At 46.1% G+C, this 139,820-nt stretch overlaps 9 protein-coding genes across 22 annotated transcripts in view; 2 read left to right on the top strand and 7 right to left on the bottom strand.

Annotated features, from left to right (window-relative positions):
- Positions 1–737, bottom strand: part of LOC125712529 (protein FAM83D-like) — a 3,674-nt gene extending 2,937 nt beyond the window's left edge. The window contains exon 1 of the mRNA XM_048982682.1: positions 240–737. Coding sequence (XP_048838639.1) covers positions 240–737 — 498 coding nt within the window. The remainder of the gene's footprint in view (positions 1–239) is intronic.
- A 6,250-nt stretch (positions 738–6,987) lies between these two features.
- Positions 6,988–18,646, top strand: zhx3b (zinc fingers and homeoboxes 3b). 3 transcript variants are annotated; one of them, XM_048982668.1, is made up of 3 exons: positions 6,988–7,242; positions 14,015–17,439; positions 17,966–18,646. In XM_048982668.1, the coding sequence occupies exons 2-3, from the start codon at positions 14,196–14,198 to the stop codon at positions 17,992–17,994; spliced, it is 3,273 nt and encodes a 1,090-aa protein (XP_048838625.1). In that variant the 5' UTR covers positions 6,988–7,242; positions 14,015–14,195; the 3' UTR covers positions 17,995–18,646. The 3 variants fall into 3 exon arrangements, with proteins under 3 accessions (XP_048838625.1, XP_048838626.1, XP_048838623.1); XM_048982669.1 differs by lacking the exon at positions 6,988–7,242 and adding an exon at positions 7,253–7,510 and having other exon boundaries at positions 18,013–18,646; XM_048982666.1 differs by lacking the exon at positions 6,988–7,242 and adding an exon at positions 7,253–7,510.
- Positions 18,647–19,663: 1,017 nt separating this feature from the next.
- On the bottom strand, positions 19,664–45,836 carry plcg1 (phospholipase C, gamma 1). The gene is made up of 33 exons (XM_048982665.1): positions 45,552–45,836; positions 44,686–44,974; positions 39,543–39,695; positions 39,351–39,444; positions 38,073–38,120; positions 36,547–36,631; positions 35,815–35,898; positions 34,829–34,851; positions 34,669–34,741; positions 33,749–33,850; positions 31,393–31,511; positions 31,043–31,128; positions 30,645–30,765; positions 30,062–30,230; positions 29,412–29,534; positions 29,030–29,131; positions 28,481–28,668; positions 27,488–27,688; positions 27,238–27,357; positions 26,802–26,982; positions 26,639–26,716; positions 26,292–26,395; positions 25,759–25,852; positions 25,528–25,597; positions 25,071–25,234; positions 24,871–24,967; positions 24,527–24,751; positions 24,249–24,397; positions 23,981–24,095; positions 23,680–23,841; positions 21,951–22,039; positions 21,603–21,862; positions 19,664–21,272 (listed from the first exon to the last, which is right to left on the bottom strand). The coding sequence occupies exons 2-33, from the start codon at positions 44,906–44,908 to the stop codon at positions 21,230–21,232; spliced, it is 3,945 nt and encodes a 1,314-aa protein (XP_048838622.1). The 5' UTR covers positions 44,909–44,974; positions 45,552–45,836; the 3' UTR covers positions 19,664–21,229.
- A 2,588-nt stretch (positions 45,837–48,424) lies between these two features.
- Positions 48,425–71,530, bottom strand: LOC125712524 (DNA topoisomerase 1-like). The gene is made up of 21 exons (XM_048982670.1): positions 71,381–71,530; positions 70,992–71,016; positions 64,198–64,306; positions 63,189–63,303; positions 62,351–62,409; positions 62,095–62,187; positions 61,810–61,885; positions 61,582–61,676; positions 60,195–60,310; positions 59,716–59,837; positions 59,244–59,366; positions 57,541–57,728; positions 55,125–55,269; positions 54,611–54,754; positions 53,168–53,353; positions 52,887–52,955; positions 52,500–52,614; positions 52,148–52,275; positions 51,945–52,039; positions 51,298–51,447; positions 48,425–49,662 (listed from the first exon to the last, which is right to left on the bottom strand). The coding sequence occupies exons 1-21, from the start codon at positions 71,411–71,413 to the stop codon at positions 49,560–49,562; spliced, it is 2,289 nt and encodes a 762-aa protein (XP_048838627.1). The 5' UTR covers positions 71,414–71,530; the 3' UTR covers positions 48,425–49,559.
- Positions 71,531–74,660: 3,130 nt separating this feature from the next.
- On the bottom strand, positions 74,661–80,802 carry zgc:114123 (uncharacterized protein LOC569174 homolog). 3 transcript variants are annotated; one of them, XM_048982680.1, is made up of 16 exons: positions 80,258–80,802; positions 80,050–80,081; positions 79,720–79,899; positions 79,162–79,287; positions 78,763–78,813; positions 78,354–78,518; positions 78,185–78,265; positions 77,925–78,054; positions 77,510–77,628; positions 77,274–77,319; positions 77,006–77,124; positions 76,787–76,897; positions 76,007–76,074; positions 75,570–75,597; positions 75,307–75,428; positions 74,661–75,171 (listed from the first exon to the last, which is right to left on the bottom strand). In XM_048982680.1, exons 1-16 carry the CDS (start codon positions 80,544–80,546, stop codon positions 75,003–75,005), a joined length of 1,836 nt encoding a protein of 611 aa, XP_048838637.1. In that variant the 5' UTR covers positions 80,547–80,802; the 3' UTR covers positions 74,661–75,002. The 3 variants fall into 3 exon arrangements, 2 of the variants coding, with proteins under 2 accessions (XP_048838637.1, XP_048838638.1); XR_007383335.1 differs by having other exon boundaries at positions 75,141–75,171; positions 75,251–75,428; positions 80,258–80,800; XM_048982681.1 differs by lacking the exons at positions 74,661–75,171; positions 76,007–76,074 and having other exon boundaries at positions 75,306–75,428; positions 80,258–80,798.
- Positions 80,803–82,291: 1,489 nt separating this feature from the next.
- Positions 82,292–97,274, bottom strand: LOC125712521 (nuclear receptor coactivator 6-like). Of its 3 annotated transcripts, XM_048982662.1 has the most exons (12): positions 95,846–97,274; positions 94,440–94,736; positions 93,526–93,681; positions 92,600–92,722; positions 92,277–92,402; positions 91,380–92,135; positions 89,171–90,353; positions 88,972–89,081; positions 85,850–88,834; positions 83,988–84,021; positions 83,170–83,351; positions 82,292–82,921 (listed from the first exon to the last, which is right to left on the bottom strand). In XM_048982662.1, exons 2-12 carry the CDS (start codon positions 94,624–94,626, stop codon positions 82,869–82,871), a joined length of 5,895 nt encoding a protein of 1,964 aa, XP_048838619.1. In that variant the 5' UTR covers positions 94,627–94,736; positions 95,846–97,274; the 3' UTR covers positions 82,292–82,868. The 3 variants fall into 3 exon arrangements, with proteins under 3 accessions (XP_048838619.1, XP_048838620.1, XP_048838621.1); XM_048982664.1 differs by lacking the exons at positions 82,292–82,921; positions 83,170–83,351; positions 83,988–84,021 and having other exon boundaries at positions 88,796–88,834; positions 88,972–90,353; XM_048982663.1 differs by lacking the exons at positions 89,171–90,353; positions 91,380–92,135; positions 92,277–92,402; ... (2 more) ...; positions 94,440–94,736; positions 95,846–97,274 and having other exon boundaries at positions 88,972–89,165.
- A 144-nt stretch (positions 97,275–97,418) lies between these two features.
- Positions 97,419–107,236, bottom strand: LOC125712526 (glutathione hydrolase 7). Of its 5 annotated transcripts, none has more exons than XM_048982678.1 (16): positions 106,971–107,236; positions 105,976–106,277; positions 105,491–105,720; positions 104,007–104,158; positions 103,667–103,784; positions 103,033–103,097; positions 102,632–102,705; positions 102,057–102,250; positions 101,454–101,541; positions 101,241–101,368; positions 101,068–101,156; positions 100,552–100,704; positions 100,309–100,426; positions 99,699–99,836; positions 99,355–99,454; positions 97,419–98,817 (listed from the first exon to the last, which is right to left on the bottom strand). In XM_048982678.1, exons 2-16 carry the CDS (start codon positions 106,196–106,198, stop codon positions 98,648–98,650), a joined length of 2,040 nt encoding a protein of 679 aa, XP_048838635.1. In that variant the 5' UTR covers positions 106,199–106,277; positions 106,971–107,236; the 3' UTR covers positions 97,419–98,647. The 5 variants fall into 5 exon arrangements, with proteins under 5 accessions (XP_048838635.1, XP_048838630.1, XP_048838632.1 ...); XM_048982673.1 differs by having other exon boundaries at positions 103,033–103,100; positions 106,971–107,235; XM_048982675.1 differs by having other exon boundaries at positions 103,033–103,100; positions 107,070–107,235.
- Positions 107,237–108,846: 1,610 nt separating this feature from the next.
- Positions 108,847–121,021, bottom strand: LOC125712533 (tumor protein p53-inducible nuclear protein 2). Of its 4 annotated transcripts, none has more exons than XM_048982687.1 (4): positions 120,884–121,021; positions 114,164–114,436; positions 113,151–113,625; positions 108,847–112,313 (listed from the first exon to the last, which is right to left on the bottom strand). In XM_048982687.1, the coding sequence occupies exons 2-4, from the start codon at positions 114,285–114,287 to the stop codon at positions 112,049–112,051; spliced, it is 864 nt and encodes a 287-aa protein (XP_048838644.1). In that variant the 5' UTR covers positions 114,288–114,436; positions 120,884–121,021; the 3' UTR covers positions 108,847–112,048. The 4 variants fall into 4 exon arrangements, with proteins under 4 accessions (XP_048838644.1, XP_048838645.1, XP_048838643.1 ...); XM_048982688.1 differs by lacking the exon at positions 120,884–121,021 and adding an exon at positions 118,470–118,779 and having other exon boundaries at positions 108,847–112,310; XM_048982686.1 differs by lacking the exon at positions 120,884–121,021 and adding an exon at positions 118,470–118,776.
- Positions 121,022–129,378: 8,357 nt separating this feature from the next.
- LOC125712535 (protein snail homolog Sna-like) lies at positions 129,379–132,320 on the top strand. Its single transcript, XM_048982693.1, has 3 exons — positions 129,379–129,819; positions 130,200–130,715; positions 130,984–132,320. Exons 1-3 carry the CDS (start codon positions 129,744–129,746, stop codon positions 131,169–131,171), a joined length of 780 nt encoding a protein of 259 aa, XP_048838650.1. The 5' UTR covers positions 129,379–129,743; the 3' UTR covers positions 131,172–132,320.
- The last annotated feature ends 7,500 nt before the right edge of the window (positions 132,321–139,820 follow it).

Below are 139,820 nucleotides of genomic sequence, written 5' to 3'. Positions count from 1 at the left end.
AGGCCGCCAAGCAAAAGCCACTGAGAGAGACTCCCATGAGCGATCATGGTTTAAATGTATTGGGTCTGGACACCAACCCAACACCATCAGTTAGGGTATTAAGCGAAGAGTAGTGACACTACCTGAAATCGAAGGGCTTGCATTTCATTAATAAGGTACGTTTTGTCTATTGAAAGAAAAATTCACTGCTTAATAATTAAGCATGTTAAAAGTTGCACGGAGCCGTGCTACAGCTGTACCTCTTTTGCGCTTCTAATCATGCACCTAACAGCCTCCTTGCAGCTGTAAATGCATTCGCCGTAGCTGGGCTGAAAGTGCGCGACGGCTCGGGTAACTCCCCGGGAAGCGCTGGACCTGAAGGCGGGCCAGCCCAGCTCCAGCTCCGGAGGATCTACGTCCGAGACGTCGGGGAAGTAGGTGACCGAAGAGCAGTTCATTGAGCTGCTGACGGATTGCTCCAGGCAGGCGTCATCCCCGCTTAAAGACACGCGCTTAGGCACCACGGCGGACTGCCAGACTCGCCGTATCTCGTCATCGGAGAGGAAACTGGGGATTCCCTCTTTTTTCAAGAACGACAAATACGATTCCTTGCCTCCCGAAACCAGCTCCTCCAAAGCAAGCCGATGTCTCTCATTATACAAATCCTGAAGTTGCGCGTCCTTTCCGCTGCGCGTTTGCCTCAAAGCGGGCAGATCATCCAAGCACTGCGATAGCACCATCCCCGAAGTTCGCAGCATCCACCGGTTTAGTGTTTCCTCAAACGCGATACAATGTTTAAATTTTAAACTTAAACCCCACGGAAAGTACACCCACTGCTGACGGCATAGGTCGAGCCGGGGAAAAGTCTGTAATCAGACCTTGTTACGTTTCCGTTCCTCAACTGAATGACAACCTGGACGCTCACTGGCGCCGGTTAACATGCCGGGCTGATTTAAATGTATAATGGTGCAATAGCTGCACTCTCCAGCCTACATTGAATGTGACAGACGGAAAGTGGCCGCACCAGCTGCATGTGATGATCGGTGCTTGCGCAGTGGCTGTTAAGCTGTTATAGTTAATAAGGATACTTTTGAGATGCATTTGTACCGAGGTTAATACAAATAAGTGTGTATTTACCAAACATTTACGCCACTGAAAATGTGTACTTTTTTCCTTGAAGGAACAAAATATTGAAAACACATTTAATGCGTTTTCATTCGCATTTTGAAGTATTGAAATATGATTAATCGGTTTCTTGGTGAGATTGTTGTTTTCTAACTACTCAGTGTTATCGGCACAATTCCTGAAGTCACCTGGTTTTGAAATTCATTTTATTAAGCACCACCTTAAAACTTTAAAAAGCGCGAAGTAGGCGTCGCTGGACAGGGGCATTCGGGGCTAAACCGAACGAGAAAACCGGGGATAAACCCCGGATGTCGTAACCTAGCAACGCCCAACTTCATTGGGCAACACATCAGGAGTTGTATAACGAAATATTTTATATTAATGAGAAGTTTAAACAACTAAAAACAAATGACTTAAAACAAAATAAAATCTTTTCGTGCATAATTGCTGTAAAACATTATACAAAAGAGTAATAAGTGAATAGTAATTTAATTATTTGCCATGATCCCATTTCCTTATTCGTTTGTATAACCATTGGCCATGAATTCTTTCCAAGTCAGCTTATGTAACAGATAGAGTTGTTTAATTTAGGGTAAAAGTGCCAGACGAGGATGTTTGAATATCTGATAAGATGGCTTCCATCGGAGCTGTTCCCAAGCATGCCGCAATGGGGCAGACCCTGGACAAGAAGCAGGACATGCTGTGGATGATGGGGTATCCCTCCAGACAAGCAGACTGAAGATGAATGGGTCAATGAATGAAGTTCATTCTATTTATGTCAACTTATAAAGAAGGTCATCAGCAGCTCTTCTATTTTCTATAGAATCTTGGGCCATAGCTTCATAATTTGCATGAGTTTAGCCAGCTACGTGTTTATAGTTCCTATAGGATTCACAGCAAAGTGCAGAAGCCTCAGACCTCAGCTTTGTATAAACATTGAAAAGGGCATTTGCTGATAAACTTACCATCACAACATGTGGTATCATTTTTAAACTGAATGCCTTGATTGACAGGAGACACCAGGAAAATATGGGGCTGGCGTTCATGATGAGAAGAAAAGAATGACAAGTGCTGTGAATGTCACCAGGAAAAGTGGTGGGGAAATGATGATGAATAATGATAAAATTATACTTCTGTCATACATAAAAAACAGAAACTGAATTTTGGTCATCAGGTTCTCCTTTGACAGAAAGAACTTACTGGTGACAGGCAAACTGACATCAGAACAAACCAGCACTAGATCCACAAAATTTTACAATATTGCATACAAAGAAAATTCAGTACTGCTTAGTTCTCTCCTATTACACTGGTAGCATGAAGAAAATCAGTTGATTAAATGGGTTTTTTTTTTTTACTATTTTTGATGGAAATTGAGACATCAGGAATAAAACAAAATGCACCCCCCCCTCCTCACCTATGTGCTGAAAGAAGTACAAAAGAGCAGTATGATGGCATGGGATCTGACAGAACAGATGCAAATCTCACTTTTCTGTCTCTCCACGGACAATTTAGAGACACAGAAGAGTCGAACTCAGTGTTTCTCAACTTAGTCCATGGAGCAAAAATGTGGAGTGTCTGGCAGGGAGGAGAAATGTGGACCCTTCCCTGAGAACCGGGTTGAGAAACACTGGTTTAACTGCATGTCTTTGAACAGTGTAAGGAAACTGGAATGTCAAAAAGGAATCACACAAAACACTGGGAGAACATGCAAGCCCCACATGCACTAAGCACTGGTGGGCTTCAATCTCCCAAACCTGGAGATGTGCATCAATGTTACTGGGTGAGCCACACTGGTGCCCTCAAAAGCTGTAAATCAAGTGTTTTTACTTTCATGTCAACATCTTCTCGGGGGACCCTAGGCCGACATGGGTAGGGGGCCCCCTAAGTGGGCCATTGGATATATTTTTGGAGCTGAAAGAGAAACAAGGAAGAAGTATTAGCAAAGGAACATCAATAATATGCTAATCAGAGTTCAGGATGCCAGCGGTAAAACTTACCAATCAGAATGGGAGTGGGAATGCTGTCGGTAAAACATGCTGATGGGGGTATTGTGCCGGAGGATCTGTTGGCCAAATGTAAGAAGTGTATCCGTTCCCTCTTTCGCTGAGGTTAATCTTGAATTTTTGCACACGTTCGTTTAATTGCGTTCTGTCCACATCTGTTCTCATGTTGTCTAGCACCCTAGTGAGACAGTATCAGACAAGGGAGATGTAATGTTAGTCTTCTATCTTTGTGCTGTTTTCTTCTTGTTACTTTGTGCCAGTTCGCTTGGCAGTAAACAACCAGTAAAGAAAGCCGGGTAGCGCAAAGTCTCAGAGTGGAATAGTCCATTACCGCTGTTACAGGGTCAACTTTGTCTATCATGAGAACTGTCGCTAAAAATGCAAATAACGTACAAGTTGCTACTATTTAAAATGATCATATCATGTTATATCCTTATTTGCAACATCTGGAAATTCTGTCTTCATGGGCGTCCTAGTTTTCGTTGACTCTTTAGGGAATATTGCCTTAATTTTCTTTTAAATGCCAATCGCATGGAAACATATATTACATTTTGCTGGTTTCTTGGTTATTGATCATAGATTTTAAAAAAGGGGTGGTGCGGTGGTTAGCACTGTCACCGCACACCTCTGGGACCTGGGTTCAACTCTCCACCAGGGTTCCGTGTGTGGAGTTTGCATGTTCTCCCCGTGTTGTCGTGGGTTCCCCCCACAGTCCAAAAACATGAAAAGGATAACTGGAGTTACCAAACCGCTCGCAGGTGTTCTTGTGCGAGTGAATGGTGTGCGAGTGAATGGTGTGCGAGTGTGCCCTGCAATGGGTTCTTCCCTGCCTTGTGCCCGTAGCCTCCAGCATTGGTTCTGGACCACCCGGAACAGGACAAGCGGCTTCAGAAAATGGATGGATGGGTTTTACAATTTTTTTATTCCTTAATAATAAGAATTTTTGAATAATAACTTATTCCCCAAAATCGTCATGAAACGATTTCACCCTGACGTAGTCCTGGGTAAATTTAATCTGTATTCGTCAGTATAGCTAGAGAGAAAAACTCTCATTCACATTGTTTTTGGTGTAAATGAAAGAACAGAAACTCCAGATACTTGTGTACTGCTGTATTTCCAATCTCCAGCTCTATATACGGCTATTTGATTAGAGGCTTCAGCTCACCAAGTTTCCATTACAAGATCCGAGTACCGTGACTGCTTTTCGTACATGCCCTCGGCTGTAAACCGCGAAAGCGCCGGTGCTCTGACATCCATACGAATCGCCGGATTAACAAAATGAATTTCGCACAGCGGTGCAGGGATCCCATTTCGTCTAAATGTTTGCAATGCTGTTGCTGACTATATGGGTGTTTATCTGGGGTAACAATTATTGGGTTTACCCTAATTTCTTAGATTATTATATGATCTATTTTACCTTAACTGTATTATTACTACTACATAAACACCTTTTAATACCTTTCACGAGATTAGGCCAATCATCCTTTTTGTGTTTCTAAATTAAACGATTTTGCTAATCTGAACCAGAAAAACACTTGTCACCGACGTTCCAGAAACTACTGAAGTTACATCGCTTATCAAATTAGTTTTAATATTCAATGACACAGCTGTAAACCAGAATATTACATGCGGAGTTGTTCATCTGCAGCCATCTCTGGAGCCGAGAAGTTCATCTCCATAAACACTAACCGTCTCCTCCAAATGAACGCTTTACGCCATACTCATGCTGTCACAATTAAGTTCGGCAAAATCTTTTCTTTTAATAGTACTAAATTCCTGACTTCCTAAAGTGAATACCCCGCTTTGCTTATAAAACAGTTCTGCGACGCCGTTTGCATGCAAGATAAGTGCAGTGATTCAGCGAACTGGCGCTCAGACACACGCCCCCCTACTCTAAGAGCTCCCGCACTTTCCCTCAAAGGCCCGATTCATTCCTTCCAAAGCGCTACCTCTCCCACTTTCGACGCATGCGTCCTACACTGTTACGTCGTCCTCCCAGCCAATGACATTACGCGACGCTCGCTCGCTGAACCAATAGGAAGTGCTCAACTAGAACGACAATAAGGGTTTTTAATAACCCGCTTTCAATTCTGCATATGTACAATTTGCGTTCGTGCATGGTTGCGAAGGCCGTAACTCTACTTTAAATACGATTAACTATAGCTAAGAATGGAAGCATGATTCCTCGTCTATCAGTTTTGTTTGCATTTTCAACTTCACGGTCTAACTGTACTACCCGTAATGTTTAATATAGCGGTAGTAGACATAATCCTTTACAATAGAAAGGAACCACTGCAACTGGGTCTAGTGTAAAAGTGATTCTAGCTTTATTTAGTGCTATCTGAAGCCTTAATGTAAATTTGCTTTGAATCTTATGATAGTAATGGACAGTAAGTTCACTAAATCACTAGTAAGACATTGGCCAACACCAATGTTATCTATATCTACGTGAGCTGGGTATGCTGTACATGGAATTGATAAGAATTAATGTCTTGACTATAGTAACACTTTGTAATGGACACTGCTGTAACTATCCAATTGTATGAGTATCCTGAAGGTATTAAAACTGTCTTGTTAAACAGCCAAATAGTCATTGTTGCATTACTCATGTTTGACAGTTTTGACTGTAACAGGCATATTTATATATTAACGTACGTGAATGTGTTAATCAAGCAGCAGGAAAGCAGTCAAACGAGTAAACTGCCTCGCAAAAGAAAAGGCCACCCAGCAGCCCTAAGCCAGTGCTGGCAGAGAGTAGGTAGGATAGCTAAAGAACGCAATTTCTCCCACAGGATGAAAAAAGTGTCACGCTTCTTCTCGCTAAACAAAGCTCACTTAAGCCTATTTTACAATTTGACGCTGATTACATATATTACGTACTAATTAAAAGCCTTACAAGAATCTAGTCTAGTATCAGCTAGCATCTTCATTCAAACACTAATTTCTGCAACGCAAAATTCAAATATTACCACCAGTATTCATGATGTCATATAGGGCTAATGGTCCTATTCATTTGATCACATTGTTAAGCCATTTTGTGTATTTTCTTCATGCAATGTTTTTTTGCATATAATCTGAATCTGATAAAACATTTTCCGTAAAATCGTGGAACCTTTTCTGAATTTTGTGGGAATTCTCATACAGGACGTTGATACTGTAATTTGGAGTGACCGACGCCGCATAATAGCTGATTCGTGGGCAGTGTATACTACGACAATTAGAACAATTTAGAGACGCCGAGATTAAAATTCCGACCGTATGGCTTTCATACATCCATATATGCATATTAATCCCCCTATATTAATTTAAAAAGTGGGATTAATGGAACACTATTAATAATAAGGGAAACAGCTTGTCTTGTAATTTTTAGTCTTTTAGTGACCGGTTCTGACGATGCATTTTTTTGTATACTTTTGTATTATTTTGAGACTAGTACTGTAATTTTGTATTATTTTGTATTATAACAGAGGTGTCATTCTTTGTTTGCAATGTTTAATTTCCTGAATGCGCACCCTGTATGCAACAAGTTTTTGTAAAGACAAAATCAATATATAAGTATTTTTACTAGGCAGGCACTAGCAAGACATGTTCATTCAAGATTTTGGCTGTAAAGTTTTATACAGGTCATTTAATATGGTAGCAACCCTTTTATCATCTTATATTAAACGTACGTGGATTTCACTGGCTTGGAATAATATATTATTAAAATACCAGTGATATTAAACGCATTTCTCACTTTATTAACATAAATATCAAACCATATGTTTAATAACACAGCATATTTCAACACCAGAAAAATTGTGAATTATTATAATTTCGTGCTAATCTCAGCTCCATGTCCAAATAGTGTTATTTGGAAGTATTACACCAGACATAGTACATGGTGCTTATTAGCATATCAGAGCGGTGACTTCGGCGTAACTTTTGCACAACGCATCACATGCGAAAGCGTCAGTTTCGCGGCAGCTCATCGGTTAAACATCAAGTGCCTGATTTCTTTTGATTAAGTGTTTTTTCTGCCCCCCACAAACAAACTTTCCACCCGACCGAGCCGGTACAGCGAGCAGCAGCAGCTCACGCCGATCCAAGGGTTTTGCTGATGGGTGACGCTCCGGATCACGTGTTCCTACACTGGGTACGTACGTAGTATTTTCTTTTGCCTCCTCTTTCTGGCCAGATCGATTCGTAATAAACAAGACATAAGAGGCCATTACACCTTGTTGTAGTGACCATTGTCGGGTTTTTCTCTCGGTACCCGAAAGACTTCACGAGAGAGGGTCCACCCCCTCGTTGCAATTGGCACCAAGTATATCCCAAATATTATGTTATTTATTTATATAGCTGTACGACTAGCTATTTATTGTTTATCGTACCCATTTACCCTTTGCCGAATCAACTGCAAGGTAAGTTCAGTTTCGGTATTTCGTTTCTCCCGTGGCGCCGCTATTTAATTTCACCTCTGTAAAGTTACGTTAACGTTACCTTTTGCTTTGCGGTGCAGGGCAGTTTAGCTTGCTAGCTACGTGAAGTCGCCTGTTTAAAATGGCGACAGTGGACGAGGGAGGGGGGGCGCGTATTGAGTATATTTTATTTTCCGGGGGGTGTCTTCCCCGTCCCCCTTTTTTCGGGCACTGTCAGCGCGAGGCTGTAGCTCGCGCCAGCGTTAACTCCGCGAGCTAATGGAAACTTGAGCGGAAGGGCAGCACGCGCCAGTTTTGTTCGCTACGTTTTTTGAGTATTTTTTTTTCTTTTCATTTTTTTTTCGGCTGACCATGTACCCGCACACGTACACGACAGGCTGCACATCGGCTCCGTGTGCGCCACCCTGCACCCCAACACACAACCCTCATCGGTTTGCCTCCACGTCTCGTCCGATGCCGGTGCATCCGTGGATGAGGACAGGGATGAGAATGGGGAGGGCGGTGAACTGTTGATTTCTGCACAGAAGTTGGCGTTATGACGGGGGTGGACTTTTTTTATTTTCATAGCTCGAGACTGCAAGTCACGCTTGTCTAGAAGCCAGTCGAATAGCTTACCTGCATCCAGGGGCGTAGGATCGGGGGAGGGGGCTGAGGGTACATATGCCCTCCAGTATTTACTTTGGCTTTACTCATCCCTTCAACAAATAGACCTCTTAATTTCAATTGTTAAGTGTCCCCCCCAATATCAAACTCTACCTTAGGCTATTGCCGAACCCTATATCCATTGTCTAGGGATGAATCATATCATTTTTTGCCTTTTTCTCCACTTTGGATATGCAGATTTTCCGTATTGCTCCACAAGAGATGCCTGTTGCTTTGTAGGCATTTTCAGTGTTGCAGTTCTGTATTTCATTGATGCTTGATATAGCCTGGGTGTTCTGAGGCACTACTGGAAATAATATCATTTTTGACATGTATATAAATATGTGGGAATCCGGGTATGAGTAATACTGCCTTAGTGTCTGTTGGTTAGTGACCTTTGACTTCTCCACCACTCTCTATACCGAATGTCAACATTGGCATGCTATTAGTCCATACTTAAAAATCGAAACCCTACCATATCCTTTTAGGTCACTGCTAAGCAAACCCATTTAAAGCACCGTTTATCCATATACCTGTAATCTGTGAAGTCGTCTCTTGAAATATCTTTCTGATAGCCCAAAGGCTTATATAGCTTTTGCAAAGTAACAGATATCAAAATTATAATGAAGGAATAAATCAACTTTGCTGCCGAAAGGGTTTCCTGGCGTTATTTGTTCGATACTTCATGCACAGTACTACTGCTTTGGTTACTGCCTGGCCGAATAAATATGAAATAATCCAGGCTAGCTAGACAAAGGAAGGCCAGAGAGGTCACTTAAGGTTGTCTTGGTTTTCTTTACTGTTGAAAATAGATGAGTTTGTCTCTCTTATAAACTGACAATGAAAGTAGGAGTTGGGGGGGGGGGGGACTTCATGTTTCCAGGAGTGCTGTTTATACTGTGCTTTGAGTGTCATGGAACTTATTGGAAACTGTATTCTGCAGAACTCCGACTTAAAGTTATTGTAGATGTTTTGATTATTAGTCGGTTTTTCCATTAAATGTCACCCAGATCGAGTACCTTAGTTTGTATTCCAGTTGTTATTATAGAATTACTTCTGTTAAAATAATTTAATAATGTAATGTGTAAGGCAAATTTTTTTTTTTCCCCAGTTTGTATGCATACTGCTTTGTCTGGGACGTTTTAGGATAAGTGTTCAAGGTTCGTTACAATTTGTAACTCAAAAAAAGATTTGAAAAACTGGAATTTTTTGGGCTTAGACATAATGAAAAAGAGCCCCTCTGTCCTGGGCTGCCAGGATACTGTTTGGGGGCCGGTCGCGCAGCGCCTTGCTGGTCGAGAGCCTGTGATGTCGGCCATTTTAGGTTGAGCGGCATGGCGCGTGGCATCCAGTCGCTGTTTAGCCATTGGGGTCTGCCAGCGAAGCATTTTCCATGGAATCTTCACGTTGGCTAAATGCGATTCCTGCTCCTGGTGCAGACTGACACCAGCAAAATGAGATTTTACCCGAATTAAAGATTAAATAAATAGACTCGCTGTTACGCAAATAGACGTATCTTTGCGCGATAAGTATCTCTGCTTCTGTCGCTGTTTTGAAAGCGAGTGCCGAACGTAAGGTCAGTCAGAGTGCAGAAACGGCACGCTGTGCTCTTGTCGTTTCCGAGGCATGGCGAGTGGACTGTGGACCGTAAATCCGGGTTTTGAGTCGAAGGGAACGCCAGCCAAAGGCTGCGGGTGGCATGCGGAGACTCCCTGCTCCGCTATCAGCAGCACCTAAGAGACCGGAATACCACCCGAGGCACGGAAATAGGACAGGGGCCTGGACTGGAGTGTTGCCTCACAAAGTGGGAGGGGGGCAAGAACTCAGTGTGGTGGCAACAGTCTGCATGTGTGAGAAATAGACTGTAGGGTGGAGGGGTGGTGGCGGTGGTGATGGCGGGGGTGGGGGTTGCCATGGGGACAGTAACACATCAGTAACGCTGCCGACCTGTTTCCCTGTGGACTGGGCCGAACTTGGAGAGGAGAGACGGTGGGGGGATGGGGGGAGGGTCGCTAACACCGAACGAAGGTAAACCATTTTGGAAGGAAAGCCACGATCAGATCAGGCGAACACATGCATGCATAAGGCCTGCATAGGTTTTGCTGTCGGTACGCATGGAATTTTCTCCATGACTACAAAGGCGACGGTGAACCCTAAATATGGCAGTGAGTGGTATTGTCGTGAAATTATACGAAAATGGCATACGTCCCACTGTGCGCCTGAACCATATATAGCACCAGTGTTTGATTTCACCTGGCCGAAAATAGACAGCGTGCACGCGAATATCTTCCCAGTTTTATATTGGAGTTTGAAAACATCTGAATGAACACGGGCTCTGCGATGTTTGTGGCGGGCTCTGCCATTGTGTCCTAACGGTCGGATTCGGAGATGCCCTCGTCTGGGGCTGTTGACGCAGTTTACAAGCTTCTGCTTGGTTCAGGTTTCCAGACAGCCGTTCGGTTCAGAGAGGAAAATTCCAGAAGCTTTGGACTTTGCTGAGGAGGAGGAGGAGGAGGAGGAGGAGGAGGGGAGTGGAGCAGAGGGAGGGAGGGAGGGAGTGTGGTGGTGGTAGCGGTGGGTGGGGGTGGGGGGGAAGTGATGTGGTAGAAAATTCCTTGTCGAAGCTTTGGACCGCCTTCTCTACAGCTATTCACACCCCCTGCTCATGTTCGCTTCCACCCCTCCCCCCTGCAACTCAGCCCTCCCACTCGGCTCCCATAAACGTCCATATTGCTCGGGCCTGGACCCTCCCCTCGAGCCTTTGTCATATGACCCTTGCGCCTTGCCAGGGTTGTGCCCTCTGATGCGGAACCGAACAGCTTCGCTGGGGCAGTAAGGCCGACTCCAGGGGCAGTTCTTGCCTCTGTAGGACACCGTGTTCCCTTCCTGTTCCGCCGTCACTCTGTGGTTCCACCGTCTGTGCCCTCGCCCGTACTACACCTTATGTTTTCCATACCCCCCACCTTTAAGCCATTCTGAGCTGTACCGAGTCATACCACCATATTACCATTAGCAAATCAAATGTTACAGAGCACAATATCCTGTGAACATTTTGTCCCTGTTCCATACCTGGAAGCGCTGGGGCCACAGACCGCCCTCATTCAGACCCTTCTCACATGGCGATTTCCATACGTTAAACATTGCGTCGTGTTGTAGTCAAGGAAGGGGTTTTTTATTTGCCCAACATGTTCATGGGGTTTACGTTTCAGAGCAGCAGTTCCCAATAAAATAAAAAAGAATACTTAGAGAACCTCAGTCAGTGCCATTATTTCGGAATTTAAATGTTAAGCTAACTATGTACAGCTCTGTATTTGAAGTTAAAGTCTGTTGTTTATGGGCTAGCTAGCCGAATTTCAATGTAGCTGACATAAGATTTTTTTCACTTAGTAAATTGAATATGATCCTAACTAGGCACTGCTTTTATTGAGTATGTACAGTAAAAAAAAATAATTAAAAATGAAATTAATTAAAAATTAGAATAACAGAACAGCACTGGCCAGTGTAGCCTAGACCCATCGTGGGTCTTGCTTTATCGTACTTGTCGGAGAATAATGTTAGTGGTGGGCGGTGAGCTGAAGCTGTGTTCTGGTCAGGGATGCAGGAGGCCTACCTCAGCTTTATGTCGCTCAGGATAACGAAAGGCCTGCAGTGGTGCAGAAGGAGCAGGCCAGGCCCTGAATTGAAATACCGCTCATAATGTCCAGGAAGATGCCTACTTCTGTTTACGCTCACCCCAGTTCTGCCGAAGGGGGCGCTGTGCCTAGGCAGCCTGGACGTTTCAAATCAGTGACTCTTTTCTTTCGTCCTCGAGGGGGAATGTTTTCCCGCCTGCTGAACGAGAGCTTAAACCTTCCTGCTAATAACAGCCTGTCAGTCAGCCCATTAATAAAGCAACTTTGATCTCGGTTTGACAGGAAAAGACTTCATTGAGTGCCGTTACATTCTCCTAACACTGTTATGTATGGCGGCCTCCGACGAGGCTGCACACCTTGTTCATTTGCACAAAGGGGTCTCCCTTAACCCCTTCCTGCACGCCAGATCCAGCTCAGGTTTATTGCACCCCCCTTCCTGCCTGAGCTGCAGATGTCCCAGTAGCACTGAACTACTTTGATACCCCCCCCCCCCAAAAGTCACAGTTATATGTACCAGACATTGATCCATTCTGTGCACTTGTGAACTGGAATTTTCACTTTAAATATCTCAAGGTGTAGATGGACAATTTGACAAGCTGCATGTAGTTTTTATAAATATGTATGTGAACAAGCTGCATTTGAAAACTAGCGTTTTTCTGTTTGCCGTAGTGAAAGGTGTGTGTGTGTGTGTGTATATAAAAAAGAACTTATTATGATGATTTTTTTTTAATGGGGGAAAAGCTAAATTTGCCCATGAATTTGTCAGAAACATGAATACTGCTGAAACTGTTTAAACATCCTATATATTATTCCTTATATATTGAATGATTGTTATCGACTTTCGTGATGAATCTCGGAAGTGTCACTGTGCTTTATTTCCTTTTGATTTGGTTGTTTTGGTTGATGAAAATGCACGATGCGGATAATCAAAAGATCAGAGAAGATCAGATTTGGAGCGGAATGAGGCCTCCTCTTGCACAGGCACTGCAGAGCTTGTGGGTCTGGGTTTCCTCTGGCATCTCCGTCCTTCGTAGGGTTAATGGCGCATCGGCGTAAGTGTGCCGCGACCTTTCTGCAAGCAGAACAAATTAACGTGCTGGCGAACTGGGATTAGAGAGTAAGATGGAGGTGACCCAGATCTTTGGCAGGAAGGGCTGCTCATGGAGCGATAAACATCACTGTCGACCGGCCATGTTCGGTGAGCGGCGCCGGCTTCTTGCTAATGCCGTGCTAACATGCGGAAGCTCGTCGCCTCTGTCCCTAGTCTTTCTCTCCCGGTAGATTCTTTTTTTTTTTCTTTTACTGGAGGTTAACACCACAGCTGAGTTTTATTTGGATAATGGTTCAATTATGTTTTTTTTTAAAAAAAAAAAAAAAAAACGAAAGTCATCAGTGGGTGATAAGAATCCCATTGAATCCATGAAGTGTTTGCTGACTGAATAAATGTCATCTTTGGAGATTCAGTTGAAAAGGTCAATTAAGGTTATTCCAGTAGGATGCTGTTTTGTCCTCTGAACCACTGAGATTGAAAGTGCTTTCCGGTTGCAATAACTTGATAATGTTCTCTTCTCTATTAATTTTAAGAAGCGGAGCATTCATTTATATAGCTGAGAGTTACGTGTATGGCGGTGAAAAGGAGTCGGTAAACGTCATGCATCCATTCATCTTACAAACCAGTCATTCTGGTCAGAGTCAGCTGTGGAGAAGCTAAGCTTTGGACAGAGATTATCTGAAAAAGCCATATGACATTTTCAATAACAAATGTTCTAATACAGATATAGGAGGTTCCTAAAATGAAGAGACTTGCTTACTCGTTAATGTGCCAGGATTGCCAGCTTGTGGTCTAGGTTCGGGTGGTTGTTGTTCACTGTCGATGTGGTAAATAAGGTGGAGCAGAGCAGACGACTTAAGCAGGCGGTGGAAGGCAGTGGGCAGACCGAGCTGGAAAATGTGAGTGTTCTCTCACATTCTGCACTGTCAGTAAAATGTCATTGGCATGAAGTAAACCGCTAAATGACTGCGCCGGCGAGAGCTCAGCGCCTCAGCTAAATGCCTTAATCCCCCATTTCTGCATTGGTTTTTGTTAAATGTACAAGGGCACGATCCAGATTTATGGTCAAGGAAGATTTGCTTAATGTGTGTCCAGTAGTCCTTTCGTTTCATTTGCCAAAAAATTGCCACATGATGTTTTCATCTGCGATTTTCCTTGTAGGTTGGCTTCTCGGTGCTGAAAACAGGTCTGAATAGGGGAAGAAACCTTGGAGGTTACGGAAAGGTCATGCAGGAACACTACAGTCTCCTAATGGCTGGTCCTTGACTGGAAACACCAGCTCTACAATTAAAACCAACACCCCACCACTTCATACTCAAATACTCCTCTGTTTTTGAAAGCCATGGCTAGCAAGAGGAAATCCACTATCCCATGTATGATCCCGGTGAAGACCATGCACACACAGGATGACAGGGAACAGGAGGAGGGCCTGCCAGACTGTGCGTCTTCTCGTCCTGTTATCTTCCATGCTGGAGAGGACTCCTGTGGACAAGGCTCTCAGGAGCCCAGTGAAGCCGCCAGCTCTGACAAGGGCAATACACAACGAGAAGGAGGCACATACACTTGTCGACCATGCGGTTTTGAATCCCATGACCTAAACCTCTTTCTGGACCATGTTTATAACGTCCATGCTGACTTCCGGGCTGAGCCCAGCTTCTACTGTTTGGACTGTGGAGTCTCAGCGGCAAAGTTCGAGGGACTGGCCCTGCATAACGCCCATGCCCACCCCAGTACAGTCAACACCACGCTGCAGGTGAAGAAAAGAGACCGGCGGATAACTGTGGAGCAGAGTCTGGTGGTGAACGAGGGATCCAAAGAGTCTGAGATCTCCATCACCAAGACGCCTATCATGAAGATGTTAAAGGGCAAGTCTGAGCCCAAGAGGATCGTGGTGTCTCACGGCGTGGATGAGTTAGATACTATCAACAGTAAGGAAGCAGAGAAGATTGAGCTGCCAGCAGTAACACACGTCCCCACCATAGTTCACAATGGAGCCGCAACCAAGCCTGCTCTTCCAACAGCCTTGCAGGTTGTGAATGGCTCCGGAACTCTGCCTGTGCTCAAGACCGCCATCACCCAGGTGGTGTCAGTGGTGCAGAACCGGACTCTTCATCAGCAGTCAGCCACTATGACGGCCTCTTCATCCGCCTCGTCCTCCTCTTCCTCATCCACTACAAGCTCTAGGAACCTGCCCAAGGTGATGATTCCCCTGAGCAGCATCCCCACTTATGATGCCGCCATGGACAACAGCAGTTTCTTAAAGACGTCCTTCAGTAAATTCCCGTACCCAACCAAAGCTGAGCTCTGCTACCTGACCGTGGTCACCAAGTATCCCGAGGAGCAGATCAAGATCTGGTTCACCGCACAGCGACTGAAGCAGGGAATCAGCTGGTCACCCGAGGAAATCGAGGACGCCCGCCGGAAGATGTTCAACACTATTATCCAGACGGCTCCTCCCGTCCCTCAACAGCCACAGCCACGCCAAACCCACCACGGCCCTGCTCAGCATACCATCACTGTCCTGCCGGCTTCATTGGGCCACAACAGCATTCCCCACATCCTGCAGGGCAGCCTGGTTGGTCAGGGTGGCGTGATCGTCACACAGCCTTTGGTCGCCAATGGCCTCCAAGTCAGCAGTGCCCCCGTGGCCCTGGCAGTCACCCCCAAGCCTCAAATGGCTGCCAAGCCGTTGATGCAAGCCAGGCCCACAGCTGCACTGGTTGCAGACAAGGGGGTCAGCATGGTGGTGGGCACCGTTGAAAGCAGCAGCAGTGGCGGCAGCAGTGTCATCATCAGTACTAATAGCAGTATTAGCAGCAACAGCAGCAGCAGCAGTAGTAATAGTAGTAGTAATAGTATTAGTACTACGAGCAGCAGTACAACCAGCAGCAGCATGACTACCCCCAGTGGAAGCAGCAGCAGCAGCACCAGCAGCTCAACAACAAGCACTAGCAGTAGCACCAGCAGCACTACCTGCAGCACCAGCATCACCCCCAGCAGCACTATAAGTCACACCAGTGTTATTAACGTTAGCAGTGGCAGCAGCAGCAATAGCAACCATGGCAACAAAGGTGGTGAAGCCAACAGCAGCAGCAGCAGCAGTAACGGCACCACCAGCACTGGTAACGGCGGCGGCGATGCTAACAAAGGCTCCACCGATGACGTCGTTGGCGTCAGCGGCGACGAGAAAACGGCGGACGCGTTGCCGCCCGTCCTCAACATGACCCACAGCTCACGTACGCTCCCCAGTAGCTTTCTGGACCCCAGCTTCTACAAGAACAAGAAGTCGCAGGAGCAGCTGAGCGCCCTGAAGCAGAGCTTCGTTCGCTGCCAGTTCCCCAATCAAGAGGAGGTGGAGCGGCTCACCAAAATCACAGGCCTAACGGTGCGGGAGGTACGCAAGTGGTTCAGTGACCGGCGCTACCATTATCGCAACTTGAAGGGCGCACGCTCCAGCACAGGAGGCCTCTTCAGCGGGAATTCCCTCCTCGACTTTGCCGACAGTCCCGCCTCTGCAGAAATCTCCAAATCCAGCCAGTCCTCACAGAGCACAGTGCAGCAGCATCACCACCAGACATCTCCACCCGCTCCATCTCGCCGAGTCTCTCGGCAGCAGACGCCAGATTTCACTGCCATCCGTTACAAGGAACGGGACCCTCAACAGATACGGGCCCTCGAGGCCAGCTTCTTGCAGAACCCCACGCCCCCTGTTGAGGAAGTCGACAGGCTGCGTGCCGAGACCAAGATGACCCGGCGTGAGATCGACGGCTGGTTCTCTGAGCGTCGGAAGAAGGCAGCAGCTGAGAAGAAAAAGGAAGAGTTTGAGAAGGCAGAGAAAGAGGAAGAAGATGATAATCTCATGGAAGAGGACACTATAGTAAAAGATGGCAAAGATGGGCCTTCACAGGGAACATCAACACAGCAGCAAAACAAGGAGGACAAGCAGAAGGAAGACACTCCTGGGTCTGAACCCAAAGTGAACCCCATCAAGATAAATCTGAAAATGCTCAAGGTTACTGAATCCAACGGCAAACCTGAAGCTGAGGCCAGCCCACCCACACAGGCTGAAAGTCCAAAAGTGCCGCATCTATCTCCGTCTACCCGTGGTAAAAAAACCCCGGACCAGCTGCATTTGCTGAAACAAGTGTTTGCCCGAACCCAGTGGCCCAGCAGCCCTCAATATGAGGAGCTGATCGCCAGGACGGGGCTGCCAAGGCCAGAGGTGGTGCGCTGGTTCGGGGATAGCCGGTACGTGTACAAGAATGGACAGCTCAAGTGGCTTGAAAGCTACCAGCAAATGGCTGAAGAGGAGGACTACAAGAGGGGCGATACTGAGGTGCTGAAGGAGCACCTGAATACCCACGGAAAGTTGGAGGAGGAGCACGTCAAGGGGCTGGTAGAAGCCAGTCGGCTTGATGAAGACCTTGTCCGCCGGTGGTTTGCCACGCGCTCCGGCTTGCTCCCAGATGACAAGGCAGAAGAGATGACTGACGTGGAACAGGCGACTGAGCAGAACCAGGAACCACACGGCGAGGGCGTGACGAGTCCACAGATCACAGAAGCCCAGTCTACGAGTACCAAGGAAGGTGAGACTTGAGTGTGCTCAAAAATGTTCACGACATTTTTAAGTGGTAGAAGTGAGACTAAATTTATCATATACTGAGGTCCCATCTTCCTGAACACTCAGTCTTGCTAACACCAATCTGAGTACTTGATGCCACCATAAAAGCAGGAAAGACATCATGAAAGGGGACTGCGGAAACCAAATGTGGATGTATATCAGGCGGCTTCACTTTATATTCATTTCTGTTATACTGCTGTTATAAGTGAATCAGAGGGATTGTTGTGTCTTAAGACTTGTGTGTAGGAATCTGTGCTCTCACATGCACAAATATGCTGAAGGGTAAAGCGGGGAGGAGCCGTCGCAGGAAATCGACGTTTAGAGCGGATAGCATGTCCAGACAGGGAAGCTTTCCGTGACACATTTAGCTCGGTAAATATCTCAAAGTGGGTCAGAGCCATCACATGGCAAAGCAGCCCGGCCCAGTGCACCCTGTCCCAAAGACCAAAAGGACTGGAAGATTAAATGTATTCCTCTTGTTGTTTCCCAAGCTGTGCCCTGTAATGGAGACTTACCATGAAGTGTCTGTGTGCTCCAGGAACAGACTGACAGAGACGGACTGCGGCCGGTGAAGAAGAGAATTCCTGGGGTTTACAGATGGCCATTAAAAATTTTTTATTTTTTTTTCCATTTTGGGAGTGTTGTTGGCGAGAGCCTTTGTGACTGTGGTAGGATTGCTGGGAGGCCAGTCTCCCGCACAGACATCCCCTTTCTCAAAAAGCACACAGATAGGCCACTGGCTTGGCCTCAGCTGGGAAGGGTATGGGGGTTGGGGTCCCTCAAGGGTGCTTGGGGGGGAGAGATGGAGGGGTTAGGACTTCAGCCGACAAATGGAGGAAAGGTGCTAAGACGAGTAGATAGACCAGGTCAGTCCCAGCTCGAGGATCAAACTGGACCGTGGATCAAGAGACTTTTTCCGGAAGACTGTAGGGTACAGTAGGAACTGGAGCCGGCGTCGTCAAGTAACTTGGTGTCTAGAAGCAGCTTATTGCATTTCGTACATTTTAGCAGTCCGTAATTTAGCACAACAGTTTTCCATTATCCTGGATTTTTCAGAATCTCTTCAGTATGACGACTGTGTAAGATGTCAGTTTTACTGGATTTCAAGCGTACCTAGGCCTATTGTATCATTTTTACAGATTTATTTCCAGAATAAACAGTATAACTACTGAGACATGGTTGTTTTTTTTTGCTGAAAAATATTAACATGGAAATTCTATGTATCTTAGCCCTACAAATGAAAGGTTGACAGCCATGCAATTGAATAAGTATTTTATTTTGATTTAAAATCAAATTATTTCACCCCCCCCCCTCCCCCACAGCTTAGGCACATTACAGAGAGACTTTGTAAATGGACCGTCAGTAAGAAAAGACGAACAAAAACATTTAAATCGAGAACAGGATGTCACGGTTAAGTATACAAGGCACAATTAAGCAGACAAATGAGCGACAGGAGCCCCAGTCGTCCACGTGTGGCCGCCTTCCGTGATCGAGGCGGGAAATACGTGCGGCCCGACTGGACTCACGGAGGCCTGACGTCTGGAGACGAGGCGATGGCCACAGCTGGAGGGCAGGCCTCTACGTGTGGCCACTCGGCGTCAGGCGTGTCACCATACACAAAAGCACTGGAGTAATGGAGGCTCACTGGATTTGTACCACTGCTGTGAGGATCAGGGCTGCTTTTTTAAAAATCTTTTAGGCGAGTGGCAACGCAAGAAAGCAAGATTCAGAATTTTAGTCTTCAGTCCCCGGCTACCCAGTACTGAATCCTCATGCTGTATGGCTTTTGTTGGAATACTCCCGTTTAAAAAGTGGTCGAAGTTCCCATATAACACTGTGGGGAAAAGTGCAGAGAAATGCCTTCAAACCTACTGCGCACGTCAGGTCAGGTTCTCCTGCATTATATTCATGTATAATATCGCTGTGGAGCTGCTTTGCCGTCTTATTCCCCCCCCCCCCCATCAATCCACTTCTGTTAGAACTGAATGTTCCCTGGCACATGCTTCACCGCTGTGGACCAGCACATCGTTTGCTTCCTGCGATACCCTCCAAACAAACAGCCGTAAGTTTCCCTTTGATCCCGTTCACGCTCCACCGCAGCTAGAGTAAGCGTGCAGAGATTATCCTCCGAGCACAACAGAAGGAATCTCCTAATCCATATACTGTCAGACCAAAAACAAAACCAACAGTAACTGTACAAAGCAGGTTTAATGGCTCAAGACACCAGTACAGACTTTCGTTTGCTTTTTACATTCAGAACTGATGTTCCACCACTGTGATACAGAGACACCTGCTGGCCGAAGACGGCTACTGCTACTTTGGGGAATTCCGTTAAAGCACAACTTTAACAATGACCATTACTGTGAGAACAGAACAATAAAATACAATAAGCAAAACGCAGTGCAAATAATTCATAAGTAGGCCTCCAAAAATGAATATTGGGCCTTCCTTTATGGAACGGCCCTGCAGTTTATTTTTTTAAACTCTTGTTTAATACTTTACGGCCAGCACTTATCCAGTAAAAGGCACACCGAATCTCCAACCACATAATAGTAAGTGGCTAGTTGGATGCAGGGCCGTTGCGATTAAAAAGATTATGGAGGGTGATTATGTTTAAGAAGCGTCCAAGGCACCTGTAGCCGTACGTCGAGATGAAATGAAGTCCGCCCTCCAAGGACGGGCCACGAAAATGACCTCCACATAACTGTCGGCGTGAGAGGTTGCTTTTAAAAAAGTAAGAAAGGGCTTTGGCTCTCAGCTGAGTGAAACGAAGGGGCTGCTCATGCAGGGAGATAAGCCACGCGAGAAATTTCAGGTTAAGCGAACGGCAGGGGGCAAAAAAATTAAAGCACTTGTGGTCGCTGGGCTGGATCGCCACATTGTTTGAATCTGTAAAATGGTGACTGTAATGGGAAGGGGAACTTAATTACTGAAAAATAAAAGGAAGGAATGCTATTTAAAAAAGGAAAAAAAAGCTACACTGCTAGACAGTTGATTCCCAAATTCGTTTCAGGTAATTTTCCTCTAAAGCCCTAGAGCATGGTCCGCCTTCCAGACCTCCATCTCCATCCACAGGCCACAAACGCGTACATTTCCAAACGGGCCTCTTACGCCTTTCTTACCAGTGTTGGTCTTGCTTCTTTTTTTATGAATTACACGGAATCAGTGCTGTAAGAGAGCGAGCCTGCCCCGTCCTTCCTGAGATCACAGCTTCCGGCACAAACAGCTCCATCCTGGAGCTCCCCTTGAAGCTCCACTTCCTGTTTACATCCTCCAAGGTCCACCCGGGATGGGGGGGGGGGGGGCCTGCACTGGGACAGGCTGAACGCACTGCGTTCGGCGACGAGACACGCGCTGAATGGAAAGTTTTTTTTCGTAAGACAAAAAAAAAAAGGTAAAGTTTAAATAAAAGAAAAATAAAAATAGACATGGAAAAGGCAGCTCTCAGAGAGCAGGTTAGCTGTTCCCTGAGGGGAGTGGGGTGGGGGGGCTACCTGGAAAATGAGAAACATGATGCATACATACTCCCAGGTTCCCAGGTGTGAAATCCGCTACACCTGTGTTTAAGCGCAAGGTCCTCTGGAACACCATCTGGGAGGGGGGGGGTGTCTGGTGCCCACAAGTGTTGAAGCACAGTTTAAATGGGGGGGTGGGGGGCGGATCAGAGACTGGCAAGTGCCACAACATTTCTCTACAAGATCACCGCCATCGGCGACCAAAGTTCCAGTGGTCCACTGAAATCAGCTGCTTCTCAGCTACACCCTGTTCTCTCCACCCACTTTGGTCCTGCGGTTCAGTCTGAAAGGGGACAAAAAAAAAGCACAAAAATACCTGGTAATACATTTACCTCCAAAAAACATCTGGGATCCCCTTGGGATCAATAAGATATATCATTATATGCATGTAATCTGAGAACAGATGGCTGAAAACGCTACGGGACAGCAGAGGATCTGTCGATGGTGACATTACACAAGGCTGCCTATTCTAGAAACTTCTGAGTTCAGGTCGATGGAGGCTAAACCCATTAGCAGAACATTCCCGGCACTTAATAGTGAATTTGCCAGTGGATGATTATTAACGTGCGAAAATCGAAGGGGTCTGCGCACACACCCGGGGAGGCCGGCATACCGTCTGCTCTGAGCGTCAATGTGGTCCAGCAGTGGCTCCTGGGAGACCCGGAATTCATCCAGGGGGGTTTGGTAACGGGCCTCGAAGGAGCCCTCATGACCCCGGTAGGCCAGGGCCTGGCCAGGGGGGGCGGCGGCCAGCGGGGAGAGGGAGGCACTGGGGGACAGGGAGGTCACATCTGCCAGTCTGTCCCGGCCCATGTGGCCCGAGACTGCTGCTGTGGCCCCAAGGGGGACACCGGTCATCTCTGTGTTCTCCTGCTGCTCAGGAAACAGACAGAGGGAGAGACGTGGCTGGTAGGGATCCATCTTGCTTCACCCCCACAACAGGTCGAGTAGAGTTCCTTACCCTGCCTTTGATGATATCCATGTGCACCAGAAGGGAAGCCAGTTCCAGGTCCTCACTGTAGCTGTTCTTCAGTGGGACAGACCTGTACCCTGCAAGGACAAACCCAGAACGAACTGCTTAAACCACCCCCCCAACACATGGCAAGGTCCCTAAAGGCACACGCTAGATCCGTAAAGATTACGAGATTAAACTCAATTACTCGATTATTAAAAAGCACCAATTAAAACTCGATTACTTGGCAATATGGCGGAAAGAGGACACCGCATAAAGGATGCGGATCCCAATGATTAAAAAACAGCTTCAGTTGCGTGGAAGCACTTCACATTAAAACAATGAAAATACAGCCTGCCAGTATTGCAGAGCAGAACTGAAATATCACCACAGCATGACTGCAATGCAAATACATCTTAAAAGGGAAGAAATTCAGGTTTGATTGACTCAATAATGTGCGGCTAGCCATAGATACATGCCATTTAGCCTCTCAATAGCCTAGCCTGTGTCAGGACTTTGGCTTTATTTCTCTTAATTTGCTTTCCATGATTCCTGTATGTCAAAAACTGCTGAAAACTAAGGTTAGCCCTGTTGCTGAGCCACATCATTTTAACATAATATGGCACATACATTCACAAAAAAATATTCATTGGCTTGTAATGCGCGTGTTTGGTTTGAATGATACTGGGAGTAAGGTCACATCGGGACATTTGAAGATTTCACAATATTTAGAAGTTGAAAACTGCTGTATAGACAAAAGCCTTATCTACTAGCAGAGTGTCAAATAAGTTGGTGCTTTGATTGATGCCGGACACAAAGCAGAACCGACAATTAAATCACAATCATCTCTGCAGAATACAGAATGCATAGAGCAGAAGACATATCTGTGACCAGGTCTTGTTGGCTTTCATGCAAAAACAGCTTTTGTTCCCTAAAAACATATTAGAAGTTAAAAAGGAACCATCGTTAAAATTGCAAAGCTCAGGTTTGGTCGTCTATGGTTGATGCCCTGAACCCAGCAGACAATCACAATCCTTGCGATGTACAGTGTAGCCAAAATTATTTGTATACTGAAAAAAATGACTCATGACGAAATTACATCATTTGAAAACAATTCCAGAATGTTTTGAATAAACGTTTTTCTTGTTTCTTCATACAGCACACAAATAATTGTAACGTTTGACACTTTTTAAAGTTCAATAACATTCACATTTTTGACCATTTCCCCCCCCCACAGTGTAGAAATTTTTGGGTACACTGTAACATGGCGATGTTAACATCACACACTGTACAAGTCTGTCAGCTTGTTAACTGGAGAGCCTAAATCAGAGCTCTCTGGAGCTACCGTCCAGTAGGTTTTCTATCCTACCCAGCTTCTGATGAGTCACACCTGCTCTCAGGTAAATACCAGGGACAGCTGTGGCTCATCAGAAGCCAAGGGGGACAGAAAACCTACTGGATAGTAACTCCCCAGGACCACTACATATCTCTCTTGAAGACTGCTGGCCTAAAATCAACCATGTGTGTTACTGAGCGTGAGCCAATTACAATGCATATTATATTATAAAAGGTTACTCAATGAATCAGCAGATTAAAATCAGTAGATTACTCGATTATTCATACAATTGATACTGACAGTCGTAGTGCATACGGGTCAAAATATCCTTTAAAAAAAACCTGAGTAAATTGTGTTTTGGGTTAAAACTTAAAATGGGGATAAAAAAAACCCCTTTTTTACCCTTTTTAAGGCCGATGACTGGGAAGGTAGCCTGGGCGAGGAAATTTTGGTCGTTGAACATGTCGATCTCGTACACCACGAATCGCAGGAACGCAAACTCGGGGTTGCAGATGGTGAATCGGAATGGCTTCCGAGGCCACGTGGGGTTGAGGCCGTTATCCGCTGTAGCAGGTGGGAGGGATAGAGAGAAGTAGTAGGTGGGTTTACTTCCATGGGATTAACCATCTGACAGATTTCTGCAAATTCTGGAATTCTGGAAATTTCCATCCCTTTATCACGGGAGTTCCAGGCTTCTCCCCACCTTCAGAGTCAGTCTTCTGCTTGGCATTGTCGTACTCAGCCCCGCAGACTTCGATCTCGATCAATGGGCACACGATGCCTCGCCCATGCTTGGGCAGGTGCCGTGCCCCCAACACCTGGATGGAAGCGAGAGTAGGTGACAAACATCATAATCTGATCTGTGATCCATTACTTCCTTCAAGAAAGATCATGTCATGGACATGAACTTGCATTGTGTCTCCAAAGGGTGTGTAGCAGCAGTAAAAGGAAGCTGTGAGGCGGAGGCGTACCTCTATATTTAGGGTGATGGGCTCCACTCCTCGCAGAGAGTTCCGGTCAAACGGGTCAAAGTTGTCATCCCTCATGATGGACGGTTGTAGCACGTACCCACTCCGCCCATTTAGCATGAAGAGAGCCTGGTTCATCTGCATGGGTTTGTCTAAAGACAGACCAGCAAGTAGCCACTTTCAAGGTTTCATCATTGGATACAAGCTCCACATGCACCTCCTACATACAAGGTAACAGGAGTTTCAAGGTACAAGTCTCCGGCTTGTCCGGATCTGCCCACCTGCAGTCTGGAAGTTCAGCGCCACCAGCTGGCTGCCACACAGCCACATGGGTAAAGGGTCATAGTTGGAGGAGTCCAGGCGTTGGCCCTTGGGGTAGATGCGGGACAGCTGCAGTCGGTTGTACTGCAGGAACTTCTTGCCCTTGATCCTATTGACGTATTTCTCTGCTTTGGTCTCGGGGAAGGACGACATGTCCCGATAACAGGCTCGTTCCGTCCCGATCTCTGTCAGGGACAGAACGAGAGTCTTGAGGGTGTATTTCAGTCAGTGCTGGGTCTCCTAGACAACACTGGTCTTTGTCAAACACAAAGTTGACCCTATTGGGAAATAAAACTGGCCTTACTGTCTTCATCAAATGGCACTGGCCTACAGTAGATAACAAGCTCAGACAGTTCCAGGGCTATCCTCTTCCTCCTCTCCATTATTTTACCCTCTTCCAGCTGGCAAGAAAAAAAACATTAACCAAGGATCCTCAGATCATTTTAATAGATGGGGTGACATGAAATGACAACGACACAGTAATGGACAAAAACGGCTGCAGACCTTGGCCTCCGAAGTCATGGCAACCTCCCGGATCTTCGCGACCCACTCTTTGAGCTCTTCCTGACTGTTGGCGGCAATGTCCAAGAAGTTACTGGGCCGCTGACCAGAGCCCATGAGCAGGGAGAAGACGTGGGGCCTGCTGCCTTTACCTTCTTGTCTCACAACTGGTGGAGGACACAACGGCGCAGGGATCAGAAGAGGAAATTTTAGGGAAAACTCTGCCAGCCGCACTTAAGTCAACAGGGCTGAAGGGCATCGGAACCAGCCGTGGGCAATTTTTCTATTGCATCGGTAAAATATAACTTGCAAATAAATAGACTGCTCTCAAAAAAAAAAAAAAAAAAAGCAACTGTAGTGATCCAACATCCACACCTTAGAAACATTCTTCTGTAGATTTAATTTGATCAGTAGAGCCAATGGGAAACTGCCCGTGTCCAAAAGCAAGGGGACAACTCACCGATCTGACAGGACGACACGTCCACGCTGCCCCTCAGCAGATCCCCCAGAGGGCTGTTCTCTGTAGCCGCCTGTGTTTGAAAAGGCATGGCAAGGAGCCGGTCAGCAGCCAATCAAAAGAACACCCTTGGTCACATGGTGCTGCCCTGCAGGCCCTAAAGAGCTCCCACAGGAGAGATTTTGCTACAGTGGGAAATCGAGGAGCAGGCCAGCCAGCTGGGAGCACACCTACCAATCGGTCTGGCTCTACTGCAGCGGGGCTGATCTCCTCCACGTAATTCGCAGGGAACCAGAACTGCTTCTTCCCGCCGCAATCACCCTTCCACCTGGCAGGCAAAGAGTTCATCCGGTAAGTGGCCAAACCAAGAGTACACTCAAGTCCGACAAATGTAGTCCATGCTTCTCTGATGTCTTTTATACCTCATGAAGCTACTCAATCTAGTTCAGAAGTTCGAATCAGATATTCTTAGATATTATCCGTTTCAGCTCTTTTTTTAATCCAGCCCTCAACAGTCTACTGAGGCTGAGAGACCAACGTAACAAGGATAGGAAGAGATGACCTCTGGGTTAAAGGCAGTGGTGGGATAATCCAGACTTTGAAACCTAGAATGGGCACTCATTATCCCTCCTCCCCCTAAGCCACCAGCTAAAGCTACCCAGTGCCCTACACCAGCATGAAATCCCAAGATCGCATGGCTGCAATCAGCTACAGTCATCAACCCCGGGAGCAAAGTTTCCAGGAGCAAAGTTTCCAGGAGTACTCACCAGCCTCCCTCCTGTTTCTCCACATTCTGGATGATGGCGTTCTTGCTGAAGGATAGCTCGTCGTCCCGCTGGGCCTTGTATTCATACAGGGCCTTCACGGTGCACTGAGAGGAGACGGATGGCCGTTACAGGGGTCAGGTGGTGTCGCGTGCAGCTAACCTTAATTCGTATAGCAGTGTTTCCTATGACCGGCCATTTGCTGAAAATTGAGCTTAGCAAGTCAACTGTATGCTCGTAATGTGCCATGTCTCATTCATACGTAGCTTTAAACAAAAGCCTAGGAGGAGGCTCACACACATCCCTGAAGGAGACACTGACCCACTGTGGTCTCTACTGGGAAGATGTACCTTGAAAGTTGGCATTTGATTGGCTTCCACATAGAACCCGGGGTTGCGTCCCTCATAAAGGGATCCATAATCAGGCTCCTGGGGAGGGGGGGGGGGTACATATAAATGAATATGCATTTTCATATCCGTTTCAGCCCCCTCACAGAAGAAGTTCAAAGCTCACCGCGGTGCCAATCTTCTCCAGGGTCTCCTCATTGATGGGGTATCGCAGCTTCATCTTCCGGTAGAGGGGGTGTTTTTCGTAGTAGCTGATGAGATCCACCAGGCTGTCGAACTCCGAGGTGCCCAGCACCACCGTCTGGCCCTCCTGCTGCACCCGGCAGTGCTTAATCTTCCCCTCCGCCCTGGTGAAAGAGGGACGATGAGCCGACTGGCCAGGCCATGTGACCACCCATGGCCCAAGCCCTCAAAGCAAGATGGAAAGCTAGGCATGGTTTACAAAGCGTTCCCTCTCAGAATCGAAGGAAGAGTGAGGAGCACAGGATCCCCTTGCTTCTATTCTCGGCACCACAAGGTCAAGTGCTCACCCAGTCAACCTCAGGAAGACCTTCCAGTAAAATTAGCAGGATTGGGGAGGGCGGGGGGTCTGGAGGAATCACCTGAAGGAGATGGCGAAGGAGTTGGACTCCGTCCTCTTCCTCACGAGAAAGGCTCCGTCTCGAGGGACCCTCATCAGCATGTTTTCTGCTTGGCCCCTCGACAAGTTCGCGTGGTACCACCTGTCAAGGCCAGAGGGGGACATGGTGACATCTGCATGTGCTCAAAGTCAATAGCTAAGACATGAGGCAGCTAATGCACGCCAACACAAAGCAGAGGAGAGAGACCCGGTGGGGGGACGGGGGAACCCACTCCTTGCTCTCATGCGCGTTTGTCTGAGGCACGGGCTCGGTCAGCTTCATCTCAAACTCGTTGCAGCGCAGCGCCACCTGCTGGTAGTGTGTGATGAGGGCAAACAGGTTGTCGAAGACCAGGTTGTCTGTCAGGTAGAATTTGGGGCTGCCGGCCTCCTGGCGGGAGTGGATGCGGCAGTGCTGCACCCGCCCAGAGCGCCTATGAAGAGAGCAGACCTTCTGGGTCAAAACGCAACACAGCCATATGCACGACCTTAGAGAAACAGACCTGCTTCAGAAGCCGTAACACCATGCATAGAGCCATAGCTACTAGACTTGAGCGTAGCACAAAACACATTTAGTACACACAGTAAACAAACATGACATTATGGACTGTGAGGACAAATGACAATAATGAATATCAATTCAAAGAATGTCAGAGAAAGTACTGCACCAAACTCCATAGTAAATAAACAGTGAGTGTACAACCAACTGTGCAATACTATGAATGAATGAATGAATGAATGGAGCTTTCTGTGAATGTAAAATGTACCTAGATGGTTCCAGTCCCTTACTATACTCACCCCCTCTCCCTGCTATACGGTGACTCACTGTAAAGCAGGGTTGCCAAACTCCAGTCCTGGGGGGCCGGAGCCCTGTGTAGCTTAGTTCTTTCCCTGTTTCACTATAAATTATTCAGCTCAAGAGCTGTGTGGTGATTAGCACAAGGAGTTGAATCAGGGCTCTGGCCCTTCAGTTTGACAGCCCTGTTCTAGAGTCTAATGCACTAAAGTAAAATTATATGATTTGTATTGTACACAGAAACCTGATGTGCCTGGCTTGTGGCTTCGAAGGGTAGGGAGAGAACATAACTAAGAAAACTGTACATGTGGCGTAAACTGAGACCAACACAAGCCCAGTCTATGTGTGTCCCACCACGAGGCCCCGAATTTCTTTCCGGAAGAGCACTGCGGCTGGGGCTTGGAGAACCAATAAACCCGGAGGACTTTACCAGAAAGACAGGGTGTAATCTCCAACGAAGGTCTCACTCTCGCGCACCAGAAAGGAGCCATCCGGGGCGCCCGTCTCCAGGCAGTATTCGGACAGTAGCCTCTCTGCGATCTGCCGGCCGTCCCGCCCAGCACCCAGCTTCCCGTGGAACCACTTCTCGGTCACGTGCTGGTCCATGCCGTTGGACACCTGTGGTGGACGGCCGAGGGGACGACAGAGCCGTGACCCGAATCATTTTGAAACACCTAACTGCAGATGAATGCAGCACTGAACAGCAGTTAGAGGACTTGGGGTGGAAATAGTGAATGGCGCCCTCCTCTGGATTTGCAGTGTAAAAGCAAGAGGGCCCAGATGTCATGGTTACAAGAAGTAGATCAATGACATCACACACAAAATACAGCAAGTCAACCTGGCGTTTGGGGCGGGTGGGGGGCGGGAAGGGACTGAATATTCCAAGGGAGGGGAAAATATTTGAGTAACTACAGCAACCTCCACGCACAAAAACCGACACCTGTTGAGGGAAAACAGTGTTTCTCGACAGCTTCCTCACCTCTCTGTGCTCCTCCTCATCCTCATTGCCCTGAGTACTTGAGGTCTCCTCCGAGTAGTAGATTTTGCTGCTTGTAAGGACGAAGAAATGAGGGTACCACTCCTGTGGCGGCGGAGAAGGCACCATCAGCCACAAACACCCAGCTTTTACTATGCGACAAAACTTGCACGGTTCCAACCAGACAGATGCATTGGTCATGCGTTAAAATGAAGCACTAAAGCAAGATATAAGCAATCGACACACCACAACAAATTCATGTGTCTGTCATACACAGTGTCTAATTTAGCTGCGACTTTACACACCAGCCTTGTCACTAATATAAAATGAACGTTCAGCCCTAAAACCTTGGCTGCAGGTGACGCAAGTGGTGAAGCAGGCTTACGTGGTTAATGGGGTCCTCCAGGTACAGGATCCCATTCTTGATGGAGTTGCTGATGTCATTCTCCGAATACGGCGTAGAGGTCGACACTTCCTCATAGGCGCTGCCTTCTGCCAGCTTCTTGTGCTGTGCGAGGATGACAATGACGGAATGTCGGACCGGAAATGCCAAGAAAACACCTCAGCAGCCTTCCCTTTCACACCCCGAGGGCTATCCCACAAAACAAGATTTCCCAGTAAGCTGAATAACTTAAGCCAAATGTGAAAACTGTCAAATCGGAGGAGAGAAGTGACATTCCTATTGGACGATCCCTACATTTGGCTTAAGTTATCTGGCTACTTAAGAAATCCTGCTTTTTGAAACCTGTCCTGGTTTAGCAGATGCTTCGGTCAAAGGAGACGTGCAAGTCTCAACTAGGAATGAATGTAGCGAGGATGAACTTCCAATGTGCGTCCGGGTACAAGTGAACGTGGTGTTGAAGCAAAAGGTATACAACACCTGTCAAGAAAGAACCTCATAAGACAACTATTCAAAGCAAAAGCCAAAGCCGAACACCACTATGACTACCGTGTCACAGAGTAGCCCAGTAAAGTGTGGGCTACATCCATCAAAAGTACGATCTGCGGCTATGACTGTAGCGCTAAGAAACCTGCCTTTATTAGGATCTTCCTCTTGAGTTGGTTGGGCGACGGGAGGCCATCGGCAGAGATATCCACCGCCTTCGTCAGCAGCATATCCCCGAAGATCTTCTTGAAATTGGTGGCCATGATCCTCTGCTGAACGATACTGCAGTGGTCCTCAATGGAGAGGATGATTGGGTAGCTGATGACAAAAAAATAAATAAAAAAAGGCACAGAGAAGGTCTTACAAAACCGGTAATATTTGTCAAGAACCCTAATGTTAAACCTGCACTGGATTCCTATTATGCTTTTTTTTTAGAACCAGTTTACTGCAGTCAGTAAACCGGAGACCTGAATCGTACCCAACTTGCCCAAGGCAAGTAAACCAAATTTGTCTGTTACATTGATTTTATACAATTGAACTTCGGATTCTAACTACACCATCAATGCTAGTCTGGGTACTATAAATAGCAGTCAGCTCTTCTGACAGCAGCTAACGTAAGCAATGCTTAGTACGTCAGCACCTTCTGACAAACCCGGATGTGACGGGAGAGGCTGACAGAGACTATACAGAACACGGTACGTCCACAGGCACGTGCGCGTGACTCAGACTCACTCAGACGAGACAAAAGCATGCTCCTTGATGGTATTCAAGACATCGCAGAATTTGATCTTGGTGGTGAGCGTGTGCCCGTGGTAGATGACCGGCATTCCATCCGGCCCGTCCCAGCAGTCCACTGTCACGGAGACACAAAACCCAGGACAAGGACACGTCACCGAGTGCAATCAGAACTTTGTAAGCCAAGCTAAGCTAAGCTTGTAGACCAGTGTTGGCCAACGCGGTCCACAGGGACCCCCTTTGTTTATGCTCCCTCCCAGACAGCAAACGGTCAGGAAGCTAGATGACACTAAAGCATTTACAAAAAGAAATAAAAAGTACATCGTCTGTAGTGTATAGATTCTAGCACGGCTCTTTATCGGTGGGTGTTCATTTGTGGACGAGAGACCACATACGCTCGATGCATCGACAGCCCATCCTCAAACAGCGAGCGTAGGCCTCCAAAGATGATTCGCTGGAGAACTGGTCACCAGTCAGGTAGCTAGAGACCAAACGGAAAACCCGTCCGTAAAACAAGGCCTTGGGACACCAAGACAGAGGACCAGAACATTCTGCACAGTTTATTATATCATAAATCCCACAGAACAGATTAACAAAGCTCCTGTAACTCCAACTACCATCTTCTGAAGCGTCCTGAAGATCTGCAGTCTCGGTAAACCGGAGACCTGAATCGTACCAACTTGCCCAAGTTCCTGCCGGAAGTCATTGAGACCACCACCCCACCCCCAGGCCCCCCCTCCCTTACGTGTTGTGGGACGAGGAAATCCAGTAGTGGGACAGGGGGTTGTTCATGTTCTCAGGGACCACCTGGTCCAGCTTGGAGTCCCAGATGGTGTTCTCTTTGGAGAACAGGTAGGTGAGAAACTGCGAGCAGAGGAGGAATGTGTTACACCCCCTTCACAAGCTGTTCCAGCAACAGGAGAGCATCACTTCCATATGTGTGACTCTGTATGGTGGTCAAAGGTTTTAAGGGAACTGACTGTGTGGTTCTCAGTGGACCACACTCATGAAGAAGATGCTGAAGACTGAAACACCGACTGACTGATTGACAGAGACAGACAGACAGACAGGGGGACAGACAGACAGCTCAAACACTATTAATCCCAAAGGAAAATGCAGATTGACAGAAGCACAATACATTCAAACAACAAAAAAAAGTAATTTAAACAATCTGGTAGTTGCACCTTTAAATCACAGCCAAATGCAAAAGGTGGTTTCCTTTGCTCTGACATGCATCTTGTACGTGCATGTGTAGGGTTACATATTCCCAGCAAAGATCTGCATGTGCGAACACGAAAGACCCCTAGGTGCTACTGGGACTGTTTTGGGTAGACAAGGCCGGATCGTACTCAAAGTCGCATGTTGGCCGATCCGCAGCTTTCGGTCTCAGTCTGACTGTTACGAAACCAGGTCTGCCGAGGCCTGCAGAACAGCTGAGAAAGTGGAGTTTCTCGCTTCAAAGTTCACAGGGTGACAGGGGGCACAACTGTTCCGCCATGAAACAGAACAGGGCTATAATCGCGTCACAAGGGCACGCGGCAAGGATCACGGCCAACTGGCTTTTCATAAACTTTCCGGCTCCAGACACCGACATGGACCAAAAGGATCCTATTCTCATGGAATGTCCCCCCCCCACCCCCCCCCCACCTGAAGTTCACATGCCCAGAAGCACGTAACCACTGATGTTTATGTGTCAGGCTTGCCAACACGTGACTGCAAGTGAAACGAAACAGCGGTGAGTCCTGCTCTGGTGACATGACCCTCCCTCCACTTGGTGCGTTTAATGATCGTTGTGTATTTTTGTATTGACCGTCATGTGATAGTCCCTTGCAGACACACATTTTGCAGTCTTCGGTTTTAGACCCGGGCCGGTTATAATTTCCCATTCGGTACGGACTTTTAACGCGCCGCCATATTGTAGCGTAGCTGAAACGGCGCCTGTGATTGTGTGAATAATCCAATAAAATATTTCCCTTCGCGTTTCGTGCATCAAACCTGATTTCATATAATGATATATATGTGTGTATATGCATGTATATCAATGTGGGCCCTTACTTATATTTCAAAACTACTATCTGGTATGAGATATAGAAGTCATCTAATTATAACTGCAGGCGGTCTCATTTGTATATTTGCAAAAAACTGCGTCACATACTGTTTTACATACAAACAATGGATGGAGTGACCCTTCAAGATGGCGTCATGTTCGTTACCTATTGGCCCGTCGCTGGAAATTTGCCTGACGTTTACTAGACGTGAATGTCATTCTATGTAACCACCTCACCACCACAAATCACTTCCTCTCAACTACAGAGGACTTCCTGTATGAGAGCCCCCCCCCCCGTGTAGCTTTTTTTAGGTATGTGTAAAAAGCAGAGGCAGGGCCACTGGAACCAGCTGAATGTTAATTGGTCCCCACCCCCTGTCACTCACCGATTCAAAAACACGTCGTTGGCTAATTATAAGGTTGATCCCTCAGTATGAATTATGGACTCTTACACACACCACCTTTTAAAATCATAGAATCACCCCTGTTTAAAATTGCCGTTTACTTATTCAACACGTTTTTTTTTTTCGTTTACAGTGACATACAAGGGAGGCACAGAGCACATTGCAGCTACCTATGAGCTGACTAGGCATGACTGGCGCCAAGGAGCTAACCTTGAATGACCAATAACATCTGCGAGTCAGCATCAGACCAAGAGCTAAGGGAGAAGCTAACAGGAGAGCTATTCCAAGCAAAGAAAACTTCTCACTCAAGCAAGGGCAAAAACACAAGAAAACTCCCCCTGCTGGTAAAACCATCACTCGACAAATCAGGTAGTAAACAGAATGGATTTCAGCCTCTCCCTGCTTATTTATTGACCTCATGACCCCAGACAAAAAACATCAACTGGAACAGCTACACCCACTGCTGCTAAACCCAAAACCCTTTTGGAGACTTGATACTCCAGGTGAACCACCCATTAAATGTAAATAACATCCAAATAAGAAATACAGAAAAAAAAACTATTAAAAGAAAACCATTTAAACAAAAAAAAAAAAAAATTTGGAGGGGGGTGTTTTAGGGATTTATGGAAACACCTGCAGGGGGCGCTCACCTCATCCTGGTAGAAGAATGGCTGCTCGATCTCCCTCAGAGGTTCTCTCAGGTAGCTGAACATGAACTCTTGGACCTGGGTAATGTTTGTAGCCCACTGCTCCTGCATACGTGCAGACAACAAAAACCAAAATTCAGGACCGGCCAAAACAAGGAACCGACATCCACAAATTCAGTGACGATGGACCTAACCGTGATGCAAGACTATTCTGGATTTTTTCCCCCCTTGGAAACACACCAGAAACACACTCAGCCACACAGTGAAACTAGTTTCCAAGAATGCTTTGATAAAACTTGGGCCGCGTTTCCTAAAGGTATCAGACCTATATTCAATGCAGGTTTGGACCTGAACTCTACGGTAAGATGACTAAATTCTCAGAAGGCTGCCTGATTTATTTATTTTTTTTCCAAAACCACTGTCTTGTGGATTTACTGCAGTCAACGTTAGTCATTATTTCGTAAGGAAAAAAAAAAAACATTTCCTTTATTCATGATACAAAAAAAATTACAAAGCCACTGTCACCTGGCTCAGGAATAACAGCTGTAGAAGGTCATAGAGGGCCAGGCTAACCTATCAGCATCGCTACTGGCCATAACCTGTAAGGTCATAAAGGGCCAGGCTAACCTATCAGCATCGCTACTGGCCATAACCTGTAAGGTCATAAAGGGCCAGGCTAACCTATCAGCACCACTACTGGCCATAACCTGTAAGGTCATGAAGGGCCAGGCTAACCAATCAGCATCGCTACTGGCCATAACCTGTAAGGTCATAAAGGGCCAGGCTAACCAATCAGCATCACTACTGGCCATAACCTGTAAGGTCATAAAGGGCCAGGCTAACTTATCAGCATCGCTACTGGCCATAACCTGTAAGGTTGTAACGGCGATATCGGACAGGCACGTCCATCCTGCACCACTTACTTTCTGACATTCTAAAAGGAAGTGCTGGAAATCGCTGAGCGAGACCTTCAGCTGATCCGATCTCTCGACGAACCTGAAAGCAAAGCATACCAGTTGACTTCATGCGAGTTCAAAGCAGCCAGGTCGCATTGCAGCAGGGCAGGCGGTGGACGTGACATACCTCTGTAAGAAAGGAATTTCCATCTGTAATGGGGGGGGGAGAAATATATGTCAGACACCCTTAAACATTATGTTGTCAAAGCTAAAGATTTAATAACAACTGTTGTCCAAAACAGGGGCATCATGGCAGGGGTTTGGGAAATGATGATGATAAAATAACAGACGATAACAAGAAAACTGACTTTAAAACAGCAAGTCAGACCCCCCCTCCTCCACCTGAGAACCCTGTGGCAAAGCAATGCAGCCCTTGCACACCCAGTCCCATCTAAACATGAGCTGTGGGTTTCAATGGGAAGCTTTAGGTAGCTTCAGGCCCAGTACGAGCAGCCGTGCGTCGACTCTGTGGTTGTGGTGGTGGTGGTGCGGGGGGGGGGGGGGGGGGGTTTACACACGAAATGGTCTTCTGATCTGGATAAAGCCAGAATCTGGGGATGGTGTGTGGCTACGTGGGTTAGGAGTCTGCGACTGATTGGAAAGCTGCTGGTTCGAATCCCTTTGCCGGTGGAGCGATGCCACCATTGGGGCCCCTGAGGAACAGTTACCCCCAAGGGCCCCTGAGAATCGATGACCCTGATTCGGATAAAAGTGTCTGATAAAACAAAACGTCAGACCTGACTGCTCAGTGAAGCCCCCTGGAGGGGAAGCAGAGGAGACCCTTCATACACCCACAGTTTTTAATGCGCTTTTTAAATTAGTGTTTTGACTGATAATGATCAAGAAGTCTGGGCAAATGCAAAGTGGGGACAGCAGATTCTGAACGGAGACCCGTCAGGCACAGTTTCAGACACGCGACTCCCAGAAGCTCTGGTTCACTTGCCAGCTCATTATGTTCAAAGGCTCTGAATGAATCTCCTCCACAGAACTCCTTAATGATCAATTCTAAAATGGCATAATCATCTGGTGTGATTCACCCATTCACCCTCAGACCCAGGGCCACACCCCCTCCCCCCCAATTTCTCCCCCCACGAGTCCAGAGGGGAAACTCACAGATTTCTGGGCATCAAACATCAAGCTTCGGTACAGCTGGGCAAACTGGCTGTAAGTCACGTCTCCATTCCTCAACTCCACGTCCTGTCGAGAGAGAAGGAGCGGCACCCACCTCAGGCATTTGGATTTCGTAACACATTACCCGAGGCCATGTATTTTATAACCACAGTAATTCATAACCACATTCATAAATAATAATTCATTCATAAAGCATTATAAACACGCCAATAAATTTTTATAAAAAGGCATAACGCATTATAACTTGCTAAATTGCCCGTAGGTGTGCATGTTTGCGTGAATGGTGTGTGAGTGTGCCCTGCTATGGGCTGGCCCCCCCATCCTGGGTTGTTCCCTGCCTCGTGCCCATTGCTTCCGGGATAGGCTCCGGACCCCCCGCGACCCAGTAGGATAAGTGGGTTGGAAAATGGATGGATACAAAATGAACAACGGCAGACCATATCGCACGTGAAATGGGTACATAAGCCACCAATCATGGTAAAACAAGCGTGTGGCCCCCGACGTCCCCTCCGTAAGTTACAAATTCAGAGAACAAACTGTATTGCTCCTGAGATACATCTGCCTTACTGCCAGGCAGCCGCAAACCACTCAGCTAACAAGAGAAGCACTCTCTCTTTCAATACACAAAAGCAAATGAAATATTCTAATAATGTACTGAAGCACATGCGGATACAAAGGCACGACGGCATAAGCGTCTTATGGGTGGGACGTTACCGGAAACTTCTCTCGCAGGAACCTCATGTTGGGGACCCGGTAGTTAACCTGACTCAGCATGCTCTTCAGATCCTTGCAGGAAATCCTAAAAATAAGCATCAAAACAAAAACATGCATTATTATTGGATCTAGCACGGTGCTTCATGGGGCTGGATGGGACTGAAAGGTTCAGATTGAAGTTCTACTTAATTTAAAGTGCAGAGCTGACTGCAAACGTCGTCGAGAGCCAGCAAGAGTCGTTAGCTACACACGGGCTTTATGGCTCTTATTTCCATTCATTTAACTTTAAAGGAGTGACAAACGTTGCGATAGAAAACCGACGCAAACATTTCCTTAAGAATTTATATAAAAAAAAAAAAAAAAAGCTAATTTTACACAAATGTAGAAAATCTCTCACAAAACAAACCCCTATCGCCAAACACACACACACACACACACACACACACACACACACACACACACACACACACACACACACACACACACCAGCTGTGCTCCATTTCCTGCATCTAGACTCGCTCCCGGTGCTCATTAATACCTGCACTGGTCCCAAGGGCGCTAGAAACAGAAGGAAGCACCAAGAGTGACCCCCCTGGGGGAGGGGGCACAGAACAGGTGTAGGGATTCCATACACGCACCCCCCTCCTAGTCGCACACCATTTCCTCCAACTCTCCGTACACCCCCCCACACACGTGTGCCCCCCACCCCCAAACAGCCCTAGCTTCCTCTGACTGTCTTTTCCTGGCTCGCAACATGTGGGAAGGTAAATTTAGCCTGCTGCCACTTTCCACGATGCAGGGGGCCGACTACGCAGTAACACACATTGTCGACCTAAACAGACTATGGGTGGGGGCCGGGGGGGTTGGGGGGTGTCTAGGCTTGTGGAGTACTATCTTCAGGCATGTGTGGCAGACACCCAAACAGACCACACAGACTGGATGAGACCCCCCAAGCTGGGCCAAAAACTCATCTCTTCCAGTTCATTATAAACATGGAGTCAGATCGGATTGGTCAATAAGAACTGGGCATGGGGGCGGGGGGGGGTAGTAAAAGATGAAGGGGGTCAATGTGACATGGATGGGGGGGGGTGTAGGGGGGGTTTCTGAAACATCTGCAATCACTTTTCTGCCGAGTGTCGCTGAATCAAGCCTGCAGAATGTGGAGGGGCAGTGGGCAGACTGGCAAGGGCATGGGTTCGTCTTCCAACTGGGTTGGGGAGGCTGGGAATGCAAGTATGCTGGAGACCCACAGCCACCAAGCACTCGACCTATGGGATTTCTCTTCCATGTTTCCAAGGTGGCGCTGGTCCAGTGTGACGGGACGCGTCAGAACAGAAAGTACAGCCCGTCGTCCGATCGACGGTTATCATGCCATACTGCTTCCTGAGGTCTGAGATGGGGGGGGGGGCACCCAGTTCAAGGCTCCCGTGTGACTCTGCTCACATCCGCACCACAACCCTCCTCCACCCCACGCTGCCCAGAAACCGCGAGAGACACAATGATCCATCCGTCAGTTTCACACTTACTTATCCTCTCTGTTCCGATCGACTGCGTGAAACTGCTTCCTCAGCCACCTAAGAAGGCGAGAGATTCAAACACATCAGGAAAACACTACTACTAGAAATATTACCGCATGTGGCAATTAACGGGTTCCAAGCACTATGACCTGAATGCTTTTGCCACATCAAATGTTCCATTACAATGTCTTTGAATGAATGTGTATTATGGAATATGGAATAATACATAATATGGAATTATGTATCATAAGAACAGAGGAAGGAATTTTGCACCATTAGACCACATTTCATGATTCTCTGTGATATACAAGGGTAATTACAGCCCGTTAAAATTTGATTCATTGGTTGTTGTCAGCCAAGTTTGACGAGCCAATGAACTTTTGTTATATGATCTGCTGGGACACAAGGCCCACGAACTGGCATAGAAAACATCTTCCCATATCCAATGGTCTCTGGGTTAAGAGCTACTTTATGTTACAACGCCCCCTAAAGGGCGTTTATGAAATTTGGAGAGTAACCTAAGAAAATCATACTAACTGGACATGGCGAGTTTGCTGAGAATGGGATGTTCTGTCGAAGAGAAATAGTGCATTAAGTGCAAACAGGCCACGCCCAAGAAATTAATCTGTAGCGTCGGAACAACTACCTGATCCAAATCCTACGGCTAACTTTTTGCCAAGATGCTGCAGCTCAAATCGTGCGAATATAATGAACAGTCTAGGACAAGTTAGAAAAGGTTGAGTTTTCACATTATGCAAATTTCCAGAAAAGTAAGCAGAGCTTCATAGACCGAGCTGCAACAATGTCATTATCCAAGGAATGTCTGGAAAAGATAATTCTGTTTCTATGACTCCGTAAGACATAGACCAAAACGTTAAACACTGCGCTGCAGCGCCACCATCAGGCAATGAGTATGATTACGCTTGCCTGAGTAAATCGGTGAAATTCCGTACCGCTTTACAAATTTGTTCCCTATACCTTTCCAGTGAAGAAGGAGAAGGAGGATCCTAGCAAATACAACAGAGACCAGCCATGCTTGGACCCCTAAATATCTCAGAATACCAGATATCAGGGAGGCTTCAGAACATTTCTTGAACACAGGCGTTTGTACCCTAAATCCGTAAACACGTTTGTTTCTCATTCGCTCATTATTTTTTTCCCCTCTGTATTTCATTGTTATTCTCTTTATTACTTCCTATAATTTCATTTAATTGTATACTTCGTGCCACAACCTGCACTTGGCCTTTAAAAAGGATTCAGATTCTGATTTAGACGGATGCTGTTTACCGTTCAATCTGCAGCGGTGTGGGAGAATTCAGCGTGTCGGCCTCCAGCCACATCAGGCCTTTCACCCACATGGACATCTCCTCATCCGACGTCGCTGTGAGACAATAAAGGCCACGTCTTAAAGGGCCGGCAGCGGCGGGTTTACGGGACGTGGGACAGACCGTCCCAACAGGGGAGACGAGGGGGACCTACCGGCGAGGCTGAGAGCTTTAAGACGGAACTCTGTGCCATACAGGATGACGAAGCAGTGGGCCTGATCGGGCCGGGCCGCCGAGTCGTCCACATAGCGCTCGAAGTCTCGGGACTTATGGCCGGACCGAACCTCCTTGATCTCCCGAATGTCGACTGTGGAGAAGAGAGAGATCAACGTAGTTCAGTCGACAAAACAGCAGAGATCCCTGAACTTCTATTGCAGATTTACTTTTAGGCGTGACAGGAGTCACATGACTTCAGGACCACAGCCTCGGATGATGGCTACCTCGGCACCCAAACATACACCTACAGGGGGGGACTCCATTGGCCAGAGCTTAGGGAGAAATCTACCCTATCAATGACCCAATATGAGAGCCCCAGAAATCAAGAGGCGGGCGTCTTCTGAGAGGAAGCCCAGTGGAGAAGAGGGTTGTAGAGAGACTCAGTCTGTCTACACCCATCGTGCCTGGAGGGAGGGGGATGCTGGAGGCTCCAACAGGTCTCCCCCAGCAGGGGGAGGAGCCAAGCACGGCCACACAGCATCCTATTGAGTGTGGACGGCAAACCCAAGCCAGGAGGACCAGGCCAAGACACCACTGCGTGTTTGTCTGCTCGCATAAAGCTCCTCTGATGGGGACAAAGGAGCCCTGTCCAGGGGACAGGCGTGCCCCCCCCCACCAGTCCTGCACAGAGGTGCCATTTAAACAGGGGCTCCCACACATGCGACAAATGGCATGCCGGCGTGTCCCCTTATATTATATATATATATATATATTTTTTTTTTTTTTTTTTAAACCCACTCTCACCAGAGGACCCCCATGTCATTCAGCTGGGCAAGACACCCACCTCAACCAAAACACAAGCAATTTAAGTGCAAAAACAGGGATATGAGTCAAATGCAATGGGATTCCCCACTAGGGTGGATCCACATGATGTCCTGCCTTCCTGCACCGGGTGAAGCTAAGGAATCGTCACATTACGTGCCACGTTCACGCCCTTCCACCGCCACGAGAGCACCCGCGCAGCAGGCCGTGCCAGTGTCGCTCATGCACTTAACATGATGCATTTTTGCAGCTCTATACGCTGCAGCCCGAGACATTACTCCCGGCTCTTTCTGCAGTAACCACTTCCTGCATCATGTCACAGTCTGCACTGCAGCTCCAGGGGCATTTCCTCCACCCCCCACCCCCCCCAGCCCCCTGCCACCCACCTTCCGTCCCGTCCTTCAACCTCCCGCTCACTGCAACACACGCAAACCTTTGTGCACCTGGCATTCACCACCCCCTCCCATAATGGAAAGTGAGCGCAGGCCAATCCGTCCGGTCCCACCTGACCTGTACATGCATCCACGATCGCCCCCCCACCCAGGCCTCAACGCGGAGAAGGTCGCAAACGCTGCAGCATTTAATAAAGACAGCAGAAATATCACACTTTTATTCGATACCCAATCTACATTGGGAGTTTATGGGAAGTTCAACTCGAGACCATACTAAGGCAGAGGTGCGTGGCTGTAGGTTAGACCTCTGTGCTTGTGATTGGAGGGTCACCGGAGTCGTGGAATAGCCACATCTCCCTTTAACCACCTAAAATACTCCAGAGATGAACAGCTGACCCTGTGCTCAGAGCCCAAGTTTCACTCACCTCTGCGCGTGTCACTTTAAAAAGGAGAGCATGATGGGATATGTGAAGAACTAACACGATCCAAAGAACCTGTTCTCATACTAGTACAAAAGAGCACCGGCTTCATCCTCCATTTCCCGTGCAGGTCTGACCGAAAGACCTAAGAGGAGTGGTTAGCTGGGAAACCCCCACTTGGAGCTTGCGACCGAAACACGGTGCAGCTCCAATCCCTCACGGCGGGACAGAACCGGGCAGCCCCCGCCCCCCCCAGATGTCACATGGTGTGTGTCATCGCAGCGGCCCATACCACAACCCATGAAGACGCGTCCTTTTCAACCCCAACCCAACAATGGTACATTATTCAGAACCCACCCCAATTCACTGCAGGATGACTTGCTCACATCGCATGCATCTGGCCGCCAGAGCGATGCATGCAGGTGGGGGGGCCCTGCCCACCTCCTCTGACTCCTCGTCTCGGAACTCCAAAAAAAGCGACGAGTGACCATAGGATACCAGAATATACCTTCTGCTATTGTGTCATGTACCATTATTAATGATGACGCCAAGCCAAAGCCGTATATAAAAGCACCGTCATGGAGACAGACTAAAGATAGAGAGAACAGCCAAAAATTAACCACGACCACATTTTAAAAAAAAACCCCGATGTTACGTTAAAGTGACTGAGAAAAATCATCATTAAATTAAATAAAATAAAATTTAAAAAATGATGCCACTGTTCTGGTCTTTAAAAAAATCCCAAGAACAGCACCTTCCAGTGGACGAAAGCCGGCTGAACCCGGGGCCAAAATGCACACGTATGATTCGTTGTTTTCCCCAATTGCGTATACCTTTATAATAATGTTGTATAACGACTTACGAACATTTCAAGTTACTAACGGCCGTTCAGGACGCATCTCATTCGTAAGCAGAGGAGCGTCTGTATTACCCACAACCAAAGGGGAAGGATGTGCCCTTTGACCTGGCATTGACCTGATTTCAACAGTCATCTTAACCTTTTAAATAGTTCACAAATTACAATCATCAGGGGCTAAGCAGATAAAAGCAGTGATCAAACATCAGGAGATATAAATATATATATAATTTATTATACCCACACACACAGACACACCATCATCCAGGGGGTGGCGGGGGGGGGGGGAAATCGAGCGTCTCTCAGGGGGGTCCAGAGCACTTTTCAGACCCCATCCATTAACACACAAATGACAGATGGCTGTATTATCGCTAAGCTTTCTGAAAGTTGCCAGAGGTCACATTTATTAAGCAGAGACCTTTATCCAGTCCCTGAAGCAACTGCAGGTTAAGGGTCTTGCTCAAGGATTCAACTGGGAAAACAACTCTGCAGACCCTGGGATTTGAACAGACAACCATCCGGGCCTCCACAAATCACTCCACATACAAGTCCTTCAGATGGTAAATTAATGTGACCAAAATTAAATCACCGAGTTATTTCACAAATGTACCATCAGCAAAAAAAATATCATTTTTTTTTTTAAAAACAGCCATTAACCAGGTTTGCGTCTCATGTCCGACAGAAGGAAAAACCACGCAGTCTTCACGCGAAATGGTATTCTCAGCCTCAACAACCTCCATAACTTCACAGGTCAAACTGATTTGATGCTCGGCGGAGCGACCCTATAGTGTGAACGGCACGTAAGCGACTGCCGAAACAATCTTTCGGGGCTGTTCACAAACTGCAGGAGAGCCTCTTGCGAGATCAGCGACAAGCTGCTCCCTATTTTATTCTGTTAAGTTATTCTGTCTTAAATTACCCTCCCTGTGCCCCCCCCCCGAATGGCTAAAACGGAGCAGCTGCTGTCCCTACCCAGCCACTCGGTAACAGTCAAGCTGGACGGATATAATGTTTGTGTGAAACTGAATCGCAAACACACGTCTCTTTTTAATACGGTACTTCAGTGTGCCAATTACTTAAGTTTAATGACAGCTGAATACTTGATGTGTGACTTTATAATTACTCATATGATCTACACACATAGAGGCAGTATTATTGATTACCTGTCATTTTATCCAAAATACAACAGATGTTAGTGCTACACAATTTGTGGAAGAGAATCTGTGGGAAATGAATACAGAACAGATGCTTTAATAGACATCTGTGAGAATAACCTTATATCGCAGTACAAATTATGTGAAATAAATCCAACTGATGTTAACTGTCTGCATGACCAAAATCCTGGCTGTGAATTTCACTTACTTATAGTTGTCCGAGTCAAACATGAACCTCCAAACCAAAACTAGACTGAAATATGTTGTTTTTTGGATCGAGTTAGTAACAGAGAAAACAGCTGGACATGCTCATATAATTTAACGACTGAAACGGGTGCGGACTGTTGTACAGTAACACAAAAAAAATAAACGATGCGCATTGCTCTGCCAGTCAAAAAGACGAAAGAAAATCAGGAAGACAGAGAGCCTACATTTCCAGTAAAAGCAAGCCTCGCAGCTATTCCTAAACCCTGACGGGCAACATTCGCCAATACTAAATGCCCCATCTGGAGTATCAAGTGGCCGATATGAGCTCACATGTATGACAACCATCTGCAGAGGCCCGTTTGTTTTTTTTTTCTTTTTGTTTTCCTCCGCATCGTTAAAGATTTTTTCCCCCTTTCTCTGCTGCATCCGGAGCAGAGTGCAGCCGCTCGCCAGACATCCTGCGAAGGACGGGATGGGCTCTCACATCAACGCAGGGCACCCGAACGCCTTAAATAACAATAATATCACCCAAGCGCAATAAAATAAGTCTAGACTATAACATTTTCACGTTTTCATATACAAGGGGAAAAAAATCATTTATACTATATGCTCTCTACCGTACCTTTAAGAGTCTTACAGAAAGAAAACACCCATGTAGTACAGCCTGCGGGGCATACGGCCAACATACAGTTCTCTTACGTTTCGGTATTTTGATTACATACCTGAATTGGCAAGCTGGAATCACGATTATGCAATTCTTACACCGAGGTCAGCCTGTTGCTTAATTAAACAGTCTGCCACAAATTCTCAGCGCCCAGTCTGATCATTTCAGGCAACATTCCCCCCATCAGAAAAAAAATAAGTATTTTACAATCAGACACGAAAAGGCACGAAATGCAGCATCACTTCACCTCTAAAGACCGAGCAGATCCGATAGCATGGCTTCATCGGGCGATCGCATCACCTTATAAATAACCAGCATTTGCAGGCACCGTCAATAAACACGGTTAATGGCCGCGGATCGCTTCAGACGCATTAAACACCGTCCATTTGCTCACCTGCATGCACATATTTTGTATTGTATCTTTGAAATATATTTTAATTGCATCTTTCTCTTATGCCGATGACCGAAAATGTCGCGTTTAAATGTTTCTCATATTTATTACTGTGTCTTGTGCTATGATCAACGAGATGGTAATTTCACCTCCGCATATGAGCCAAGGATCATATAACTAAAGATGACAATGAAGAAACTTTCTTCCGATTGAGAAATGACAGGGGATATACTCACTCTCGCCCTCGATTTTATCCGTGCCTCGGGTCCAGATGATTTGCCGGGTCTCCAGCTTCACCGAAAATGTCCTCCTCTCCGGCCGCTGGGACTTTTTGGAGTAATATAGAGTCAGGACGGTGCCCAGCTCCAGGTCCCTGTAAAGGTTGTTAACCTCGGTGTCGTTCTCTATCCAGGCGCCGGGTCCGTTGGAGAAGAAGGCATTGGTCCCGGCCATGGTCATTTCCCCCGTTTGTTGTCCTTTTCCTTTTAGAACAATTTACAAGCTGGGTGGCTGAAACGGGGACACCTATTTATGAGAAAAGAAACGACACTGTCACGGCTTTGCCAAGAAGGGGGGGGGAAATCACGATTAAAGCAATAATAAAATAAAATAAGTTGGCCACAAGTTGCGATTAACGCTTCAGTAAATATCTAAAATATACCCGCTGCAAATCATGTACCTATATGTTTTCAAGAGAGAATAATAACATTATGAGCATATTGTCATGTAGCCGTTACTGTCGCCTAATATCGATAAAAAGACGTTTCCCACGAAGACAAAATGTTAGACTTTTAGGAAAGTGCAGCATTTTCATGTGCATGAAACGCAGCCGATCAAAGGCAACGTTTCCTTTTCCCATGCAGCTCGTTTGTTAGCTATAAGCCATATCCAAGTTGCTATCCCTCTCCCCGGTTTTGTGGCTTTTAATACAGCAAAATGTATAAATCAATCTGGACACTACAACACTGGAAAGAGTGACGCTCCGCCGGAGGTGCAGGGGCCGTAAGGAAGGGGGAGGCTCGCGGCTTTAAGGGGATTAGGGGCGATCGGTGCAGGTAGCGCCAGGCTTTCCAGTCCCCCTTTCCAGCACCCTTCGCCTTACCTTCTCAAATCGTAATCGGCGCAACAAAAGCAACACGATGCGTCGTCTCAGTGCAATCTCGGCCCCGCACATTGCTGCGCCGGCCCCGGCTATCCTCTCGTATCCCAACCCCTTTCCAAACCCGCCCGTTTATATCATTCTGTGCCTAAAATGACGGTTTTCTTCCTTTTGTTATTCCCGAGAAAGGCTTTGCGGTTTTTCCCTCGGCGTCCCGTAGCGAGCCTCCATAGAGTCTGCCATAGGCTAGGCGGTGCGCTTGAGACGCCGCATCTGCCCTTCCCCCACCCCGACCCCTTCTGTATAACAAAGCGCCGGGCGGATCGACCTCTTAAAGACACAGGCCCGACTTTCGGCCTGCCGTGCATTTCTTGCGCCAGGTAAAATAAATAAATAAACAAAAATCAGCAGCCATTCCTTAAAAAGCAAATGTGAGCACCACCGAATATCTAAATTACAAACATGTATCTTTAGGAGGAAATTAAAGGCAAACGTCAGTGTGTGTACTGCGTGCAAGTAAACATACAACTTGTTATAGTTTTTTTTCTGTTAGTAGAATAACTAATTAGTAGAATAAACTAATAGTACATGCCAGGCCTACTGGTACTTACTGCTTGACCATAGCAGTCAGCGTGGAGGTGAACACCTTTTCAGGTTTGGCATAACCCTCGTGGCTTTGATCTTGTACCTTTCAGAAAAGGTACTTGACCTGAATTGCTCCGGTATGCAACTGAACACACGGATGAAATACTGCATGTTGAAAAGGAAAAAAATCAATCTGTAATCCAAGCCAAGATACCAAATAAAATAAGTCTAAACGGGGTACCAGGAAGTGGTACCAGAAAGTCGAAGAATACGCATACTGTATGCGTATTCTTCGACTTTTATTTCGGAGTTTCATGCATGCGTCCGGCCTTTAAGGCTTCACTGAAAACTGATAACCTTCGTATCGATTTGTTCTGCGTTGTTTTTAGCTGCACCCCTCGTCACTTTTATACATGGCCAGTTTTGATTCTTTACATTCCCGTTTAAATTGACTGTTACCTAGACCAGTCAAATTTCATCTTCCACATGAGAAATTACAAATGAAACAATGCAGGAAATGTCCGGAAAAACAATGCCGCAAACTGTAAACAAATGGAGTAAATATAGACAATGTAATAATATGGAACATAAATATTTTATGTTAAATATAATAAACATTTAAATATTAAATGTTTTAAAGATCCTTATATGATACATCCCGTATGAATTTGCTACTATTTACGGGCAGGGGTGCAGTAAAAGAAGGGGGGGAAGTTTAGTTAGGAGGATTCTGACGGCTCCTGAGTGACAGGGCCCTTCAAATGTTGAAATATAATTGGTCTGGTCTGGGTTGGGGGTCCAATAGGCTATATGCCAAAAACTTCTAGCGTCACCCCTGGTCATGGGCCTGCGCTTATATTCTTCCATTATTCATTCATTCATTCATTCATTTTATATATATATATATATATAGAGAGAGAGTTGATTCCGTTTATAAAAATGAAGACTGGAGTACCATATGTACAGAGTTAATTTGGAACAAGTATAGAGTCATAAAATTCGTTTGATTCCCTAGAGTATATGCTATGTATATATAAATATTGAACAATTGAAATTTTGTGTTTTAAGCCAAATGTTCTTTTCATGCATTCCCAGGAGATATTAAGGTGTAATTTCTTATGGGACCACGTGGAGTCCTCTATTTTGCAATAGTAATTATTAATTGCGTAGGTCTATCAATGGTGAAAAGGAGAAACTGGTTGAATTTACCCATCACACATAACGGTTTTAACAGCTGTACAAAGAATATGACAATAATGAGGATCCTTGGTGCGGTATATATATATATATACCGCACCAATATATATATACCAGTATATTGGTATATATATAGCTGTTTGGTTACCCTATATGTCATCCAAATATCAAATAACGATACACGTATTAAGGATGAGCAAATTCGATGGGATGTATTTACTCGGCCATATTGATGACATCGTGTAATTTAGACCTATATGTGAATTACTTCGTAAAAACAACTGAAGCCTCACAATGTTTCATTACGAAATTAACATTTAGAAAACCAACCAGTATCACGAGTATTTCCCAATTCCCTGCACAGTCAAACGGCAGTTACAGGGACCTCTACCGGTGGTAAAAGGGATAACCAAAAACTATGATGCATGACATTAAATATTAAATCGTTTTTTAAATGTGTTATTTAGAGCTGCTTATGATGTTGCCGTCCTTCAGAACAAGGTGACTTGCAGCCTAAGATGTAGACCTGCATATTGCTTACAAGATTCTCACCGTTTTAAAGCAGTGGTTTCAACATCATAAATCGTGGAGGGAATTAAGGCATCGATTCCTCCCTTCAAAAACAAGTTCGGTAATTCCGAAAAGGGAATTGATTTCACCTACACATTTCCCGGTTTCCATTCCCAACAATGCCTGGTGCAGTCCTGCCTAATTGTGGGGTTTTACAATGACATGTATACAATGTAAGATCAGCCCACAACCGATTAGTCAGTTATACAGTTAATGTTTTTGTCATTTAACACCAACTGAAGATTTCTGTGCTGATTGACTTATCAATAAAAGCTATTTAAGCCATCACATAAAACAACAACAAAAGTTATATGGGGTTTTATTTTTAAATAACCTACGGGGAGGGGGGGGGGGGGGTAAAACGGGATGGGGGACAAGAGGATTATCCGATAAAGCATTAACATTGACTAATTTCACTAATGCTTTTCCTATACAGGGTAACTAATAAATTCACATTAAGTTACTTTTTCTCCCTTTCTGTCTTTATACAATTACAAAAACACCCTAAATTGAAAGTTACCAGGTTTTGAATTTTTTTTTTTTTTTTTTTGAATTTTTGTTTTTTTGGCAAAGAACATCTCCCTCACATATCTTTTCATTTGACCATTTGAAAGGGGGGGGGGGGGGAATATGACGAATCTACACTGGAACATTAAAATATAGGCATTTCTTAAAGTAACAGACTTTGCTTTCCCCTGGAAACAGCTGAAAGGGAAGTTGAAATCGGATGGTAACGCAGAATTGTGCCGACAGAGAATTCATAAGGTTCTGAAGATGCACTTGAAAGGAAAATACTTTTCACATATGTATTGAAGGAAAAAAAATCCCTGATAGAAACTGTAAAATAAGAAACACATGTAATTCACATTCTGTGTGCTAGTTACAAGAACATAGTTGTAATAGTATTTTTTTCATACCGATTCTGACACCCATTCATTGCAGAATGAATTCCACAGTTCAGAGTAACTAAAATCCACACTTAATGCATCACACTCTCACCTCTCCCTCCACCCCTCTCTCGCTCTCTATTCCACTCACCTCCTCCCTCCCTCTCTCACACACAATCACGCACACATTTTTGCGGTCGGTTCATTCTTGCTTTCTCGTCTCCACAAGGCGTCGGTGCATTTCAGGAACCATTTTCCTATTAAAATATAGAATTCACCAATAAATCTTGGCTAAAATACAGGTTAAAAGAACATTTAAGAAAAAAAAAAAAATGAATCATGGTTTCGCTAAATACAGTAGCATCAAACCACAGCATACACACGCTCGACGAACCTTTCCGAGCGTCAGAGCGGTGCAGGTTAGACACCAAGCCACTGTATATAACCAAATTCTGATAAAATGCTCACAAACGGTTTGGGACTACTTCCTCATCTCGCCCCCCACTTCAGATTTAAAAAGAAACAGTGGAAACCCATTGCTTCATAAACATGATGCTCCACACTTCATACATCTCACTCACACACACACACACACACACACACACACACACACACACATTTCAGCTCCTTCAATCTCATTTTTAGCCACGCCCCTTTGTCTTCCTCCAAATCCTGGTCAAGTCGGGCATATAACAAAAATCCCTAACCCTAAAAAAAAAAAAAAGCCGATATTCAAGGAGCCGGACGCTTAAAAAGTTACAGCCGAAGCCGGTTAAAACTCAAAGTCCTCATCGGCCATGTCAATGGCCCAGGCAAACTTCTCACGCTGGGTTTTGTTGTAGATCTTCTCGACAGGAATGTTCCACTTCTTGCACCTGGTTAAGGAGGTAAAAACAAAACAAACATAAAACCCGGTGAGACTCTCGAGACGTTTGCAAGGTTCTCCCCGGGGGAGCCTGGAGAAAGCAGGCCTGCGCTAACGGACCAGACAGATGTGGAGATGGACGACGGCCAATGAACTCCGTGCGCCTCTGCAGCGCTCGGCACCGGAGATGTTCCCGAAATAGCGCAAGGTGCTTGCGGGAATGCTAAATCCCATTAGCAGATCGTGTTTGATTTTCATTCAGCTGGAGTGTCCTGACACAGCTGTGGGTCTCCTTCCCCTGTACGTCAGCTGGACCGTCTTTACGCTGCTCATACAACCCCATTGTTTTTGAGGCCTTAAAACAAAGCAACAAGAAACAAAACTTAAAAAAAAAAAAAAAATAGCCACCGTTGTTCCTGAACAAGATCTTCCAGATCTGTATCTTATTTACTCGCCGAGGCGATTGTCCAAGCCAAAATTTCAACTTTAGAATCAAAACAGAAGGCTGGTATTCAAGATGGGTCACTTTCATATACCAGTAAACACATTTTTCAGTGTTTCAATGAATGGGCTACAGAGAGTGACTCAACAACTGACACAACTGACACTAGACTGCCAGACTAGTTTAAGGATTTCCAGCAGGAACGCAGGAGCAAACTATCAGGCCAGTTACTGTTATCATCTCCGTCACGTGCTTTGTGAGTGATGTTTTTCCGAACCGATTTTATCATTCGCGTAGCGCTTTGTGACACTAAAGATCAAGACTCCGGCGTCATCCACCCACAGTGGCGTGGCAAGTAGGCCAGCCAGCTGACGTCTCAAAAACAAGACCCGACGACAATCCGAAAGTATGCATCTAGCGCACCTTCTCTCATCCATGCCGGACTGTTTAGTCTGCTGGTTAAAAAAAAAAGACTCCAAACACTGAACTACTGTTTGCTTTGGAAGAGAAACCCACTGATGAGTTTTTTTGGTTTAATCAACTCCAGTAAAGCAACTGCGAATCGCAGCTATCACGACGACCACAGTATTTATGAAAGTGCTAACAACTTCAGATGTTACATCCAGTCTTCATGATCCATAATTAGCAATATGTAACCAAGACATCTGCCAAGAAGTTTCATGATAAGCTATTAATTTAATTACAAAGCTCAAAAGGATGATGTGCCTCTGGGATTGGCAGCTATTGGACACATGACAATATAGTTTTTTGATGTATTATTTTGGAGAATTTCACTCATATTTCATTTATGAGTTTAAATAGTTGAACTGGTTTCATATTATCCCAGTGATCATCAGGTGGCCTGGATTGTGTGTGTGTGTGTGTCTGTCTGTCTGTCTGCGTGCGTGTGAGCAAGTATACCTTACCTTATGAGGACACAATGTCCCCACGACGTGATAAATACTAGTTTTTTTTCCCTTATGGGAACCAGTTTCCAATTTAATAAAAATCTGTGTCTGCAATGAAAAAACTATAACTGCAAAAACTCTCGTAGTTTGCTTGGTTACTTATGGTCATGGTTAGGGCTGGGTGGGGGTTAAGGTTGTCATAGTTAGCGTTAGCATTCTTCCCATAGAAATGAATGAGTGGTCCCCATAAAGATATGTTTACCTAACGTGTGTGTGTGTGTGGGGGGAATCTTACCAGGCTACTGAGATGCGGGGGTCCAGGTAGTTGAGTTTGGAGGTGCCCAGGGCGATCTGCTTATTCTCCTCACGGTCTGTGGCCTGCACTTCCAGCTTCATCAGTTGCTCCTCTATTCTTTGTACAGCCTTCTTCTTGGCCTCTACGGCTCTGAAAACCAGGAAAGAAGGTACCTCCAGAGCTGCCCAACCCTGTCCTGAAGAGTCAAGTGATCATTTCCATCTTGTGATTTCCCAAAACAACCACCGAATCCTCTGTTACCCAAAGTGACTTACCAAATCCTGTCTAAACTTGCGCATCTAGCTGAGACTTGTCGACAAGTGAAAATACAAAATTTACAGACTGCAATTTTCACCGATTTGCACTACTGCTTACATTTAAATCTTTTTTTTTTTTTTAAATGCATGTTTGAATGTATGCACCGGTGTTGCCAAGACAAATGCGCAAGTTTGTGCACCTGACCAATTAAGAGAATTCCGATTCAAAGTAAATAAATCAACACATAGACAGTTAAGGCAGACTAAGGACCTACCCAAGGCAGCCCCTTAGACCCACCTCAAGGCCTACAGCCACATCTGCTTCTGTGTCATATAATTTTCAAACTATATTGCATTATGTATGCTGACAGAGCTGGACGCCTCACTTACTTTTTGGACTTCTCGTCTCTCCGTACTTTGGCGTCTGCCTTGGCACTCTTCAGCTCCCTCCTGGCATCAGCTAGCTGGTCTTTCTTTGCGTCTATCTGTGGCGATGTAGAGTGCGGCACAATGGGCATGAAGACCACTGCCTACAGCTCTCCCTTGCCCCCCCCCCCACCCTTGCAATGAAGCTTCTCAGGACCATGCTGTACCTTAGTTTGCAAGTTCTGCATGGACTTCTCGAAGGTCTTAGGTGGAGCCCTCTGGTGGTTGCACAGGATGGCCACGGCACGGTTGGCCCGGTTGTAGGACAGGATCTTGGCGGGTATGTTATCCTCAGCTGGTGACCGGGGACATTACAGAAGTGAAGAGATCTTGCTTGATAAGGTCCGTCCAGCAAACCATAACCTCCACATAGCCTCATCTCAAATCAGACGAAAGTCTGGCAGTATTCCAAGTCCTACAGCATCAATCAGGCTCCAGGAGATGTAATGGAGGAGATCAGCCTTACATGTCACACCCCAGGTGAGCGTTCGTGCCAGAGCTGGGTGTTGGTTCACTTACGGCAAGTGAGTTCCTTGACTTGCTGCTGCAGGGTGATGGAGGCGTTGTAGGTTCGAAACACCTTTGCCGTCAGACCGTCCATGAGCTCCTGAAGGTGCTTGTTCAAAATTGAGGTCTGTGGGATTAACAGAGAGCACCACTGAGCACGGGTAGCATGTGCCCTACCTTAGCAGGGTTTTGTTGGAGATAATTACTCAATAACCCTATACCTAGACTATGCCACTACATGTTTCCTGAAAGCCCCTAATATTGCACTTTTTGCTGATCAGGTTCCTGCTCCAATACCTCATACACTTGTTCATTGAAAGCTTAACTTCACTGCATTTATTCCTAATCGACTCCTCGACAGTCAAATGTTTGTAATGTGCGATATACGAGGGTCCTTACATTGAGGCGGTCGAAGAGGTCATCTTCAGGCTGTTTGTTTTCCAGGAACAGCTGTAAATTCTTGAAGACCTAAAAGACAGAATCAAAAAGGTTCCAGTTTAATATCCTTCCTCATCTCTAAGAAATACATCCGCCAAAAACCAGGGACCTTTATTCCACATGGCGCGCTAGCATGGAAACTGCCCCTCATCTTCAGCGCCACCTATTGGTGGCTAAGGTCACTCGCATGCTACTAGCATGGAAACTGCCCCTCATCTTCAGCTCCACCTGTGGTCACCTACCCTTTTCTCCACAGGGATTTTGTTGTAGTAGCGGATGGAGTCCTTTCCCAGGAAGTCAAACTCCACTACAAACTCCTGGCCATCCAGCTCAGGGTACAGCTTGATGTGCTCCACCCGTAGAGAACAGCAGCCCACCGTGTCGGCCGTCTCTCCCTCCTCCTTCTCATTGCCTGCTCTTAGTGCCAGCTGTGGGGGGGGGGGGGGGGGGGGAGGGAAGGGGCAGTACTACATAAGGCTCATCTCCATGGAAACATGTGACCTACTCTCAGGGTACATCTGAAATAGCATACTTACACAGCACATACTGAAATTAGTCAGAAGCTTACTACTCGACCACTGATATAGTGCCTACTGTACGTATACATACACTAGGACATGGTGGTCGCCATCTTGCATGTTATCTGACCTAGCTGGACCCCTGCAAAAGTTATAAACTATCAACAACAAAAAAAAAGGATTTTGTACAGAGGAGGTGCTTCCTCCATCATCTTGACATAGATTTCTGAGCAAGCAATGTTCTCCATCTCTGGTTGCAGCTCCAGTGGCCTTGAGGGGGTAGAGCAGCATCCATTGCACTATTTGGAATTTTGCTGAATGGAGTATGTCACCCAGCTACCGTTCACCTACATCTCATCCATACTGAAGATTCAGAATTCAGACATACTGCCGATTTCGCCTACTACATAGCAAACAAGTACGCGATTTAGAATGCACCCTGACAGTTTTCAACCAGTTTATATAAATGTTTAGCAGGAGCCCCAGGGAAATTGTGTGTGTGTGTGTGTGCGCGTGCATTTTTTTTTTTTAACAAGACCCTGCAAATTGCTTCAGAAGACAACACAGTAATTATAACAGCAGGGAATACAGGCCAGGAACCTTGATTTGTGAACTTGTCCCTTGCAATGGGCACTTTAAACAAACTGGTTTTAGTGCAGAGTTGTTTTAAAATCATTAAATTGTTAAGTCCATTCGACTGTTACACAGTATGGCAGTTTGGATTGGAGGGTCCACTAAGGCTAATTTAGGCCTCGTCTCCTGCCAAGGACGAGTATTTTCATTTGAGGTTCCAGTGCTTGTCGGGCAGCTCTGGGAAGGGGTTCAGAAGTGCAGGGTCAGTGGGAGCCTGGGGAAACCCAGGCCGGGATGCCAGCGCATCGCTAGGCACGCACTCATACGCAACGGGGACATTCAGAGACACCGGCTCTACCTAACCCCAGTGTTTTTGGACTGAGGGAGGTCAGCCATGCAGAGAAGGGGAGAACATGCAAAAAATCCACACACAGGGTGGGTGGGGTGTGTGGGGGGGGGAACCAAATCCCGAGTCTAGTAGGTGTGAAGCAACAGCGCCACCCACAGAGCTGCCCAGTTCAGAAGCTGTTATTAAACAATAGAAAGAGAGAAGGAGGTAGTGGATCCAGCGACTAATAGCCCCCCCCCCCCGACCTTGTCGATGAAGTAGAGTGCCACGGCCCTCTGCCGGATCCGCATCTCCTTTGACTTCCAGTCGTCCCGGTACTGGGACCGGATGCGGTCCACGCACTTCTTCAGTCGCCGGGCGGTCTCGTACTTCTGCCAGTCCTTCTCTCCCTGCAGGAGTGAAAGGGGAACGTCGACAGGCACATGTGAGTGCCAAGCACCAACGGTGACACCGAACCACAGCCGAGGGCCCAATGAAGGTCCCATGAAATGCGCTGAAAAGACGCAAAACATTTCGCTGAAGCTGGACTAAGCTCAGTTATACCTGTTTTTTCTCCCACGTTTGAAATCCTACAGTACGCATACTCTGTGTTTACTATAGTTCATCCTGAATCACTGGAACTCGCCGCACAAAGCAGACAAAAATAGCAGGAGTGGGAGGAACCTTTTCCTGTCCTGCTAAATTTACCTTGCCCAGTCGGATGGCCATGTTGGAACGGAGCTGCTGGGGAGAGGGTTGGGTGGATCGGGGAACACTGACCTTAATCCTGGAGCTGGGGTTCAGCATGATGTACTTGATGGACCCTTGGATGTTCTCAGTCCAGGACGCCAGCCAAGTCACCTTGTTGTCATGCCGGATCTCCTTCCATTTCGTCCCAGGAGGTGCCTTTGGGTGCTTGGAGTCCCTGGAGGTGAGGAAAAAGACCAGGATAAGACACCCGAGATTAAAAAGAGTGATTGTAGGGAAGTCGTTTGTAAGAAAGACCTTCAGAGCTATCCTGCAGATGGAGGCAATGTTAGGCTAACCTGGATCTAATCAGAGGCACCCAGTCCTTGAAGAATAAACGTTGCGTAACCTAAACGAACAAGAGGACGCGATTCCAAGGTTGAAAACCTCCTGCTCCAGCTAGACTGCTGAACAGTAACGAAATGGGCGCGATGATGATGATGATTCAGTTTCAATTCAGATTATATTTATATTCTGCTTTTCGCAAGAGTCACCCCAAGACACTCTATGTTGCTATATTATAACACGTTCCTGCATCATTTATCCAGAACAATTCAAAGACAGGGAACAGGGAAGAGAGAAAGAAATGAGACACAAATCCAGATAACAGAGGAGAGGAACTTAAAAACTCCCGAGAGAGAGAAAAAAAAAAACCTCTAGGGGTCAAAGGTCAACTGGCTGCCCAACCCACCTGGGCGTGCCAACATTACAGAAAGAGTGGGCTTGCTTGCTAAAAGACTGTGGTCAAGATCAAGCCAAAGTCCATCAATGGGTCAGTTTCCCACACTGGCCTGATTGACGGCTGCACCTATGATGTCACAGTTCGTAAGTCACGCCTGTGACGCCACCCTTCCATGGGACTGACCCATGACGATGATGAGGGCAGTAATCATCGAAGATGCTCGTCAATGCGAACGGCAGCCCGGTACAGCCGTCGGCAGGAAAATACAGGCCAGCCAAGGCCCAGACACCCAGAGAACGCAGAGTCAGCTAGGGAACCTTTAGAATTATCACAGACATAATTAAGGGGAATTCTGGCGGGTGGGGAAGCATGTTGGCTCAATGGGCAGCACTGCCGCCTCACTTCTCCAGGGATTGGGGATCGAATCCTGCCTCCGTTTTTAGCATTTCCATGGTCCCCCTTCCCTCTGGGTACTCTGGTTCCCTCCCCTGGTCCAAAAACAGGCAGGTAGGTGAAATGGCATCTCTGAGCAGCTCTTAGTGTGTCTAAAGGCCTCTAACAGACCAACATCCCATACAGGATGTTCCTCTAGTCTGTGCTTCCTGGGATAGGCTCCAGCCCCCCCCCCCCCCCATAGCACATCAGTGTACACGTGGTTGAAGGGGGGGGGAGTTCCCTGTATTTCCTGGGATAGGCTCCAGAATTACTGTGACCCTGTAATGGCCAGGCAGTAAGCAAGAGAGGTGGATGAACAAAATCGTGTTAAAACGGTTTTATTTCATGAATACGACCCCATGTGTCAGACCTGGACAAGCGGCCCCTCGCGGACACAGCACAGCGTCCCCACATGCGGGCCGGAAGAGAGAGGCACCCACCAACTTCATTTTGATGGCGACTCCTGCCTGGTTTCCATTTAAATGGCAGCCAATCAAAAACCAGAAATTGAAAAATTCACAGCACATTTTAAAAAGGGACAGGAGATATGATTTAAATGGAGGCCAGTTTCTGTGGGGATGTTTTCCCATTTTCCAAAATCAGTTTTTACAGGGCCACTGCAGAAGGTTGTGGAAAATTCACACACACACACACACACACACACACACACACACACACACACACACACACACACACACACACACACACACACACACACACACACAGATTTATGTGCCCAACTGAAAACCGCTTACTCCACCCAGCAGCACAGCCAGAAGCGTAACTCCGATTATGACACGATTCCAGAAATGTTTCCATACGCTTATGGAAGTGCTGGAGCATTTTGTTAAGTGACTACAGTCCCCTGTGCAGGTCAGTCATGCCATCAGTGTGCCCATACAGGCCCACTAGGCGATATAGGCGGCCGTCTAGGGCGCCATCCTCTGAGGGACACAGTAAACCAAACTCGCCGTTAGTGAAGCTTGCCTGAAGAATCACATGGGCTTCTACCGTAAGCTGACACCACTCTGGGTTTTCGATTATTGATTTGCCAACCACCTCCCCCCCACTGCTGCACGGCTTTACCCCTCCTTGACTATTCACTGTTCCACCCAAAATGTAGCATGGCAGAGAGCAGCTCATTAATATTGATAGAGGAAATGCTGCCTGATTGGCCAGTGAGACACCATTGTAGTGCTTCTATTACAGATGTTACTGAGCCTCCTCCTGCCATCCGACGGTTCAGAAATTCGAGTCCCACCCAGAACCAGTTTCACCAGTTAGCACAAAGACCCCAGAGTACAGAGCGCATGCAGGAAGCATGGAACTCACTTGCTGCAGTTGATGATGATGTCCTCTGGCCGGATCCGCCTCTTCAGCATGCCCATCTTGGGGTGGTCGCCACGGCCGCGGAACAGGCCCGGCGGCTCGATGCGGAAGTTGCCGATCCGCTCCTTGTGATTGTCCATCACACAGAAGCCGAATTCCTGTAGGATCCGCTCATTCTCCTCTTTGATTTTCTGAGAGGGGGCAGAGGATTGAGGTGAGGGACACGACCAATCATATATCAGGGCCTGTATGCCATAACGTTACGTTGGAATTTTTAAGTAGCTCTACGTGACTAGTGCCCTGTTTCCACCAACATGGTGCCGGAGCTGGTGCCAGACTGGTTCTCTAATCTGGAACTAGATCTGTGCATTTCCACTGCAAAAACTGGCCCTGGGTCAGAAGAAATGGCTCCTGCACGGCACAACAGAAAAGCTGCTCTCAGAATTTGCAACCATAACATAAGCGAAAGTGGGATACGCTATCCCGTCCAAAACCTCCCCCTTACCCAGAAAATTCAACCCAAAACCAATTTAGTCTAATATCACCGGTGCCGGCAGTGTGGCAACCAGCCAGCTTATTAGCGGAATAATGTTACACAGTAACATGCTATGTTTTTATGCTATGAAAAATGGAAGATGGATCTGCTGGCCAGATTTAATAATAAATTATAAACAGGTGACAGGTCAAATAAGTAAAATATCGTGGCACTCGAGTGGCGACCAGATCATGAGGCGGACAGAAAAGTTCCGTTTTTAGCAGACTCTTATTGCGTGATCCTTAAAAGGACAACAGTAAAATGGTGAGCGAGAATAAACTCACTCATACAAATAGACGCGGAGTCTTCAAGGAGACAAAGGTGATACATGCAATAGAGGCAGAGCGCGACGTGTCATAACTTAAATTCCGAAATAGATCAAAATAAATCCGAAAAGGGAGACACGTGTGTTGGATGTTTTGCTTTTGGGACTTTTTTCAAATGCAGGCAGGTTCTCAAAAGGCACCAAACGAGAACCAGCCCAGCACCGGCTCCGTGTTGGTGGGAATGTGGCATGAGAGACCGGTGCTGGTCTATCGTGATGGACTCTGTAGTCACATGACTCCTGTGTTCTTGAGAAGCGGATATATTCTGCAGCCTTCAAAAATACATTCAGTGTCTTTAAAAATATCCATGCTATCCTAATAAACCTAATAAAGTAATCATGACACCGCAGCTACAATATGTTCCCCATCGCCTGATCCAAAAGCGACGTGTGCAAACAGTGATTAATCTCTGCGTTCCGTTTTGTTCATGATCTTCCAGCCTAATTGCATCTCAAACGTGGAATGTTTCTCTAATTCCTGCTTTTTCAGCAGAAATGCATGTCTCCACAATTGGCTATGATTCTGCCAAACACTGTAAAGTCTGGTTGTTAACCATCATTCAAACCACACATTTACATGAGGCCCCTGTGGTTTGGGGCCCCCTGTTGGCCACAAACAGTCACTACACCAAACATTAAATTTAGGAGAAGATGGAGCAGCATGTTCTGCTCACCAGCTAGCAAGCTATGGTCATCTGACTGTACTAACTACCTATTTAATTTTTGAAACATCTGGGGGGGGGGCAGCAATAAAAATCACCCAGCCAGTCTTCCTGCAGGTATGTTAGTCCCACCAGAAGGAGGAACTCTCCTGGCCCTTCCAGGGAGAGCTGTACAAACAGGTACCTGCTTCTCCTCCTTGGTCATCTGCTTCCTTGCCTCTGTCTGGGCCTTGAAGTACTCATGCATCTCAGTGAAATCGCACTTGTTCAAGTCTGTGATTCTCGACTTCTCCTCTGACGTCATTTCCTGGGAAGAAAGCAAGATGCGCTAACTGACCGCTCACCCGCGCACCAGTGCTCCGAAACCTGTACGATTCCACCAAAACAGTCGTTGAACGATAATGGACTCCAGCTTGCTCATGGGAGTTGTCATGGGAACGAAAATGTTCTGAGGGCAGAAGGAAAAACGATTGGTTCAGAGAGATAACCAATCAGATTGTAGACAAGGTGGGTCCAATCAACCAGAGGAGGCGGGACCAAGACATCTGACTGGTTGATCCTGCCTCCTCTAGTTGCTTGGACTTACCTCCTCTACATTCTGATTGGTTATCTCTCCGAATCGATCATTTTCTAGCTCAGCCAGAGGCCACCCTCACCTTTCTCCAGTCCTTGAAGAAGTTCTTGCGAAAGATTTCCTTGGTGGTATATTCGTGGTCGAGCATCTTAGCGAAGAAGGTGGCCACTTCCTCAGCCAGGGGGCTGAGCCTCATGTGCCTTCCTTTAAGAGACGCAATGAGAGCCAGAGCTTAACCAATCAGCACGCAGCGCGATCCCATCCACAACTGTTTGTGCTTATTTTTAAACAGGCACCAAGATAATGTCCTGCACGTATGGTTTGATGAAGGATGGATGGGTGTTTCAGCAAAACCAAACAGTAAAAATTTCCCCATCGCTTACAGGCGTCGACACTACAATTTAACTTGAATGATTAATATATCTGAAATTCCATCCATCCGCTTATCCCAGACAGGGTCACAGCGATAACTAGAATTTATAAATAAAAATTCCTGGTATGGCAGCTTAACGAATGAGATCTTAATTAAACCTGGATCTATTAGGAGAAGCACGCATTTACCATCGTAATAAAACTTGATGTTCTCAGGGAGGGGCTCGTAAGGCGGGGCAAAAACGGGGCCTTTGTGTTCCAAAAATTTCCACTTTGAGCCATCAGTGTATCGCTCCTCTTCCCACCTAGCGTCAAAAGAAGGAGCAGAATCCAAAAAGTGAGACCCTTCAAATCATTTTGCACATGATGAGGTGGTCATGACCAGGGTCTGGATTGATTGTCCCATGTAATCAACAAATGCGTCCTCGTTGGCCCCACTTATCATTAGTTAATCAATACTGGAACATAAATAATATTATGGTTAGCGACTGTACATACGGTAAAAGAACAGAAGGCCAAAATACACCATTGAGGCCTGGCTGATGGGATCGTTCCTCTGAACCAATCACATGAACACTTACAGGAACGGAAGCTGCCAATAAAATGAGCTCTTACAAAAATGACGGAGATTTAGACCAAATGAAGATTGACAAACAAAGGAGCGTCAAGTCAGCATAGCCTGTCTGGAGAGACTAACCCAGAACTATGGCAAGTTAACCCTCCATCATCACTTTGAGCAACACGCAAGTCAATAATGAGGGCATCTGCATCTACAAAGTTATCTGCAAATTAGCTTCTAGTTGTACCGCGATCAAACACTTAAACCAAGAGTCCCCTCACACATGTAAATTCAGATGATAAGACTAAGCTACATGATTAAGGCTATATCAACATTTTGAGTAAACCGTCACATGGGACTTGGGGTGGGACTCGAAATGAAAGCGAGAAAATTAAATCCCACTTAAATTCAGCCCAACGCGGCAGCTCAGAGACACTCCCACGAACATCCACCTGGATGCTTATCGTCTCGCTAGCAGGTGCGGCTGAGCGTCACGCCCAGGGAGACAATGTCCTCACGCCGCCAAATCACCGGTACCGCTGAATGATTCACGAAGGCAGCCGCTGCAATTATACGCCCGTTAAACGAGCGGTAAGAAACAGAGGCTCCGCCCACCACTCAGAGACGGTTCACTGAATTTCACTCAAAGACACAAATCAGACGGCCAACGTTAGCCAAGCTTACAGAACCCTCTAGCTACGTAATTTCAGTATGGGGTATTCCTGTACCTCTCAAGAACAAAGAAAAAATGTAGTCAAGTAAATGCTTATGAAACCCTTCAAAACCGTCAGTATGTAACAGGCAGTGTTGCGCATTTCAAGTCCAGAAGCCAAAAATCCAGGCCAAGATTTTGCTTCTACCAACAAGCTTAGTACTCTGTGACTGTGACTCTCTACACTCAACTGGTTGATAGAAACTAAATCTTGGCCTGGATTTTTGGCTTCTGCACTTGAAATGTCCAACACTAGGAACAGACAAGGGAGGGTCAGACATCTCCGGTCTCCGATGAGGCCTTACCACTTCCACTTCTCCTCCGGCTCCTTCTTCCCCTTCTTTTTGGTCTCTCCATTATCCACCCTCTTGTCCTTTGTTTTCTTTTTGGGTTTGACGTCCTAAGACGTCCAAGAAGAGCAGGAAGAAAATCAGGAGGCTGGTTCCCATTAATCCCGTAAAAAGACCCCTGGTTATGGAGCAGGAATAATAAAAATGTTCCGACGAGAAACGACACAAAGATGCGCGGCTGACCTCCTCGTCCTCCATCTTCCGCTTCTTTACCTTCTTCTCGTTCTCAATCTTGATCTTTTTGGGCTTGAATTCAATGCTGAAAACAAACATACAAAACCTGCTAACTGAAAAAGTTACACAAACCTTTCTCTCTCCCAAACTTATCGGGATGCAGACTCACAAGCACTGCGCACCATGTCAGATTCACGACTCTGTAACCACACACGTAGTCATCTACCATTAGTGGTGCCCCCGGTGTCATGGGGGAGGGTCACCACCTGCACCAAACGCCCATGAAGTACTCACTCATCGTCTTCAAATTCCCTCTTCAGCGACTTCTCGTGTCTGGGAGACTGGTAGAATCCGTCGCAGTCGGGTTCCACTTTGACCCGTGGGGGGCTGGAGAGAGAGAGTATGAGTTTTCAGACACGACGAGACATAACTATGTCATACTTGACACCCGTGTGGACATACAGCGCATGCAGACACCAGTTCAGAGACTGCCGTTCCCAGAAGAACTTGGACACAGCACAGAATTTTCCAACATGCAGGGAAATCCTACCTAGCAAATCCATTTTCCTGCTCTTTCCTTGGTTTTTCGTCAAAGCCCAGAGTTTTGTTCTGCAATAAAAACCACAGAGCTCCTCTTACCAAAGGTGCAGGTCTGGCAAACTTCACAAAACAAAGAGGACTGCCGCACGGAAAAGCGTCAACGCATAAAAGCACCATTCAAAAAAAAAAAAAAATCTGAAATTCACATTTAAGCTTTCATTTTAATGGGCTGTTTCCCCATTGAACTTGCTACATTATTCAAAATGTTTTGCTTAAATGATTTAAATATGTATGAGTGTGCGGAATCTGTAAATATCTAGGTCTGTGTGAAATTCCGCCCTGTGTGGTTCGGGTCAAGACAAGGTGAGACGAAGATTCAAAAAAGGCTGCACAGAAGTAGCTTGATACCAAGCTTGGTATCAGTAGGGTGACCTAATCCGTGTCGGGGGGGACACTCTGAGCTTAGGACAGGGTTTGCAAAAGTACCATTTCAATTAAAAAGACCTGGATGTCACTTCAGCACTGAGTTGCTGTGTGCTGATTGGTCAGTCTCCTGTAATCACGCACGTGTCACGAATGTTAATGTGAAACAGCTGGATGAGTCTCTCAATCGAGGAAACAAACCAGTCAATGCACAAGAAGAGCTGAATTAAGCCAAGCATGGGAGACTTTCAGTTTTAAAATAGTTTGTAAAACCTGAAGTAGCTGACAGCGCCCCCCCCACCCCCCAACACCCTGGTCACCTTAGTTCTCCATCCTGTTTTGGGGGAACAGATCAGACCTACACAGAGACCACCCGGCCCTTGTCAATATGACTCCACACGGGTCGGGGTGACCTAGATGCCCACCTTGTCCTCTCTCCTCTTCTCCTTGTCCTTGTGCTTGTGTCTTTCTACGCTGCGGTCTTTGTGTTTCGCTTTGTCTTTGTCTCGATGCTTCCTCTCTGCAAAATCCTCGTGTTTGCTTCAGGGAATTATGGAAAGAGAGAGAAAGGTAAGTGAGTGAACGAACGAGGTGAGCGGCAGGCACGGCTGACCCGAGCGAGTGCAGAGAGAGGAGGGTCCTGGTGTCCCCCTACCCCCAGGCCTGAGACCCAGCCCCAGAAACATCACGCTACGGAGCCCAGAACCACAGACCACACTGTGCTGCAAACGAAGCAACAAACTACTAACAGATGTCATTAAGGAGCCCTTTGTTCTTCGGCGAGTCCATCACAGATGGGGGAAAACGAGGCCCGGTGTGGCTAGGGGATGAAGGGAGGGGCTGAGAATAATATAATCCATCACCCCACTACCCCCCCCCCCCCCCACCCTGCCGTTAAAGAGCCAAGCTCCTCGTACTCTCTGTGCCTCAGTTGGTCAATTCAGCAGGACACCTCACGACACCCCAGTAATGTGCATCAAATAAAGCCCTGCCAAATTCCCCCCGGGGGGGGGGGGGGGGGGGGGGCTGGGGGTGCTACCTGAACATGGTCCCCGTTAAAGACGGCAGCCATAGAGCGTCTGTTTCCCACTCTAATCCATCTGTCTTTTTTTTTTTTTTTTTATTTGCCTGCAAATCATTTACTATGCAAAGAGCAGACAACGAGTCACTACACTAAGTCAGCGAGTCACGACGATGAGTCAGCGAGTCATGACAGAAACTGGGTAGTGGCATCATCAGCTATCGGATCCACTCCCACCAGCCGGGAAATTGAACCCTCTGACCTGCAGGGGAAATCGGGCTCAGGACCTGTTAGACTTTCAGCCATGTTTGGGGGGGCGGGGGGCTAATCCGATCGTTCCTTACGCCTGAGGAAAAACGTCATAACCTGAGGCACGGCAGAGGTTCCCCTTAGAGGCGCAGGGGGGGACGTACCCGTCAGCGTATCGGGGCTTCACCCGCTCCCGCTCCCGCTCCTTGTCCTTCTTGTGGTCCTTGTGCTTGTGTTCCTTGTCCCGATGCTTCTCTTTGTGTTTGTGGGAGTCTGCAGGAGAGGAAGGAATTGACGTATCAGAAAGAGCAAGAAACAGGAACTGAAACCCAGACCTGGAACCTGCCGTCTAAAAGCGCAGTTAGCACAAGCGGCCCGGCCGGGGAAGCAGAGTGAAGGCGTCAGCGACTGAAGAGGGGATGACATTCCTTCATATTTTGTCTCTAACAGGAGGGGTCCAAGGAGACCCCGGAAACCCCTCAATTTGAGTGTGTTAGGCGCTGGCCACAGTGGCGTCATCGGTAACCGCCTCAGATACCAAAGTGGCCTCGTGCTGCTGAGAAAGCAACAAACGGAAGGTTATGACAGCAGAGGCGCGTCCACGTGCAGAGAGTCGCGACGCCTGGGAGGCGTACCAGACAGACAGGAAACGCACAGACACACTGCCGTAATTCCACCTCCTCACACGCCTCAAAGTGCCACCTGAAAAGAGATTCCTACGGTTACCAGCTGCTTTACTGTAGAGTTCCTGCAGCCATGGGTCTGGTTATTGTGGTGCTGTGGAGAGACCCCTTTCCATCCCTGGTCACTGTCAGCTAAAAGACCTGATGAGGGGGCTGCAAAATAAACGATGGAGGCGGAGGGAGCGATCAGAGCTCACATTAAGGAGCTGATCTTCACAGACGCCGTTGCTGGCTTTCCTCGAGCGCCTTCCGCTTTTCCGCCGAAGATAAAAAGGCGGAACTATCGCAGGACCGCCGGGGATAGATTGGAGGAGCCATGTTTACACGCCTCCCCCCCATTCAGGAACTTTGTACGGCCTGTTAGAAAGGCAGAAATGAAAAGAGCAAGCTTTCCCCAGCACGCCAAGGCACGAAAGCCACAGGAGACGAGCGTTCCTGCTGGCCTGCCCGCACCTCGTCTGGCTCGCCCTGACTCAGGGGCGCAGGGCGGTACAGGGACACACTCTCCTTCTCCCAGCGGACCGATCAGACCAGCCTCAAGCCCTTGGTTCCCCCATGACCCCTGAACCCGCAGAGAAACAAGAGGTTTTAGGTCATTTCCTCTGGGATAATAAAAGTGTTCTGATTCTAATTCTGATTACTAGACCGATTTGTCCATTATACACCCAAAGACCGTGTCTGTAAGTATATCCGTGGCATCACTGGAGAAAAGAAATGGTCAAAGAGCCAAAAAGGGTTGGAACTATGGGCTGTCAATAGCTGTCAGGGTTAGCCCACTTTCTGTCGAAGGGTTTAAATAGCCCAGCCATAGCAGGTGCCTAATAACTCCAGTGGGTTCTGATGCAATGCCTCCAGACGCAATAGAAAATTCCAGAAACATCTGTGCTGCTCAAGGAGACAGGGACAAACAGACAAGCCCATGTTATGCCCATTTGCTGAGATGAACAAAAAGCAATAAATGTTAAACATAAAATTAAGTCTTAAGACGTCTCAGTCTAAAATGCACTTAAACCTCAGCTTTGGACTAATGAGACTAAACCACTTCTCAATTACTCCCAAACCTGCCGAAGAGATATCCCGGAAGGTGCTACACATCCTGTAATCCCAGACTCTTAATCCCCTTTTCGGTGTAAATCCAGTGTAAGGCACAAGCATGGAATTGTTAACTGTCATGGCTTTTACCACGGAGACCACATCCAACGGGACTACTTTACACCCCGAGACACAGGGAACATGTTCACAGGTAAATTTCCATGCTAAAGAACTAACAAACTCCCATCGCCGACGTGCTGATGGTTCACATCCTCCGCAGGGGACAGAGCAGCCGCTAACAGACCCAAGGGGCATCCGTGACCCTCCGTGGAGAGCGGGGCAAAGCCACAGACAATGACATCTGACACACATACAGATCCACACTTTTTGCGAGTTTGTTCGTGCTTTCGAAACACTGCCACGCCTTACAGAAAACACCTGCAAGCAAATCACCAGCCTCTTCGCCTTCATCTCCAGTTACTCCATCCTCTACCTTGACCTGTTCTGTACCTTAGGCCCTATGTAGAAGTTCACAGCACAAAATAATGTTTTTTATTCTCCTATGGATAAAGGATAAAGGAACAAAAAAAAAAAACAAGCTCAGTATGCAAAATGATAGAAGTATTTACGTAATGTCAAGCAGGCCGAAAAGATGGGAATGTAAAGATCACTGTCAAACCTGCATAACTATTTCATCACCTATATTTACATTAAACGGCCAATATTAGACCAGAAATAAAGAATTCAACACACCGATCGAGCCTCAGTGTGAGACTCCTGGCGTTAATTCGAACCGCAAGCCCGCCTGTACCAGGCTGCGTCTCCCTCTGCTCTGATACAAAATACACCGATGGTGATTTCCTGGTGCGTCAGATGCGTTAACCCAGCACTTGTTGACAAGTTCTTGAATAAAACATGGGGCTTTTCATTTCCCCCAAAAGACGCAGCAGCCTTCCCTCATCCCTGTAACCCTGAGAAGCAGCCCCTAAGCCAGCGTTTCCCGATGTGCCTCCTGCTTGAGGTGGACGGCAGCGCGGGGCTTTCCGTACCCCGTGTCGCCTTTCCGAAACAAAGCACCGCCGCGGGGGATGCGGACAGATGTTTCGGTTTAAAGTGATTTGCAGGACTGTCGTGCGAGCGGAGTTAAACAACCAGTTAGCACAGCCGCGGCGACTCGCTAGACTCTCATACGTTTCAGTTCATATTAGTCACGCAAGTCATTAGCAAGAATATCTGTACCCCAACTCAAGGCCTCTCAGCACGATTTCATCAGAATAACTTCAAAATGCAGCACCCTATTAAAGCAAAGACCAAATACAGTGGACCACTATGGTGCAACAAATGCACCTTGCATTTACACTTAATTTAGCATATATGTTTTTCCAAAGTGATATACGTATTTGATGGGGTTTTTTTGTTGAGAAAGTAAGGTTAACTAATCTGTGGAACAATTGGGGGTTAAGGGTCTCACTCCGGGGCCTAACACTGAAATCACTCTGCTGATCCACGGATTTGAACCAGCAACCTTCTACTCACAGGTACAGTGTTTCTATCTGCTGAGCCGCACAGCTCCCCCTTACAGCAAGACTAACAGCTTAACAGCTCCGCGAAATCTACGGAGAAAGCATCCACACATTCCGAGGAAGCACGAGTGGAAAACCTGAAATGTGAGGCGAACAGGCGGAGGATCATGGCAGGGTGGGGCCTCGATAAAAACGATACCTGCTAGCAACTGTTCCGATAAGGATTCTGGCATTCAGCATCACCAGTGCAGGCAGCAACTGAACATTAAGCTCAGCAAATCCTTACCAGATGGTTTCTAGGAGAGTTTAGTAGTTAAAAAAGGAGCGTTCAAACTGCGTCATCTACGGCGATCAAGCTAAACCCAATTAGCGCAGGAGCCGCTAAAATTCTCCATTGATTACCGTCACTCATCAGTTGTTTGCCCAGCGATGATAAATGCTGAACTCGTACAACGAGTTCTCTCACTCCCCAATTCGAAGCAGCGGATAAAAACTAATCAGAGTTCATTTTGAGGCTTTTCCTCCCTCCGAGCTAAGAGAGGTTCGACTTTCTACCACTTTTTGGAATGAGCATCGCAGTGTTTTCAAAAATACAGAATAATCTCTGCCGATTTAAAAGCTTAGAAAGGAAGACCTTTGTTTGGGCCGCAATCTTAAATGTGCTGTATTCATTACGGCTGAACCAGACAGACGACTCGCTCACCTTTCAGCAGATTCTGTGGCCAGCATTACGATTCGCTTTCATTTCATCTTATCTGGCGCCCAATTAGATTTGCTCTATTTTGAAGAAGTCACAATCATTTGCCAATAACCATCCGCCCTAATCTCATTGGCTGATTGCTCGGTTTGCTGTGGCCATATAAATCACCACCAGAACACCTCTATACTGAAAGCAGCCACCAGCAGTTTTTATCCCTTATAGCTTCCGCAGATCATTTTTTTATGAATTTAATGTATTTTTGTAGGGTGATATAGTGGCTCAGAGAGTAGCCCTGTGGAATCACACTGCTGTCTGTGTAGAGTTTGCGTGGGATTCCTCCCACAGATTAAAAACATGCACTTAGGTGAATCTGTGTATCTAAATCGCTCAGCGTGTCTTACTGTGCATGTGCCCTGCTACTGGCATCCCATCCAGGCTCTTCCCAGCATAGTGTCCTGTACTGCCTGGGATAGACTCCAAGCCCAATGTGATCAGGTCCAACTGTACTGAATTAGTGGTAAGAGAAGATGGATGGATGGATGGATACAAGTATTTATCTATCAGATGTGTGGAATTATCCTATGCTCTTAGATATGCAGTGTGTGCTAACACTCAACTTTCAGTCTCTTGACTGAACGTATGTGTATAAAACAAAAAGACCTAACTGAAAGCTCACGGAAATCCTGCAAGAAGACACTACAGTATAATTAAAAACCAGCACTCTCCTCACTTCCTGGCTGGACAAGCCAGCGAGACCAGCTGGATCACGGTTCCTCAAAATTTCACGATTCCTGAGAAAATCCTGTACAAACTACTAATCGTGTGCTGAGCGAACTGGTGTAAGACTCCTGTAGGGACCCTATAACCTGACTCTGTGCCTTCCTGTCTGACTACAGATCGACCCCAAGAAGTTGGGGTCAAGAAACAGTTCGGAATGCTGGAGAATGAGGTTTTCCACTGAGCTGGTCGATCTACAATTATTCAGCAGAGTAAAGCTCAGGATCAGGAAGTATTTAGGACCCCTGGAGCAGCTGGGGTTAAGGGCCCATTAGAGGTATCACTTGGGATTTGAACCACCAACCTTCTGGAACCAAGTACTGATCTCTAAGCTGCTGAGCCACAGATCAAACACTGCTCTAAATGTTATCAACACAAAACACAACACACACACACCCCTACCCCGCTGCCCACCCTTACTACTTGTGGCTGGAAGGTCCATACCCTCCCCAGATATGACAGCCGTACCTCAAGAGGCAATAAGAGGAGGTCCCACATTCACTGTAATAGTCTGGAAGCAGAGTGACTTCAGTGTACACCGGTCAGCCACACTCATGTCCAGGGACACCCAAATGCACAGATACAAAGCATGAATTCAGTTTACACCTGTCAGCTACACCGACACACACGCGTCACTTACGGCAGTGGGCCTGTTATCTGCCTGCAGTCGCAACATTGTCACAAAAAAGACACATTTACGTTGACTCATGCTTTTTTAACATTCAGATAACATGGTCGTACATTACTAGGGAACGTTGTAAACTCCAACACTTGCAGTGAAACGCACGCATGGAAAACGTGGCGCGGTAACTTTTGAAAATACTTTCACAGCTGGTCAAAACTGTCATCATCACAACCTAAGGGGTAATACACACGTATACCATTCAAAACATGATAACTGTCATTTATAATCTCCATTCGACACATTATACACTAAATAATCAAGAAAATTATGGGGATTGGGGATAGGGCTCTCTGCCCATATCTGAATGATTGTAGGTTCAAATCCCATGATTGGTAGAATAACCGTATCACCACTGAGCCCAAGAGCAAGACCCCTAACCCCAACTTCTACAACGTGAGCGACTGAGCCTGCTCTCTGTCCTCTCGACTTTCCTCAATTTGGATAAAGTGTTTGGACAAATCTTCTTTATTTATTACACATGGGTAAATTAATATTTCTATGCACACTTTACATTTTTTAAAAGTAATGCAACATAATAAACTATTAAATCACTACTATAGGAAAAGGACTGTGAGATTTATTCGGGAATTTATATTCCAACAGAAACAGGCCCAGTCTGAATTTGAACTTGATCCAAGGAAGATTATAACCTGTCCAGGTTGTGAGATCCGGTACCCTTAACGATAAAGGCAAATTGCAAATGAAAAAAAATGTTAAATGTGAGTGTAGTTCAGCCCCGACCAAAGTCGTGCTGTGTTCTAACATATGCAGCACCGTAAGAGGTACTTAACACCGAGGGAAAAGTTTTCAAATGACAAATTGCCTTAATATATAAAAGCTATATGAAGGAGCAGTGAGGCGCAGGCTAAAACAATTACCCTAAGAAGTGATCCAACACGAATTACACCAGTTAACGCATCTCAATTAAGCCAGACTTGATAAAAAATGTAACAAACCAGCAGATTGTCCGCGGGGATCAGATTCGCTGTTGAAAGTTACTAACAATATTACTAATTCGCGCTACACGTAACCGCAACAGCAGGGTTTAGATTTTTTATTTGTTTATTTTTCCTAAATGAGAAGAAAAAAGGTGCCAAGCATCCTGGCAGGCCGGGACCCCCCCATTCGTCCCTGTGCCTTCGCCTCCATATCACAGCAGATCTGCACTTTGTGTTCTCGGCACTCAGAGCCGCCGGAGAAAAAGAAAATGGCGCAGAGACTAAGTCCTCAACCCCCAAATCGCCCACTTTCGGCTCCAAAAAACAAACCTTTAATCGCGATCCCGGCGCAAACGTGCCCCATAACGGGGAAAACAATGTCCGGCTCTACAGGATCGTGCCTTCAGATGGAAATATTGACCGCCTTAAATACGATTTTAAAGCCCTCCATTTGAACAATAGGCGCCTGCGAGTAACGGAGAAGGGACTTAGTCTCTGGGACGCCATTTCTGTCCTTAAAAAACTAACTACAGAAAACCGAGGGCTCGCAATCCGGAGTGGAAAACGAGGACGATCGCGATGCATTTTATGCTTCATTTATGGGAAAATGTCATACTTACCACCAATTCGAGATCCGGCATCGATCTGCAAAAAGAAAAATATAACAATTTCTCATTTATTCAAAGCGTATCCCGGCACAAGCTAGCATACCTATCTGCAAGCCAGCCAGCTCACTACCTAGCTAAGGTTATGAAAAAATGTTTTTACAGTACAAAAATCCGTAAAACTACTCATAAAGTTGTCACCCGAATATCAACCAGTTCGATAAGAAATCTATTTCAAATTACCGCACCTGGGCGATTTTGTCAGTTTTTGCTAAAATATATTTTTCACTAAATCGCTGCCTGCCACGGCAAGGCTACATTATTAGCTGTCTAGTTATAACACTCATTGTCAAAGCGAAGGTTTTTCGGCCATGACATATCAAAACGTTTGTATCATTAGCTACCTGGGAGTCCTTATGTCCATGATCTCCACCCATTCTGTCGCCGTGTATTATTTTATTTTTTAAATAAGATATTAAAATATATAGGAGCAAATGCCGGCAAGAAGAGGTGGGCAGAATGGAGAAATAAGCAGTTGTGTAACAGACCAAGTCCCAAAAATGAGCTAGTGCGCATGCGCGGGGCAGTTTAAATGGGGGGACAGACACGCACTGTCCAATGGAGTCCCTCCCATTCCGTAGTGCACAGATTCATTTGCTCATAAAGCCAGTCCGGGCTCTGGACCGGCCACCATCGGGTTAGAGGCGACCTCGGAGCTGCTGCTTGTCTTTTCTGCGGTCAGGGTCGCTGCCGCTTTTGCCGGCATCCATATTACCGTGACAGAGAAAGTACGCTCGCAACTTTCACGAAGTATCCTGACGCCTCGGTAGTGCGGAACTGGTAAGTAAAAAAAAAGACGTTTCATCCCAATGAAGATATCTTTATTACTGGAATTTTCTCGAATAAGTTTGAGAGTCATTTTTAACTAAACCTCATGGAAGTTTAATTTAGGAGGATTCCTAGGGCCCTGAGTGACAGGGGCCCCAAAAAATTTGGAACATTATTGGATGCTTTCAAGGTGCCTAAATCTATAACTGGGCCCCTATTAATATTAAATCAAATGTGTTAGATATTTTAAATGTTGCCTATGTATTTTCAGTTTATAAAAGATTCTGTAATATTGTCCTATTCAAAGTCGTGGGGGGTGTAGAACCATCTCGGAAGCTACAGGCACACGGCAGGGAACAAACCAGGATGGGGGGCCAACCCATTGCAAGGCAAACTCACACACTATTCACACCTATGGGCAATTTGGTAACTCCAATTAACCTTGGCATGTTTTTCGACTGTGGGGGTGGGGGGAACCAGAGTACCCGGAGGAAACCCCACGACGACATGGGGAGAACATGCAAACTCCACACACATGTGACCCAGGCGGAGACTCGAACCCGGGTCCCAGAGGTGGAAGGCGACAGTGCTAACCACTGCACCACCATGCCGCCCAGCTTTGTAATTCACTGAAAAATCAAAGATTGATTCATGCACCATAATTTTATCCCATAAATGTAAAATAGTATGCCATCTTTTATACTGTAAAAGCATCGGCTTGATTTATAATTACTTTTTATGCCATATTTTGCATAGTGCTTGGTAATGACAGTAAACTACACACGTACCCCCCCCCCCCCCCCCCAAAAAAAAAAAAAATGGAGTAAAACAAGATGTGTTTGTGTAATGAGTCATTTCTGGTCCTTGGATTTCAAATTGACTTCATGGAGTATAGACAATGTCTTCCCTATTTCAAATACCAAACATCAGTAATCAGTCAATCAATCGGTCAGTTAGACGTCCAGTAAATTTAATGAGAACAGAGAATGGTAAAATGCATGCTTTCTAATTTTCTTGCAGGGTGCAGGTGGGGATCACAGAAGGAAATGATATGCTTACGCCGTTTAAATTCTGCACAATTCTATTGTTTATGAAAGCAAATGTTGGTGATCTTTCTTCACACCATTTGTTAAATTATCACAGCTGTGTGGCCCAAATTTGTATTACAACCCTTGGAAGTGAAAGGCCGTGATACTGAAAATTCTCACCTGTACATGGTCTGAAAGCATCGGTTGCTTGTGGGATAAATGATTACTGGAGCGCGCAAAGTGGTATCGTACCTTACAGTGAACATCGCCAACTGTCATTCTACACGACGACTTCTGTAAATCCTGTTGTAACAAAAGCGCTTGTCTCAGTATCACCAATCCGATAGTCACCCCGCCAGAAAGCAGAACACCACTACAGAACACAGATTGTTCATAAAAAAGTGTAAAAAAAAACAACAGGCCATTCAACCTGACCAATTTTGGCACAAAAGCAGGACGCCATACATTTAGCAGATGGTCGGAATCTGCAAAGTAACTGATTTTTGGCGTCCCCTCCGTAGTGATAAAATATGCGTGCAGCCTATGGATGGACAAACTCCACAAAAGGGAACCGTTATTCATGATCCACCACAGCAAAAACAATCTTTATTAGGTAGAGGGACACAATGTTTTTGCAACCCTTCCCCCCAGCCTTGGAAAAATCATCTTTTAAAATTGATAAATAAATAAATAAATAAATAAAAACATCTCAGCTTTAGCTTTCAGCAAAGCCAAGCTCTGTACATCATGTACAGGAGAGTCAAACTGGAAGCAGGATTTTTCCTTGTCAAGTTTCACTCCTATTGAGGTTAAAAATATCCCACAGCCTGAAACAGGGAGGTTTCCAGCTTTCGTTCTGGTGGTCAAACATTAACACTTCAATGTTTATTCATTTCCTGACCTTATAAAGTGCACTGTGCGTCACTATATGACAATCACAACAATTCCAGTAATCAGTCCAATACATACACTCAGTCCAACCAGGCTGTGTTTGGTAGCTCAACCAAAATCAAGTTACTTCCGGTGCCGGTCAACCCAATAGGTGACGCAAGTGGCCACGTAGAGTGCCATCATCTGGGGGGGGGGGGCACCGACAGGGAGGGCTGCAGTAACGGGTGCCCCATGGACTCTGACCGTTACGGTCAGCTTTCCATCCGAAAACGTGCAGATTAACAGATTTTTTCTGGCAGCACTGTTAGCCATACAAAGTCGGTTTTCTAAAAGAGACATCAGTAAAACGAAAGCACGGAGTTGTACAAAGGCACCAGCGTGAATTCAATGACATTTACGCCATGAAACCTACTTAACATCCAACCTCCAGCAACAGCTGTACAGACCAAGACCAGACGATATTCAATAAAAGTGTTGATTAATTTAAGTTTTAGGGTCTCTTCCCCATTAGGTTCCCACATCCGTAGTTATAAAGTGTTAACTTTTATGTGCATAAGTTTAGTCAAATCCAAGGCACAAGTCATTGGATAATTATGTATTTGGTGCAGTTCTATAAACTGAATCTGAATGCAACAATCCCGGAACTGAAGAATATTATGGACGTTAATACTAGGGAATTGTTCTTCTGTTGAAGTTGAGACATTTCTGTAATTTTGCCCCCATTCACAATCAGTACTCATAAGTTAAAATAAAAAAATGAATCAGGCTGTTGAATATACCACAATAATTTAATGGCTTAAAACTCAGATGAACAGAATTATAAGTTGAAAACAAACAGGAACCTGTAGCTAGATGCATTTTGAATTGTGGTGGACGTTACACACAATTTATAAAACATAAATGTGAAACACTTAGGCACCATGAGACAAATCTGAAGTTCAACTTTCAATAGATATTTATTCCATTTTTGAAAATGGGGAAAAACACAAAACAAAACGAGCAATCTTAAAATCACTTAAGGCTTTAAAACGCGCAAACCTAGTGTGGGGGGGGTAGAATAAGGGTTAATGTTGATTGGGAAGTGCCAAATGAATGGGGCATTTAATTATTTACAGAAATGAAAGTGAAATAAGACAACGAAACTGATCCACTTGTGTTGAAACAAGATGGTGGTTCATTAAAGGGTGCAGGGGGTGCGTGAGGGTAGGGCAATAAAAGAAACTGGAACGACCAAACTGGTCAATCGGGCGGGGGGTGGTGGGGGGGTACGGTGGCGGTATCAGCACTCTTGGGCACCGGTCTTGGCACATAGCCTGAACACGGTGTCACAAGCATCCACCAAGTAGCCTTTGCAAGATGTGCAGACATCCTGGCTGTGCCAGTCTCTCATGGCCAGGCTGGTTGGAGGACAAGAAGCCGTCACTTGAGATTGCAGAACCAGGGGAACCCTGGAAAAAGGCAGAGGAAAACCTCAGCTGCATCCTCTCTGAGAAACGGACTCTACCATTCGCCAAAAAATAGTGGCACCCTCTCTTCCGTCCTGAATGGAGATCAGAACATGCAAGGCACGTCGTCCTGGTCACCTGGAGCAGTCCCAGGACCAACGTTCCCTCCAGAACTGGCTCTTGCCTTGGTCCTTGTTCAGCACGATCTTCTTGAAAAAGCTCATTGGGAGATTTATGCACCACTTAAAGGGAATCCGCATCTACAATGAAAAATATATAGGAGACAAATGTAATAAAAAAAAAAGTGTGGGAGGAGTAAACCAGATATAGCAGATGACCAAGAACAAAACAGTTTAAATACTCCCCAAATATCACAGAAAGACATGGCAAAACGTCCTTACCTCAACACAGCATTCTGGGCATACAACACTGAAATGGAAGATATGGAAGTTGACTTTCTCCTAGTGAAAGTTTCATACAGCTTAAATCAGGGCTATTCAAATCATGGTCTGAGCCCTGCTGATTTCCCAGCCCACCTTTACCTGAGAGCCAGGTGTGAAGCCTGTGGCCAATCAGAAATCGGTAATTATTACACCGACTGCCTGGAAAAACTGAAAACGAGGCCTGGATTTGGAATCGAGGAGCAGATTTGAAGAGCCCTGGCTAAATACTAACAACCAGGAGTCTTAACCGCTGTATTCGATACTATAACCCATGACGGTGATTAAACGATTGGCTCATTGGTGATTCATTTCCGAAATCTAGACCCAGCTCAAGAATAAGTGTAGAGCGCAATGTAACAGAAATTAGACACATTTGATAGAGAGGAAGACTTTACTTGTTGCAAAGGGAGCACATGTTATGCCAGGTGAAATATACACTCCTCTTCGAGCAACAGTGACACACCTGCAAAATGGCAAATTGGAATCACCTTAATATTCCAATATTCTGTCTTTCAGTACATTCTCTACACCTAAGAAAACTGGTTTACACTATATAGCCATGGGGGAAAAAAATAAGACCACTATATATTTTTAAACAAATCAGCATTTTTAAATCCTGGTTTAATCGTGGTCCTGCTGGCAGGAGGATACGCTGAGCAGCAGGATGTAGTTCACAAGAATAAGGTGAAGTAAGATACTGGGAATGACCATAAACTGGCCAGGTAAAGAGCAAAAGTGACTGTCTAATGCCAGAGATGATTGTTAGCGTATTCAACTGTGCCCCATGAACTGGAGGATGACCTCAAGTGACCTTCAGCAGGAATGGGAAACATTAAGTGCAGGTGTGAGGTGCACTGCTAGGACAGTTCATATCAGGTTCCAAGAAGCAAGACTGAGGTCCCATAGAGCAAGGAAGCAGCTCTTCATTAATGAGAAACAGAGAAGAACCAGGCTGAAGATTGCAAAAAATAAAATTAAAAAAAATTCAGACACACACCCAAAAATTGAGAAATGAGTGAAACAAAAAAAGTTGTGCTGTGGTCTCAGTTTTTTTCCCCAGCTATATGCATGTTCATCTGAACTCTGAAATTACTGCTGTATGTGCAACAATTTCCTCCTGGGATCAATAAGGTTTCTCAATATTAATTGCCTGTGGCGCTACAGGATATGCTCACCCTCCAGTTCTTGTATCTGTCGCGGGATGCGGCTTTCTGGGCCCTTGTCTCCATTTGGCGCACTTTGATGACCTCAGCAATAGTTAAAGGCACAGCTACCTTTCCAGGGACCTTCACGTTTAAAGAGGGCTCATCAGGATCAGCGATCGACTTGTCATCCTTGTCAAGAAGAGTCACAGTGTTAAGCTCATTAGGGGAGATCAGAGGCGGCAGACGTACAGGCTGCAGTTTCAAGTTGCTGGTGAGGGAACGGGACCTCTGCTTCGTCCTGGAGCAGCCGTGATGGGGGTCCATAGGCGAAGACGACAGCACGGGGAAGAACAACTCCTGTTCCAGTACTGAACACACCCAAGGCAAAAGTAGAGCTTTTGGGTGAACAACATAGGGGCATCCAGCGCAAAGCATGTGCCCACAAGCATCACAATATCCAGACACACACACACACACACACACACACACACACGAGGGCAATTAGCAAGGCCTGTACCTGTTATGTTGTTCTTCCGAAACAATTTCTCATCATGCAGATCTTCCTAAAAGCAAAGGGCTGGCAGCTTTTGTACAAGTTACTCAGATCTGACGACAAGTTAGACCAATTGCATATCTAAGATTTAACCCATTCTTCCCGATCCTTATGATGACGGTTTGGGAGGGATAGGCACTTACAAGTAGAGTCTGAAAAGCATCTGGGGGCAATCAATCAATCATTGGACAGAACCCTACCTCACAGTTGTCTTCCAGAAGATCAGGCACCAAAATGGGATTGAGTAGAAAGGAGGCATCTTCAGAGGAGGAATCTGCAAACACAGACTTCTGGCATCTTGTGGGAGAGCCAGGGTTGTCTGTGCAAGTCAAGAGACACTGTATTTTAACTGAAGTGAAAAAACGTTAGAGCTGCTTTCCGGATCTCTCAAGCACTCAAAGCAGGGGTCTCCAACTCTGGTCCCGAAGAGCTACTATCCAGTAGGTTTTCTATCATACCCGGCTTCTGATGAACCACATCTGCTCTCAGGAAAATACCAGGAACAGGTGTGGCTCATCAGAAGCCAGGTATGATAGAAAACCTACTGGATAGTAGCTCTCCCGGACGGGAGTTGGAGACCCCTGACAAAGTGTGTGTCAAATCAGTTGAAAGTACCTTTACATGCTAACCTCCTTTTATGTGAGGATAACAGTTTCTGTTGGTCCACCGACTGAATTTCCTTCATCAGTAGCTCGTGTAAGCTAGCTTCCTCTTTGGGCCGGGTGTTCAACTTTCGATCAGAGGCCTGCACAGAGAACATGGTGACAGGTCTAGGGGGATGTTGCTGAGCAACACGGGTTACCACGGCGAATCAACGGAACCGCGCAAGAGGATGCCATACTCCTGGCACCCTGCACCGTGGTCTATAAACTCACAGGCTTGAGTTTGGGCCTCGAACGGACAAATTCCAGAAGAGAGCCATGTGGATCCGTCCACTTGCGTCTGTTATCGACAGTCTGCAGAAGGAAAACGTGAGGATGGCTGAACAGACCTGAAATATTCAGTGTCAAATAGCAGAGCCAGACATGAAACAGCGCGGCTCGCCTGGACTTTGCGGAGCTTGAATCTCCGGTGTTGGATGTCTTCCAAGAGCTGCTGGAATGGGGAGTGCTCCACAGGCAAGGGGGCACTCATATTCAGGCGCTCCTGTACGTGCCTCAGTTTCACCCCCCTGCTCAGCTCATCCACCAGGGTTTTCCATGCAAACACCTTAAAAAAAAGAAATGCATGCATGGTCACCATAGATATCAACTCAAGGTATACACGGTTTTTTTTTTTTTTTTTTTACCACCCATGCTGCCTTTTTACAGGTTGTCATGTGACCAAAGACAATAAGTTTTACTATTCGCCAGTCAGTAACTCCCCCCCCCCCCCCCCCCACACACTGTTCACTGCAGCCAGATTGACACGCATTGGGTCACACATCACATAAGAGACAAAAATCTGTACCTACCCAGTTTGACACACTTCTTGTTTCTGGTTCTATGACCAACTTTTGTAGAGTCTGGTAATATTCAGAAATGTATAAAGAACATGTCAACTTCACTCCAACATACAGACCTAAAAATCAGTAGGTCACAGAAAGTTAGCAGTAGCAGCATGATACATTCATATTAAAGCAGCTGTTTGACCACCTAATCCCACCTAGGGTATACCCCAGCCCTGTGCCCCATGCTGTTTGAGACAGGATGCAACCCTGACCAGGATTAGCAGTTGGAGGATGGACAGGCGGACAAACATCTAGTAGTAACCATCCATAGTAAATGGTCCGCAAACACGTGATATATGTTTAACACCAACAGGATAGAAATGCAGGCAGGAAGAACGGCTTGCAGAGGGAGCCTGTACACACTTCTCTGGCACACTGCATGGTGTAGAGGTACCGGCACAACTCCACAGTCTCCGAGAAGAGGGTGCAGCACACTTTCCTGTAATGGTGCGCAGCCTGGTCCGGGTCGTACAGACGGTCTTTACAGATCTGAGCCAAAGGGACGACAAACGGGTAACGTGGAAATCCACTTGGTGCAAAGGCATCAGCAGCATTTCCAACTAAGCTTCAGAGTGATCGTGCCTCAGTCGTCTGACAGCCATTACACGTCGCCCATGGCAACAAATACTCAGTCTCGGATTTTATTATTTTAAGTCGGATGCTTCCCCCCCCAGTGGCTTACGATTAAGAAAGCGGGGGCAGATAACCCCTAGTTGCCCCTGGTTCTAAAGGCCTTGCTTGAGATTACTATTCCGGCCACAACCCGCAGAGCCTCAAACACAGGCATACATACGTAGCACCACAATCAGTAGCAAAATCAGTGTGTGAGATATGGCCGATTTATCTTTGCAATTAACTTCAGAAAAAGAACAAGACTGCAGACTACAACCCTATAACTACCATAAGATTAAGGTCTCCTACCTGGATGACCTCAGCGAGGGTGCGCACAGGCTGAAAGGAGTCCTCCATGTTTTGGCCGAGGGTGACCTTAGTCATCTGGCAGACCAGACCTTCCAGACTCGCATTCAGCTCACGTTCCACATTGTTGCCCAGACCCCAGTCCAGACAGGAGTAGATCAGTCGTCCAAGGTAATCCACAACCTGGAGAGGTTCCAATCGATGGAAATACAGCCAGAAGGAAGGCACACATTCCCGAACCTCATGGTAGCCATGAATTGGCACAGCTTTGGCTACAGAACTTGAGCTTAGTTTCAAGGACTTAATTTTTGGGCAATTTTGAATGTGACTTACCTGATCTTCAGTCTCCAAGGTAAAATACTCCTCTGAAAGTCCATAACAGAATGAATGAATTAGACCAATTAAAGTTTTACTAGCAAATTTAGTTTTTCATATGTATACGTGAAAGGAAATATTCACAAAGATTACATTCTCTACAACAGCTGATGTGATCCTTAACCAGCGGTGAGAGAAATCTTAAAGAAGAAAAAAAAAAACGCACCCGCATCGTTCAGTTTGAGGCGGACGCTGCCGTCGCCGGTCAGCAGGATCCCGTCTGTGTCCCGGAGCCGGAGCGCCTTCCGGGGGCCGTAGACTCCGCCGTCGGACAGCAGTACGGACAACTGGTAGCACAAAGCCCAGGCTTGCTCCTCACTCACCGGCTGGTCCTGCAGCTCCAGGATGTCGTGCAAGGAGACGAAGGAGACGCCGGGCAGGGACACACGCCCCTCGGCTTGATCCAAGGCGTGCGAGCTCAGTTGCAGAGCTTTTAACAGACCCTTCCCGGCCATCTTTCAATTACACCCGGGAGGTTTCTTTGCTGGGCCAAGGCAGGATCTCCAGTCTACTGCAGCAAATTCAGAAAAAAACAGCAAGTACCCTACAGCTGATACCACCTTCGGAAGTGATTCGGGGAAACACTTTAAATCGTGCGTAACGTGTTAATAATACTAAAGAACTTAAACCGATGACTAAACTAAAAATGTAGCTAACCATCGGAGCCAAAGTAATTGGAGGTGCGATCAAACAGGGTAATAAAAGTGATTCTTTCCTTTTTCCCACCGTCGGCGTGACTCTGTAATTAGCGTAACATGTCCCACCTGGATGGCTGTTACACAGACGCGCCGCCCGTTAGCTAACGTTTCTCGCAAACTATGCATCATCATGAATTTCTGATTACAAGCATGATTGTTTTGGAAGAGGTCTTGACTTATCATACTGCATTTATCGCTAAATGGCAAAGACTCCCACGCTCACGCAAGAAATCCTACGGTAACTCTGTATTATTCCATTATAAACCTAAAATTAGCTACATTAAAAGCGTTGAAATGGTTTGCAAACCCTATTGGTTATTCACAAGGTAATAAAACTGTTACATACAAGTAATTGCGTGTGCAGACTTGTCTCGAATTGAAAATCTCAGGCCAGCCAGCTGATCAAAGTTGAAAACCCTGTGAGTGAATGAAGATAAATATAGCCAATAAAACATTTTAGAAGGCTACATGTCGATGTTGGCTTCATATTTCGCTTTTCTGTCAGTTCTAATGTGGCCACGTTATCTGCGTGCGTTCACTTATTTAGTTCTTTCTCTTGTTGACGTATTAGTAGCACGGCTGTTTCACACTTCTAGCGTGGGGGAGGCGTGGATTTGAATCCTATTACTCCCTCTTTGTGGGTTTCCACTTTCAATCAAAAGGCATGTAAATTGTAAGGGACTGGCTTCTCATCCAGGGTGATCCTGTCCTGTTTGGCACGGGCTCCAGGCCCCAAAATGACCCTGTACTGGATTAGTGGCTGAAAGATGTTTGGATTTTATGTCATCAGTAAAATAACCAATAGGATAAACCAGACGGAGAATGACAGTATATAATCCCACCCACTGCTTTGAAAGCCCCCTGCTCACACATCACTTGGCAGGTTATCTGTACACTGACTCTGAACTGGTGTGTTGTGAAACCTTGGCTGGTAGTACAAGTGTATCTATATCCATTATTAAATTTTCTAATGAGACGATCACATTCCAATAGGGTAAGATCCTATTATTTAGGTACATCACTGATACTATACTGTAGAGAATACGGTCACTTATTACAAATGAGGCGTTTCCTCCCATTCTTACTGCACCATATTTAACTCATTTAGTGGTTAATATCACCAACATTGCGACTATAATGAATAAGACCAAAAAAAATGTATGACCACAGCATCAGTGTTACTTTATATTACAGTAAAATCTCCCCCACACACACACACATCTGTATATACTATTTATTGTTATTCATTGCCTCTCAACTCTTTACTCTTCTATACCACAGTATTTTTGCACAAATAACCCTCGCTTCTACCATACAGTAACTCCACTGTTAATTTGCACTGCATGTCGTCTTGTCAGTTTGTACCGTTATGCTTGTGACCTGCCTGCACTTATGATGCTGCTCTGTCTTTGTCCTGCTCTGTGCTGCTCCATGGTCCTGGAGGAACGTTACCTCATTTCTCTATATACTGTGTGTATGATTGAAATGACAATAAAACTTACTCGACTTGACTTGAATTTATTTTCAAAAAAATGCCACACATTTGGTAAAGCACACAGTGGTGTTATTCTAAGCCAGTTATTCCAGTGTTACAAAGATTATTCAGTGCACTAGTACATTGGTTTGTAGCTTTCAGTAGTTATACAGGCTCTGAAGTGTTTGTAGCTGCCTAATATTAAATCACGTAAACTTTCACAAAGTTTTTAAATCAGAGCTACGTCGTTGCACCTGGGCCATACAAAAAGAATTAAAATCTCACATTAACAAAAAGTGAGTTAAGTTTAAAGCCTATTGAGACGCTACTGCTGTGAATTTTATTCATATCTAAATCATGGCTAAGGCATTAAATCAATCTTTCGTATCCTGTTTCGTCGCCAAAAAAGTGGAAAATTACATTCTGATTTCAGCAAAATTACAAGATAGAAACTTTAGGCAACATATTAATCCAGCAATTAAAATCAAACACAAAAATCTTCGGCATTGCAGCAGACCTCAGACACAGTAGCACCGGTAAGACAAACGTGAATGACGACTTCATTATAAGGAGAAAGAAATCGAGCAGCTTCCACTATTCAGAAGTCATTTTGATTTCCTCCGCTTAGCCTGGGTAGGCATTGCTCCAGCCTTTGGATCTGTGAAGGAGAGAGAGATTGGCATAAAAATGCTTCCGAACGTTCTGCCTGTTAATCAAACCAAACGGCCGTCGTCGCTTCTGGAGGCTACAGATTCTTTGAATGTACGGCAGTGGGTATTCGTCAGTTCATCCCATCCTTAAAACGACATTATCTTGAAAACTTTAGCTAACAGACTAATGCTAATCTTTGTCCGGCTAAGATACAATCCAACAGAGTACTTAGAGTATAATAATTATATGTTAGACCTTGTCCACTGGTGGTGGTACAGGTGACTGAGGCAGACCCAGTTCCCAGCTTCTCCACCCTTTTCCTTTGTCCTCCATCTGACACCTCCAGTGCAGAAGGGGCCCCTTCATCTGGCTCCACTTCCACCCACGAGCTGCGTTGGTTCGCACGCTTGGATCTCCCTGCTCCGCCCACAGCATCCCTTAAAAAAAAAAAAACGGCGAGCAGATTACTCTAAACGCCAATGACTAGAAGACTTGGAGTAACTGAAAAGTTAGGCCCTTACACCCCAACCAATCTTGGGTCTCCAGTGAAGAAAAGAAAAAGGTCCCAGTTAATATGCTTAGCCTGCTGAGATCATTTCCGAAACCCATCCGTGACGGAGGAGAAGCATCGCGGTAGCTGTCCAGCCTAAGGTACTGTGTCTCTAACCTTCAAAACTCACGCTGAGAGCTAGATGCTCTTCCCCTGTAAGCCGTACATCCTTGAGCCATAAAAAATATATACAGCATGTTCATCAACCAGAACTCAAAGATATGTCTGGTCACCACATTCCACATGCATTAAACTCTTCTATGGAATATGCCCGAATCCTTCTGGGGGGAGAGACCCTCTAAGCTCCCATCCCATTACTTACTCCTACAGAGATGCATGATGTTTATTGGAATGGGAAATGGAATTTCAGGTTGCTGCTTATATGAAGAGATCTGCATAGTAAATAGTCACGGGTAACATACTACACGGTGCATGCTAGTTATCGGTCTTACGGGAGATGTGGAATTAAACAAGGCGTAATATCAAAATCCCCTCCCCCCCCCCCCCCCCGATGACAGCTTACCCATTCTCGGTTAATGCTGCTCCGCCGTCATCTCCTTTGGTGGTGGTGGGGGGGGGGGGGGGTAAGACATGTGGTTAATAAATTGGAACTCATTACCCAAGCATTATTTCACCTCAAAATCAATTTGGTACTAATCACCCTGGTAATATCGCAACATGCCCAATATACCTCCTTCAGATTGATATGAAAAGCAAAAATATTAGGAGGGATCATCTACTTATGCCTCAGGTATTATATATTATATAAGGCATTGAAATCAGTAACAGGTTACTGATACAATGCAATGCTCAATGTCACATATGTTAACGTAAAGTCTATTATAGGTATCTATCCATCCAGCTTCCAACCATTTGTTCCATTTAAGGTCATGGAAAGGCTTGGATCCAAATCCAGGCAGCATAGGTATCAAGGCAGGACTACATGCTGGATGGGAAATCAGTATCACTGGGCATGTACTCAACTACACTGTAGCAGCTGGTTCCGCAGCAGATGATTGTGGTTCCTCTGAGGTAGTTCTGGAACCTTTTTTTAGTCCCTATTCCAGAATAGGTACTTTTTGCTTGACCTGGAATTGCTGAATGGGGCTTATAGTGATAAACTTTGCTAACTGGTTGACCATAAACACCAGAGCTCACTTGGAAGTTATGTAGAAGGGCAAAGTAAAGAGAAAGAAGTAGTGGAGCAAAAATTGAGCATTTGGCATAATTTTTGTACATCAGGTGCATTAAATGCTTAATGAATACTTTTTTTGCTTAGATCTCCATATTTCTGCATTGGAAAATTTTATTGAGAACCGATATACTTCTGTCTAATATCTCCAGTGATGAAACGTGCCACTGCTCACTAGTGGAATAACGTGACATATTTATGGTGTGGAAAATAAAAGATCGATTTGCTGGCCAGATTTTATAATGAATTATAAACATGCCGTAGGTCATATAAATAAAATGCTGTGTCCTGTTTTGAATATGAGATGCGATTTGTCCCGTATTTGTGGACCACCCAACTGATCTGCCTAATAACCAGAGGTGGAAAGTCCAAATGCAGACCATGATTTTGCCTCATCCATCCATCCATCCATTTTCCAAACCGCTTATCCTACTGGGTCGCAAGCAATGGGCACGAGTTAGGGAACAACCCAGGATGGGGGGCCAGCCCATCGCAGGGCACACTCACACGCCATTCACTCACACAGGCACACCTACGGGCAATTCAGTATCTCAAATTAGCCTCAGCATGTTTGTGGACTGTGGGGGGAAACTGGAGTACCCGGAGGAAACCCCACGACGACATGGGAAGAACATGCAAACTCCACACACATGTGATCCGGGCAGAGACTCGAACTCGGGCTCAACCCACCAGTTGACTATAAAAAAAAATCACATCCACAGAGTACTCAGTTGGTTGGTTGAAACAAAATCTTGGTCTGGACTTGGACTTTCTGGACCTGGACTTTCCAGCACCACCAATAACTAACAAAACGACTATTTCATCCTCCATTGTTTTGGAGTAGCAGGCGAAGTTCAATCTACTAGCTTTTTGCATGTCCCACACAGCATGTTCCTGTTGTTCCTACAGCATATTGCACATCATCCAACATCTTGAAGTACAAAAAGTATGGTACCTGGTGCAGTGGAAAAGCACCCTTAGAGACACCGGTTCACATAACAGGAGGAGAACATGCAAGCTCCATGTCCAGAGTGGGATTTGAACTCCTCACCAAGGACGAGGTTCTATGCACTGAGCCACCCTGTACATCTTAGTGAAATAGTTACTTTTTCTAAATTTTTTGCTGTTGTACAAAAATCAGCTCATGTAAGTCTAACACAAGGCATATGTTATACTGTAAAACAAACTTTTACCAGTATGCTGTCCACTGTTTAATCTGGGTTCTACAGCTTGGATGCTTTCTGGAGCCGGTCGGCTGGTTTCAACCACTGCAGGTGGGCTCTGCGCCCCATCTAGAGAGGGTGGTGCTGATATGGCTCCAGAGCTGACTAAAACTGGTCCAGGATCAGCAGTGTTTGCTGGGGAAAAGTTAGGGGGAAAGGAGGGCTCTGGAACAGGTGGGGGAGCTCGTTTTGGAGGAGAAGTGGACTGGTGTCCCTCAAGAATATCTGACTGGCCAGCCGGATGGGAAAAACGAGGTAGTAGACTTCTGGATGTATGGTCTGATAAGATTCTGAGGCTGCAGGACTGAGTTGACTGTTCATCCACTTTCTGTACAGTGAGGGACGGAGCGTCAGTTGATTCAGCCATGAGCACCTGCCTTGGGCTGCTCTTGGACAAGGAAGCTGTAGTAGATATGGGGTTTTCTTGTGAATAAGCAGCAGTTCCCAGGCTGGAACACAGATTAGATGGTAAGAGGGGCTTGGAGACAGAGGATGCCTTCGCTGTACTGGGACATAGAGATAGTTGCCAAAGTGGACTATGCTTTATTGCAACTTCTTCAGTTGAATCTTTTCCCTGCTTTAGGGTTCCAGGGCACGGCTGGTGAGCATGGCTAACACTGCAAACAGCAGCAACTTGGTTTGAGGGCATCTTGACCAGGTTGTTGGGAATGCCATTTACAGGAGACTGAGCTGATGTAGGCACTTGTGCGAGCTGGAGATCTGTTGACAGTTTTGGCGACCCCACTGCAGTTACTGGTAGGGACGTAACATTTGTACTAGGGGGAATGGAAGAAGCAGGACCCTGAAGAATTGGGTTGATTAAGACAGGAGTTGTTGGAAACTGAGGGGAACAAGAGTTATGTGCAGTTGTAGTAAGCATGGCTCCGCCCTCCTGTGGTGCCGAACCTTCATTAGGAACAGTAACTACAGCAGAGACTAAGGCTGGGATTCCACTAGAAGTTGTGTTCACAGAAGAACTTAAGGAATTTGAGGAGCCAAAGATAGTGATTTGTTTGGAAGGAACGGTGGCTCCCGAGGTAACACTCTGCAAGGCTGCAGCACTTGTCAAGGAGTTAGTGATAGAGTTTTGGTTAATGGTGACACTAGGGTGAGAACTGGAAACGGAACTGTTGATTGACTTTGGATCCGAACTGGAAGTAATGCCTGAACTGGAACTGACAACAGTGATGAGGTTTTGATGGACATATGGGTTAAGTTTGGGATTTGAACTGACTTTAGACTCCACTTCTGGTTCATTTTCTGTAAGAGTGGTGACATCAGAGTGCAGTTGGCTGTTTACACCCACAGCGTTTTCATTTTCACTCATACTTCCCTCTGCAGTATGACCCTGGTCAGGCTTTACAGAAGTTGTGTCTGTAAGCAAGCTGTCCAACTGCCGATTTGAAGAGGCTGGGACGTCCCTCAGACCTACTGAAGAACCGGGTTTAGGTTCCTGTTGAAATAAAGCCTCAGTCTCTTCTGCTTTTTTTACCTCTTGAATTTCTGGCTCTCCAATAACACATTCGCCACATGGAGGACTTATAACATTCTCCCTTGGAGGGTCTCGCGTAAGCCGGGAAAACAGACGCTTCTCGGGTTGTATAACTTGTCCTTCACAAGTCATGTCAGTGGGGTAGCCATGGTGATCATGGAACGGATTTTGGATTTCAGGCACATCTTGAGAAGCGGGCTCCATGGGCATTTGATTGTTGAGAACTGGAGTATGGTGAATCATTGCATTTGCATTATTAACCAGGGGCTGCTGGTATGTAGGGGAGGACTGGGACGTTTTAGTGCCTTTCTGGCATCCAGGGCTAGGTGCTGTTTTGCGGGTTGATGTTGAGCTAGCATGTCTACTGTTGCTTGGGCTGGCTCTTGACTCCAGACCTCCAGGTTTCCCACCTGCGATCACCTTATTGCTAGGCTCAAAAAAAGACAGCTGATTATTGTTGTTGCCATTCACTAGTGAATTCATAATGGTAGGGGCTTGCCCAATGGCTTTCAGGGTAGTGGGGTTAAGACCCTGCTGGTCAAATCCTCGATTAATATTAGACTGTCTAGGAGGTAAAGGAATGTTTATCTTTGGTGGAAAGAGACCAGCTATTGAAGCATTTAATCTCTCTGGGGAGAGATTGATCTCAGAGGGCTCAGTGCTAGGTGGCCGACTGGTTTCGGGAAGGGGAGTGTGATATGGCCTGGGACTAGCTGGGTTGGGTGTCTTGGACCTGGAGCCCTGTGGGCTGGGTGAAGTGATGGAGAAATGAGGGCTATGTGAAGCTGGCATCGTGCCAGCCTGCTGCGGCTGTTGCTGCTGCAGCTTCTGGAGACTTGCTCCTTGACGCTGTGGTTTCGGCGAGGTCCCTGACTTCATCGGCTGAAGATTACAACCTTGATTGAGAACCATATGTGGCGCGCCACTTCCTGTTTCATTAGAAGTGCTAGTCTGCGGAACGCATATTCCGGAGGCTTCCTCTGAATTCAGTGATGGACTTCCCCGTACCGAATCAGGGACAGGAATCCTTCTCGCAGTTACGTGTGGGTTCATCATGAAGGGAAGTCCCCTCGGTTTGTCAGGGGATGGTGGGACACTGCCATTGCCTCGTAGGTTAATCATTACTGGCATGTTTCCCTGCTGAGAGACAGGCATCCTCTGGCCATCTGCTGCGTACAGGACTCCCTGCGAGAGAGGCACTCTATTTTTAGCATGTTCTTGCTGCCTCATAAACATTATCATCTGCTGCTGTTGGTGATTCGGCTGGCGATGTTGCTGCTGCTGCTGCTGCTCGATCTTTTGTTGAGCCTGTAACTGGTGTGGATTGACCTGGGTCTGACCTAGTTGTTGGCCTTGGGACATTCGTCCAACTTGACCCAGTGGCGCCTGCAGATTCTGCAATTTCTGCTGTTGCACGAACTGAACGGGTATTTGATGTAAAGCCCTTTGATCTCCTGGAAACCCTAAGAAATAATTAAAAGTAATTAAAAATAAAATCAAGTAATACTACATTCCCAATCCTCTATCAAAGAACATTAACATATGGAATAGCGATCATGATGGGTAATAACTCATCAGTGGGTAACAGTACAGCACCTACCTGTGGGTCTGTTGGAGAGGTCTGGCAGATTGGATCCAGTGGGATCTATTCCAGGTCTCTGGTCCCCATGCATCAATTGCACCTCCATATTGTTCTGAGAGTCAAGTCCACTGCAGAAAACACAATGCTCTTAATGAAGCCATTTCCAACACAAAGAAATAAAGACTTTCTCCCCATTTCTACTGCATGACACACTTACCAAAGGGCAACATCTGCTTGTGCTAGCGATCCTGCATTACCTTTAGCTTTCTTTTTGTTTGGGGTCTTTTTCTTTTTTGCTTTTGATTGGTTTACCACCCCTTGCTTTCCGCTAGGGCCGATGTGATTTGCCGAGACGTCAGTCTGAAGAAGATTGACCAGAAGGGGACTTGTGAGCGTGATGTCGTTGTTGACCACGAACCCACCGGTTTGCACGCACTGGCCTCCCGTGCTCATCTGTCCTGGAAAATGGGGGTTGAGGGGCATCCCATGACCAGGGAACTGACTACTCCCTACCGGCATGGATTGGGTAGTCGCTATCTGTGGCTGTTGGTTCTGTAGGTCAGGCAATGCCTGTTGCAAAGGCATCTCCTCTGAGATGACAGCGTCATCCCCAAGTGACTGTGTGTGCTGCTGAACGTCCTGCAGCGGAAACTGTTGCAACTGCTGTTGAAATTGCATAAGTGGTGGATGAAAGCCTGCCGTTTGGCCGGCACTGCCATTCACTGGACTCTGTTGGAGTTGCTGCAGCTGCTGAATTAGTTGCTGTTGCATCTTCTCATGCTGTGTCTGTTGAACCTGTTGCTGCGTTATCTGACGCCGATGCTGGAGTTGCTGCTGCATCTGTTGCTGTTGGGACTGAAGCTGCTGCATCACCTGCTGGTACTGCTGCTTTTCCATATGTTGCTGCTGCGGTTGCATCTGCTGCGGAGCCGACTGCTGCTGTTGTTGTTGACCCATCTGAGTGTGAAACTGGACCGGGTTGCCTTGCATGTATGAGGGCCTCATTATCTGACCATTAAACCCAAAGCCCTGCTTGATTCCTTGCATCTGACTGACCATCATCTCCGCCATCATCGCATTCGGCTGCTTCCCCTGGTTGCCCAAAAGCTGCCCTTTTCCTAGTAATGTGGGTGGAGTCATCCTTTGTTGTGGGCCCACATTGAAGTTATCGGGGTTCTGGTTGCCCATCAATCCTGGGTTTGAATGTTGAGGCCTGGTGACAACTGCTTCTCCCCCGACTTCGCCTTGGACCACCTGGCCAGCAAAGGAGGTGTGATTGCCCTGGGAGGTGGCGGACCCTAGTGGTTGGCTAGCCATGCCACTCTGGTTGCTTTGTATGATGTCATTCTGATCATGTGACCCTTGCATATGACTCAGGGTAGATGGAGAAGTGAGAGCTCCTGAAATTCGTTTAAATTATACAATTAAAGGTAAGCAAATAATAAAATCCATGTAATACACACAGTTTAAGACAAGCACACATATCATACTGGATCCATAGTAACTTAAATATTTTTAGAAACAGAACTCTACTACAGTAACTCATAGTGTGTTGCCACTAGGTCGTGTCCCAGAAGGGACTCTGGCATTTAACCTGAATTGGAAAAACCTGGAAAAAAATTTAGATAAATCTGCAAAATTGTTACTATAGGAGTTAATAAATAAATTTATTAGGGGACAAATACATTTCTATACATCCATCATTCAACCACTTAATGATTCCTAGGAAGTCCTGCAGGAGGAAATCAGAGCACCCAGAGGAAAGGACAGGCAAACTACAAATGGGATTTGAACCCCTAGCCTTGGAATTGGGAGGGTACGGTACCTCCCGCAGAGTCAATGCGCCACACTATCTACTCATGCACAAGAATTACACAATAAACCAGAATTAACGCCTCCTACTTGAGGTTTGCTTAAATCACAATTATTTACAGCTATATGTTACGATCAGAACACAGACTGTCATTTTCATAACAGAGGGGTTATGTCTTAGTTTTTATTCTCCTTAGGTGTGACCTTCTACCGCAATCACCGTCTTGCAGATCTTTGACTTTCTACACTGAGAGCTGCCCTGCTTTTGGGTTTGTGGACCAACAGCTTGTAGGCAAAGGATCAGGAGTGACACCGACTGATGAGCAACAACACCATCCTTCCTGGACGCAGACTCATGCTCTCATATCGCTTGATCAAAGATCAATGACTGTCTGCCTGACATCTTGTGGTTACACCTCATACAGATCTATTACAGGTCGCTATGTCGGTACCTGCATGTGGCAAGTTCAGGCTGGTTGGCCGCTGAGGGTTTGTACTCAGCCCTTGGCTCTCTGAGGCACTGGACATGACCCAACTTTGAACTTGCCTCTGACCGCCTCTGAACTAAACCCAGGGGTATACGATTGGGGGGGGGGGGGGGGCGGGACACATACCTCCTGATCCGGCATGGGAGACCCGGGCCACCTGGATCTGTTGGGAGGTGACCATGATGTCTGGAGAAGCACCATACTGCTGGCTCAACATCATCCTGCCAGGAGAACTGATGGTGGGAGGCAGCTGGGGGCCCAGGTGGGTCTGATTCTGTCCCGGCTTTGGGGGAGGGGCTTGTTGGAAAGGAGAGGGGGAAGAAAGAGGGGAGTTGATGTGACCCAGGTGAGTTGCATAGGGTAGTGGAGAGGCAGGGACCTGTGGTCCAGTTGGCCTTTGGAGGATGTTTGGCTGCGGGGCCATGAACTGGGGGTTGCCCGGTTGCTGTTGCTGCCCCATGGCGTTGAAGATCTGCCCAGCTTGCTGACTCCCAGAGGGGTACGGAGGTGGAGGCTGCCTTGGTATTTGAACTGAGGGGTGCTGCGTCACTTGAACTTGCTGAAGCCCATTCCTCCAGGTCCCACCCATGGACCCCTGGGCGGGCGGGGGCTGCAGGACACCAGACGGGAGCCGACTCCATCCAGCTGGAACGGGGATCTGATTGTTGAATGGAGCACAAGTGTCGCCTGGCTGCACGAGCTGGGATCTCTGGTGTTGAAAGTGCAAGGTCACTGGGTTTAGCTGCCGGTCGGACTGCATGTGGGTAGGCACAGAGAGCACGAGGGTCGGGCGGTGAGGTGGTTGAGCATGGTAAGGCTGCTGTTGCTGCTGATGTTGTTGCTGTTGCACGGGGAGACTGAAGGGCATGGAGTCCGTTGAGTCTAAGGTCAAAACACAGAAGTGAAACAAAATGCCCAGCAAGGTTCCCTAGCTGTCAAAGGGAGGCCCTTCCTCACCACCAGAACCTTTGTTCTGTTACCATTAGGACACTTAGTAAAGCTGTGGGACCAGCGAAATCTCACCTGCCGGGGCGTGAGGGTGGGGAGCCCTCACCAAAAACTCGCCAGTGGCCCCTGCCACCATCCTTGGAGGGGGCATTCCCGGGTATTGGGAAACCATTGGCTCAGAGGGGTTAGTCACTCGCGAACCTCAAATGGGAAAAAATATTAGTAAAAATATAATCTTTAAAAACAAAAGATACAAGTCGCTGTTTTTCCGAGTTTCGGGAGGAAGTGTCATAGAACTTCTTATTTTCAATTCTAGTGATTATCATTTTCTCTGATATCATAACTAATGTCTTACGTAAGTTGAGGCATTTAACTCCCAGGATATGCTCTCTCCCCACCTGGACCCATGTGCATCGGGAAGCTCCCATCCATCCTCATGTGGGTGGCCGCCCCGGTAGGTCCACTGATCCCGACCTCCTGACCTCTATTCTGCGCAAAGGCAACATTTATGGCACCCTCCCCTGAATGGAACCAAAGACACAGCAAAGGCCTACTTCATCAAAATAACATCATTTCATATTCGTACAGTTACGGGAATCTAAGCCAATCGCTGTGTTTACCATTTCTCTAACGTGGACTACAATTGGTGCAGTTTCATCCAATCCCCTGCGAACATTGCACAGACAAACAAACAACCGTAACAGCCACTTGCCAAATAACTACTCTTTTAAAGCACCTGCATTTAGTGGAAGACCAGGAGCTTGATAACTAATAAGTGATTGGCAGGGGGGGCTGTTTAATGTGAATTACAGAATATCAGAATGTTAACACAATAATGGTGGACAGTCAGGAACGGATACAACTAGTATTGACACAGAGATCAGTATAACACTGACATTTTGCACACAGAATCTCCATGCATGTAACAAAGTTCTCTTTGAACATGCAAATAGTCGTTGGGTATTAAACAAATTTATTGGGTTACTGTAAATAAAAGTCAAGATATGCATAAACTGAAGCAATATAGAGTAATTGGCCATAGGGATATTTAGTACCTATCATTAAAATACTCTGTGATGTTACTAAACATTTGGAAAGTGAATGTCATGAATTAAGAATGTAAAGTAATTTACCAAGAGTTACCAATACAAAAATAAGTACTGTAAGATTAAAAAGTAAGCAATCCGTTGTAATTTACAAGTACTAGTTCAACTCGAACACACTAGCTAGTCATCGTGTCAAACACACAATGGAGCTGTATGCGAATGAATCTGTGCTGTTACACCCCCCTTTTAATGAGGTCAGTCCGGCGAGGCTCCCCCACCCTCGATCTGCACGGACAGGATGCCCAGGTCTCGCAGCTGCTGCTGGCTGCTGTGGGCCATGAGGCGCAGACGCTCGGCGGCCTCTCGCGGGACACTGAAGGTCACACGCACGCTGTTCCATGGCTCCACACATAGGGGGCGCAGTCTCTCCACATCTGGCGGCAAGTGGAACCAATCAGGGGGAGAGCCAGGGACAATTCTACGATTGTTTTCTTTTTTGGAGTGCATAAGAGGAGCCATAATATATACAGTGAGGCCAACCTTATCATTAGCCAATCATATGTTTTGAATTGGCAGAGTGACAGGCGAGAGGGCACTGCGGGGCCCAATCAGTTTCCAGCTAAGGCCAGTGTCTCTCTCACCCCGCTTCTAAGTTACAGAGTAACCAAAACCCAAAAGGACTTGGCTGGGCTAACGCTGTCCATTTATTATTAGGTCTGTGCCCGTCTTACTCCTGGGCCGTAATTATCGCGTCTTCTCATTATTAAAATGCGCAGCATATTTTTTGCCAGACTCCCTGTGCTGCAGTAATTAATTCCGCTTCCAACAACTGGGCCCCTGCTGTGTTGCATTATCCGCCTGCAGTGATGAGGACTAGAAACCCCAAACTAGTTTGTGTTCAGTGGGGCGACTGAATGGGTACATTCCCTCCCTCCCCTCCCCTCCCCCTCCCAGCTCAAGCAGGGCTGTCCGCTGTGGATCAGAGTGCCTATGGGGGGACAGCACTCTCATCCAAGCGCATTATTCGGTGAGGCGTGCATCATTACCGGTAAGGTGAAATGAAGTCACAGCCTGGAGGAGCAGTGTGTAAAATCTACATCTTTCCCAAAAAAAATCACAAAACAAACAAGTAAAATAGAAAATTTCGGCGGAGTTTAATTTTATTTTCAAAAAATGTCACTCACAGACTCACCTAATTGCAGTAAGTCAGGTACACCACTCAAAATGCAGTCAAGTTTTTCCTGGAAGTCTTCGTCGTCCATACGTCCCAGGAAGGCGATGAAGACTGTGCATTCCATCTCCTGCCCAATGCACGACAAGCTGCTACCATGGTTACCGTCATCTTCCACACTAGAGCTCTGCCCAGACTCAGGGAACATCGCGACAGCCACCAGGTGTCGCTGGCGCTCGCCGGTGTGCCGTCGATCCCGGCGGAGAGCCGAGCAGTGCTGTCCCACACCGGCTACCCTGCTGGCCTTAAGCTGTACATCTGCAGGTCACGTGACACACATGCACATGACACAAAAGTCATGCGAATACTATGGAATAGCGGACTACGACTTTGATTTTGACTGGTTTAAAAACGAAAGGCTGGATATAAATTTTCTTAAACTTGTAATGTCTGCTAATAATACTCACATAAATTGATTATGCCTCAAGTTAAACACGAGTTAGTGACCATTCTGTCGCTAGCTTAATCTGTAACCATTCGTTTTAGTTCACATGCGTTGAATATGTAAAAAAAATCATCACCTTATATCTCTGAACGCATTATTGCAATCATTTACCGTTTTTAAAACATAGATAAATACGTCATTATGTGACGGTGTGATGGGAATCAGTCTGCATATTTGCTAAAATTAAAATTAAAAACACACAATGAAGGACATAACGTGTCGTAAAGTGTATTATTTACTAACAAAGTCGCAATGGGAATTGGAAAGCGAGCTGTATATCAACAGGTGGAATTCAGGGCCGATATCCGCACGCAGGGGATCAGCACTGGGGTGCATCAGGCAGTCCGGCCCGTACTCTATTTGGCACTGGATCTTCGTCGATTATGTTTAAACTAACCGCAGTAAATGGTTACTTATAAGTTTGTTATATGTATGGGGTAGCTTCCGTTAATGGCAGTGTGTTTCCCAAGAAGTTAAATGCACCTCGCAAGCTGCCAACTGTACTTTCCGCACTGTTTATATAGCAACCTCACCCAGATAAAGCAGCGATGTGCATCCTGCTCTTCAAACAGGGGAGTCTGCATTTATTTCACCCCCGCTGAAGCGGAGGATGCTCGTGTGAAGCCTTCCCGTCAGCGGATCGGGAGTAAACCGCGCACTCCCGGCTCCCATCCAGACGTTTGCGGCTGACACCTCGCCCGGGCATAGGCCCCCGGGTTGCCTAGCGCTCCCCTCCGCCACCATGGACCCAGCCTCCAAAACTGAGCTAATGATCCAGGAGCACCAGCTCTGGCACTAAGTGTCTGCTTATAAGTAAAAGTATTCGAACTATTTACGTTTCCCAGATAGGTAACAGTGCAAGTGATGTAGCTAATATATTCTCATGTTCATAATAAATAAATAAAGATAAATAATCCCTTACCAGGTCAGTGCATTTGGAAATTATCCCTCCTATTCATTAACAAAACAAGGACCAGGTAACCGTGACCACACGCACGAAGTGGGAGGAACAAATGAGCCCAATCTCAAGAGTCACCGCCCCCCCCCCCCGCGCGTTTTCTCCGTATTCTCGAAGTAATCTGCACGTAAACTTCCTTGGTACGCTAACTACTGCGCCGTTTGCGCAAGGCCACAACGCTGCAAGATAACTATGGTTGCAGTAACGGACAACCGGATTGGTCGAAATCTATCTACAATCCAGCAACAGTAGATGTATCTCGTTACGGGCTGGACCAATAGTTGAGTTACCGTTTAATCGCAATCAATTACAGCAATTTTAAGTAACAGAGATACCTAACTCGTATCAATTGGTAGTGCAGAGTTAACTCGGACATCTAGATATTTTAAATAATTCTAAGACTTTGTATTTTTCCAGTTTTTATTTGAAAAATTACTCTACTGCATAATAATTTGTAATCACATACATGTCCGTTTGTCGACTGAAAATTTACTTTAAGAGCAACAAAAAAAGATTGTGGATACGAGTAAACACGTTTTATATAAATAAACATCAAAATATTTACCTTCAGTTTTTTTCAGTGGATAAGTAGACCCCATTTAAAACCGGACCACATTAGCCTTTTACAGACAGGAGCAGCTTCGACAGCCATCTGTGAACCTTTTTTCACATTCCTGCTAACAGAATCACCTCATACAAAGCACAAACTTTTACAAAGACTGATATATTAAAGGAAATAAAACATCTATAAATTAGAACGTTAGTCAATTTCTAATCATGGGTGTTAACTATTACCAAATTGGGAAAAAGAAATCTAATTTTGCCTACAAACGCAACCATGCTAAGAGAAGCTTTAACAAAACAAATGGTCACTGAACATTCACAGAGGAATTTGTGAGCAGACTACTAAATAAGTGGGAAATAGTAACGGGTAAAAGAAAATGACCACCAAACTTTTCATCAAAAACAAAAGAAATAAACCCTAATTCTTAAACTCTTAAAATACACTTAAAATATATAATTTTACATAAAAATTGTTCAGATTATTTTTGAATATATGCCTTCTCAATTCGGAAAGAAAAAAGTATGCAGAATTTTAACGGTAACCTTTTAAATCAAGACATCACAAATAAATAAATAAAGGAATGTGTTAACAGCAAGACTGTAAAAGGACTGCAAGCTTGAGTACCGTTCAGAAAAATTCAGACACGCAGATGGTTATAGTTATCTGTGGTTACTTTTCTTAGCACACAAACTACTTTTACCGTCCATACATATGGTGCTGGATGGATGTGGAAGAGATTTAGGAATGGTTCTCTTAGCAGTACAGGAGCAGCATCCTAACTGTAATCTGAGGTAACAGTACAATTCCTTATCCTCCATTTTATACATCTGCCTTTTGTAGTCTCTCCGCAAAATAGCGCGGGCTAGCTTCTACCCAGCGTAAATAGTGAATTAATACCATAATTTCCTTAAAACAAAGCAACACACTCCACAGTCTTATGCTTGTATGACATTCATAAAATGCATAAACATCTTTCTGTTTTAGAGATTTATTTTATAGATCCGTAACAAAAGCAAGTCTAACAAGACAGGGATCATAAGCAGTATTTCTCTTATTCAATTTTCAAACAGAACAAGTTTTAGCAATAACAGCGATATTTATGTGATTATTGATTTCTTTGGAACCCCGTTTGCAGTCACGTTATCAGCATTCTCCAGCATTGCTGTCTTTGTGAGGTTCCAGTTAGTCTGGCAAAAACACGTTTCACGACATATTACGAAAGCAGCTTTGCGTAGATAGTGTTAGCTATGCTTTGCAAGATACACCGGTCACAAATTCATAAGGTCACACGAAGTAGGGCTCGTGTTCCAACCGCTCTGATACTTGATTACTTCTGTAAATAACCATGCACGTCTGATCGGTGTTGGCCATACCTCACCTTGGTAATCTCGAGGAAGATGGAGGTGCTGAGACTGAGTATTGACTAGACCAGAGGGAATTTCAAACCAAAACCAACATGCACATTGACCTCTCTTTCGAGAGCTCAACACAGAAATGGAATGACAAGAAAGGACCACACTTACAGCCTAGAACAAGCAAACCATAAACGATCTTAGTCAAAAATCATCACTTGGGAAAAATGATTTCATGCTGCTAAAATGCCACGATGATGCTACAGACGTCCCTAACTTTGACCCTTTAGAACTGGCAAAAATTACTTGTCTTACATGCTTGTTCCATTCTAGACTGGAGGAATGATGAACTTTGGGAATGCTTCGCATGAAATGTACCCAGAAAGTTTACTGTGTGTTTGTACATGCTGGGATTTGTCTCCATCTGGCCATTTTGCTCATGTGCGTTTTGTTAAAACAAACATGTTCTGAGGGCAGGAGGGAGGGAAAATGATAGGTTCTCTCTCTCTCTGATCCAGATTGTAAAGGAGGTGGGTCCAATACCTAAAGGGAGGCAGGACCAACCAATCGGATACCTTGGCCCCGCCTCCTCTAGTCACATGGAGCAGCTCCTCAACTAATCTGATTGGTTGAGAGATAACCCATTTTTCTTTCTTCCCTCAGAACATTTTTGTGCAAGTAAAACTCCCACGAACAGCCATATCAACATTTTCTGTGTAGATATACAGCGAGAACACCAGGAACCAGAGAAGGTATGCCATTTATTGCCATGGGTTGTTATGGGAAGTACTCACTTCACACATGAATCACACCTCCCAACCCTATTCCCGGTCCCTGAAATTGCAGCCACTAGGGCATGGACATGGTTATAGCGGATGCATCGGAACTACGTGGGTCCTTCACCCCGATGATCAGGTCGTTGGTCCGTCTTGTACCCTCCACCAGCGACAGCACTGCTACCTGCTGCACTATGTGTCCCTTCAGCTGGAGGTAGTGCGCATCCTCCTCAGTGAACTTCGCTGAAGGTCCGACGAGGGCAGACACACAGGAACGAGGACGACACATTGAGACAGTGTGTGAGAGCAGTATGTCTGAATTTTTCACAGCTGTCCCACAACTGACAAAAACGCTATTTGTAAATATGTTAACGCTAAGTACAGATGCTCCAAGCTTCATGACGGTGTTACAGCCATGCACATTCAGTAATCAACAAACTTTCAATCTGCTTCGGGGCAACGACAGGCCATACGTTACTTTCTGCTGATATTGAACAACAGCATCATCTAACCTTCCAGTCTCTGTAGTGATCCAAGCGTAAACATGCGATGTTTAACAACGTATCCTACAGCGTTTAATCAAATATTCCCGAGTCCATTATGTCTATTAAAACACCCAAGTGTGTCATATCACATCCATCTTTGACTTATGATATTTTCAATCTCCGATGGGTTCAGCAGATTGTAACCCCATCGTAAGTCAAGGAGCATCTGTATGTATGCATGTAATGATATATGTAATATATTACATATTGACCCAGGTGACCAAATAATACTTACAGTCCACTTGCAATGTGTTCAACTTCAGCTGAGGATGTAACCTTCCATAAGACAGACTGTCACTCAGATTTTTGCGAAAAGACAGTACATTCAATAAAACCTATAAGGAAAAATTATCACAGTCAATAAAGATGACCCAGAGGGAACCAAGGGCAATGCTTGCATAACTTACGAGCATTTCCATGATAAAATCCACCCAACCATCTAAAAAAATTCTGAAGCCACTTATTGAGCACAACTGCAATGAGAAAATAACCAGTACGGCACAAAAACACTATAATTGAACATTCAAGTGGTATCGAAACAAATAACAGACAAAAACAAGCTAACGAATGAAGACGCACCTGGGTGATGCCGCTGAGAGCACGGTCCCCATTGGAGGAACCCACAGCAACATAGGTCCCGCAGAGCCCAAGGGAAGGCCTCACCACAGTGGGCAAGAGGAAGGACAGGGGTCGCTTACCAGGCTGAACGGAGTTTCTCTGGATAGGAACATGTTACCAAGCCCCAACAATCAGCAATGGGATTTTTACCCAAGAAAGTCACTGCTGAGTCACCACACAGTACATTTATTTAAAGGGGACATATTATGCTCATTTTCACTGTTCATAATTTTATGTCTATGGTGAACTAGAATATATTTACACGCTCAAACCGTACATCTCTATTCACCCTCTGTCTGAAACGCTATGTTAGAGCTTGAAGCCCCACCCCTGATGAGCCCAGTGTGCTCTGATTGGTCAGCTCGCCCGATTGGCCACCTTGCTTTACACGTTCTGCCCCTGTTTTGCAGTCTGCAGACAGATTTTGTTCTTGATCCAAGTGCTAAAATTACTTGAGGCTGACAGGCAACTTTCACTATCCTAGGGAACACAATTACGAATAACTGTCTACACCCCCCCCCCCCCCCCCAAAAAAAAAGTGAATAACTTGCGAGCGAATGGCCATCAGTACCGGGTCGGCCTGGGAGGGATCATTGGTCTTGTTGGGCCAAGAGAAGTCCAGCATCTGACTGTTCAAGAGAATCCCAGAGGAGGTGACGATCCCACTGCCAAATGGCCGGTTCAGGGAGCTGGGAATAAGAGGAATGACATAGACGGAAATGAGAAACACATTGCGTACCATTGAAAGGGAAGGAGGCCATAAATGACCACGGGGGGGGGGGGGGGGACGGAACGGAGTATGAAGGTGCATTACCTCATGACAGACACGATGAAGTCATCTGGTCCCATAACCATCACCTGGCTGGCCACATCCCCGCTCTCCATAGAGTAATAGGGGGCATAGTGTTCAGGTGGAGACGCCTGAGAGTCATTGATCAACTGGCGGAATATGGCAGCCTGGGACTTGCTGGAAAAACAAAAAAGACAAAAATAAAAACCAAGATGTGTTATAATGAGATGGATCCATATCTGTAGCAGGTTTTATCCTTATCCTGCTCCTGGAGGCTCAGCTCATGCCCTGGATTTTGTACCAACTGTGAACTTCATTAATTAGCACGGCTGATTTTCCAGATCTACCGACAGATCAAAAAGTTTTATAATTAAGGAGTCCAGCAGGAACAAAAGTACGGATAGCTTGCCAGAACCAGAACTACCGTAGTTTCAAGTTGGGAAATGATATAAATTATATCTGGCCAGAAAAGCAGGAAGCACACATGGCTTCCTCAATAAGAAGTCCAATGAACATCATAAGACCAAGAAGCAAACGCACCTCGTCATCTCAGCCACCACTTCTGAGATGGAGGAGTCAAACATGGGATCTCCAAGGCCACTTGCCATGGCTAAAGCAATTTTCAGCGCCTGGATGAGAAAACAGAGTTTGGAGGATGGAATTTTCACGGTTGACGCTACGCCGGGAACGTCTACGACAAAAAGACCCAGTACCTCAGCAGTCCAGTGATAGGTGATGTTCCTGGGGACCTGGCTGGTGATGTTGAAGCCCTCCAAGACATTTAGGGCTGTGATCAACGCCACTCCGGCGTGAGGGGGGGGTGCCACTAGGACCTGATGTCCTGCAAATGAAGCAGCAAACAGAAGATTTCAAGCAGGAACTTCCAGAACATAACTTTGATGGTCAACGTACAACCATCAGCTTACCTTGATATAAACTCTCCACTGGTTGCTGTAAGACAGTACTGTAGTTACTGAAATCCTCTTCGGTCAAAACTCCCCCATTTGCTCTAACCTAATGAAAAATAAAGTGTTTATGTGCCTGGAAAAGACACTTATTTATAGCGTCAGTACATCATGCAAATATACCACATAGTTACTATTTTTGCCCAGCATCTCCCAAGGGCAGTACCGGGCTTGAATTTTGCTCTGGATTTTGGTAAAAATCAGAATCAGAACTCTGGACCTGCAGATATGCTCTCTATATATTTCCATACTTAAATTTATGTTTCGGAATGAAAGAAAATTTTACAATATTATCATCACTTTTCGTGCAAATGCAAAGAATCCCAATTGTTCTGCAGTTCCAGATTTGACCAAGAGCAGCAGGGATAGTAGGAACAGTTGCTGCTAAGAGTACGCCTCACTAACACTGCTACTTCCAACACACAGTCACATGGAAGATAGTGGCGAACCATCTGAGGTTCTCATCATCATCATCATCATCATCATCATCATCATCAATAATGCGGATGAAAAGCCAAAGTGCGATGACTGATTACAGCCCCGTTTATTCAGAAATGTACCGACCTCAGCAACCATCTCCTGTGTCAGGTTCCCACTGTAGAACTCTGACACGCCACGGGCTGCGACCGCATCCAAAATGGCGGCTAGGTCAAGGCGCTTCATAAACAGTCCCGAGAGGGGCGGCTGGCCGTCAGGCAGGAACAGCTCCCGGAATCTCTCCGAAACATTGGAATCCTTCACATTGGACAAGGCCTCAGCTACGGCAAGAGCACAAGAAACATGTATGTTGATGGTTGATCCCCCATGGTTCGGGGTCATTGTGCAAACACAGAGCACACATGGGATTTTTACTTACACAAAAATATTCTGAGGGCAGAATGAGAAATTATAGGTTCAGAGAGAAAACCAATCACATCATACAGGGGGTGGGTCCAAGCAACTACAGGAGGCAGGACCAACCAATCAGATGTCTTTGTCTTGCCTCTTCTAGTTGCTTAGACCCACCTCCTCTACAGTATGATTGGTTCAGAGAGCTGACCAATCATTTTTCATTCTGGCCACAGAACATTTTTATGTAATTATAACTCCCTTAAGCACGCAGCACAATAATCTCCTCAATGGGGATACGGCATGCTTACCAAGGTCATGGGTGACATTAAATCCATTTCTGGCAACGTCTGCGGCCATGGTGACAACTTCTTTCCATGGCATTCTGGGAAAAGAATATTTAAGCCATGAAATATTTTATGCTACTTAAATGCCATGGGTGTAGACATACATTCTACCTTTAAGTCTACTGGTAAATTTGTTTTTTTTTGCAGTCATATTTTAAATCCTTTTCCAATAACCTAAACTTTCAAATTAAGAAATGTAACATTTGTCTAGGTTTTTTTTATTCCTGAAAGAACAACAGAAATTCAGCATTACGGTCTTTAGGACATTGCTGTGGAAGTTTCAGCAAAACACAGAAAGTACAGTGAATATATTCCAGCAAACGGCAGACACAGTCTGTATGGACTGGCTGAATCGCAGATTCTACCTTCCGTAGAGCTTGTGGGCCTGGTACAGTCCGCTCAGCGTGCCCGGTACACCCACAAAGACGCCCTGCTAGAACACAATGGCATGAAGACAAAGTCAGTGCCAATTGGCCACAGATATCCCTTCCAATTACCCACAATCCCTCTCTGCATGGTTTTCAGACAGATTTCCCTAAAAGTATGGATGCGGTGTTTGGGTAGGCAAATAGGACTTTTAGACGGTTCCCATTTTGACCTGTAGGGGGAGACATGTTCCACTTCTTTCAAATTACAATTTTCTTTTTATCCATTTTCAACAACCATTAATTGGAAAAATGGTAGAAATGGAATTATTTTGTAGACTGGTCGCTCATTTTCTGCAGGTTTTGCCTGGGATCTTAGGGTCCTTTTTCATATAGGCAGTAAATGATCTTAATATTTACATTCGGATTCATAAATTCAGTGGGCACTTTCGGGAAGGATTAGTGAGCAGGGTTAGTTCCTGGAGCAACTGGGTTAAGGGCCTTGAGCAAATTAATTACTCTGTGAGCTGTGGGATTTGAACCAGAGACCATCTGGGCACAGGCACAGAGTACTATCCCGCAGAGCCCCAAGTAAAATTCAAGTAAAATCCAAATTCAAATAAAATGCCCTTACTTTCTGAGCTGGACCGAACTGCAACATCTCTTGGCGTATGGCAGAGGGCGCTGTTTCACGGAAGTCAATGACTCGGCTCTCATTCCTCCGGATGTCATGAACCAGCATCACTCCTCCACTGCAGAGAGGGTAAAGAGACTTTCAAGCCCTGTCACGCCACACCCGACGTCGACAGAGGAGGCCGTGCGAAGACTTGTTTCTGTTGTGGAATTAAAGTCGTGTTATGTAGCAGCTCCTCCCACAAACACGGCCCGGTCTAGACACCCCTTTAGCCGATTAGCATTCTGCTGCAGTAGGATGGCGGCATTCAAACATGTCTGGCATCGCTAGGCCAACTCACCCGCCGATTCCAGATGTGTGTGGGTGGATGATACCCAGGCAGAGGGCGGAGGCGATGGCTGCATCCACAGAGGAGCCCTGCTTATTCAGCACCTCGAACCCCAGAGAGGTACAGTGTGCCACGTCCGTTACCACGGCGCCCTGATTGAAGATCTGACACGAGACAAACACAGCGACCACAAAAAAAAATGGATAAAACTTTGCCAATGGAAATAATAAAGTCTGCATCATTTTCAGTGGCTCCCTGACCTCAGATGTCTTGGTCCCGCCTCCTCTAGTTGCTTAGTCCACCTCTTCTACAATCTGATCGATCATTTCAATCATTTTTCATTCTGCCCTCAGAATGCACTTCTGTGCAAGTACAACTCCCACGAGCGAACTCCAACATACGCTCCCGTCTTTCCAACACTGAACTGCAGATGGCTCATCCTACATCTACCGAACTCAGAACTCCGTCACTAAGCCAGTACTGCACACGAGGTCTGCGGTGTTAAAAGTGCGGCTTCAGCTCCAAATTGTTGGGGGCAGCCCCAGGAAAACCTGGAGGGGGGAGGGGGTGCCAGCAGTAAGGATTGCTGAGCAAGTTTGCCCAGTCTATTTTTCCCCTCGGGGTGGGTCACACTTACGACAAGGGGCTCAGGTCAGTCCTGTGGTGTAAGGTGTAAGCAGCCTTCCAGGAAATAATCACATCCACACTGACGCCGAGTCGGTGATGTGCTGGGAAAGGCCATCAGTGCTTTCACCACAAAGCCAACACAAGAAGCTCCAGAGTGACAATCCCACAGTATACATCCTACTTATTAGAACAAGTCCAAAGTCTTGTCTTACCTTGTCCTGCACTTTACCAACTTGCTCAGAGTGAGGTGTGAATAAAGTCAGCAGCGTGCCACGAATGTACCAGGGCACCAGATGGGTCTATGATCTCACAGTGTGCCCGCTGACGGCGGAACGTAAACCTATGAGCGCTGACATGCCTCTGTCTCAGAGACAGATGTTCGCTATCCGGGATTCAGTCTTTCACAGGTACATACTAGAGATGCCGGTCGCTTGGAGTTAATATAGTCAACTATTCCACCTACTCTCACACCCCCCCCCTCCTTTCTTTCCACTCTTTTCAGTGCAAAGGCTCAAGTTTGTCATGCACTTCTGCAACTAGAATCCTACCAAGCGAATTAAGCTGTATTGCCGGTTTTGCCTCTGGCTACTCAAAAAGGCGGAAGGCTTGTATATCTTGTTTGGAAGTGATATGACGTCCCTCACAGTCACTCGAACCATCAAGCAGGAAAAAACAAAAAGTAAAAACTTAGCAAAAATTGCGAGAGATAAAAATAGCACAGAAAAATAGTCACTGAACAAGGCTACAAACTGTTAATATAAGAATAAATTATATGACAAATAAATACCATTAAATTTTTGTTATAAATTATAGATATATTTTTTTATTCATAGAATTAAATAATAAATTTAGTGGAGAGGGTCACACACCTGAGGATCTCCAAAGTAGATCTGCACGATAAGGGCGATGGTGACCCCAGTTGCAAAGGTGAGACAGGCAGTGATGATGACAGTGAGACCGTCCTGTCGGCAACTGCAGTCCTCGGCCAGGGGGTCGCGGCGAGTCTCCCGCAGCGGAGTGCCGTCGTGGCTGGCCAGGTCCGACGCCGAGGACGGAAGTCGCTGGAGCCTTGCCGACTTCAGGAAGAGGTCGGGATCTGCTAGAAACCGGTACCAGAATCTCAGCGACCGTATGCACTCAAAGCGCATGCATACAGCAAAGTTCTATAAGCCTGCATGGGATCATTTAAAAAGCAGAAATAATTTGATTCATGTATCTTGGGCAGCACAAAGATTGAATGAACCCCGATAATATACAAAAGTATGAAAGCCATCATAGCATAGACAAGGCGTGTAGTGCATTCCAGATTAATACAGGTAAGTCTTCAGATATCTCCTGCACATATGGGGGTTACCGGTTTCCTGCTCGCTCAGAAAGTTGTCTTCATCTTTGCGGGACTTGAGCGTGTTCTCCCCGGGCAGGGCGTCTTCCTCAGGCAGCCTGGGGAAGCTGGTGATGCTCATGTAATCGACCGGCGAATAAGCGCTGCCCAGTGTGGTCTCCTGCCCCGCATCTGTGTCCGTCGCGCCGCCGCCGCTGCTGTACCCGGCCATGGCATCGGCGCCCGGGGAGTACATAGCAGTCTGGTGCGGGCTTTACCCCGGCAAAGCGGCTGATCGCAGCCCGTCACACCTCCTCTCCTCCGCCACCTGGCCTCTACAAACCCGATCAGAGCAGATTTTTTTTAAACGAGATGCAATACACAGGATCTATTTGTGGGTACGACATGAGATGCCATTTCCGACCTAAAATAAATACATATATATGTACATGTGTTCGTAGCACGACGTGCATACTTTACACGTTAAATAATGGGTGGACCTGCACGTTTATTACAATTCAGAGCATATTACTCACCACGGCTTAAAAAAATAATCCATGACGGAAAGCGCCGATAAATGCCGATCAACTACGTGTTTACCGTCCCCAGAAATATATCGTCTATTCGCCCCACCGCGGGAATCCGGAGCAAAATTAAAACGGCGGACAAATATCACGTTTTCTCCCCCAGATCGCTGCTATTTTCGCACGTTGCTGACAAAGCCCACACGCCTACCTGCCACCGACGCATCGCCCGGCCTTATAACACGCCATCAACATGGCAGCAGCATCCCGACCCACTTACCGTCCCGATGCCCACGCGATCTCTACACCTTCGTCCGTGTGTGTATGCCTGTGTTTCTGAGTGTCTGTGCTGCGAGTGCAAATGCAATCCGAGACTCCCTTGCAGCCATTACCAGACGGAAAAAAATGGTTATCATTAAAGATCAGCTGACATCACACTGGGATCACTCAGTGCGTTAAAGGTGCAGGTTTTAAATAGGAAGCGATTAATCGCAAATCACGCACCCAAACGTGCCCAGACACTTGGCGCATTTGAAAACTTGAGATTTTCTTTGACACCGTGTGAAATGCCGCTCTGTCCTTTACTGCCGGAGTCACACACACCGTCTTTACGTTGAACTCGACTGGCTTCTGGGGATGGATTTGCCGCATTAGGAAACTGTAGAAGTCGTGGCAATTGCGGTGAAACCGATTGGTTTGCGTTGAGGGTGCCGGGAGGAGCCGATGCCGGAGGTGACACAACGAGGCGGCCAAAGCTGCGGAGCGAGTTCAGCAGCTTCTCCTGCTATTCATACAAACAATGGGAGGCGTTCGCTTCTAAAGACCTACTTATGTCCATATGATCACCGCCCTATCAATATATGACTAAGCATGAATAACTGGGTATAAAATCGCTATAGATGTCATGTACAAAATAAATTTTAATCAAATATACACTAATATGTATAGCTAGATAGCCTTTATTGTCCTATAAGGATAGGCCTATTTGTCTTGTCACAGTCTGTTGTATGGCAGCAGAGTAAACTGTATGTTAAGCGGGTGACGAGTCATTGGTTATGGTTCTTGCGAGGCGAATGATAGCTCTGTGGTTTTCGTCAGCTAGTGGAATGTCATGTCGCCGTGTTTTCATCTGGACGTCAAATTCCTCTAGTCGTCAGAGCTGACACTTTTAGTGCCATGTTTAAGTTAAGGCTAATGTTACACCTGTAAGAGGTAACTGCAGTTCAGCTACCGGGAAGGCTCCTTCCTGATACAGGTATATCAAGTATGTACTGCACCGCGGTCAAGGCTGAAAAGCGACCTCTCTCGTCTCAAACCGGTCACGATGTGTACCTCTGACAGCCTTCCGTAAGTGTTAAGACTGCATAATATTAACACGATAAATTAAATTCACTTTGGATGGTATCTTATTATATGATACGCCACACAGGTATACAAGTTAAACAAGCAATAATGCCAACATATACCTGCTATATATACTATAAATTCTTTATAATACTATATATATATATATATATATATATATATATATATATATATATATATATATACACACACACACACACACACACACACACACACACACACACACACACACATTCATACATCCACATTCAGGGATGACATGGTTGCACTGTTGCCTCACATCTTTTGGCCCAGGGTTTGAGTATCTGCCATGGCTCCATGTTCCAGGGAGGTGTCCTCTGGGTAAACCCCCCCCATCAGTATGAATGGTGTGTGTGTGTATGTGTGTGTGCCCTGTGATGGGTTGCCGCCCCATCCTAGGTTGTTCCCTGCCTTCTGCCCATAGGCTCCAGACCCCCCACAACCCTGAATGGAACAAGTGGTTTCAAGAAATGGGTGGATGGATGAATTATATATGCACTATACATTATACATTCTATAGATGCATTTTTTTTGTATTAGTTATGTCCTTTGTGAGCACAACAGGTGGAAAAGGCATTTCGCTACATATGTACAGTCTATGCATGTGACAATCGAGACATTAAAATGCTGGTATCTATTATACTGTACTTATAATAATATTAATGCACACCTTTTGATTCTTTGAACAGTTAACTGTCAAGCTGTATGTTGTCCACAATGAAATCATAAAGATATTTCATAAGTTCAACTCTTTCCTATCGGCGGTGTGTTGGCGCCTGCCCAGGGCTGCTTCCTGTCTGTGCTCGTTGTTCCCAGATAGGCTCTGGTCCCCCCCACGACCCCAATTGGGATTAAGCGGTTATGGAGATGGATGGATGGACTCTTTCCCATGCACAGTGATAATGTGCCTGTCAGTGCATTTCCCAGAGTGACAGTCTGATGATTGCCGGTCCCCAGACAGAGGCGCTGAGAATGAAGAGTCACAATTCAGGTGTCAACCTGAGCGTTTATTGAGATTTTTGCCTGGCACCTGCGTTCCAGACTGACTGCAGGAACCGAGTCTGTTGTTTGCATAGGTTTTTACTGTTCAAGACTGCTGTCCAATTGGGATGCAGGAACTGGGACAGTAAAAAAAAGTCACTAAACCCATGCAGACGAATGAAAGGCACAATCACCATAGATATCAGATACACCCAGTTTTTCTACACTTTTTTTCTGGGGGGGGGGGGCGGGGGGGGCGTGTTCCTATGGAGGGGATTACCCAACATATACATCACTCCCTATATTACTATATTATGTGTTCTGTTTACATTTTCAAGCTGCCATGTTTTTAAGCAATTGAAACACAATATGAATCCCCCCCCCCCCATTTATAAATTACTTATCGCTACTGTCTAAACGATTTAGGAAAAATACAAGCTTTTTTTGTTCAGTTTCATTCAGTTTTAAATCTAACCTTTCCCCCCAATGTCTCATGCCACGCAGGTTACACATGCTTACAGGTGTTTCACCACCACCAGTCACCACATCCCATAATAAAACAACTGTATAGAGGGGGTGCCAAAGATGGAAGCAGATGAGCACTGTGGTGAACCCAGGTTGACCAATCATAGTGCAGGTGTGGGAGTCCCCGCCCAGTCCCAGCTCCATGCCCATTGGCTCCTATAAGCTCCAATGGAAATCTCTAACGGGCGAGTCACGCACTCTGCTGATGAGGCACTGTGATTTGGTAACGAGTGAGAAAGGAGTCCAGGTCCGGGAGATTATGGTTGCCCACACATGCAGGGACTCCGAAATGCTACAAGTGCTAGCCAGCGAGGGCTTCACCACTGCGACTCTTAAAACAGGAAAATAAAGCCATCAAAAGGAGGAAGAATAACGTTCCTATGCAATTTTAACTACTGTGTTACTATAGAAAGGTCAGTTATTGTATTCTAAGGAAAATCAGTCACTCTCTAGCTTACAAATTTCCCTAAGGCTGCTGCACTACGCCACTTACTTAAACTATCAATCAGCCACATTCAGTGTTTTAAATCCCGCCGTCAAGGCGGGGACGTAGGTTTGCCATCGCCAGTCCCCTTACTTGCCACTAGGGGGCAGCCTCGTGGCACATCTGGCGTGCTTCTGCAGCAAATAGAAAAACTTCTACTTCAACTCCACAGATGCGCTCACAGTAAGGCTGGAATGTGAGTCTTACAAGCCTAATTTGCATGAATGCTCAGTACTGACACCAGCTGGGATTGTGTAAAAGATCTCCTGAGAGTTTGACCTTCAAAGTAGCAGGTGTAACATTTAAAAATACATTTAAATACGTAATAATTGTAAGCCTAGCGATTCAGTTTCGTCAGAAGCTCCTACAGGTCAGCCTATCCCTTTTGTATTCTGTTTATAGAAAGTAATAGAACACATCACACTTCTAAAAAATATCTCAATCACAGAAATATAAGACTTACATCCATATCTCATTAATTCACATACTTTAGCATATATTAAATTTCCTTCAGCACCATAATGCTTCTACACTTCTCATTACCAGTGTAAATGTAATATATATTATAGTGATACTATACATTTGCATTGTTGTACTAAACAGGCGGGGGTGGGGGGGGGCAGAGTCAGTCATTCCATTTTGGGTTGGGTTAAAAAAAAAAAAATGCATTAAAATACCAGTAATTGTTTTACGTTATAAAAGATGCGGATATCTCTGTTCTTGCACATACCGTAAATACTGATCGGCACGGCTGGAATTAAGAGGCATAATGTAGGATTCATCAAGAATGTTGCGTGGCACGATCCTATGAAAAGAGCAGAAACGCATGGCGCATCGCAGGTATTTACATTTCACAGTGACGCAGTGGGCCTGGTCATTCCATAATACACACCTGCCTGGCTGCAGTACCGGTAGGAAATAGGTCTTAACCTTTGCCCTTACTGTCCAAGGACAGGCTTTCGGAAATGACCCTAGGATTTGGACTTGAAGGTGACTGCAGGTAGCCTCAAACGGGCTTCTCCGTGACAACAAAAAGCGACGTCGACATATACGATCGACACACGCAGCGATCTTTAATTCCACTCGTCAGCTTCTCTAGCACAACTTCATACAACATTCTCCTTTCCAGCTACAGAGGATTCCCAATGTACAGATTCCAGTTAGCCTCTGTCTGAGCCGGGCATTTCCTCATTCTCTAAGAGACCAAATGCATGAAAATGACACCAAGAGTCACACTAAACGCTTAACCTCTTCTTCCTCTTTACCTTCCCCTAACCCCCTCATATCCTCTTCCTCTCACCTTCTGCTACATGCTTTTGCCCACACTGCCACAAAACCTTCCCTCTGCTGTGTTAATCCTGAATGTTTTATTTTTATTTTTTTGTAGTGCCCTGCATGCGACTTGAATGAACAGGGCCGTACCCTTAGCAGACACACAGGAGACAGGTGCCGTATTTCCCACAATGCCTTTCTAGTAGTTACAATACAAAAAAACAAACGAGAATATTCAATGTCTGAATGTAAGTAAACAATCTGCACCACTTTTGCCGTCCTTCCTGCCAAACACCTCTGGATAATGAACCCAGTCCTGGGGTCACATGTCACAAGCACACGGGATCCTGGTCACATGCTCACCACGTATCTTTGGTGGAAAACCTCTCCTTGACCTGCAGAAGCAGTTTACAGCGATTTATACTCTTTCCCCATCGCTAATCAGCCTCCCTTCTACAAAACAGTTACTTCGCCAATTTGAGCTGGTTTCTGTGACAAAAGAAAAAAAAAAACTTCAAATCAGACTGGGACCAAGTCAGGTCTGACCAGGAGTTTAGAGTCAACTAGTCACTTCTTACTACAGCAGAGGAACGGGAACATGAGACTGATTAAGTATCAAAAATAAGGGGGTTTCACTCATACTGGAAGAGGGCTGCAGGTTGTGCAGGGGCACAACAAAGACCCCCAGAACCTACAGCCCTTCTAGGACATGACCACACAACCATAATATTAATTAATGTCATGTTAGATGCGTATAACACAATAAGTAACTTGTCTTTTTAAAGTTCTAGTGAGAGCTATACAGGGCTGGCTAAAATGACGGGACAACTAGGTTTTTAAAAGAGGGCGATGTTGGGGCTAGCGTGTCGTGGGGAGGTGTGATAATGCCCTCAGTGTAAACATTGTCCCCCCCACCCCACCCCCAGGCGGCGCCTCAGTGGTTGAGGGTGCGCTGGCACGGCTGGCGCAGGTAGGTGCCGTGCGTGTGAGCGGGCCGACGGGAGGCCTGCTCTCGCACGCGGTTCTGCCGCTGGACCCGGTTGCGGGCGAGGTGGCGCCGTTCGGCTCTGGCTTTCGCCCGCTGCACGCGGGTCACCTGGGTGACCTTGACCATTGCCCCGGCCTTGGCCGCGGCTCCACGGGGGATCCTGCGGGGGGCGCTGTCCTGAGATGCCGGCGGTACAGCCTCCGCCACCCTGCTGGGGGAGCCAAGCGGAGAGATGGAGGGTGAGAAGGTGTGGGAAGGTGGAGAGAGAAAAGGTGGGTGGGGAAAAAGGAAGAGAGGAAAGGTGTGGCAGAAGAGACAATGGGGAATGCAGGCAGCGCTAGAAATAAAGTGCTGAGCAAAAGCTTTAGGCCAGAGGTGGGAAACCTTATCCAGAAAGGGCCGCTGTGTGTGTGTGTGTGTGCAGGCTTTTGCTGCAAATCCCTAATTAGGTCACCAATTAGAGGACTGATTGGCTGAAGAATCCTCACATCTGGGTTTGAACAGACGACCTACAGGTTACCCCAAAAACCTGCACCCACACCGGCCCTTAGCGAATAAGATTGTCCACCATGGTCTCAGACATGTTTAAATAATCTTCATATTGGTGTATGATGATAATACATCTGTAAAAGTGTGTTGGCTTTTTTCAAAATTCTCTCTTAAAGTCACCCCAATATTTCTTTTGGCTTCTTTTTTTACTTCCCCCATCTCATACGGCTAATCAGTGATTGCTTTAAACTAGTCTAATACATTTAGCCAGCTGGTGGTGAAATTTCACATGGAAACCAGCACATGGAACGGCTGAGGAGAGTTTTGGGAACCAAAGCGTTGTTCATCTAGCCGTCCAACTCGAGATCAGGGACTTTTGGTGGACTTAAGAAATTCCTGTTGGTTTTTTATCACGTTACTTTAAAGTCTCATATGTTGAAATGTGAAATTGGGTTTCTTTTGTTCTGAGCAAATATACATTTACTACCCTAAGAAGTGCAAAAACGCAGAAAGGCTCCCTGTTCTGTGGAAGATGACGGCTGGAGGGGAACCGGCTCACCTCACGCTGCCCGTCAGGCTGGCCACGCTGTCCTGGACGGACTGGTTTCCGAGAGCGACGTACACGGACATGCTGGGATGCTCGATGAGCAGGTCTTCTATAGGGCTGCTTTCAGCGGTGGCCCCTTCTGCGGTGAAACAGGCGGGAGGGGTGACAAACCAGCTCTCATCCATGCAGCAGTGGTCAGGGGCACAGCTACAGTCACTCCGAGGGCCTGGGGGGGCAGGCGTGGAGCCAGGGGTGCGAGGGGAGGAGCCAGCCAGCAGCGGTCCGTACACCGAGCTGTCGGGCAGCGCCGGCGGCGAGCGCTCCAGTGATTTTGTGGTGGTAATTTTAGTCCTGTGGTGATTACAGGAGGGGGAGGGCAGGGGGGCTACCATCGACGAGGAGCTGCCCCTGGCCCCGCCCTCGCAGGAGTGTAACGGTGCTGTCAACTCCGAGGAACTGGGCCTCGTCTCCACCGGGGCGCCTTCCCCTGAGCACCGAGGCGAGAAGCGGGCAGGCGAGGGGGCATTTGCACAAGATTGGGGGCGAGGGGGGGGGGGTCATGATGAGAACACACACACACCCCGTTACCACAGCATGAGGGAATTCAAATAAAAGGGAGAAGGAAAATGGAAAGAGGAAAAAATCCAAACACAAAACATGAAAATAGCAAATATTAGTTATTTTTAATTATAATATTTCAAACCAAAGCCTTTAATTAATATATTTTTCCATTTCCCTTAGAGTTTTCCTTATAATTCAGAGATTGAACAAGAATGGGCAAACTTTGGTTCATGACAAACTTGTCAAGCTTCTTGTACTTTTATTCATTTAGTTTAGGCTTGAAATAATGACACACGACGAAAGAAATTGACCCGTCTCCTTTTGGACTGGGTCACAAACATGCCCTGATATTGTGAAGTTGTCAGTCAAGCAATAGGCAAGAGGCCAATCCGCTGCGGTGAGGAAGGCTGTAGAGTGCTGAGCATGTCCAGGCCACGGATGCAGAACATAATGCCGTCACTCACCTGGCAGGTTGACCAGAAGCCAGCCTTCCTCATCTGCATCCATCACGCAGGGCTTTGGTCCGCTGATGTCGGTGGAGGCATCCTCCACCTCGCCGAACAACAGGGTGCTGAGCCTCTGGAGCATGCTGGGTGACGGGATCTGGGGCTCTTAGGAAAATCCGCTCTGGTGTCGTTTGCTTCGGTCTTGATCCCCGGGTTTCCTTCTCTGGCTTCAAAGCTGGGAGGCTGGTGCAGTGCAGAAGTAAAGGTCTCGCTCGGTATGTGCGCAAAGGCCTGTCAGGTTTAAAGATAAAACCAACAGGTATGTCATTTTTAAAAGATACTTTTTATCTGCATATGTATGTAGGAATTTTGGGGCTTTAATATGTCTCTTATTGCTTTCCTGAGACACACCTACACAGATGACAGTGAAGTCTGGGGATCAGAGGTCAGGATCTGCAATTTTGGAGCAGTTTTCACGGTTAAAACCTCGCCAAAGAGCCCAAAAGTGATGTAATTTTCTCTGCTGACCATGGGATTTGAACCAGCGACCTACCAGACACAGGCAGAGAGGCCTAAGCCACCTAGACACCCACCATTCCCAGTCTGCCCCAATCGGAGCAACCAGTGGGAGGAAAATAACGAGACTATATACCAATTAAAAGCAAAGAACTTTCAAAAAAAAAAAAAAAAAACCTCTTACTTACATGTCGAGTTCAACCATCCTTCATAATTTTCCACACCCCCCAGTATCTCATCTATTAATAAATGTATGTCTTTCCAGCCTTACCACACTGAAGTCATGAAATATTATCGACATCCCGAAATTTACAGTAGATGTAAATTCCCTGAATGTATACTGAAGGTGGAGTCAAAATATACTCCCTCCTCCCCTGCTCAAGCCAGGGTTATAAAAACAACACAAGTCCACCCCCTCCTCCTATCATACCGGTTTCCTGCTCTTCTTATAATAGGACTAAAAAAAAAAAAACGGTTTCTTGGTGTTTGGCTAGCAGCTGTCTGGGCGTGTCATAGACAAACGAATGCCTGTTTTAAAATGTGTCCCATTTAAAAACTCTAGGTTATAACTTTCATTTGAGCACTTTGACTACAAAACTGAAGCCATGACTTCTAATTTGACGCAAACAGTGCTAGTCTGTGTGGTCTAAAGGAAATAATACGATAAAACCACAATGGCGGACAGGAGACTCTCCAGATAAGCACGGCCTTCTCTCCGAGCCAGGAAGGGTGACCCTGTCATTCTGCAGAATCCTCAGCCCAACACTCAAGCCAGCCGTAACAAATGTGGATTCCTTATAGGTATCGTTGAACATACAAGTCTCTACAAGCAACGCTTGATCGTTTCTCAGCTTGCCATTGACAGCAGAAGAAGAAAACTGGCAGTTTAAGGAATACCGATCTCTGGCTTCCTCACAGCAAATGTTCTGCACCCAGTTTGAAGCTGTCCGATGACAGTAAGCAGCAAACTTTATATATATCCATGACTATGTGTGGTAATTGAATGTGCTAAGGGACAGAGCATGTCATGTGAATCCTGCCGTTCCTTCCACCTCACACTCCAGGGACATTGTGTATCTGGTATGAATGTCCCAGGAGAGGCAGTTAAATACAGGCCCCACTTAAGCTCAGTGATAGTCAAGTCCTGTCTGTTCAGGTCTGAGAAGCCTGCTGTCAAATGAAAAATAATCCTGGCATACTCCTATGCAAATCTCAGGAACACCCCATCTTCCAATCACAGGCAGTCTCAGAGGCTTAAGTGTAAACTCTCTTCTGGTATTGGTAGTAAGTGACCTATTTGGAAAGGTAATAGTACAGCCGTTAGTAAGTTACTAGACATATGGCAGCAGACATCTCATCTGACTGAATCCAGTCTCCAAGGAATAACTGAGCTTTGAGTAAATAAAGTGACTTTCCACACACAATGTCAATAAAAATGGGTAATTAAAAACACACTTCCTTTCTGGGTCCTCTTCACTCAATTGGTTTGGTTACTATCAAGACTGAACTATGTGCAATTGTGTTACACTAATATTCCTGTAGGGTATATCACACTCTATTCACACCACTATGGCTGTGAGTTTTTAAATGTGAATTTAAAAATAAAATTAGTGAGAAATCATATAGTACACTGCAAAGAGAAAAAACTACTTTGAATCTTTTTCTGCATAGGATCACAAGGAGGTTGCAAATTAGTGGGGTCAAAGTGGGCCAGTTTTTTACATCCCAGGAGTTTGTGACAGAACAGTTTAGCAACTTAAAAACAAGCACAAATCATTCGTTACAGAGTCTTTATCCCTGGAAGTGCCCATATCTTGGTGCCTTCACTGTGGAGCAGAACATCCAGTCCCTTTGGATGCTTTGAAGCCAACTGAACGATGTACTTTGAGACAATACCCCTTCAGGCAGGGGGGTGGGGGGAGGGGTGTATCTAGCCTCTATCATTACTTCTTTAGTGCACAGTTTGCAATTTTACACCTCATCCATTACACTACTACAACGGAAGTACTAAAGGCCTTCTGCTAATTTCAACATTATTATTGAAACAGGGTTATATTTTCCTTTTAATAAACTACTACCTTCCCCTTTAACAAGTCCCCCTTTGAATGTATGAGAACCTCCTTTTAATTAAGAAGTCGGAGCAATCAGACTCACATCAAAGAAGGTCTTGATCTTTTGCATGCCAGTATATTACAGGCTAGTGAATCTTATTAAATGTTGAATACATTATGGTACATTTAAAAGAGACATCAGATTTAATCTGTAATATAATTAAAATCTTATTGACATGGGCATTCTTAAAATGCAACTATTATATACTATTATGTAACAAGTAGGCTGCCGCGGAACTTCGAGCCAAAACTTTAATAAATGCCATCAAGTCTATCGGACTAAAAATATTCAAGACAATTTTTTTCTGGTTAGTAGTTCAATAAATGTAGTGCACAAATTTACGCAATACACCATGTTCAGTGTATTGCATTATCAGATTCATTAACATTCTTAATTTCACCTATTTTCTTTTTAAATTATTGCAATAGTAGTGATTATATCTCAGAACAGCGGTAATATTCCAGGGACAAGAAAAGGGTTAACGTGGACGACGGAAATTTCCTTGTTGACGCGTCCTACAACCGAACCGGATTTAAATAATGATGACAATAAACTTAAAAATACAACTCCATATTTGAAACTGGAAAACTGCATTATTCATTGCTTGGGAACGTCAAAATGGGCGGGGCTTCTACGCAGGCCGCGGGAGGGGCCACTTCACGCAAAAATAAGCCCGAATTCGCATTGGTGACGACAACACATACGTCACCAAGGCTGCTATAGCCCAACCCACCAGAGTCAGAAAATAAAGAAATATACGTTTAAGAAGCTTGGCGTAAAAATAAGAAAAATAAATATAAGAACTATACAGCAAAGCCCAGAAATCGAAAGCAGAATATAATACAGTTATCTACAAAGCCTTTTTGAACAACTGTTTCCGCCTGGCAGATATATATATTTATATAAAATAGCATATAAGCGTATCGTTTCAATCCAGTGTTTACAGTTGAAATGGAAAAAACCGGTGCTTTTTTTTTCCATTTTTCAACGATTTAGCTTACAGTGATTCAAAAGAAGGCACTCGTCGACTGCAAAAGCTAAAACTGAATTATCTATCCTACGGAAACTCAAGGCTTCTTTGGTGGAGGGGGAGAGCGACGGGGTCAGTGCAATGACAGATAGGCTCAGTGGTACAGTAATTTAAGTGGGGACTAAATTATTCATTTCCTAAAAAATAGTCTTGCTTAAGTAAGAATAAAATTCAAGTTTCGTACAAAAAGCGCATCATACAATATATCTCCGCTGTCGATCGTTTTCCCATCTGTTACATTGCCAAGTCTCATTTATCCATGACATAAATGGACACAAGAAATGTTTCCCTCGTAGTACCGGGGATTTAACGCTTCAGTTCACTTTAATATACATATATAAAACGCATGAGTCTCATATCGCGAAATTTACATCCGCACTATTTTCAGCATTAGTCACTCATCACAGAGAACAGAACCAAGATGTTTGTTTTTAGTATTGTGTCCAAGAATACGTAATTGTGTATACATCGCATCGAACCCTATACAGTGCAGTACTACAAAATACTGAGATCGTTTTTTCCTATTTTGTGTACGGCGTTAGTAATATACTCTCGCAGCTAAATTTGCATTTTCTCAGTCAACGTAAATAGCAAGGTGAAAAATCTCCGGCACGAATATTACTTATGTCACAAACGCATTCGGTATAGACTTAATTATTGTCTTACCTGCCTTCGCAGCGTTATTCAGTGGTGTAAACGTGATGGATAAAACATTAAAAAAATAAACAAAAAAATCGTAAAGCACAGCTTTAGATAGTTGCTCGATGAGGTAGGTATTTCGTAAAATTTAAAAAGGCTTTCTTCTTAGAAGAAGGGCTATACGTAAAACTGCATTTTCACTGAATTTATGATACCAAATATGCAGTTTGACACTTGTGTTTTCCTGCAGATTTTTGTGCTGTTATTGCTGCCTACCAGCTGATCCTTGGATCAGAATTTAGAACGTACCAAACAGCTGATTGTGATATCACAATACTATGTAGTAACGCCCTTTCTCCGCCCACTAGCTTTTTAAACCAATCGGAATATTACACAAACCCAGAAGCTGGGCCTCATGTTGAAGGGATGGGGGTGGGGGAAGCAAGCTGTCATTGTAAACCCATTCCAATAGGAGTATTTCAAGTGACGTAACACGATGCCATTGCGGTTCTGAATGAGTATCCATTATTATGTCCGTGACACTATTGGAGCCATTTGTTTTTTCAAACCTGTTATAGCAACATTTTTCAAATATATGGTCAGTAATGTCATCCTAACCATGCAAATTGCTTCATTTTAACTAGAAATGTTTGACCAGAATAGCTAATTAGATAATATATTTTCACTTTCTGGATATTGAGCTTTGCGTTTCCACAATTTTAAACCAATGTTCCTTGCACTGAGTTGCCCTGTTGCCTTTTGCTGCCAGGGTTGAGGATTCGAATGCCAGTTCAGCTCTGCAATTGGTCAATTTCTGTTTTCTCTCTGTATTCCAAAAGGATGCCTCCAGGCTAATCAGAATCTCTAACTTGCAGATTGTGTGTGTGCCTTGTTATGGGCTGACACCCTGTCCAGGCCCTACCCCTATCTTGTGGCCATTGCTACCAGAGCTAGGCTTCCCTCCCATAGCCTGTCCCATAGTGGAGGGGGGGGGGGTGGATAAAAGCTCTGTGGGACGGAATGAACTCGGTGACACTTGTAACTTCCTGGTTTATGCGTATTTCTCTCCCGACTTTGTCCTTATGTTAACCTCCAAAATTTAGTGGGCCATGCAGCAGCCATTCTGAGAGAAACTAGTCAGAATTTTTCTGCAGCCAGTAAACTTCCAAGGGAAGTGGCCGGTAATCATTCTTAATAGCAGGTCGGGCAAAGGTTGAACTCCACCCTTCATATTTTTCCGATTGCGTCCACAGCCTTGGTTCTAAGGGTTTGTGTCACTTTCTTTCAGGGTTTCGCTGTGACATCAGCACTGAACAGTGAAAGCAGCTGTATTCCAGTTCCTTTTAGGCACACCAGTCTTGGCATCTCCCGGTCCACCCAAAGATGTGCATTATCCACCCACAGCCTCCAGCGATCCACCCGAGGCTTCATGTAATCCACCCACTGTTTCTTGCGACCCACCCAAAGCAGCGCACTTTCCAGAAAGCAGCATATTCATTTTCATCAAAGCTGTGACTTCCTCAGCTATAATCCTTGTCAATGCGCTGTAGTTGTCATACTATTCTGTGCTTGGATGTCAAATAGATCTAGTGTGTTAATACATTAAAGCTCAGAAATTGCTTTGTATTGTAATGCATTTGTATGAATAACTGAACAAAAATATAACAAGATATTTGTGATGGACAGACTGCTGTTGATGTTTGTCAGCTGCCACAAGGAAACTTCGATGCTACTTTACTTTTATGAGTTCAGAGGTCATTCGTTACTAGATGTCTCTGATGATGTGTCGCCCACCTTCAGAGGTAGACCAATGAGAGTCGGTTAAGCTAAGAGCCAGTCTCCCGCGATTGGACGACTTGATGAGCTCTGACACTCTGGACAAACGGATTAATTACCCCAGGCCACCGTCGTCTTGGCAGCCGACGTGAACACGGGGCCCTCCGAAACGCTCGGGCTGCTGTGCGTAGGCCAAACGCGGCGTGGCTTCGGCAATAACACGTCCTGTGACCTTTGATCTACCTTTGACCTTTGACCTTCAGGGATGCCAAAGAGCCATATGCACTGGGGAAACAAATACTTCAACACAATGGTGTTACCTGTCCCCTATATGATATTGTACATGTCCCTTTGAATGTGTAACCTTGGTTCCTGGTAACTGTCTGGATTTTATGTGACAGTGTGCTAATCTTAATCACGGAATATTACAAACATCAGAGCACAGTAATCTGATACATCTCACGCAGTGCCCGTTCTCTAAAATGTGAACTTATGGTGCATTTCTATAACTTACCACCTGATTTTAAATCCACATATACTATCTACATGTCCTCTTTGAACCTATTTATGGCCAGTATATTTCCCTAGCGTTGCTTGTGCATGTATTTATGTGTGCTGCGTTATTTCTGATGGAGTTAAAATACGCCCATAAAACAGGCCTTTACCTGACTCTAGCTCACTTTGTTTCCTCCTCCGCTGTGCTTCAGTTGCCTCCCCACTCAAATACACAAGAGGTACAAGAGTTTGGATCTTCAGTTACTTGGTGCTAGGCAACATACAAGGTGTGAAAGGCCAGTAGACTTCTCTTCTTTCTGTTTAGGTCCAGATACGTCGTCTGCATCATATGATCGCCTGGAAAGGAAATGCAAACATATAGCAGCCAGATTCTCAAAAGAGACGTCTATAGCTCCCGTGACAAATCTACGTGTAAATTTTTATGCTTATTAGGTGTTAATAAAACTCAAGAAAACACCTGCATGCACCGTCAGAATTCTAGAAGCCTTTCAGCGCTAAATTTACACACTCAATGGAAATCTCACTTGCACTAGTTTTGAAGGAATGCACTGAACAGGAGTCCAAATAATCAATAATCTTCTCACCATATGCCTTAACATCTAGTTCTCTGCAGTTAGTGAAAGCATCTGCCCTTCATAACACTCGTCTTACGTCGCCTGTAGTTTGACTGGTTCACAGCCACTGTTCACTCTCAGTCCCTGACAGAAGTCATGCCTTTATATGGACTCTCAAGCATTTGTACCATGGAATTGGATCTGAAGTGTTTCTGGACTCCTGATCTAGGGTGGGGGGCAGGGAATCTGCGTTAAACCTGATGTTTTTAATACACTTTTAACACGCAGAGAAAGGCTGGGGTTAATGCCGGTGCCTCTGGCCAGCACTTACTTAGCAAGCAAAAGAATGATCCGACCGACAGGCAAGTATGTCTCAAAGTAGAGACTACACTCTACTGTAACCTTGAAGAATATTGAGAAAGATATATTAAAGAACTGAAATCGCCTGAGGTATATTCATTGCTCTGGAGAAAAGCCTTGTCAAAGTAATGCAAATCTCGTGTAATAACAAGAGTAATAATAATCTGAATAACAATAGGAGGCAGTGCAATTATCTGATGTAAATAGTCAAACAAATATGATTAGGCCTCATCTGAAATGCTGATCTTTTATAGGTATTAATGAGTGTGCTTCTCACCCTATTTACGCATCCCTGTTCGCTCCTCTCACCTCTGTGACAATAACACTTTTCGTTGCATGTGACCTTACCCACATTTGTTCTCATACTCCCCATACCCTTCATTGCACCCTTTTGTCTAAAGCAGTGTTTCCCAATCCCGTCCTCGTGGACCCACTGTCAGTCTGGGTTTTCGCTCCCTCCAAGCTCCCTGCCAGGCAGTCCACATTTTTGCTCCCTTCCAGCCATTGGTAGGGAGCAAAAACATGGACTGTCTGTGGGTCCCCAACGACTGGATTGGGAAACACTGGTTTAAAGATTTGCCAGCCATGCACACTTGCTGCTGAAGTAGGTACACTTTATTGCCAAAAGTATTGGGACACCTGCCTTTACATGGACATGAACTTAAATGACATCCCATTCTTAATACATGGGCTTTAATATGGAGTTGGTCCACCCTTTACAGCCATAACAGCTTCAACTCTTCTAGGAATGCTGTCCATAAGGTTTGGGAGTGTGTTTATGGAATTTTTTGCCAGACAGAGAAGTGTGATTCGTCACTGCATAGAACATGTCTCCACTGCTGTAGAGTCCAGTGGCAGTGTGCTTTACACAACTGCATCTAATGCTTTGCATTGCACTTGGTGATGTGAGGCTTGGATGCAGCTGCTCAGCCATGGAAACCCAATCCATGAAGTTCTCTGTGCACTGTTCTTCAGCTGATCTGAAGGTCACACGAACTTTGGATTTCTGTAGGTATTGACTCTGCTGACAGTTGGCGACGTCTGCACACTGTGTCCCAGCATGCCTTGTCCCCGCTCTGTGATTTTACATGGCCTACCACTTCATGGCTGAGTTGTTGTTGTTCCCAATTGCTTCCCGTTATAATACCACTAACAGTTGACTGTGGAATTTTTGGTAGCGAGAAAATTTCACGAATGGACTTATTGTACAGGTGGCATCCCATCCTAACACAGTACCACGCTTGAATTCACTTCTGAGAGTGACCAATTCTTTTGTGAATGTCTGTAGAAGCAGTCTGCATGCCGAGGTGCTTGATTTTATACACCTGTGGCTATGGAAGCGATTGGAACAACTGAATTCAATGATTGGGTGTCCCAATGCTTTTGGCAATATAGTGTAGATCACTCGGCGGCTATGGTCCCAAAGCTCCACAGATGTATGCCCTTGATGACCTCTGCAAAGGGGGCCTCTGGTGGCCTCCCGCACAAACCCGGGTGACACCTGCTCCGTTCATGGGGAGCAAAATCCCAAACCCTCAATGCTCCGCAGCACCAGTCTACTGAGGTCCGGTAATGTTAGGAACCTAACAAGCAAGTCATTTTAATTCCAGAGGGATTACAGACTTCTGGTTGTGATAAATGGCTCATTTCCTTCCTCAGCATGCGACAGTGTCATTATATTTCTGGGTCACGACCGTATGATTATTTACATGGAAGCGTGATAAGCGAACTGGCACAGAGCAGCGAACCCTATAACCTTGCATCACATTATATGGTTCTGTCAAGCCTGAAATACCCCTGTCACTGTCCCAGCTCGCCTTACATATATTTATAACATGGACACTTTGACCCACTAAGGTGCTGAAGCTTTAGAGGGACATACCATTGTCAAAAAAAGGTAACTCTCATCGGGGCTGGCGGCTGGTGTCTTTTAGCCGCTGAGGACTGCAGGAAGTGACCAATCGCACAGAAGAACTAAATATATCACGATGGGAGAAGTGTAGTGGTTTCTTTGGATGTTTTATTTACGCATACAGTACGGCAACATCACAATGACCATGAACAATGACCAGCTTGTCAATACGGGATCATAAGAACACATCAGTGACCAAGGATACCGAAATTCACCAAACATTCCTAATCCATCCATCCATCCATCCATCCATCCATCCACCTTTCAACCACTTACCCTAGGTGGGAGGGGCTGAAACCTATCACAGGCAGCGCAGGACAGGAGGGAGGGGTTTGCCTTTGGTGCAACGCCAATCCACATCACAAAATGAACACACACGATATTGGCAATATAGAGACACTGATGATCATGTTGCTCATGTGCGGTTCTCTGATGGTGGAATGAGCTGCTGAACCACAGCCAGCCATCAGACTCCCTTTGCAACTTCAAGAGACGCCTCAAAACCCATCCGCTCTAGAGACTCCTCCTCTAACCTGATACCTCTTGACATCCCATGAATGTTCCTGCGTTGTGCTTCTGGTCATTGAATATCCTTACGATGTTCTTGCTTTGTTTGGAAGCTATTGTGCAGCTCCAATGCTGCTTACACTTGTACCCAGGCACCCACTGGAAGGTCAGCATAGCTGCACCTACGCCTAGTCCATTCCCTGACAGCTGTGTGTTTGTAATGTGCCATTTGCCTCACTTGCACGTTTGCTTTGGACAAGCATCTGCTAAATGATGTAACTGTAACCTGAATGCATGTCTCTGAGCAAGCCCCCACACATAACCGAGAAGAGACAGGATTTAAACCCCCACCCTAGTGGTGTGAGGCAATAGTGCTACCCAGCAAGTTATGCCCTTACAATTTCAGAGTCTGCATGCTAGTTATAGCGCCAGTTCAAACTCCTAATGTTTTGTCTGGAATATAATGAAGCAGGGCATTGTTTTCACCAAACAGGGGTCTCCAAAACGGTGTTACTCAGACCTGATCATAGATACAGTATGTACTGAGGTTTACACTCAACCTGAACATTACTGTGCTCATGGTACATTTGAAGAAGAATTTCAGGAATGACATATGTTGACAGGTCTCTCTTCTATGTCAGAAATACCTTGGAAGAATTGAACACAGAATCGGACTATATGCTAAAACTTATAGCATCATGTTTTTTAATACAGTTCCTTATCAGTTCCCTCCTTGTGCATAGTGCCTTCAACAATCATTTGGAAAATATAAGATCATCCCACAAACACATATCATTATACCTGTTAATTGATCTGATGCATTAATCAGTATTTTGCAACAAAATATGTAGCTTTCAGCCATTTGCGGTCAGTTGCATTAAATTTATACCTGAGTTTTCTGATGCAAGAGTTTCATTTTCCTGGGTCAAAGAGTTTCAGATCTTCACTCGCTGGGTGTGGCAATAAAACAAAACAGGGATGCAGGTGTTTTAGTCATGAAATTCCAGCCGGTGTTGCTACACGTTATTACTGGCTCTCGAGAGCTTAATAGACCTACGCACACACTCATAGCCAGTCTACATAGCAGAGTGATATGTCAGAGGTGCACGTCAAATTAAGATCGTGGTTTATGCACTATTCACCAAAGAGTCCTTTACGTTTTGAATGTTAAGTCACTTCACTGGCAATTCTTTCAAAATCAATGGGAAATTTATCGTGACAATTCAGGATAAATACCTCGTTATAGAGTACTATGTCCCTATAGAATATGATTAGTTTTCTTGTCAGGAAGTAGATATATTTTTACCAGTAACAAATGGGTGGGAGAATCATTTTTAAATGCGCGCTGAGAAAACAGAGCGTGCAGGTAAAACATAACAGCTTCACAAAAGTCAATCCGCGGTTGTGGACGAAACTCTCTTAAACTGCGGTCTGGAGCCACCTTGTGGTCTTTTAAGGTATTACATTAAATTTATACTCCAGCGAAGACCAGAGGATGGCGCTCTTACACGACGCTCATTTGTCGGGACTTTCTCCAACATATTCCATAGTTAAAATATAATAGTGTAGTATAATATAATCTAACCAATACTAAAAAGTAAATATTTGGGAGCATATGATTAAAAAAATCTGGTAACGATTCTGTCAAACGTATGAAATGGAAATCAATTACAATTTTATTCAAATTAAACACAGGAAGTGTATCAAAGTACAAATGCAAGAGGGTTGTGACTTTTCTGTCATGTTTATTTTTTTAGAAAGGTTTTACCCCTGTCAAAAACGGCATCACCGTCAGGATTCAGCATCTCTTGGGCAAGACACACTAAAATACCGGACACACGCTCTTTGATTTCTAACCTTCTAATTTATCCATAATTCGAGAGCTTATCAAAACTTTTTGTCAAATTCCGAGCATTTGATACATTTTAACAACTAATGATATTACGCAAAAATCCCGGTCATCTTATTAAACATAGTAGATAGACAACTACCGCGCTGCGTTTAATCTCCCGATTTAGTTGCACTGCTTAAATTGCTGATGAGGGCATTTCTTCTCTTTCCTTATGTCGGTCAAAAATTATGTAGTCTACAAACGAGTTAGACCTTGTTCAGTCTTCACCAGTACCCAAATTAGAACAATTTGTTTCTGATAAATTACAGACTTGTGTAACATGTGCTAGACTTTGTGGCAATGAATCATCATGGTTAGTTGGAGGCTACTAAACCGGTGGTGATTCTACCTCAAACCATGTTTTCTTTCTCAAAAAAGAAACGACGACCACGTCCGCACTGGGCGGAGATCGATTGGGTTGGTGTACCCTGGCTGGCCATGTTCAAACACGGCAAGCAGACCTGAGTCAACTACAAACATCACCGATCAATCTGTCGAAATTGTGTATTTGGTTTTAGGTACAGGCCCTGTCCACTCGTCATTAAAATAAAGTAGCTTATACTACACCATGCTGTCGGTCATCTTTGTCATTTTCTGAATTTATACAACGGGCATGACAATCTTAATACAACTAATGGATCTCGGGGCAATTCTTCTGAATGATTACGGTCTGATTTTGAAGAAAAATGAAGCTATACCGGGCTTTTTAAATTATTTTTATTTATTATTTACATGTTCCATTAAATCCTTTCTGGTGTAAACTGTAGACTTTCAGCTGGATAGGTGCAACACAAAATGGATAGGCGACGAAGTCCGTCCAGTCCGTCCTGGAAAAACTATAGGACATCTCGTGTACTGCCCGGGGTCTTCATCTGCACAGAAAGAGAAAAATCTGTATTTTCTAAATGTTCTGTGCTCCTAGCACATTGCTAACGTGTTATATAAAGGAATGTAAATTGGTAGTGTAAATATTTACTGCTTATTTAAACTCAATCCATCCATCCATAAACTTAATTAAATAACATATAATCCATGCACATGTGCACTTTTTCAAGAACTTTTTAATTATTTAAGATGCACTATAACCGTAACGGTAATCTACACTGGTTTTTGCTGCTATATTACGGCTAATATATTTTTATGTTAGTTCCACTTATATTCTATTCTGTTTATTTTATATTTAGATTATATATTTTTAAGCTTACGTTTTGTAGTATTAACACACTCTGCTAGGCTGATGGTAAGTCAGTGCAGCGTAATTTCATTCTGATGTGCGCTAACCGGTGTATGTTCTGAATGACAATAAAGTCGCTATTCTATTCTATTCTATTCTATTCTATTCTATTCTATTCTATTCTATTCCAAAGTGCCCCGAAATGGCATGTGAATCATCAACGAGTATCAAGACGTTTGATTTCAACTGAATGCTAAGTCTATCTGGAAAACCTATAGCAATTCAATGCAAATACGGTGCGCTGAGCCGGTGGAATTTCGTAAGGTATTCCATTTCATGAATATCAATATAAGGCAGATAAATGCTGCAGAGTTGTGTAGTTCTTTATTTAGTTAGTACGTTTATTTAGTTATTTACTGCACCCTCGATTGATTAGTGCAGCAAGTCTATAGCGGAGTAGCCTAAACAACAAGCAAACTCGCTGGGTTTTAGAATGTCGTCTTGCTAGTGGTGGATCTGGCTGAATACCCGTCCAGAACCAGGTCTTATGTATTTACATAATATAAAAAAACTGAAAAGTTGCCAACATCACTTGAACATAAGGGGGGGGGGGAAGAATGTTTGTTATGTATTATCCAACTAGTTTGACATTTAATGTAGGGTACTACGGCGTTTTGTATAGGTTGTTAAAATGTAATACTAAATCTGTCATACATCTAAACAGTTATTGAAAGTTGGATGATGAGAAGGCGAGACTAAACATTATGGTGTTCGTGTACAGAATCCAAACTTGTTTCAAATGAAACTTAACTGGGACAACAGCTATTTATAAAACACGTTTTCCACTTACGATCAATATTTGACTAAATCTGAAAAAAAAAAAACTAAAAAACTGCAGGGATTAACGCTGGTTACATGCACCTGCGAAACAAACGAATAATATGTAGTACACCTTTAATGTCAATCTGATGCATGAACATTCCTGAGAAACAAAACAACGGGAATTCCAGACCCCCCCCCTCCCCCAGCAAACACTGAAGACGTGATATTGCCGTATAAAGGTTATCCTGACAACCAACGAGGAAAAATAAATAATCATTTAAGGTGACTGTAGAGATGCACGTCTACCAGATTTTCACAACCGCTGTTCGCCTCTGTCGCGCCTCCCTAAACCAGCGTATACACCCAGCACTTCCATAAATTTGGAAATCAAGCGGTCGTTTTCTTCCGATGGTCTGTAACCACAGGGCTGTACCGCTCCTCTGCCACAGAGGCACCACTTGGTGCATTTTGGGGGATCAGATTCAATTAACGTTTCCACGGTATTCATAAATCCCAGTAATAAGTACTGCTCTGCAATCATTTATTCTTTTTTAAAAAAAGCAGTTAGGTATGCTTATATAAACGAACCATTAGTGTGCAGAAGCTTGTAAACGTAGTGGCACCCACACGGGGCGCCGTCGGCAACACTGTGGCCTCCCGCTGGGGGGGTGAATGCGCGTGCAGTTTGCATGCTCGTCCCGGATTGCTGAGGCACTTTTTGTGCAAAGCCACATCCGGAGGACACATAGACCTATAATCTAACGTATTTGCTGATGTTGGTCGTGCTTTTTAATAGTGCAGAGTATAGCCGTTTTGGTGACTTTTTCAACGGATGCTTCCGACAGGGGACGCTGTGGCCATATTAGACATTAAGCATGGCCTCATACGTTTTGAGAAAGGGAAGTGTTTTATACTTAACTTGCATTTTTATTTAGGATGTCTTGCAATATTTTAAAATTTACGTGTTATGCTCCTGCTTATCCAATATATGCCCATAATTTATCCGACCCTGGTATGGTCGTTATTATATAGTCATTTGGCGTACAATTAAATACTAAATAGCCTAGTCATTTCTATTCTAATCGCACAGAACTTTACTATAAGTGAAACAACTAGTTTCTTGTATAGTTTTCTGTCCGACATTTAGATGTTTTTAGTATGGAACTTCACTTTTACGTCTAATTGTGTTTTATATATATAAGTTTACATTCTTTGCACGTATTAAGTCTTAAAACCTATTTAGGAAGTCTGTCAGCATTCCTGAGAGCTGTCGACTAGCTAATGGGCAATCAACCTTTTGCAGTGTTTACTGGCCGGGATATAAACAGCGCAATTCGATAAATCGTTTGCGTAATCTTTGTCGGAATGCGCCTCTTTCAATGGGCGACAATGGCAGTGCGATGGCTGGGCGACAGTGCGCGTCGGCGTGATGGTGTCCCGTATTTGCGCCTCGGGCCACCTGTTTTTGGGGGACAGCAGGGCTGTGGTGGGCGGCTCTGGGGCGGGGTTATGATCTAATTCTCCGACCCCCTGCCTTATCCTGCATGACTATATCACGCACCGCAGTGGACACTAGACATAACTCTGCGGTTGTGGGAGTTGCACGATCTCCGTATGGGCTTGGGAAAATAGCTCACGTCGAGAAATCAAACTGAACTTCTGCCTCTGGAAGTTTTTAACTTTTTGCACAGTTTTTTTTTGTTAGCTGTCCGTAGATTGAAGGGACTTTGTGCGTAAAAATCAGGGCAACATCTGTACACATCAGCTCCGTCTTCTTCAAGGTACAGCGATGCCTCGATCTTTTCTCGTTAAGAAATATTTCACCAGTAAAAAGCCGAATTACAGCGAACTGGAAAGTCAAAGCGGTGAGTACCTCGACGATAAATATGTACACCAGGCGGATATGGGCGTTTTTGTCGGCGCTCCATATTGAAATCACGGTTTTTCAAGCATTTCCCGTCTTTTTAGAATGTGCAAGTCGATGCTATCATTTTTTTTTTTTTTTTAAAGAAATCTATCCCATAAAAAGTCGTTTCACCCCAGAGCATGTAGAAATTATTTCTCTTGCCGTATGTGATTTCTTTATGATGATCGTTTTTTTCATTCGTTGTTATACGTGTAGGATGTTAGGCTTGGATGCAAAGCTGCGCTAAACACGCAGGATAGTAGGAGCGGGCGGTTGGGATCGTGCTTGATGCTGATAGTCTGCAAACTGTTACCTGACACCTTGGCTGTTTGTTTTCAGGCACCTTCTCAGCAGGTGTACCGGAGAGGTACCCTTTAGCGGAGCTCCCCACTGGGGAGAACGGTCTGTCTACAGCCTGCTGCCCTGCCGGCCTGGTGTGGGACGTCAGTATCCTGCCCGGCCTCTACACCCCAGAGCCTGTTTCCATTCCCTCTCCCACGGGACCCCTGGACCTGAGCAGCTCCCATTCCAGCAGCAGCGAGGAGGATGAAGGGCGTTCGTCGGACCCCCCTAGCCCGGAGCCTGCCGAACGACACCAGTGCCCGAACTGCGGCAAGAGCTACGGCGGACCGGCGGCACTGTCCCGCCACCGGCTGTCTTGCCGCGCGAAGGACGAGGCCGCCGTACCGGCCACACGGCCCGCCTTCCGCTGCAAGCACTGCACTAAGGAGTACAACAGCCTGGGGGCGCTCAAAATGCACATCCGCTCGCACACGCTTCCCTGCGTCTGCACTACGTGCGGCAAGGCTTTCTCCCGGCCCTGGCTGCTACGTGGGCACATCCGCACGCACACAGGTGAGCGTCTGCAGCCAGCCAGGTTTCGGGGATTCGGCTGGGGGGGGGGAGGGAGTCGGTCAATGGGAGAGTAGCACTGGACAAGGGGCAGTGAGTTATTCATTGATAGGTACAATCTTATCTGGGTCGTTTAAGCATCGCCGCAGACTCTTGCTGGCTCCTGGTCGATTGACGTCTGAGTCGGCTCTGAGAAATTCCCGTCCTCCGGTCAGGCTGATAGCGGAGACCCCCGTAAGATCGGAGATGACTGTTGCCCCCTTTGTTCCAGGCGAGCGGCCATTCTCCTGCCCCCACTGCAACCGGGCCTTCGCGGACCGCTCCAATCTGCGGGCTCACCTGCAGACCCACTCCGAGGTGAAGAAGTACCAGTGCACCCGCTGCTCTCGAACCTTCAGCCGCATGTCGCTGCTGCACAAACACACGGTGGCCGGCTGCTGCTCGTCCCCCTCCTCGTAGGAGGACCGACGCACCCATATCCCCCAAAACTGGCCTTCGTCTGCACAGCAGTGGAGACAGAGGCCAACCGGAAACGATGACACAGTCTACATGTCTGCGGGGAGAGAAACCCCTCCCACTCCTGGATTTAATTCCTCAAGTCCCCTTTTTGAATGTTACAGAAAGAAAAATACAACCCCCCCCAATATGAGCCGGACAGACTCTACATGTGGTATCCATTCCATCGTCCTCGTGGGATGTGAGTCGGCCAGCTGGAATACAGAGAGTAGGATGTGCAGAGTGTTCCCAGGATACCGGCTGGCTCGGGACTGTGGCCTCGGTGCAGCTGCTGGCGAGTGTGGGGGGGGGCGTGTAGGTTTGGGGGGAGGGGAGGCGTCTCTCAACACGCTCCACACACATCCAGGAATTTATTGGGACAGCTGCTTCGGCACAGAGCTTTGGAGGGAGGGCGCTGACATATGTGCTAACCCTGACCTCCGGTGCTCCACCAGCAGGTGACCCCCCCCCCCCCCCCGTAAACATTGAGAACTGACTTGTGGGAAATCAGGCCGTTCATGCAGGGCGAATCGTTGGTCTGTGGGTCGCCGCTTTCCAAAATGGACCAGATTCTTCACTTTCCACGCCGTTGCGTATTTTCGGACATGCGACCCCTTTCCGGCACCGTTATGTCCTGATTGCTTGAGCTAAGGTTGTCCTGCACAACTTCGATTTACATGATGTTAGTCTTCCCCTCTCTGGGGTGTGTGTCTTCACTCTTGCAGAAGTAAACTAGACAAAATATGTGCCTTACTTTGGATGGTAATCCTTTCTGTGTGTGTGTACTTGTTTTTATACAATGCTAGTGCTGCAGTATTTGATATGCAAGGGGTGGGGGGTTAAGTTTTGGACCAACCATCAATTATACAATGTATTTTAAGAAATCTACCACGTGCGAGTCTGGTTGAAAAAAATGTGTTTACATTACGGTTTATGTTTTTATCCCTCTACAAAAAATCAAGTCATGAAAGTTGCAGTGTGGGGGGGGTTGCTTTTGAAAGTGCGACACAGCCCCTTCACCAGACACCTTGTGTGATTTTTATCTGATCTCTACTTTTTGTACAGGCATCAAATTAGCATTCAATAAAATAATTTATGTTTGTAACAAAAAAAGGCTGTTTCTGCCCTGCTGTGGTTTATGCTACTGAAGTCTGTGGACTGGGGAGCTGAGAGGTGAGTAAGTCCCCAGCACTGTGGATTTTAGTGACGCGTCCTTTGGGGTCCTCGTATGACGGATGGCGCAGCTGTCTAACGCCTGAAGAGGAGGACCTACAGCTGCACATCAACCGGTCCATCCAGCAGATCCCTGTCCTCCTGATTACTGCCTAGTGCATTATGTGTTGGAAAAACATGAATAACTTAAAAACCTACTATTAAATCAATGCTTTACCCCCCCCCCCCCACATATACATGCATGAGTTTTCAGCTGAACATGAAGAACGTGAAAACTCATTTGTATATCCACCTGAAGCAGGTCCAAACGTTAAACTCGCTGCACCTGACGTGATTTACCCCGTCATCTTCCCGCCGGTGTGTCCGAAGAGGGTGTTTCTGGGAGTCGGACCCCGGCGTTTGGCTTGGCCGACGCTCCCGGGAAATTTATGAGGAAGGCAGACACGGGCTATAAAGCACACGGTAAACTGTGGGGGCCTGAAGACCTCAAGAACTTTTCAGGGCAGGGTTGGGTAACGGCGGAGCACCAGCCATGGAGCCGAAGTCAAACATTCTGGTGCAAACCACCCCCCCACCACTGCCCTCTTGGTACGACCCACCCGCGTCCCTTTCGTGTCAGTTTCTATTCTTAAAATGAACAAAAACAAACGCGGAGTCCCTTCAGCGGTGAGTACGCGGTTAGCAGCAGTGTAGGGTGTCCGTAATTGATGGGTAGGGTGCCGGCAGCTTGCTTGTCTCTGGGGCCCTCTGGTGCAGTATTGTGTGTCTGTCACTAATGGCTCAGGAATGTCGCATTAGTCAAGGCCCCACACGCGTGACACCGACACGACACCGGCGTTTAAAAGGGGACCTCAAAGCCATGGTGCCTGACACGGACAAACCTCAGAAACATAAACCCGTAACCGAAATCTAAGGCTCCGGTTTCAATATCACAAGAAAACAATACGATACGCTCTTTCATGTGGGCAATAAATTCTTATGGCCTAAACGGGGCTAAAAGGACTGATGTGATTTTAGACTAGATCAGACCCTCTTTTATGTTTTATTATGTTTTAAGTTTTATTTATTAGTCGCCATTAAGGCCGCAGTAGGGCGTCAGATTGGTTAACAATGTCGCTTTTCGAATGTGTATCTTTTACTTTATGTCTGCGACTTGCTTGATAACTGCGGTCCACCTGAGGGCGTCCGCGCCTACGCCGGGCCACACGATCTACCGCTTCTCAGTGACCTGAAGTAAGCTTCGGGGAAGGTTGCAGGTTCTGTGTCTCCTGTCCTGCGGGGAGGCTGAGGAGGTGCAGGAGCAGGGCCCCCACCAGCCTGAGCTTTGGGCTGTAGACAGGGATACAGGAAGAAGCCTGTCAGGCTGAAGTAAAAGAGCCTCATCCTGAGCTGTTGATAAAGAAGCAAGGGGGGGGGGGGCTGCGTTCAGAGGGACTTCTATTACTTGGGGGGTGGAAGAGCAGGTCCCTATCTCAGGTCCCCCTACTCACCGCAGACCAAACGCAGACCCATGGCTGAGCCTGACCAAGCCCCCAGGTTCCTCAGGTGCTCCCCACCAGTGCTACTCCCTCCCTCTGCTCAAACCCAATTGCTGCCCCACAATCAGCCCCAGTGGATCCCGACCAGTACAGAATGAGCCATACATTTTTTAAAACATGCATTGTTGTCTTATATTATTGTTTTTTTTTTTTCAACCCATCGGCCGTAGAAACCCTGCAGAATGTTTCCGGCTGCCTGCTGCTCTGCCAGGAAGATGCGATTGGTGGCCCCCGAGGGCCCAGGCGCCCAGTGGGGGGCTGCCGCCTGCCTTCCTGGACAAATAAACCCGGCTTGTCCCCGAAACAGGAAATGGCTCCAGCGAGGCCCATCGGCCCGCATCCTGCCCTGGTGGCTTCCTGTGTCACACGGGGCTGTTATCGCTGGCCGGAGGCACGCCGCTCCCCCCGCAGCTCCCCACGCCGCCACCCCTCTGGACCCTGGAGGTGGCGCTGCCGTGCCTTTGTCCAAGGACGCTGGTTTGTTTGTTCAGCTGGGCTCGACACGGCCGTAATGCCGCATAGTAAGGAGGTAACGAGAGCCCCACTGGACAGAATGGGCTAGAACAGGGGTCTTCAACTCCGGTCCTGGGGAGTTACTATCCAGTAGGTTTTCTGTCCCTCTTGGCTTCTGATGAGCCTCACCTGTTCCTGGTATTTACCTGAGAGCAGGTGTGACTCATCAGAAGCCGGGTAGGATAGAAAACCTACTGGAGTTGGAGACCCCTGGGCTAGAACATTCATCTGAAGAGTAGCATTCAGGTTGGTCATTGCCGTCTGTATCTGTGGCCTGCCGTGCTCCCCCCCCCCCCCCCCTCCGACCCCCCACCCCATGGCTTTCCTCAGACAGGATTTCTGCACCGTTCCAGTGACATCATCTCTCATCCTTGCAAGTGAAAACCAGGAGGGAGGGGGGCATTGAGGGGAACGAGAATGAGAGGCAGAGGACCAAAAAAGGAAGAGGGACATTGTTTTTTTCCCCCTGAATAACTCTCCCCCCCCCACTCCATTTTCCCTGCCCCCGGCTCTGATGACGTGATACGTTTTCCATAGATTCCAGCTTATATTGCCATGTAAAATTGAGTATGATAAATACTGAGAGACATATGTTCACTGAAAAAGTTAGATACATGTGTCTGCTGGAGCGAGCAGACTGGGGGGGGGATGGGTGGTGTAGGTGGGGGGTTGAAAGTGCAAGGTGCACAGCCCTTTTTGTGCTCCTGCAAGGGCTTGCAGGGGCTTGCAGGGATTTCGAGGGGGGGCACGGACGGTCCCATTGTTCTAGCACATTCTTCCCAATGTCAGACGGGGACAGACAAGCAGAGAGGAGTGACGCACTGATCGATCTGTGGCCTCCTTGCGCCCTTAAGGTGGAGGGTATTGGGGGGGGGGGGGGGGGGGGGGGTGAGGTCGCCACTGGTTACACAGAATCCCTCACCAAAGCTTGAACTCCCATAATGCATTTTTGTTCAAACGACACATCGAGAAACAGTTACACACAACGGCATCGGCACACTGCAGAAATCCGACATGGCACCATCACGCCGTCAATCACAGTAAAGACGGTGCAGTTTGCAGCCATATTGAATATGTCTGATCCCGGGACCAGGTTTACGGGTAACTGATACAGACGACCTGCGTAGGGTGAATTTCACGGTGCCGGCGTATGTTCAAGCTGCAGCAAGTGCCCCCCTCACAGAAGGTGAGGGACAGGTGTTTGGAGACAGGAGGTGCCTTCTGGCTGTGGGGTGTGGCGAGGGGGTGCACACCTGTCCTCGCTCAGCGCGGGGACTCCGGTTACACTGGGAGGGACGCTGGAGCGTGCACAGGCTGTGAGGTGGCTGTGTGTGGGTCATGGTGACACACACACACACGTGCAGACGCACAGGCGGGTGCAGTGGTCCGGAACAGACTCTGCAGACCCCAGAACTCCCCCCCCCCCCCCCCCTAACCATTTTGGCCGGGGTTTGCTGCAGAATGGCTGCAGCTGTTAGAGTGAAACACTAACTCTTTCTCCACCGGAGTGGAGCCTGCTTAGGGGTGGCCGCCGGCCTGGGAAGCCAAAACAGCAGGAGGATTAAAGAAAAGGACCCCCCCCTATAAGGCCCATCCCCCAACCCTGTCTGGTGCTCCCCCACGGGCCAAACGGCCAGCTGGGCCAGCAAGGGGGACACGTTCCGTACCTACATGGGATCCTTAAGTACGTTCCGAAACCTCACCTCACTCAGAACCCAAGCTGGACACCTGCAGCCCATAATGCACTTAGTGACGGCGACCAGGTGACTCCTCCGTCGGACTTCCCAGCATTCTGCGCTGCTGCATCGCACCGTCACATGGTCGTGCTCCAGGGGGCTGCAGATCTTTGCCCCAGACTAACAACTTTACAAAGAAAGATGGATGCTAGAAAAAGAGAGAGAGAGAGAGAGAGAGAGAGAGTTAAGGAGACTAAGGGCTGAACGAAGCGGCCGGTGGCGCTGATCCAGTCCACCTCCCACATACACACTGAAGTCATTACTGAGCTTTTTTTTTAACCCAACCAAAAACAGTCTCTACAGGAGAACAGCCAGAGAATTCCCACACAAACTGGGACAGCGGATCTGAAGTGGGACACCGACCCGCCCCCCCCCCCCCACCCTCTGACCTGCCCCAGATGAAACCTTTCCAGATGTTCTCACATCCGTCCCACACCAGTCGGCGCCAGTGACACACACACACACACACACACACACACACTGACAAAAACTTTGTGCCAAGTGCAAACACATGGTGCCTCAGGGAGATACGGTCACCGAACGTTCGCAGTTCGCAGTTCGCAGTTCGCAGTTAGCAGAATGCCAAGGCCAAACAGTTCCTTTCCCTGTGGTCGTTCGTGAAGGAGCCGCGCTTTCCGAACCTGCCACATCTCCATCTCTACAGCTTCGCCTCGACTCACATGAAACCTAGAGGTTCCTGAATCTGGTCCGTACACAGCGTGGGCCGAGATCACCAGGGCGGTATGTGCACCGATGGTACCGCTAAAGGTTTTTGGAAGGAAATAAACAGATTTAGAAAACTGCCAGCTATTTGCCAGCCCATTGTGTGTGTGTGTGTGTGTGTTTGTTAGTGTGTGTTAGTGTGTGTGTGTGTGTGGGTGTGGTGGGGGGTTTGCTGGCCCTTTAGCTTCCAGGTCCAGGGCCGACGTGATGAAAGGGTTTCTCGCTGCCAATTAACGCCTCTCACTGACATGTTAAATGAGTAACAAATGGCTGATTGACTCCTCCCCCCCACCAGTTCCCACCTGAGATCAAAGCACCAATCAAGAGAAAGACGCCACACCTCAAAAAAACACAAACAACACAGTGCACCATGCAGGAGACGCGATGCGAGGCTCCTGCCACAGGGGAACGGCTCAGGTTAATATTACACAATAGGATTATTATTATTATAGCCAGTGTTGTCTTTGGGGAAAGACCTGAATTAGTCGGTAGCCATTTTTAAGTGACGACTTCTACATTTACATTTATATTGCTGATACTCATAGCGACAAGCAGCATCAGACGGTCCCTGGACCTATTTGGGGTTACGGGTCTTGCTCAAAGGCCCAACAGTGACATCACTCTGATGACCCCGGGATCTGAACCGGTGACCTTCTTTCAGTGGGGTGAGGCCTAACTAAATAGGTAAAAAAAAAAAAAAGTGTACTGGTTGAAGACATGGCGCTATCAGGCGAAGGTTGCAGGTTCATGCCATCAGGAATGGCCATGTTCCCCTTCACCAAACGACTGGAGCTGATTCCTTCCATACAATATCCAGCTCTGTCAATGGATTTATAATGCACTCAGTGGCCAGTTTAGTAGGTACACATCCTGCTTATATGACGTGGCAGTTCCAGTGTCTCGGAAAGAGCTGCCCTCCCGGGATTTTCCCTCATTATAATAGTCTGGAGCTTACAGGGAATGGCGAGAACCAAAAACATCCAGTCATGCCAGAGAGTTACGTTACCGAGAAGCACCATGTTAATGAGAGAGGTCAGAGGAGGATGGCCGGACTCGGTAGAGCTAACGGGAAGGACGCAAGTGATAAGGTAACAGCTCAGTACAGCAGCGGTGTGCAGGGAGGCGTCCCGAAACTCTTGGGTTGGTTCTGGTCTTGGGGTCAAAGGGAATCCTTCGGGGGGGCTATGTAGGGGTACCTAGTAAAGAGGCCCATGTGTGTATAGCTTCTCGAACGATAACATCGGCAAACTGCATCTGCTGTGTCGAGGCTGCGGTGCGACGTACCAGAGTTTCTTTGCCTGGATGGTCTCCTGCTGTAATCTTCAGCGGTGCTGTGTTTGCATCCCTCGATTACACTTTGCTCCGAACCGATGGCTCAGACTGAATGAAACTCTTTCAAAAGACAATTCTGGCACCAAAGGTGATATAGTTTTGGGTGGGGGATGAGGGGGGGGCACTGTCCTGCTGGAGAGGTTTTTGTTTCTGGGTTCAGTGAGTACTGAACACCAGCTGGAGCCAGTGGGAAGGAAGGAGGGGGGCACAAGGTGACAGGAAGTGGTGGGGGACAGGAAGTAGGGGGGTGGACAGGAAGTACCACTGCTGGTCTGAGCTTCGGTTCCACACCTCTGCTTGGCTGTCTGCCACCCTCTCCTGCCCCTTTATCTGCCCCACTCCTGAAGAAGACTCATACACACACAGACACGCACACACACACGCACACACACACACACACACACACATGCACAAACAAACAGACACGCACACACACACACACACATGCACGCAAGCACACAAACCTTAAGTAACCTTAAGTAACCAGACTAAATACGAGACCTTTGGCATTTTTTTTTTTATTGCAATCACAGATTTTTATAAAAACCAATAAACCGATAAAATGTCCCCACAAGGTGACATTGTGCCCTGCTGTGGGGTGAGTTGGGGGGGTCCACAGGCACACTAAGCCCAGTTTACCTGTCCACTGATCCCACACACACACCCCAACACTGCATTCCTCCTGAAGTGTGCCTGCAGCCTACAGACTCATTTAGTTAATTGTCAACAACAGGCCTGATTCACATAGTGCCTAAGAGGTACAGCCCCCCCCTTCCACCCCCCATCACAGAGCGGCTTGACCGGGAATGGCATGGTTATGAAACAGTGAAGAACGGGGGAGCGGTACCTTCTTCATGTCATAATTAGGTATTAGACTATAATACGTATTTTCAGGGAGTAAATGGAGAATAAGCCATGAGGTCATCTCTAAGAACTGCGGAGGCGATTGATGTCCACGGGGGGTTGCTGGGGGACGGGATGGTGCAGAATGAACGGCAACGGGCAGTTCGGGTTTGGGGAGTGTGGGGTGAGAACTGGGAAGGCACCTTGCAGCAGCTGGTCTCCATTATCCAAGCAGGGGGGCGCAAAGGGGTAGGGGGGCACGGGGGGAGCATAGACCACAGGCGCCAGGAGGGGGGCAACAGGTCAGGGAGGATGAAGATTATCAAAATACAAGGAGGCAGCAGGCCCATGTGGTGTGTGTGTGTGTGTCTGAGCGAGTATACCTTGCCTTATGAGGACACAATGTCCCCACAACGTGATGAATACCCGTTTTTTTCCCTGGGGGGGGGGGGGAGCTCAATTTAATAAAAATCTATGACTGCATGTGTCTTTTGCTTGATTCGGCGAATCAGTGTCACAGGATGTTGGCCAGTTGTGTGTTTAATTCCATTTCCTGTTGAAAGATAATCCTTTCCTGTCCATGTCTTCCCACCCCCACAGAGGTGGGGGGGGGGGACCAAAAAGAAATCTCAAAACTAAATTCAGAATTCAGGAGGACTGTAGCAGGGCAACGACAAGAACGACCAGCAGAGAGCAGCATGCAACCGAAGAAAAAGAGCCGTTTATCTGTCTCCTCTCCAGCAGCTGGTTAACAG

Source organism: Brienomyrus brachyistius, chromosome 18 (genome assembly GCF_023856365.1).
Source record: "Brienomyrus brachyistius isolate T26 chromosome 18, BBRACH_0.4, whole genome shotgun sequence".
In the NCBI taxonomy this organism is placed as follows: Eukaryota; Metazoa; Chordata; class Actinopteri; order Osteoglossiformes; family Mormyridae; genus Brienomyrus; species Brienomyrus brachyistius.
This window is presented reverse-complemented; position numbering and strand designations above follow the sequence as displayed.

Excerpts from the sequence above, each read along its gene's own strand:
- zhx3b (XM_048982668.1), top strand. The coding sequence starts at position 14,196 with ATGGCTAGCAAGAGGAAATCCACTATCCCATGTATGATCCCGGTGAAG. Across the intron at positions 17,440-17,965 it reads GTCTACGAGTACCAAGGAAG|CTGTGCCCTGTAATGGAGAC; the intron begins GTGAGACTTGAG and ends TTGTTTCCCAAG.
- plcg1 (XM_048982665.1), bottom strand. The coding sequence starts at position 44,908 with ATGACCATGGCCGGGACCAATGCCTTCTTCTCCAACGGACCCGGCGCC. Across the intron at positions 29,535-30,061 it reads AGAGGAAGATCCTAATAAAG|CACAAGAAGCTGGCAGAAGG; the intron begins GCAGGTTTCTTA and ends ATCCTCGCACAG. Across the intron at positions 26,983-27,237 it reads TCCTTCGCCATCTCCTTCAG|GGCGGAGGGGAAGATTAAGC; the intron begins GTGATTCCTCCA and ends CTCTTTCACCAG.
- LOC125712524 (XM_048982670.1), bottom strand. The coding sequence starts at position 71,413 with ATGGGTGGAGATCATGGACATAAGGACTCCCAG. Across the intron at positions 59,838-60,194 it reads CATCAAGTTTTATTACGATG|GAAGGCACATGAGGCTCAGC; the intron begins GTAAATGCGTGC and ends CGTCTCTTAAAG. Across the intron at positions 51,448-51,944 it reads AGAGACGAGAAGTCCAAAAA|AGCCGTAGAGGCCAAGAAGA; the intron begins GTAAGTGAGGCG and ends CCTGGTTTTCAG.
- zgc:114123 (XM_048982680.1), bottom strand. The coding sequence starts at position 80,546 with ATGGCCGGGAAGGGTCTGTTAAAAGCTCTGCAACTGAGCTCGCACGCC. Across the intron at positions 78,055-78,184 it reads CGAGGCCCAAACTCAAGCCT|GCCTCTGATCGAAAGTTGAA; the intron begins GTGAGTTTATAG and ends TTCTCTGTGCAG. Across the intron at positions 77,629-77,924 it reads AAGGAGGTTAGCATGTAAAG|ACAACCCTGGCTCTCCCACA; the intron begins GTACTTTCAACT and ends TGACTTGCACAG.
- LOC125712521 (XM_048982662.1), bottom strand. The coding sequence starts at position 94,626 with ATGTTCCCTGAGTCTGGGCAGAGCTCTAGTGTGGAAGATGACGGTAAC. Across the intron at positions 84,022-85,849 it reads AAACAGTGGACAGCATACTG|GAGATGACGGCGGAGCAGCA; the intron begins GTAAAAGTTTGT and ends CCACCACCAAAG. Across the intron at positions 82,922-83,169 it reads TACCACCACCAGTGGACAAG|ATCCAAAGGCTGGAGCAATG; the intron begins GTCTAACATATA and ends TCTCCTTCACAG.
- LOC125712526 (XM_048982673.1), bottom strand. The coding sequence starts at position 106,198 with ATGTACTCCCCGGGCGCCGATGCCATGGCCGGGTACAGCAGCGGCGGC. Across the intron at positions 101,542-102,056 it reads CACAGGAGATGGTTGCTGAG|GTTAGAGCAAATGGGGGAGT; the intron begins GTCGGTACATTT and ends ATTTTTCATTAG. Across the intron at positions 98,818-99,354 it reads GAACACATTGCAAGTGGACT|CGAAGTTCACTGAGGAGGAT; the intron begins GTAAGTATTATT and ends TCGGACCTTCAG.
- LOC125712533 (XM_048982687.1), bottom strand. The coding sequence starts at position 114,287 with ATGCTCCAGAGGCTCAGCACCCTGTTGTTCGGCGAGGTGGAGGATGCC. Across the intron at positions 113,626-114,163 it reads GCTTCTGGTCAACCTGCCAG|GGGAAGGCGCCCCGGTGGAG; the intron begins GTGAGTGACGGC and ends CTCGGTGCTCAG. Across the intron at positions 112,314-113,150 it reads AGCCTGACGGGCAGCGTGAG|CAGGGTGGCGGAGGCTGTAC; the intron begins GTGAGCCGGTTC and ends TGGCTCCCCCAG.
- LOC125712535 (XM_048982693.1), top strand. The coding sequence starts at position 129,744 with ATGCCTCGATCTTTTCTCGTTAAGAAATATTTCACCAGTAAAAAGCCG. Across the intron at positions 129,820-130,199 it reads CGAACTGGAAAGTCAAAGCG|GCACCTTCTCAGCAGGTGTA; the intron begins GTGAGTACCTCG and ends GTTTGTTTTCAG. Across the intron at positions 130,716-130,983 it reads GCACATCCGCACGCACACAG|GCGAGCGGCCATTCTCCTGC; the intron begins GTGAGCGTCTGC and ends CCTTTGTTCCAG.